This window comes from Oncorhynchus mykiss, chromosome 17, assembly GCF_057628025.1.
Source record: "Oncorhynchus mykiss isolate SJ-2025 chromosome 17, ASM5762802v1, whole genome shotgun sequence".
In the NCBI taxonomy this organism is placed as follows: Eukaryota; Metazoa; Chordata; class Actinopteri; order Salmoniformes; family Salmonidae; genus Oncorhynchus; species Oncorhynchus mykiss.
The window spans coordinates 8,468,060-8,599,415 of NC_143038.1; the positions used below are offsets into that span (position 1 = coordinate 8,468,060).

At 45.3% G+C, this 131,356-nt stretch overlaps 3 protein-coding genes and 1 non-coding gene across 26 annotated transcripts; 1 reads left to right on the forward strand and 3 right to left on the reverse strand.

Moving 5' to 3' along the window:
* The first annotated feature begins 19,080 nt into the window (after positions 1-19,080).
* tnrc6c2 (trinucleotide repeat containing adaptor 6C2) lies at positions 19,081-99,117 on the forward strand. 8 transcript variants are annotated; one of them, XM_036949496.2, is made up of 21 exons: positions 19,081-19,925; positions 42,248-42,344; positions 44,200-44,221; positions 52,848-53,210; positions 61,540-64,281; positions 66,240-66,449; positions 67,038-67,285; positions 68,951-69,008; positions 75,912-76,057; positions 76,356-76,499; positions 79,074-79,214; positions 79,381-79,500; positions 81,575-81,658; positions 85,902-86,139; positions 86,348-86,512; positions 95,100-95,297; positions 95,531-95,680; positions 96,016-96,132; positions 96,843-97,064; positions 97,816-98,029; positions 98,432-99,117. In XM_036949496.2, the coding sequence occupies exons 2-21, from the start codon at positions 42,285-42,287 to the stop codon at positions 98,787-98,789; spliced, it is 6,000 nt and encodes a 1,999-aa protein (XP_036805391.2). In that variant the 5' UTR covers positions 19,081-19,925; positions 42,248-42,284; the 3' UTR covers positions 98,790-99,117. The 8 variants fall into 8 exon arrangements, with proteins under 8 accessions (XP_036805391.2, XP_036805392.2, XP_090060787.1 ...); XM_036949497.2 differs by lacking the exon at positions 96,016-96,132; XM_090204661.1 differs by lacking the exon at positions 44,200-44,221 and having other exon boundaries at positions 19,155-19,925.
* A 6,798-nt stretch (positions 99,118-105,915) lies between these two features.
* On the reverse strand, positions 105,916-114,867 carry LOC110493567 (uncharacterized). Of its 15 annotated transcripts, none has more exons than XM_090204672.1 (8): positions 114,427-114,867; positions 113,446-113,486; positions 113,149-113,194; positions 110,007-110,042; positions 109,015-109,371; positions 108,378-108,740; positions 107,530-107,633; positions 105,916-107,038 (listed from the first exon to the last, which is right to left on the reverse strand). In XM_090204672.1, the coding sequence occupies exons 5-8, from the start codon at positions 109,358-109,360 to the stop codon at positions 106,907-106,909; spliced, it is 945 nt and encodes a 314-aa protein (XP_090060798.1). In that variant the 5' UTR covers positions 109,361-109,371; positions 110,007-110,042; positions 113,149-113,194; positions 113,446-113,486; positions 114,427-114,867; the 3' UTR covers positions 105,916-106,906. The 15 variants fall into 15 exon arrangements, with proteins under 15 accessions (XP_090060798.1, XP_090060794.1, XP_090060795.1 ...); XM_090204668.1 differs by having other exon boundaries at positions 108,378-108,743; XM_090204669.1 differs by having other exon boundaries at positions 113,459-113,486; positions 114,412-114,539.
* znf207b (zinc finger protein 207, b) lies at positions 114,473-120,921 on the reverse strand. Of its 2 annotated transcripts, XM_021567912.3 has the most exons (11): positions 120,537-120,728; positions 119,883-120,009; positions 119,650-119,785; positions 119,338-119,529; positions 119,015-119,096; positions 118,758-118,822; positions 118,083-118,216; positions 116,779-116,877; positions 115,852-116,079; positions 115,466-115,622; positions 114,473-115,307 (listed from the first exon to the last, which is right to left on the reverse strand). In XM_021567912.3, exons 1-11 carry the CDS (start codon positions 120,575-120,577, stop codon positions 115,162-115,164), a joined length of 1,407 nt encoding a protein of 468 aa, XP_021423587.2. In that variant the 5' UTR covers positions 120,578-120,728; the 3' UTR covers positions 114,473-115,161. The 2 variants fall into 2 exon arrangements, with proteins under 2 accessions (XP_021423587.2, XP_021423588.2); XM_021567913.3 differs by lacking the exon at positions 116,779-116,877 and having other exon boundaries at positions 120,537-120,921.
* Positions 118,608-118,736, reverse strand: LOC118940678 (small nucleolar RNA SNORA49). The gene has a single exon (XR_005037264.2). It is a non-coding gene; the product is annotated as a small nucleolar RNA SNORA49 (small nucleolar RNA).
* Positions 120,922-131,356: the final 10,435 nt, after the last annotated feature.

The following is a 131,356-nucleotide window of genomic DNA, read 5'->3' on the forward strand; positions in this document are numbered from 1 at the left end:
GATGTGGAGGTGAGGGGGATTGAAAAAGGAGATAGTCAGCGGGACCGGAACACACCGACATCTCCATGCCGCTCGGCTAAATTGAAACTCGGAGATTGCCATCAGAGCAGGGCCGCATACATACAACCAGCTGATGCAGATTCCCATCCCCGATGGGGGGATATGTGCGAAGTGAGTTTCTCCAATATCCACACACACACACTTGTCACATCCTGTTTAAATGCTTCCCATTGACTACCACTGCAAGAGACACACAACATCTTGCGATTAGACTGCCTTTATAGTAAAGTGAAGGTGAGAATGAATGTTTATTTGCGCTTAGAGATTCGGTCTGCAGGATGGAGGATTGCGTGTTTCGAGCTCTCGACAATTCGTTCAGCAAGGTTCTTTTGTGTCTGCCTCCAGCGTTCATTTCTACCCCTCTTACCCCACACTCCCATCAGACCTACCATTTCTCTAATCAACTTCTCATTCAGTTCAATTAAAGTGTCACCTGTCAGTCTCTCTACCTCCAGGTGATGTTTTCGTTGGTTGAACTAACATTGGAGATTTAACTACCAACGGATTTGGCTTCAATCAGGCTATTCATATGGTATGTTCCAAATGGCACCCTGTTCCCTATATAGTGCAAGTCTTTTGACCAAAGACACTATGGGCCCTGCTCAAAAGTAGTGCACCACAAAGGGAATAGGGTACCATTTGTGATGCAATTATACTCTCTCTATACCCGAACAATCCCCCAGCCTCGTTCACTCACAACATTAGATACACACACCACCCATAACTCATTCCCTCTCCCTCTCCTCACCCTTGTATCCCTCTTTAATTAGCTGTGGATTAAATTAAAGGCTATATGTTCTCGTTAATTGATTTATCTTGAGAGTCTATAATTACAGGTTCTCAATGGAGAGATCTCCACGGTGTCGCTGTGAGCAGAGTGTCTCGCTGGTGTGTGTGTGTGTGTGTGTGTGTGTGTGTGTGTGTGTGTGTGTGTGTGTGTGTGTGTGTGTGTGTGTGTGTGTGTGTGTGTGTGTGTGTGTGTGTGTGTGTGTGTGTGTGTGTGTGTGTGTGTGTGTGTGTGTGTGTGTGTGTGTGTGTGCACTTTGTTCGTGCACGTGTGTGCTCTGATCACCAGCAAAAGAATAGTAGGCATTGTTTGAGGCACTCGGAGGTTAGCGGCCCACACAACACTTGAAGTGGAGAGAATAAAAGGAGGCCGCAAATAGATGTCGCTGCCACGTGTGTCGTAATGAAACACAATTATGGCTTTATTAAAGGATGTAATTGCTTTGTTGGAGCGTCTCAATTATGTCCTTTGTTGTGCTCAATTCACCCACTCTAATATTCAATGCTCGGTTTTAACCTCGGTTGACCCCTTCCATCTATCAGTTATTGTAGTAGGTGAAAGTGCAGTCATTGTTTTGTTTGGAGAGGGGGTAGACTTCACAGGTTCAGGGACAGGGTAGTTTGTTGTTGTACAGTGAGAATTCTATAGGGAAGTGTCACTGGCGTAGACCACCGGGGGGGGGGGGGGGGGGGATATAAAGGGTTTAAAGAGGGGGGGGGTGATGAAGAGGAGAAAAGAGAAGGAGAGGAGAAGGGAGGGAGTGAATATGAGAGGGGATGCAGCTCTGTTGCAAAATGTTTTACGCCACTGGTTTCTCCTTGCCTACTCTTTCGTCTCTTCTCTCTCGGTTTTCTGACAGAACAATGGAATGGTTTTCTGTTGCAGGTCCATCCTCAGAACTCTTAGCAATAGAGACATGTAGTGAACATATTGGATCATTATGCCATTATCCAGTGCTGTTGCCCATATCTAATCTCCATTCCAGCTTTCATCCCTTGCCCAGAACAGTGCCCAGAAACTGGGCATGGCAAGGGATCTCAGCAGCCAGCTACCCCCTCATGGTCTGGTCCCTGATCTGTTATTGCTATCTAGCCAAGTTGGCAAGAAGGCACAAACAGATCTGGGACCAGGCTATAACCCCCTCACCTTGGCAAGCTGTCAAGAAAAAACACCCAGCTCCCTCTTAGATTTGACACTTTGCCAATTTCCCTCCATCTGTATCTACCTCTTTCCTCTGTCGACTGATGGACAGATTACACTTTGTGCCAATTTCCCCCACCCTTCTCTCCTCAGTCTGCATTGACGGACAGATTACACTGTGCAAATTTCCTCATCCTACTCTCTGCTTTCATCCTTCCCTCGGGCGGACGGACAGATTAGGACGTCTTTAACAGCATGTCGTTATCCGTCTGCTAAGTGACCGGTGATTAATTGCCCGTTATTAACGTAACCGGGGGATTGTTCTCCAGATACGCACAGCGTGGATGTCTGATTCAACTTTAATAGGCCTCCACTTCCCGCGCATGGATAATGTGTCATTTGTAAAAGGACCTCTCTTAGACCGTTAATGTAGGCTATTCCCGTTTTTCTGGAAAATCCAAGACTAATGTGTAATTGGGACAACGTGCCAGGGAATAAGGTAAGATTGACCAGAAAAGGCAGGATTTTCTCAACGCTCTGAAAGATGCCTTAGGGAAAAAAAAAGGAATCTCACAGTTCATTTGTGTGAAATCCATTTCTGGCGTTCTCCAGGGATATTGCAGGGAATCATGGAATTTTCAGGTATCGTGAGTTCTGAGGTGGTCATGGCAATCCATGTTGGCGATTATATTCATTTGTAGATCACAAACTGGCTGTCTGTAACGATGAGCGCTGAGAGTCGTGAGGCAAGTTCAGGCAGTGAGTGTTTTCATAAACAAAACGGAACATAATACAAAACAAGAAACACTAACAGCACACAGACATAAAACTGAAACAATAACGCCTGGGGAAGGAACCAAAGGGCGTTACATAAACTCAGCAAAAAAGGAAATGGCCCTTTTTCAGGACCCGGTCTTTCAAAGATAATCCGTAAAAATCCAAATAACTTCACAGATCTTCATTGTAAAGGGTTTAAACACTGTTTCACATGCTTGTTCTATTAACCATAAATAATTAATGAACATGCACCTGTGGAACGGTCTTTCAGACACTAACAGCTTACAGATGGTAGGCAATTAAGGTCACAATTATGAAAACTTAGGACACTAAAGAGGCCTTTCTACTGACTCTGAAAAACACCAAAAGAAAGATGCCCAGGGTCCATGCTCATCTGCGTGATCGTGCCTTAGGCATGCTGCAAGGAGGCATGAGGACTGCAGATGTGGCCTGCAATGTCCGTACTGTGAGACAGCGCTACAGAGAGACAGGATGGACAGCTGATCGTTCTCGCAGTGGCAGACCACGTATAATAACACCTGCACAGGATCAGTACATCCGCACATCACACCTGTAGGACAGGTACAGGATGGCAACAACAACTGCCCGAGTTACACCAGGAATGCACAATCCCTCCATCAGTGCTCAGACTGTCCACTGAGAGAGGCTGGACTGAGGGCTTGTAGGCCTGTTGTAAGGCAGGTCCTCACCAGACATCACCTGCAACAATGTCGCCTATGGGCACAAACCCACCGTCGCTGGACCAGACAATACTGGCAAAAAGTGCTCTTCACTGATGAGTCGCGGTTTTGTCTCACCAGGGGTGATGGTCAGATTTGCATTTAACGTTGAAGGAATGAGCGTTACACCGAGGCCTGTACTCTGGAGCGGGATTGATTTGGAGTTGGAGGGTCCATCATGGTCTGGGGCGGTGTCACAGCATCATCTGACTGAGCTTGTTGTCATTGCAGGCAATCTCAACGCTGGGCGTTACAGGTAGACATCCTCCTCCCTCATGTGGTACCCTTCCTGCAGGCTCATCCTGACATGACCCTCCAGCATGATAATGCCACCAACCATACTGCTCATTCTGTCCATGATTTCCTGCAAGACAGGAATGTCAGTGTTCTGCCATGGCCAGGGAAGAGCCCGGATCTCAATCCCATTGACCACGCCTGGGACCTGTTGGATCGGAGGGGGAGGGCTAGCGCCATTCCCCCCAGAAATGTCCAGGAACTTGCAGGTGCCTTGGTGGAAGAGTGGGGTAACATCTCACAGCAAGAACTGGCTAATCTGGTGCAGTCCATGAGGAGGAGATCCACTGCAGTACTTAATGCAGCTGGTGGCCACACCAGATACTTACTGTTAGTTCAGGGACACATTATTCCATTTCTGTCAGTCACATGTCTGTGGAACTTGTTCAGTTTATGTCTCAGTTGTTGAATCGTGTTATGTTCATACAAGTATTTACACATGTTAAGTTTGCTGAAAATAGACACAGTTGACAGTGAGAGGACGTTTTTTTTTTTGCTGAGTTTATATAGGGAAGGTAGGTGAGTCCAGGTGAGTCTGATGACACGCAGGTGCATGTAACGATGATGACAAGGGTGCGCCATAACGAGCAGCCTGGTGCCCTAGAGGCCGGAGAGGAAGCACAGGTGACACTGTCTCTTTCCCTTAAATCATGGGGAAAATGGCAAGGCACCATATGGATATAATGGTGAGAAAATCTGGAAGAAATTTGTCCCCTGATTCAGTTGGTCCCCCTGGTTCAATAAAAGTATCTTGGTATCTGCTTAATTAAGTATCTGCTTAATCCCATTGATGGCATTGGGAGGGACGCTCTCAATTTCTAAATTGTCAAACCCCTTCCCCCCTCCCCCCAAACTCCCTCCCTATACAGTACCCCCTCTCCACATGAGACTGCTGACGGGAGGACGGCTCATCATAATGGCTGGAATGGAGTGGTTGGAATTGCATCAAACAATGTTTGATGTATTTGATACCATTCCATTTATTCTGCTCCAGCCATTACCAAAAGCCCATCTTCCCCAATTAAGGTGACACCAACCTCCTGTGTTCTTCTATCTCAAATGAGGTGTCTATACAAGACTGCGTTCATCTCATGTCTGGCTGAACAGAATACGTCCTGTTCCTCAGTTCTACCTCCACCATAACCATCACCCTTACCCCCATGCATCCACCATGCAGCTGACCCACCCCATGCTACTCTAACCCCACATCTCTCCTCATCAGCCTTCCATCCAACCCACCCCAGCCACCCAGACATCCACACTGCTCATTCTACCCCACCCCTCTCTTCATCACCCTTCATCCACCCCCCCATCCTTCTCCCTCAGGGGGCTTCTTGCTAGACTACCATGGCTCTCTGCTAGCCAGCAGTCTGTTGTTCTGAGCAGCAGTGGAGATGATCTGTTACTGCGTGGAGGAGCTACTGTACAAACAAAGACAGCCATGCAGCCCTGGCTCTGGTTGACTCCCAAATGGTAACCTATTCCCTATTTAGGGCACTACTTTTGACCAAAAGTATCTCTGCTCTAAAAAAGCATCTCTGCTCTATGGCTCTGCAGTGGAGGTTGTAAACCGTGTTCCACTAAAAAGAGAAACCCTCACCGGCTCCTGCCTTTAAAAATCCAACTGCTGCCACCAATTAGCAGCGGTAAAACTCATCAGGGGTGTTGTTTGCCATGTTACTGGGAAGAAGAGAACGTATTGCAGTCCTGTAGTGTGTTTCACCGTGTGTGTTACGCGTGCGGACAGCTACAAGATACACACGTTAGCAACTGATGTTAATGACTGTTTAGATAGCGGTAGCCACAGCAGGCATTTAATAATGCATTTTTGACATTTGCACAGGTGGGAATATGTCAATGTACATCTGCATCTCACATTAATTGCTGATTCTATTGTTGAGCAATTACGGCTAATTAGCAGGCGCTTCAATCTGGTGCCGTGTTGCGCAAATGGTAAACAAATGTTACCTTTACGCATGCAAATAAAGGCGTTTTTATGCCCTCCTTTTGTCCTTGTACTGGGTATGTACTAGCGACTACAGCGAGGCATTTGTCATCTCGTAGCGAGGCATCGCTGCAGAGCTGCTAAAAGGGGACGTGGTTTGTCATGCTGCTGCTAGCTGATGCTAAATGTTTCTTTTTTTATTCCTCCTCGGCAACTCAGATGTGGCGGGCGGCGGGTTATTATGCAGCTGGGTTATTATCTGGAGATGGATGCCCATGCCACCGCGCTCTCACTCTCTGACCGGGGGAGGAGGGGATGGAGGGAGGGAGGGAGAGAGAGGGTGTAGTCAGTGGAGGAAGGGTGATAGGATAGGGAGGTTTTGAAGCGAGCGAGGCAGGCAACGTGCACCTGGAAGAGGCAGGAGCGGAGGCGTGAAATTGGCATTGCCCCCTCCATTTGCCCCCTCTCTCCGCTTGCCAAGGAGCTGCTGATTGACTGACTGACTGACTGGAAGGACCATAGATGGCTGGCTGGCTTACCGGCTGGCTGACTGGGCTGGGCTGCAGAGGGTGAGGTTGTTGCTGTGCTGCTGAGGGGATGCACCCTCCTCTCACCCCCTAGCCTCCGCTCCCTCCCCCTTCCCCCACAACTACAGCCTGGCCATAACTCACCCTAATTGCATTTCGTAGGTGGTGCTCAAACACAGAGCGCATGGCAGAGCCGTGTGTGTGTGTGATGTGCAAAGAGCCTCTGCTATGTTTAATACAGCAGGATTTGTGGGAGCCGTAATGGAAAGAAGGGCAGAGGTCCAGCAGGGACACATTACTGACCTCTTAGTATGCACCTCAAATGGCACCCTTTTCCCTATATAGTGCACTACTTTTGACCCTCCAAATGCACTGGTATTTACTACACACACACATTACCCTTTATCTAACCTGTTTACCAAAGACCTTGAAGTGTACCCTTCTCCTTTAAGGTGAGAGGGGTGCCTTATGTCTTGAGTATATATGGCACATACTGTATATTGTGACCTTGTAACCTCAGCAGCGTAATGACATTCTCTCTCTCTCTCTCTCTCTCTCTCTCTCTCTCTCTCTTTCTTTCTTTCTTTCTTTCTTTCTTTCTTTCTTTCTTTCTCTCTTTCTTTCTCTCTCTCTTTCTTAATTTCTTTCTATCTCTCTCTTTATTTCTTTCTCTCTCTTTCTTTATGTCTGCATGTATGGGGACTTTGCAACCTCAGTCGAGGAATGACCTCTTTCTATCATTTTATCACACATACTTTCACTTCTGGACAGCCTTCTTAATCAGCGTCAGTGTAAATCAGGAGGCGTAATAAGCTCATCTGGGCTGTGAGGAGATATTCTCCATGCCTTGACGCCTCCCGTGTGTTTTTCCTCATAATTAACGCGTCTAATCCATCCCTCCCCCTACCATGAATACATCACACACACACTAGACCTCATCTCTCCCAGGGTGCATTGCTGCTCCCACTTTGACATATGTCCCCAAGATACTTTCTCTCTCAAAAACCCAGTGCACCGGAATACATCTACTACTAAGCATTTAAGCATACTCTGCATGTATTATATGACGTTAATTATGTGACGAGGTTAAAATATTCAGCATTTATTAAGCTGAATTTATTAAGCTTGTATTACGTAGTATAAGTTACACATTCATTACACAATACATATTAAGTACATGTGTACGTTTTTAATCACACCACACACACACACAGCTCCTTTTATTATCATAGGGATCGATACCTTCAGCAGTGCTTTGCTCAGACCATGCCTCAGCCAATTGACTTTGCACTGATGCCTGGAGCACGAAAGAAAAGAACCAACCTTTCTTTTGTTATCTCCTCCTCCTTTCATCAGCCAGTCGCTCTCTTTGGTCCAAGGTGTGGTGGATTCAGACCCCTGTGAAGCCCGTACTTCTGCACACCTACAATTTGTCTTTGACTACCCCTCTCTCTCTCTCGCTCTCACTTCCCTCCCTCTCCATCTCCCCCTCTCCATCTATCTTCCCTTCCCCTTTCCGTCACTCTCGCTTTCCCGCCCTTCTCCCCCTTCTCTCCCTCTCGCCTTTTCCCCATCTCTTTCTCTCTCGACATCCCTCCCTCCCTCTCTCTCGCCTGGCATAAGGTGATGGAGGCGGGGTGTGTGTGGGTCTCGGGGGAGCACGCCTCAGGGATTATACAGAGTGATGCCATGAAAGATTCATGACGATCCGGAGTGTGTGTGTGTGTGTGTGTGTGTGTGTGTGTGTGTGTGTGTGTGTGTGTGTGTGCTTGCCGACTGGAAAAAGGGAGCAGGGAGAGAAGAAAGGCGAGAGGGGGAGGGGGAGAAAGAAGTGAGAGACAAATTGATGGTGCACAGCAGGACTGGCTTCCAGGCTGAGATTACAGGCTTCTCCTTTGACCAAAGTCGGAGGCGGCCATCTTGGTTGGTCAGGCCTGCGGTTCACTGCACTGGCCACTGACCCCCTCACACACACAAAAAACACACGTACACATCAAACGCATGCAAGAGTCGCACACACACACACACACTACTGACTCACATAACCTATATGCCCTCTTTCTGAAGCTATGTCTCTAATGGGCTTTCAAATAGTCCGTAGGCCATAGAGCTCCATGCTTCTCTGATGGAACAGTATTGAATTCAGAGCAGACGGAGAGAGCAGAGGGCGTCTGCTGTACTAACATGTGCTGTGATAATGATGGAGTTAATCAGGCTGGCACACTCTCCCGTGCTCCAGTCTGGTCTATGGCTGCGTCCCAAATTGCACCCTATTCCCTTTATAGTGCACTACCTTTGACCAGGGCCCATAGGGTTCTGGACTATATAGGGAGTAGGTTGCCATTTGGAATGTATCCTATGAGGTCTGTGCCAAGCCGGGGCAGACTGAAACCGACTGGGGCATCGGTGGCGAAGAGCTGCTATGGCCAACGGAAGCATGGTGACAGAGCCAAGCCAACACATCTCTATTCATAAGATTGTGACATCACTCTGGTAGTCATCTGGGAATGGGTATGAGAAAGGAGGAGGAGGACTCGTGTTGTGGCTTTGAAACAAACATAGAATGCTGATGTGTCAGTGTCCATTTATGATGTACAGTATGTGTGTTTGTATTTGTGTGTGTCAGTATGTGTCTTTGGGAGTCTATTTGTCACTGGTGCAGAGAGGAGTAGACTGGAGGCAGTCGCAGGTTTAGAACTACTGAATTTATTTAAACTCCATAGAACATGACGTTAAGGTAGCCTAGTGGTTAGAGCGTTGGACTAGTAACTGAAAGGTTGCAAGATCAAATCCCGAGCTGACAAGGTAAAAATCTGTCGTTCTTTCCTGTCGTTCTGCCCTGTTCCTAGGCCTTCATTGAACATAAAACTTTGTTCTTAACTGACCTGCCTAGTTAAATAAAGGTTTATAAAAATAAAGAGGAACGAAACCCAAACGTTGTTGTGCTCAAAATATATCTTCATAAACAAAAAGGCACAGGGTGAACCCAAAGTGCAAAATATAAAGTGCTCAGGAAATAGTAGGAGAGATTCCTCTCAGGAAAACAAGTAACACAATGACAAGTTTACAATGACCAACAAAGACAAATGGCAGAGGGAGTATATATACAGTGATAGAGTGGGGATTGGAACTAAGTGTATGTAATGATGACGCGACAAGTCCGGGGTTGATGAGTGAAGGGCGTTAGGTTCGGCAGTAAGTTCGGCAGCAGCTAGAAGGCCGGTGATGCTTACACTTGAGCTGGACAGGAGGGGGAGCCAAAGCGAAGGCTGAACGATCCAGAACGTCCCACGTCGGAATCCAGCACCGCTCTTCGGGACCATACCCCTCCCAGTCGAACAGGTACTGGAGAAGCCCCCATGGCGCTGTGAGTACAACAGGCTGCGGACAGAGTACGCCGGGGCCAGCACTAGCCAAGGGACTAGCTGCCACCGGCCTGAGGAGAGATACATGAAATGAGGGTGAGATACGGTAATTGACGGGGAGCTGTAATCTGTACGTCACCTCATTGACTCTCCTTAGGACTTAGGACTGAACGGCCCCACAAACTGCGGGCTTAGCTTCCGGCAGGGCAGGCGGAGGGGCAGGTCCATCGTAGAAAGTCAGACCCAGTCACCAGAGTGAAAGACTATGGCCACACTTCGATGCGCTGGAGACAGGTCGGAACCAATCAGCCACCACAGGAGCCTCGATCTGACTCCGGTGCCAGGGCCGGCTGATAGCCTCGAACACAATGAAAGGGTGTGAGGTTAGTGAAGGAGGCAGAAACGCAGCCCACTCCCCCGGCTGGTCCTGATTGTAACTACGACGGTACCTATCCAGTTCCTGATTTACCCTTTCCACTTGCCCATTTGATTGGGGACAGTACCCTGGAGGTGAGGCTGACTGTGACCCCCCAGGTCATCTAGACATGGCAGGTGAACTGAGGACCACAGACACGATGTCCTCTGGGATCCCGTGAGAGAAGAGAAGAGAGCCTCCGCCATCTGCAGGGCCGTAGGGAGACCAGTCAGAGGAATCAAACGTCAGGCTTTGGAAAACTGGCCCACAATGACCAGGATGGCGGTTTACCCCTCTGAGGGGGGAAGGTCTGTGACAAAGTCCACTGGGAGATGGGACCAGGGTTGTTTTGGAACCAGCAGCGGGTGGAGTTTGCCATAGGGGAGGTGTCTAGTTGTCTTGCTCTGTGCTCAGATCAGGAAGAGAAGTAAGCCCGGATGTCCTGGGCCAAGGTGGACCACCAGTACTTGGCAGAGAGACAGTCGATAGTACAGGCTATACCCGGGTGCCCCGACACAGGTGCTGTGTGTGCCCAGGCGAGGAGACGGTCCTACACATCAGAGGGCACGTAGGTACGCCCCTCGGGAGAGTTGGCAGGTTAGGGCTCCTGTCGCAGGGCTCGACTGATGGCGCATCCACATTCCACACGACAGGATCCATAATGTGGTTCAGGAGAATAATGGGCGTCACTTTCTCCTTCCGATCCTCTGTGTCATGCACCCGGGACAAAGCATCGGCCTTAACAGTCTTTGATCCCGGCCAGTAGGAGAGGGTAAAGTCAAACCTGGCCTGAAGAATAGGGCCCACCTGGCCTGATGCGGTTTCAGCCTCTTCTCTGCTTGAATGTACTCCAAGTTCCTGTGATCCGTCCAGACAATGAATGGGTGTTTAGCACCCTCCAGCCAGTGCCGCCATGCTTTCAGCGCCTTCTTGACAGCCAACAACTCATGATCCCCTATGTCATAATTCCACTCCGCAGGAGACAGCTTCCTTGAGTAGAAGGCGCATGGATAGAGCTTAGGCGGCAATCCATTGTGTTGGGAGAACCTCGGAGGCGTCCACCTCCACGATGGACAGAGACAGGTCAGGGTGAGCCAGAACAGGTGCGTTAGTAAAACGGAAGGCTTCGTTGGCCTCCCCAGTCCAGCGCAGCTGTCGAGGACCTCCCTTCAGGAGGGAGGTGAGAGGGTCCACCACTGTGCTGAAACCCCTAATGAAGAGCCTGAAATAGTTCACAAAACCAAGGAAGCGCTGCACCACCTTGATGTGGGATGGAACAGGCCGCGACCGTACTGCACTGACCCTCTGCTCTTCCATCTCCACTTACCGTGGTGGATATCCAATAGCCCAGGAAGGAGACCGCCTGCGGAAAGAAAAGACACTTCTCCGCCTTGGCGTTCAGGTGATTCCCTATCAGCCTCCCCAAAACGGACTTGACATGAGAGACATGTTGCTCGCGTGTAGTGGAGTACACCAAGATGTTGTCTATGTACACTACTACACAGCGACCCAACATGTCTCTAAACACCTCATTAATTAATGATTGAAAAACAGAGGGTGCATTTGTCAGGCCGTAGGGCATTACCCTGTATTTGTAGTACCCGGTGCTGGTGCTGAAGGCGGTCTCCCATTCATCCCCCTCTCTGATGTGCACCAGGTTGTAGGCACTGCGTAAATCCAATTTAGTAAAGTACTTAGCACCGTGCATCTGTTCGATCACAGTGGTTATGAGAGGCGGGATAACTGAATTTAATACTAGCCTTATTCGGTAATGTCCGGTAATCGATACAGGGGTGCAGACCCCCCTCCTTCTTCACGAAAAATAAGCTGGAGGTGGCCGGAGAGATGGACGGACGGATGAATCCCTCGGCCAGCGCCTCCTGGACGTAGGCCTCCATGGCTTCGGTCTCTGCATGCGAGAGAGGGTAAATGTGCCCCCGTGGGAGGGTAGAACCAGACAGTAGATTGATTGGGCGATGAAGGGGCAGGCACGTGGCACGAGTCTTCGAAAAGTCCACTTGTAGGTCCCGGTACTCCTCCGGGATAGGGACGTGGGTGGCCCGGTCCGAACCTTCTACGGAAGTGGCACATATTGACACAGAGAGACACCGCTCCCTGACAATCCTGCGACCAACCCAACAACCTGCTCTCTGTCCACGATATACTGGGGTTATGCAACTCTGGGTCTTCCTTTCCTGTGGCTGTCCTCATGAGAGCCAGTTTCATCATAGCGCTTGATGGTTTTTGCGACTGCACTTGAAGAAACTTTAAAAGTTCTTGAAATGTTCTGCATTGACTGACCTTCATGTCTTAAAGTAACGATGGACTGTCGTTTCTCTTTGCATATTTGAGCTGTTCCTGCTATAATATGGACTTGGTCTTTTACCAAATAGGGCTATCTTCTGTATACCACCCCTACCTTGTCATAACACAGCTGGTTGGCTCAAACGAATTAAGAAGGAAAGACATTCCACAAATGTAACTTTTACCAAGGCACACCTGTTAATTGAAATGTAAAGAGTGTGCACAGCTGTCATCAAGGCAAAGGGTGGCTACTTTGAAGAATCTCAAATATAAAATATATTTTGATTTGTTTAACACTTTTTTGATTACTACATGATTCCATGTGTTATTTCATAGTTTTTCTGTCTTCACTATTATTCTACAATATCGAAAATAGTACAAATAAAGAAAAACCCTTGAATGAGTATTGTGTGTCCCAACTTTTGACTGGTACTGTATATTTATATATCTGAGCATCAGTGTGTGCCCCAACAACCCCTTCCAGGACTCCTCCCTCCTCCACTCCCTCCATCTCTCTCTAGCCTCTTGAAACACATTGCATTACGGACAGTTTTGATCACATTTCAGATTAGAGCCACAGCCGCCGTGGAGAGAGCACAGCTTTCACCAGGGAGGGAATTATGCCGCCGTTACCCCCCTCCAGTGGGGGGGGGGGGGGGTGAGTTCCCACTATTCCTGTGACCTCAAAGGAAAGCAGCATTAATCAAAATGACGCGGCGGTGGGCAGAGGCAAAGAGAGAAAGAGGGGAAAGGGATGATATTGCTCAACACAAACCCCTCTCCAATGCCCAACGCCCAACCAACACCCTACCCCCTCCATCTTCTCTGCATCCCTCCCTTCTCTCTCTGTGCCCTGAGGCCCTGGGGTTCCCGGTGCTGCAAACAGTGAATTAACCCATCTCAGACCTCTGTTAATGGACTCCTAAATATCAGCCCTAGCCTTTGGATATGCCACCTACATTTACATGGGAGATGGAATGATTCGGCTGCCTTTCGGCGATAAAAGCCGTGTTGTTATTGATTTGCTTGTTCCTCGCATTGTTGTTTTGTTTGTGTGTGGGTGCATGTTTATGGAGATGTGGTTTGTCGTTGTGTGTGTGTGTGTGTGTGTGTGTGTAATATGATTTCCATCCATAGCCATAACATTGTGACTCTGCCAGCTAATGTGAAACCACAGCATGTCCCACCAACATTGTGTACAGTATGTGCTCTCAAGTCAAAGGTCAAGCCATCGCTCCTATTCCAAAACACCCACACTCTCTCTCCCCCCCAGTAATCTCCACACCAGCCAGGCAGCCAGTGAAAATTAAAGTCAACAGCTGTGTGTGTGTGTGTGTGTGTGTGTGTGTGTGTGTGTGTGTGTGTGTGTGTGTGTGTGTGTGTGTGTGTGTGTACTATACACACGGCAGTTCTGTGGCTCTGTGTCAGTCAATACAGGCTGATCGAAGACGATGGGGCCCTGCTGGGGGAAGGTGTGTGTGCGTGCGTGCGTGCCAGAGCCCTGGCTGGGTTTAATCTGTGGACAGTCCTCTGCAATGATGATGCTATTGATCTGGTGGTAGATCATATGAAGGTTAGGATATGTTGTCTGTTTGTGGAGGCCCAGGTAGTAATACACAGTAATACACATTGGCTTTCATTGAACAAGTGCCACCTTTTCTAATAGAAAGCTTGGACCGTATGGGGGAGTCCAATGAGGACAAAGACGTAGAGCGTGCGTGCAGACACACACACTTAATTTTCCCCTCTGTTGTAAATCTGTTAGTGGTTGAATCAGTTGTCTATTCCTATAATCATAGATTTCTGAACCAGAAGCCATATTTGCATACTAAACTAATTATTCCAACCCCATTTGAAATACATCTAATAGGCTACATTTGGCTAATTTCATTGGTAGTTAGAGGAACACGGCATTCTACACAGTAAGAGTAGATATTGTTGAGTTGAACCTTAGTTGATTGACAGCTCTCCTGTCCCATCCCCAGGTCATTATCATCGTTCCAGCGGCTTGCCTCTCTGCAGGTTGATGAAACAGAAACAACGCTTGTTAGCACTTCATTATTCATTTGAATCCATAAAGGCAATTAATTAAGCTTAAGTGTGCAATAAATCTGATTAGCCAGGCGGTTCCCAAAACACCATAAAATCCACGCAGGTCTTATTCCCTTTAATTAATTTGTGGAGAGGGCGGGGGAAAATACCCATGTATACGTTAATGTATGCACACAAACACACACACACACACACACAGTGCTTAACTATGACTGAAATAGGTTCCGGTACTAATTTTGGGTGCCGGTACTGTTTATATTTAGGTGTAGGTGCTCCACAATACTTTTGAGCTAATATTCTATGAGAGGAACAGGAGCTCTAGAAGTAGAAAATAAGTTGCCGGTACTCTGTTCCGGTGAGCTCCTGCCCAAGTCAAGCACTGTACACACACACACACACACACACACACACACACACACACACAAACAGAACGGTATACACACATTCACATGTACACACACACACACACACAAAACAATATGCAAACGGCTATTCTTTGGGGATGAAAGATAAGCTGGGCTTAATGTATGCTAATATTCAGGGGCACCACGAACAACAAAATAAGCAAGGTCATCAGTAAACCTGAAGTGTAATTAATAGATGGAATTAGCAACAAAAGCAATGGGGCTCTTAAAATGCTTATTGATAAAAATGACACGTTGGAAAGGATAATAGAAATGGGCTTATTAAATGTGTTGACAGGAGTGGTCCCAAAAATAAAGCTTAAAAAGAGTTTTTAATGATGCTGTGCGTTGGATGAATCTTCCTTTCCTCTCTTTCGCCACTCTTTCCATTACTCCCGTCTATGCTGTTTGTATCAGGCCTCATTATTTCTGAACACACTCTCTCTTCCTCCCTCCTTTCCTCTTCCTCTTCCACTCCTCCCTCCTTCTCCTCCCTCTCCCTGGCCAGTACTCTCGGGGGAAATTACCACAGCTCAGAAACGCTGTCCTACTGCACCGCACTGCTCCACTCTCCTCTCGGCCCATATAACAAACCACCAGCACTACAACACACACTCATACACACACACACACACACAACCCTCCCTCAGTCGATACAGTACCCCAGGCCTGCTGCTGTAACCGGCTATTCTGTAGAAGCTCTGCTTGTTTGTTGTCCCCTGTATAGAAAGTGAATCAGTCACTCTGTGGCCAAGGTCCACTACACACTGCACTGGTGAACAGGCTCTGCCTCTCTCTCTAATTCCGATTCTATTCCTCTCGCTCTCTTTCACAGATTTTATTGGCCTTGTTCTCTGGGTAATTCACTGTAATGTTTACAAGGCTATAATAAAAAAAAAGGCTCTGTCCACCTGATGGGTATGGCAATATGCTTTCTAAAGCCCCTCTTCTCGCATTACAATGGTATGGCCCTCAGAGAAGATGGCAGTATTGGTAATATGACAGCCCTACCACTAATACAGTAAAATAAAATGTACTAGTTTCACAAATTATAGATTGCTAAATGAATCTGTAGCGGCGTGTAATTATGTTTTGGTTTGTATTATTGGTGCGTGGAGCGTTGATAGTCACCTGTCTATTCAGTAGGGTGAAAACAGCAGAGTTGGGGACACTCAGGCTCTACTTTGGTTGTTGTCTCTTGGTACTCCCATGTCAGAATTATCATCAGTGGAGCATTTAGCATACGTCAAGTCATACCTTTGGAAATGTCACTTTGAACGGAGCGGCAGCCACTGTCTGCATTTTGATTACTCCTAGGCATAATCTCCAGACTGGAGGATTCAGGACTCATGATCAATACCAAAAACCTGGCCTATCATCTATCATTCTGCACCAGACAGGGAACCAGTGATGGGTTCCCTGTCTACTGCATATAGTGCATTAGTTACAATACTAAGTAGTGCACTATATATGGAATAGGGTGCCATTTTCAGACGTAATGACAAGGGAGGGAGTCTAAGCAAAGATCCACTTTTTGGCTCATCGTTCAGTGAATTGTTTGGCTTCTCACCCGGTCATATTTATTTTGTTAATTCCTAATTCCACAAGATAAGGCAATAAACTGAAATTGGGAGAGGGTCTTTAGTGTTATGAGAACTGATAAATTGTAGACTGTTGGAAAAGCTGGATTGTCATGTAGATGTACTATTCTTCTGACCTGGTTCAAGATCTGTTTCTGCGGGCTTGACAACTTCAATGTTAAGCTCGCCAATGACCATAGGAGTTGGCAAGACAGCACAAACAGATCTGGGACCAGGCTAGTATTCTTCATCATCATAACACATGGAATATGTCCGTCTGTTTCTTAAAGAAATGCCGAACCTCTTGATATTCGCTTTGTACAATTGGTTCCTGATTTTGTGTCTGTCTCAGTTTTGACTGTCTATAAATGTTTCTGAAGGGAGTGATACTTCCCCTCATGGCAAGCATGCTTAAAGTATAAAATGTTAAACTGTTGCCAAAGCACATGCATCAGATATACATGTAGCCACAATAGTGTGTGTGCGCAGATATACAGTAACTTGTGTGTGGGAGTGTCTCTCTGCTAGCAAGATCTTACGGCAGGCATGAAATTAAAACCTTCTGTGGAACGCACTCATGATTGAACTGGAATTAAAACAAAAGACATGAGCACAGGGCGCTTAAACGAAGAAAAGAAAGAAAGGGAAAGACGGAGGAGAGGAGTATCCCAGGAGAGCAGAAGAGAGGAGAAAGTGAGTGATTGCCAGCGCCGCAGTCCGTCCGCCTCGCCTCACGTCTGCATTTCCTCTTATCAGAATATCAACCAGACCTTTCTCATTGCCGCCACTCCATCAGACGGCTAGCTTAAATGTGAAAGCAATTAGGGAAATTGGCCCAAGTCAAAGAATAATACGAGACACCTAAAAAAAATAGCGTCACTGATTAAGTATTGTCCCGAATGGCACCCTATTCCCTATGTAGTGCACTACTTTTGACTGGCTCTGGTCAAAAGTAGTGCACTATGTATGGAAAAAGGTGCCATTTAGGATGTAAACTCAGAATAGATGTCAATTGTTTACTCTTTTGTTCTTCCCTTTATTCACGTCCATCTATTTGCCACTCACTGTTACAGTGGGAGATGTGATGGTGTCCTATGTGGGGGCATAGATCTCCATCTCTCTTTTTAAAGTGCACTAATGACTTGTGAGGTCACAGAATTGGTGATGAGAGTTGTGCAAACGTGGATGTTAGTTCTGCATTAGCCTGCCTGGATGGCATTGCTATTGGGACAGTGACACTGTTTTCTTTTTTTTTTGCGTCTACGCCAACACAAATATCATAATGCTAATTATCTACGCCCCCAAATGCTAATCTCCCCTGTTATTGTAATGGTGAGAGGTTAGCATGTCTTGGGGGTAGGATATTTGTGCCCCTAACTTTCTCACTCATCATTATTCACAATTAATTCAGGATTCATGGTGGCATCCCCATTATCATGGTAGAATCCACATTAATATAGAAGTGTTTAGAAAATATTATATTCTTATTTACAATAAAAGTGATTCTAAAATGACACAATACATGATTTACAATACATTTCTATTGGGCACAAAATAATCTTAAACATAACGAAAACAAACAGCAAATGCATCCAACAAATGTGTAGTCACAAGCTTGATGTATGTAGTCATTGCGTGCTATGAATATCGGACCAAATACTTAACTTTTTACTACTTTAATACACATATAAGTGAATTTGCCAGAATACATTTGGTCCCCAAAAATGGGGGGACTATGTACAAAAAGGGTTGTAATTTCTAAACTGTTCACCCAATATGGATGAACATACACTCAAATTAAAGCTGACAGTCTGTATTTTAACCTCATAGTTGTACTTTTGGAGCTCACTGTGTGTGTGGTAGTATTACAAGTTTGTTATCACATGCAAACTCCAAGGAATGCAGCCTTCTTTGCTCACCTCCTTTAACCCCCAAGTTTAAACAGCTGTTTTCCCCATTCAGCTAGAGTTGAATTCCGCAATAGCTTTGGGCAGCTTGCCTTGAATAGGAAGAAACTTTGTCTGGCCTCTGGCTTTCTCATTGACAGTCTCTGCTGTGATCTATGGGGCTGTGCAGTCTAGGCTAGGCTGTTCTCACTGGTCAGTCCCCCCCTTGTGGACCACAACTTTGACCTATTCTCACTGTGTGCATGCTGCACAATGCATGGTCATTTCCATAAGAAAAGAGGCATTGAGAATGAGTTGGGGCCAGAATCCTTTCTTGAATCTGAGAAGCAGAACAAGGGGAATAGTCGTCCTTCATCAATCAATTGTTAATTAGTCTGGAATTTAAATATGCTCCTTCTTGGTGGACTTCAAGATTTTGAGGAAGGTTATGTGATAGAATCAAGGGCCCTTGTAAAAATATGTATTCTTCTAGCATAAACTTCTAATTTGCAAACTAATCACATACTATGTTGATACATTACTGAAACTATTTAGCCTTTTATTCACAGAACTCAATGTGTTATTTTGCATTGCCATAAATATAAACGTATTGATGATGTACATGGCCTACAGAAATAACCTATATGGTAGTGATTACCACACATATGCAACTGAAGAGTGCCCAAGGTAGGCTGCAAATAAGACATGCACTATTTTATCAGCCTCTATCTGCCTGTCCATCATTTATTCTAATGAGAAAATCAGACTGCTATTGTCAAGGGTACGACGGGGCTGGATCATGCTGTGTTGTTAGTGGGAGATCACGTGGATTGGCTGCTTGGGCATGGGGGCCACTTCCTACATTATTTCTGCTCAGAGGAGAGAGCGAGCGGTTTTAGTTTGAACAAAATGGCTGCAAGAACGCTGTCAATGAGAGCTCACTGAACGCATTATGACTGTCCACTCCTACATTTGGATTTTTCGAGAATGTATTTTCTTGGATTCGTTTTTCAATTTGCATTCGTAGTAGCAAGGTCGTCGGTCAGATGTTGTTGCTAACCTGCTAGCTCCTCAGCTAGCGGCCTAAACACAAATAATTTCATTTTGCACTTTAACCCAAGTTTCCTAGCTAGCTAGCCATTTTCGTCGACAATTTACTGAAATCTGCCTATTTTCTTTCATTTGCAAATTACTCCTTACAACAGTCGATGACTAATGCCAACTAGCCAACGTTAACTCCGCTACTTTTTGAGTCGGAATTGTTTCTCTTGCTTTTTCGTTTTGTTGCTTTTGTTTCTATATCGTGATACTTACGTTTAGCATGTTTTTTTTGTTTCGAAAATTTTACTTTTAGTGCATCGTTGCGCTAAAATACAAATTTCTTACTGTGTGTATTTCAAGTATCGATCTCGGTATTTTTGTTATTAAGCTGCTCAAACAGTTATCCAGTCAGTCAGTAAGCCCCTGCAGCAAGAGAGCTGCACTTGGCTAATGCTAGCTAGCTGGATAACTGCGAAGACTGAATTCCTGATTTGTAATTTACGGGTATTTTTCGGAAAAGGCACAGCAGAATGCTTTTCTGCATCGTTCTCTTTCATGCACCAACTCTGTATTGAAAGCTGCCAAAGCTCAACGTGTTATTACGCAAGGTAAGGAATACTTTATTGATATCCAAAACCACAGCTTGTTTGACAAGCCGCCACATACATTGCGTTCTATTATTATGTGACTCGAGCACTAACACTACCGTTAGTGTTTTTCTACTGTTCCAGTTTTCATAGTTACGTTGCTTTTATTTACTAGCTTGTATTAGCTGATGATTTATAGCAATACATTATGGGAAAGGGTAACGTCAGCTATGTTAGATGGCAAGTTAAATTCCTACCACCATGACATTACACTGAGCCGAGTCAGTATTTATTTTTGCTTTACAGTCAACGAGCCAATGTCAATGATAGTAGCTAGGCTGATAAGACTTGATGCCAACAAGCTGAAGTTATAAATATAACTACAAGGGTAACGCGCATTGCTGATCATCATAGTTTCACGGTTATAAAGAATTTGATGAGAAATCGTTAGTAACGTTAGCTGTTATTGACAGGGGTTGCCTCCTCTAAAATACAAACCATGATTTAGCCATGGGTTTGGATGTAAATGCACGAGGGTTTTGTGTTCAGAATCGCAAACCAGGAACACCAGAGGCAGATTATATCATAATCTAATTAGTGGTCGGTTTAGCGCGGGTTGAAATGACACTGGAATTGACTGGCTCTCATGATTCTAGCGAATACATGTGTGTTGTAGGAACAGAGCAGCTTTTCTTGAAGTGGGAATACTTTCCATGTCATAAGTCAGTTGATTGTGTCATATTGATCTTGAAATGTAGGCTAAAGGCAGACCACACACACCATAACATTTGAGACCATTCATTGTTATTCCTCTGATTACATTCCATCAAATTGCTACAATAATGTGGACTGCACTGGGCAGTGTTTGTTTATTTGTTAGACATCACTACCCCCTTTTCATACAGTAGAGGAAGGTATGAGTTGTGATTGAACTGTCGCTTTCCCCATGCTATCCGTATGCATCCTCCCATACCAAAGTGGTGGAGTAGATCCTGTAGTCCCCACCCCCCCATCTTATCTCAATCGTCAGACACCAGTGGGGCAATAATGAAATGCATAGCGAGCAGTGAGAAAGACCGGGAGTGGGGGAACATGGTGGGTATATAGTATGCTTAACGTACTTACCGGGAGGAGTGTGACCATTAATGTCAAGCTGAAGGCTCTGGCTGCCAGTTGGTTAATGCGCTGCAGTTCTTAATCAGTTCGTAAAGGTCCCTCCCCTCTCCCTCCACCCTGCAACGCCTCAGCCCAGCTGACAGCCCCTGAACCCTCCACCCCAGCAACCTTCCTCTCCCCCAGGGTCAGGGGGACGGGCACCCCCCTCCTTCGCCAACCCTGTTCAACCCCCCCTGGTGGGGGCATACAAGGGGGAGGGGATGGGAAAATTGTAAATACGTTTTAGGGGTCTGTATGTACTCAGTGGAAGTGAAAAGGGGGTGGGGAGAAAGCCAGTCGCTGGTGAAGGGGAGTTATGTCGGTTGCCATACTGTTTGGTGGCTTAAGGTTTCTGCATGCTTTGGTTCAGCTGGCTGAACGAGTTTGCTCGCATACTCCCTTAAAAGACCTTCTCTTGAAAAATGAGAAAAGGCTACAATAGTACTCTTTGTCCATTTGGAGATGCCTTAACCAGTATACAATTCCTTAAAATACTCAAATTAATCTAGGATAACTCAACACTTAGTCACTTTAATTTGACATCTAAGATGTTTGGTGCAGTATTTCTCAAGTGTTTTTTGAACATTGTTTATGGACAACAGACACTTATTTGAAGTATCCCTACTGTTGACCAATGGCCGGCGATGGGGCGTAGACTTCGGCTCTGCGAACAGCTGGGAAAAACCCTCGCCGAAGACCAAAAATAAAAAAAGTCATAATATATGCATAAACTGTTTGGGATTGGAGACATGTGGACACATTACCCTCTCCAGACAACAGCAGGTGATGGGGCAATGGGGATGGAAGGGGCAGTGTAGGGACTGACTTGGCATGTTGTATTAACATGATGAGGATGTTGGCTACTTATGACATTCCTGTAACCTACAGGTATTGTTTTGCCTTCCGTTACAATTTGTATTTATTTTTTAATGAAAAAAAGCATTCTTTATTAAAATATTTGACTTGACAGTTTTGATAGATGTTGTAAAACAATGTAGAGCTGTGCTTAGGGAATGAAATATGCATGGAACTGGAGAGGGAGCTGTTTCATTCCCGGACTGATTACGACACGTTTGTTTTGATTAGAGTCTTGTAAAGGAGCCGAGGGATGGCTGCCTAGCAACACTACACCAAAACCCTTCCTTATCTCCTGTTCAGAAGGATCATTTGTTTGAAATTAGAGTGAAGGCTGCCTGAGGCGGATGTAAGAACACAAGCCGTTTTGGATTATCTCCATCGATGTCCTCAACAGCCTTGCAGACAAAACATCATGAGCAGAGTAGGCAAACCCACAGGGTGTTATTTGCCTCAGTCTATCCATCCACATCCCACACTGATCTCAGTCTCGCCCAGGCTGCCGCGCACCGCCGCAATACTAAGCCTGGCGATTACAAGCTTTTAAAACCAAAAAAACAACTCAGTCCTGATGGATGACATGCTCTCTCTGTGTGCCAATGGGCCGTCATGGCTAAGGCTGGTCAGGGCCTGGCGGTAGAGGGGCATCAACAGTGAAATCAACTTAATTCAATGAGGCCTTCTGCCAAACCCATTATCCTATAGCAGTATGGTGTTCTTTATAAATCCTGGGGTAAAGCTTGGGCCAAACAGCTGTTGTCTGACGGATGTAATGTAATCAAAATTGGAATGAATTGAAGATCTTTCAATGGGGTGGACGGTGGCGGCTAGTTTTTAGTTATTTTTCTGCCAGCACTTGTCAGTTCCTACTAAGGCAGTCTTCCTTGAAAGTAAACTAAATCAATATGTCATTACTTCAAGGGGAGTCGGCCTCTCGTGTGTGTGAGGCCAGGAGAGGTTGAAAGTGGGAAATGGAAATATCCTCCCCCAAGGGCCCCAGTGCCATAACCGTTGCTTATGTGGACGGTGTGGGTGAAGTCGATCGGCCAGGACCCATAATGTAGTAGGTTGTAACTAACGATGGTGCAGCCTGCCTGCGCACGTCCGGTCCGTGTTAGAGGGGAGGGCCTGACAGGGGTGGGGGTCAGGAGGGGGAGTCCAGGCAGGAACTGTCTGGCAGCAATCTAGGGGAATGTCCAGTCGGTGTCGAGGTGGGGGCCTCCCTCTCCCGCCTCCCCGTTATGTTGGCTAATTGGAGAGACGTGAGGAGAGGCATCAACACATGTCGAGGACAGTGAGAAGCTGGACTTACCGTACTGTTTGTGTCAGAATATTAAACAATGTAATGACAACTTACTCTTAAAAATTCTCTGGGATAGCCAAGCTTGTTTTGCAGTTATGTGGATAACTAAGTTATATTAGGCTACATGCTGTGGGATAAGTCACATGTGTGCTAAGGCTTTTCCAGGTCAGGTTTAGGCTTTGTTTATTTTGAACATACCTGCCAACATCTCCGCTCACGTCTGAATAAAGGCTAAATGTAAAAAATAAATACAAATCAGCCCAGTGAAATGAATGGCATTCATAGTTGGCATAGTTTGACTGTGTAGTGTTGACAGTGCTTTAGCACACATGGCAATTGAGAACTTGTTTGTGCACTTCACTTTTGAATGGAAAAATATTTCAACATTTCAGGTTGGAGTCCATGTTTGCATTTAGCCTACATGCACGTTAGCTGTTTTTCTCCGAATCTTACAAGACTTCAGATTTCCATGAGTTGAACATGGCACTAAATGCCAAACATTTTTGTAATAAACTACTTATGGGGTAACTTCAGTACCGTGATAAGATGGCCTGCTTGTCCTATTGCACATTAGCTCAATTTCTCATCCAGCTTGTCAGCCATTTCATGAAGGCATTAGTAAGTTGCCCCCCCCCTGTCTCTCTCCTCGCAGCATCTTTCAAACATATCAGATCTGAGCTATATTATTTTTCCTCTTTCTCAAACTGTTGTGCGTTCTGCTTTTTTTCTTTTGACAGATCCTGTCTCTCTCTGCTGTTGTTGGCAGCAGTGAAAGGCAGTCAGTCAATGTCAGAGCAACCTTGAGGGAATGCAGTCAACTGGCTCCATTCAGGAGACCAACTGTTTGCCTTTTTCTTCTGTCGGTTTCATTTTGTTGAGTCCTCGACGCTTTGATAGTTTTGTTAAGACTATAGTAGTACTGGAACAAGGCAGTCCAATGCCTAAATAGTAGATACTGGAGTCTTCGCTTGGCGCCTTGCAGCTCTTCCTGGACTCCCATTCGTCCTGGTCCTGATAAACTTCTTGCTCTGTGTCGTTATCTTGATGAAGTAATAAAAACAACCTCATAACATTAGCAAAAGCTGAGTTTGTAAAGGTTGCTCCAGCACTATTGTCAACCAGCCAATGTTACACTCTATCTTGAATTGAAGTAACATCGGCTTGCATTTCAGGTTGGAGTCCATTAGAGGTCGATCGATTATGATTTTTCAACGCCGATACTGATTATTTATTGGCTTAATCGGACGATTTTAAATAAAAGTAATAATGACAATTCCAACAATACTGAATGAACACTTTTATTTTAACTTAATTTGGTTTAAATAATGCAAAAACAAAGTTTTGGGGAAGAAAGTAAAAGTGCAATATGTGCTATGTAAGAAAGCTAACGTTTCAGTTCCTTGCTCAGAACATGAGAACATATGAAAGCTGGTGGTAACTTTTAACATGAGTCTTCAATATTCCCAGGTAAGAAGTTTTAGGTTGTAGTTATTATAGGAATTATATGACTCTTTCCCTCTATACCATTTGTATTTCATTAACCTTTGACTATTGGATGTTTTTATAGGCACTTTAGTATTGCCAGTGTAACAGTATAGCTTCCGTCCCTCTCCTCGCTCCTCCCTGGGCTCGAACCAGCAACACAACGACAACAGCCACCATCGAATCAGCGTTAGCCATGCAGAGCAAGGGGAACAACTACTAGAAGGCCCAGAGTGAGTGATGTTTGAAACGCTATTAGCGCGCGCTAACTAGCTAGCCATTTCACTTCGGTTACACCAGCCTCATCTCGGGAGTTGATAGGCTTGAAGTCATAAACAACGCAATGCTTGACGCACAACAATGCTGTTTGAATGAATGTTTACGCGCCTGCTTCTGCCTACCACCGCTCAGTCAGATTATATGCAACGCAAGACACACTAGATAATATCTAGTAATATCATCAACCATGTGTAGTTAACTAGTGATTATGATTGTTTTTTATAAGATAAGTTTAATGCTAGCTAGCAACTTACCTTGGCTTACTGCATTCGCGTAACAGGCTCCTTGTCTCCTTGTGGAGTGCAACGAGAGAGAGGCAGGTCGTTATTGCTTTGGACTAGTTAACTGTAAGGTTGCAAGATTGGATCCCCCGAGCTGACAAGGTGAAAATCTGTCGTTCTGCCCCAGAACAAGGCAGTTATCCCACCGTTCCTAGGCCGTCATTGAAAATAAGAATGTGTTCTTAACTTCTTGGATATAGGGGGCGCTATTTTAATTTTTGGATGAAAAACGTTCCCGTTTTTTCCCGTAAAAAAACGTTTTAAACAAGATATTTTGCATACAATTGACAGCTTTGGAAAGAAAACACTCTGACGTTTCCAAAACTGCAAAGATATTGTGTGTGAGTGCCACAGAACTGATGTTACAGAAAAAACCCAGATAAAAATCCAATCAGGAAGTGCCGCATTTTTTGAAACCGCCTCATGGCAATGACTCCTTATATGGCTGTGAAGGAGCTAGGAGTCAGCTTACGTTTTCCACGTTTTCCCCAAGGTGTCTGCAGCATTGTGACGTATTTGTAGGCATATCATTGGAAGATTGACCATAAGAGACTACATCTACCAGGTGGTCGCTTGGTGTCCTCCCTCGCAATTATTGCGTAATCTCCAGCTGCAGTATTTTTCAGTTTTCTTCATATGAGAAGGCAACTACCACCACTGATGGATTATCGAATAGATATGTGAAAAACACCTTGAGGATTGATTCTAAACAACGCTTGCCATGTTTCTGTCGATATTATGGAGCTAATTTGGGAAAAAAATGTTTTTCTTAGCCAAACGTGATGAACAAAACGGAGCTATTTCGTCTACACAAATAATCTTTTGGGAAAAAATGAACATTTGCTATCTAACTAAGAGTCTCGTCATTGAAAACATCTCCTTCACCCAAATCCAGATAGCTGATGTTCTGAAAGAGCTGCAAAATCTGGATCCCTACAAATCAGATGGACTAGATAGTCTGGACCCTCTCTTCCGAAAATGATCCACTGCCATTGTTGCAACCCCTATTTACTAGTCTGTTCAACCTCTTTCTTATCGCCCGAGATTCCTGAAGATTGGAAAGTGGACGTGGTCATCCCACTCTTGGGGCGGCAGGGTAGCCTAGTGGTTAGAGCGTTGGACTAGTAACTGGAAGGTTGCAAGTTCAAACCCCCGAGCTGACAAGGTACAAATCTGTCATTCTGCCCCTGAACAGGCACTAGGCCGTCATTGAAAATAAGAATTTGTTCTTAACTGACTTGCCTAGTTAAATAAAGGTTAATTTTTGTAATTTTTTTTAACTCTTCAAAGGGGGAGACACTCTAGACCCAAACTGTTACAGACCTCTACATCTATCCTGCCCTGCCTTTCTGAAGTCTTTGAAAGCCAAGTGAACAAACAGAACAAACAAATACCACCGTACCTTCTCTGCTATGCAATCTGGTTTCCGAGCTGGTCACAGGTACACCTCAGCCAATGAAATTGCAGGGCGCCAAATACAAATCAACAGAAATCTCATAAATCTAATTTCTCAAACATTTTAAAGGCACCATTTTAAAGACAAAATTATCGTAGATCCAGCCACAGTGTCTGATTTCAAAAAGGCTTACAGCGAAAGCTCCACAAACGTGTGTTAGGTCACCACCAACTCACAGAAAAACCCAGCCATTTTTCCAGCCAAAGAGAGGAGTCACAAAAAGCACAAATAGAGAGAGAATTCATCAATAACCTTTGATGATCTTCATCAGATGACACTCATAGGACTTCATGTTACACAATACATGTATGTTTTGTTTGGTAAGTTCATATTTATGTTCAAAAATCTTATTTTACATTGGCGTGTTAGATTCGGTAGTTACATGCAGTGATATTGCAGAAAGCCACATGAATTCACAGAAATACTCATAATAAATGTTGATGAAAATACAGCTATTATACATGAAACTTTAGATACACTTCTCCTTAATGCAACCGCTGTGTCAGATTTCAAAAAACCTTTCTGGAAAAAGCATAATCTGAGAACGGCGCTCAGAGCCCAAACCAGCCGGAGAAATATCCGCCATGTTGGGTAATCAACATAATTCATAAATAGTAGCATAAATATTCACTTACCTTTTGATCTTCATCAGAATGCACTCCAGGAATCGCAGTTCCACAATAAATGGTTGTTTTGTTCGGTAATGTCCATTTATGTCCAATAGCTTCTTTTGTTAGGGTGTTTGATAAACAATCCAGAAGTGCGATCTGGTCCATTCGGACGAAACGTTCAAAAAGTTATATTACAGGTCGAAGAAACTTGTCAAACTTAGTATAGAATCAATCTTTAGGATGTTTTTATCATAAAAGTTAAATAATATTCCAACCGGAGAATTCCATTGTCTGTGGAAATGCACTGGAACGAGAGCAAACTCAAGTAAAAGCGCGTGACTGAGAACGAGGCTGTAGGCAGACCACTGACCTAAAGAGCTCCCATCCGGTCCCACATCACAGTAGAAGCCTGAAACAACGTTCTAAAGACGGTTGACATCTAGTGGAAGCCTTAGGAAGTGAAAAATAACCCATATCCCACTGTGTATTCGATAGGGGTGAGTTCAAAAACTACAAACCTCAGATTTCCCACTTCCTGTTTGGATTTTTTCTCAGGTTTTTGCCTGCCATATGAGTTCTGTTATACTCAAAGACTAATAATGATATGCATATATTAGCATCTGGGACCGAGTAGAAGGCAGTTCACTCTGGGCACGCTATTCATCCAAAAGTAAAAATGCTGCCCCCTATCCCAAACAAGTTAAGCATCTCCAATCCAAAGTTAAATCTAGAATCGGCTTCCTATTTCACAACAAAGCCTCCTTCACTCATGCTGCCAAACATACCCTCGTGAAACTGACTATCCTACCAATCCTTGACTTCTGCGATGTCATTTACAAAATAGCCTCAAACTCTACTCAGACTGCATCCAATCTATCACAGTGCCATCCGTTTTGTCACCAAAGCCCCATATACTACCCACCACTGCGACCTGTATGCTCTCATTGGCTGGTCCTCGCTACATATTTGTCGCCAAACACACTGGTTCCAGGTCATCTATAAGTCTTTGCTAGGTAAAGCTCCGCCATATCTTAGCTCAATGGTCACCATAGCAACACCCACTCGTAACACGCGCTCTAGCAAGTATATTTCACTGGTCATCCCTAAAGCCAACACCCCCTTTTGCTGCCTTCCAGTTCCTTCCAAACGTCAGCTGTCAGAGCAGCTTACAGAGCCCATCTGTAAATAGCCCATCCAACCTCATCCCCATATTTGTTTTGTTTTTCTGCTCTTTTGCACACCAGTATTTCTACTTGCACATCCTCATCTGCACATATCAATCACTCCAGTGTAAATTGCTAAATTGAAATTACTTTACCACTATTGGCCTATTTATTTATTGCCTAACCTCCTTACTTCATTTGCTCACACTGTATACAGATTTTCCATTGTGTTATTGACTGTACGTTTGTTTATTCCATGTGTAACTCTGTTGCTTTTGCCGCACTGCTTTGCTTTATCTTGGCCAGGTCGCAGTTGTAAATGAGAACTTGTTCTCAGCTGGCCTACCTGGTTAAATAAAGGTGAAATAAAAAAGAAAAAGTAGAATGACTCTCACAAATAAACCCACTTTTCTCTCACCTCTCCAGTGGCCTATGTGGCTTGTCAACCCAGCTAAAGTACAGGTTATCAGAGTACAGTGCTCTACTAAGAGCTTTTCTCAATTACCGTTATGGTCATGTAACTCTTCTCAGCCTAAGAAAAAAGTACTAGGGTACTTTTCCTTATTGTCAGGGTCACAGTCCACAATCCACATTTCTCTGGCAGCTTAGGCTGCTTTTACAGGCAGCCCAATTCGGATCTTTTTTTTTCTCTCCTTTTGACCAATCGGATCAGCTCTGAAAAAGATCTGATGTGAAAAGACTAATTAGTGGGGAAAAAATATCAGAATTGGGCTGCCTGTCTAAACGCAGCCATTGACAGCCTTGTCCTTCAGGCTCCCGAGTGGCGCAGAGGTCTAAGGCAGTGCTCGAGGCGTCACTACATACCCTGGTTCGATCCCATGATTGGCCCAGCGTCGTTCGGGTTAGGGGAGGGTTTGGCTGGGGTAGGCTGTCACTGTAAATAAGAATTTATTCTTAACTGACTTGTCTTGTTAAATAAATCAAAGTATAGAAACTGACAGACTCTCCGTGCTGTCTCTATACACTGCAATATGCTCAATAGTCTATAGCCTTTGGCACAACAGAAGCTTTTTATCAACTTGAAGTTTGATTTCTTTACCTAATGAACTGCCAGAACAAAAGTTCCCTGTTGATTTGGTAAGGAAACAGCTATGGACAACATTGACTTCTAATCATTTCTAAAAGAGAACTTCAAAGGAGTTTTATTCTTAGCTTTCGTTGGGCTCTCGCCGCCAGCAACCAAGAGTATGAAAACCGGCCCCCTCTTTTCCATTCATTGAGTCAGCCCAGCAGCATAGTTGAGATAGCTGTTGTTCCCACTCATAAGGGCAGGCGGCATATTTCCACATGCTCATCTCCACCTGGCTTTAAAGCAGCAGGGCACTGGTGACTGGAATGAGCAGAGTGCTCCAAAACTGAGATTGACACACTGTTTTTATTACTTCAGTTGGGGAATTTACAGGCTTGTTTTCCCGTCCATCAGCATTAAAGCGGCAATGAGCAATTGAAACAATAACAAAGCCAACTCCCCACCCCTGTTTCGGTAAAAAGCTGAGGAATGAGGCTGGAGAAATGTAACCTCCCTCAAATTCATAGACCGGGCTATGGATGCAAGTACTGACCATCCATGACTTAAAAATGTATATTTCTGTGCATGTTTTGAGGCTAAATAGTGTTTACATTTACTTTGTTTACAAATCATTCATTTATAATCCAAAAATGTATGTATTAACTACTGACTGATCCTTTAAAACTGAACTAGACTAAGGCTGTTGCCAGAGTTGGCCAAAAGCAGTGCACTTTATAAGGAAAAGGGTACCATTTTGGACACAGCCTAAGATTACACTAGTCTCCTCAGTCTTTAATGGTGGCTGTGGGATTACTACTCTCCAGCCAGGTTGTTGGTAGCTGTCCTAGATAATGGCCGTGTGAAAGGGCTCTGGAGAGCTGCGGCTTTCCTAATGCCTGGCTGCAGGAAAGCAAAAGGAAGGGGGATGGAGACTGGTGGCTTCACCCCCTCTCTTCCCTTCCTCATCCTCCATGGCTTTGCTCCATCGTTCGTTCGTACAATGGCAGTGTTAGCCGGAAGGGCTCCAGAACACACAGCAGCACTGTTTGCCTTGCGGCCATCATGGCAACCTTGTCTCTGTGTCAGGGACGTCTAGTTCTGCTCTGCACACTGCCCTACAGCCTGAGCCTGACTGTCTCTCTCTCTTCCTCTCTCCCCCTGCTATAGCCCCCTCTTCTCCTCTGGCTTTCCTCGCTTGCTCACCCAAGGTGCATGGATATTATTAAGCTTCTCTTTTCTCCATATCTATCTCTCTCTCGCCTTCCTCTATCCTGCTGCGTTTTGTGTTTTTTCCTCTGCTCCCCAGTGAGCTTTCTCTCTTCTCTCTCCCTTCACAGATGCTCTCCCCCCTCTCTCATCTCTTCTTGCCCTATCTCCCTCTCCCGACGGCTGTCGTTCTTAATTGGTGTTGCTCTGCCTCTCTTTTCATCCTCCGATTTTCCTCTCTTCCTCCCCGGTGTGAGCAGCAGCTTCAGCATCTCTCTGTGAACACATCTCAGACTCCCTGTGCCGCTGTACGTCTCTCACACACACACACCAGTTAGTCCCTCTTAACAAGCGCTGCTATTTTTGTGTAGCAGGATCCTCACAGACCATAAGTCTTTCCTCCCTGTTATGCTTTCTGTCTGCTTTGATTCTGGTCATGCAGAGTTTATACACAGCTCACAGATGGAAGGAAACCTTTGCAATGTAATGCCTTTGAATGCTCAACTCGACTATTTTTATTCATAAACAATTGTTAGAAGTGTGCTATAAAGTGGCTAAGCAAATCAATCTATATATATATATATATATATATATATATATATATACATACATACATACATACATACATACATACATACATACATACATACATACATACATACATACATACATACATACATACATACATACATACATACATACATACATACATACATACATACATACATACATACATACATATACACACACACACACACACACACACACACACACACACACACACACAACGGGTGTGTAAACATGGGGAAAGGCGATATAAACTCAGCAAAAGAACAAACATCCTCTCACTGTTAACTGCGTTTATTTTCAGCAAGCATAACATGTGTAAATATTTGTATGAACATCAGATTCAACAACTGAGACGTTGTTACACGTGGTCTGCCACTGCGAGGACAATCAGCTGTCCATCCTGTCTGCCTGTAGCGCTGTCTTAGGCGTCTCACAGTAACGACATTGCAATTCATTGCCCTGGCCACACCTGCAGTCCTCATGCCTCAGTGCAGCATGCCTAAGGCATGTTCACACAGATTAGCAGGGACCCTGGGCATCTTTCTTTTGTGTTTTTCAGAGTCAGTAGAAAGGCCTCTTTAGTGTCCTAAGATTTCATAACTGTGACCTTAGTTGCCTACCATCTGTAAGCTGTTAGTGTCTTAACGACCGTTCCACAGGTGCATGTTCATTAATTATTTATGGTTCATTGAACAAGCATGGGAAACAGTGTTTAAACCCTTTACAATGAAGATATATGAATTTTTTTTTTTTTTTGCGAATTATCTTTGAAAGACCGGGTCCTGAAAAGGGCGTTTCTTTTTTTGCTGAGTTTACATGTATCTAGGCTATAGGTCTTCCACAGTATCTAACACAAGCATATGACACTGTATAGGCCTACTAGACTGGAGTGCCAACCAGGTTCAGAGAGCACTGCTTCCTTCACTTGAGTATGTCAGCTAGTCTCTCTGTGTGGAGTGCCTCTGCCAGGCAGGTGTAACTTGATCCACAGCCAACCCAGAGTGTCAGCCTGACTCTGGGGGTGACGGTGTCAGCAGCTCAGTGGAGACGGGCAGGGACACAAGGGCACAGTCACACTGCTCTTGTCATTTCCCCTAAACTGGTGCCCTCTCTCTGTCTGTATCACTATCTTGCTTGCTTCCTGTCTCTTTCTCTCTCGTTCTGTCATGGGACAACTATGCTATTTGGTGACCTTTACTGTACATTTCTCTCTTTCTCTCTTTTCATTCTCTCATCCCCTTTTGCTTTTCTCCTTTTCTTCTTCCTCTCACCTGGTTTCCTTGAGGGTAATTAGAAGTGAGAAGCAGAGCACAATGCTCACCACCACCCCTTGCGAGTCTGTGCTCTCTGGTGGGAACTCCTGTGTGGAGGAACACCTGTTCCTCCTGTGAGGAGGAACTCCTGGAGCAGACAGAGCGGTTGCTTCAGTGTGGTAGCTGGATGCAGTACGGTCTCTGTCTTAGTCGGCACAATTATGCTGCTTTTTTGGCTATTTTCGGATTAGGCCCAGCTGCTAGTTAAGTCTTCAAATTGTACTGTGCTTTCTAGGATTTAGCTTGAATGGCAACTACTTTGGGTTTAGTGTGAGACAGTTACAACACTAAGACTCTGTTGGGACAGAGCACTGGCACTGTGCTGTCATGTTAAATCTCTGGTTCCGACCAGATGATTATAACATTGACTTGAATGGGGATGCCTGTTATAATTGAATCTATTTCTATAAAGGGCAGCAGGGCACATTCAGCACAATAACAATAAATGATTTTCCAAGGGAGATAAACGAACGTCGTAAGACTATCCGGTACGAAGGCAACAAAGGGAGAAGGGTAAGCGTGCCTTTCTCATTGTGGACAAACTCTTTATAGATGGACAGCTATTCCGAGACTGCTCTCAATTACATGCTCGCTTACACATACGGACTTATACATACACACACACACACACACACACACACGATCTCGCTCTCTTCTCTCCCTCTTTTCTCTCCCTCTCTAGTGTCAAACTGTTTAATAATTTAATGTGTTTATTGTTTGTCTTTTTTATACATTTGTCTACAAGTTTATATAAGTTTACAACAGGCAAGGGGAAGATATCAAAATAGGGGCATTGGGGAATAACATATTGTACGGAATAATTTGTACTGTAGTGAAGCCGTCTAGAGTAATGCAAGGTCTTTTTCATGATCATGTGAAACGTCAATTGCTATGGAAATGCTGTGATGTGTTTTTCAATGATGTTAAAGGTAATTATGATGTAATTATGACGTAATACAATATGGATTACAATTATGACTGTTAAGGCTATACGCACTACATGTTACACACACAGACACTCAACCATGCAATTGGTGGAGTTATTTTTTTACTTGGACATCACACATTATTACTCTTATACAGACATTGTACACACTCTCACTAAATCACATCCAATATCATACACATCAACCTACTCAGATTTACTACACACATAATATCTTGTAATATATATTGTAACAAACATAATAGTTATGGTAAGGGGTGAAATAAGTAAAGCCAGTTATAATTGTAAGGGGTTAGCAGATTATAAAAAAAGAAGATCAGTCTTTACATGGCTAAAAGAAAAGGAATATAACATATACTGTTAACAGGAAACTCACTTTACATCCTTAGATGAAGTTGTGTGGAAAAAGGAATGGGGTGGTGAAATAATTTTGTCATGGACAAAGGAACTCAAAAGGTGTGGTGATATTAACTAACAAAAATGTAGATCTGAATGTGCAAATAGTCAGGAATGATTCGCTCTCCTTCCGTGGCCTACAGCTGCTCTGAAATGCAATAAAACTAAATGCATGTTGTTCGCTGTTCGCACCTGCCCGCACGTCCAGCATCACTACTCTGGACGCTTCTGACTTAGAATATGTGGACAAATACAAATACCTAGGTGTCTGGTTAGACTTTAAACTCTCCTGCCAGACTCACATTAAGCATCTCCAATCCAAAATTAAATTTAGAATTGGCTTCCTATTTCGCAACAAAGCATCCTTTACTCATGCTGCCAAACATACCCTCGTAAAACTGACCATCCTACCGGTCCTCGACTTCGGCGATGTCATTTACAAAATAGCCTCCAACACTCAGCAAATTAGATGCAGTCTATCACAGTGCCATCCGTTTTGTCACCAAAGCCCCATATACTACCCAACACTTTGACCTGTATGGTCTCGTTGGCTGGCCCCCGCTTCATACTTGTCGCCAAACCCACTAGCTCCAGGTCATCTACAAGTCTCTGCTAGGTAAAGCCCTGCCTTATCTCAGCTCACTGGTCACCATAGCAGCACCCACCCGTAGCACTCGCTCCAGCAGGTATATCTCACTGGTCACCCCCAAGCCAATTCTTCCTTTGGCCGCCTCTCCTTACAGTTCTCTGCTGCCAATGACCAGAGCGAACTGCAAAACATCTCTGAAACTGGAGACTCTTCCCTCCCTCACTAGCTTTAAGCACCAGCTGTCAAAGCAGCTCACAGATTACTGCACCTGTACATAGCTCATCTGTAAATAGCCCATCCAATCTACCTCATCCCCATACTGTATTTATTTATTTATCTTGCTCCTTTGCACCCCAGTATCTCTACTTGCACATTCATCTTCTGCACACCCTACCATTCCAGTGTTTTAATTGCTATATTGTAATTACCTCGACCACCATGGCCCATTTATTGCTTTACCTCTCTTACCTACCTCATTTGCACATGCTGTTTATAGATTTTCTACTGTATTATTGACTGACACAGAGTTAGACAAGGAATAATCAAACTGCTTTGCTTTATCTTGGCCAGGTTGCAGTTGCAAATGAGAACTTGTTCTCAACTAGCCTACCTGGTTAAATAAAGGTGAAATAAAAATAAATACAAGAAAAAGGAAGGTGGATCCTTTTAAATATGAAAGTGGACAAAAAAGAGATTTGTCTCAATAATCTATATGGTCCAAATCAGGATGATCCATAATTTTTCGAAAATATTCAAATTTATTGAACTTACAGGCAACAAATGATCAAATCATTATGGTAGACTAGAACAGTGTTAAGTACCTCAATGGACCGTAAAGGCTCTCTCTTGCATCAAAGGTTAAAAAAGTTTTAATAGGAGACAGAATGCGATCGGATCATCATCTAATTGGCATTCACATAACTCTTGTAGATTTTCCACATGGATGGGGTTATTGTAAATTTAATCAGTTTACTGGAGGACAATTTTTAACTAAGACAATAGAATTTATAACTGAATTTTTCTAGTATAATATACGTTCAGCAAATCTCCTTATTGTTTGGGATATCTTTAAATGTACATTCAGGGGTCATTCAATTCAATATTCATCAATAATAAAAAAGCAGTTTCTGGCTAAAGAGACTACTAACAAGGGAAATCCATGAACTAATAGTACAGGTAGATAGCAATAAAAACTACTACAGAGATAACAAAATAAGTTAGAGGAAAAACAAAAATAACTTGAATTTATTCAAGAACGATCTAATGTAATCCATTACAAAAATAAAGCAAACTGGATGGAATATGGTGAAAAATGCACAAAATTCTTCCTGAATCTCCAATACAGGAACGCTAACAAAAATAATTTGTAGAAACTCATTATTGAAGACGGTGTCATCTATGATTCTCCAAATTATAATTTAAGAGGTAGCTAATTATTTTAGGCAGATGTTCTCTTTTCCGTCTCATCTCCCACTGAATGAAGATTACGGTAAGTAATTCTTTCCAAATAATATATAATTGGAAAATGTAACAAATGCACAGAAAGATCAGTGGGAAGGCCAATTTACAGAGGAATAACTTTTTGAGGCTATTAAATCCTTTCAGTCTGGATAATCCCCAGGGCTTGATGGCATACCGTATTTGATGGCATAGTATTTTTTTGATATACTAAAGCTCCATTGTTAGATTGTTTGAACTATTCCTATAGAAATGGTAGTCTGTCAGGTACTCAGCAGGAATTTCTGATTTCTCTATTAAAACAAGACCCAGATGGCAAATATAAAGACCCAGTCTATCTAATTAACTAAAGTCCCCTTACACTTCAATGTTGTGATGCAGAAATACTAGCGAAATGTGTAGCAGATATTTATAGCCGATTTTGAAAAGGCATTTGATAAATTAAGACTGGATTTTATTTATAAATGCCTGGATTTTTTTCAATGTTGGTAATGCTCTTATAAAATGGGGGAAAATAATGTATAGCAGCCCCAGGTGTAAAATAGTAAATAACGGCTACTTCTCAGAGTTTTGAATTGTCAGGAGGAGTTAAACAAGGGTGCTCGCTGTCACCATATCTATTTGTTATGGCCATCGAAATACTAGCTATTAAAATCAGATCCAATAACAACATTAGAGGATTAGAAATCCAAGGCTTAAAAACAAAGGTGTCCATGTATGCTGATGACTCAAGTTTTAAATTAAGTCCACAAGCTAGATCCCTGCAATGTCTCATTGAAGATCTAGATAACTTTTCTGTGCTCTCTGTATTAAAACCTAATTATGATAAGTGTACAAAATGATGTATTGGATCTTTAAAAAATACAGCTTTTACATTACATTACTCTGCAGTTTACCTATAAAATGGGCTGATAAAGTAGACATACTCTGTGTTCATATAACAAAATATACACTGCTCAAAAAAATAAAGGGAACACTTAAACAACACAATGTAACTCCCAAGTCAATCACACTTCTGTGAAATCAAACTGTCCACTTAGGAAGCAACACTGATTGACAATAAATGTCACATGTTGTTGTGCAAGTGGAATAGAAAACAGGTGGAAATTATAGGCAATTAGCAAGACACCCCCAATAAAGGTGATGTTTTGGTCACTTTTGAATTCTGGCAGTGCTTTCACTCTAGTGGTAGCATGAGACGGAGTCTTCAACCCACACAAGTGGCTCGGCTAGTGCAGCTCATCCAGGATGGCACATCAATAAGAGCCGTGGCAAGAAGGTTTGCTGTGTCTGTCAGCGTAGTGTCCATAGCATGGAGGCGCTACCAGGAGACAGGCCAGTACATCAGAAGACGTGGAGGAGGTCGTAGGAGGGCAACAACCCAGCAGCAGGACCGCTACCTCTGCCTTTGTGCAAGGAGGAGCAGGAGGAGAACTGCCAGAGCCCTGCAAAATGACCTCCAGCAGGCCACAAATGTGCATGTGTCTGCTCAAACGGTCAGAAACAGACTCCATGAGGGTGGTATGAGGGCCTGACGTCCACAGGTGGGGGTTGTGCTTACAGCCCAACACCGTGCAGGAAGTTTGGAACACCAAGATTGGCAAATTCGCCACTGGCGCCCTGTGCTCTTCACAAATGAAAGCAGGTTCACACTGAGCACATGTGACAGTCTGGAGACGCCGTGGAGAACGTTCTGCTGCCTGCAACATCCTCCATCACGACCGGTTTGGCGGTGGGTCAGTCATGGTGTGGGGTGGCATTTCTTTGGGGGGCCGCACAGCCCTCCATGTGCTCGCCAGAGGTAGCCTGACTGCCATTAGGTACCGAGATGAGATCCTCAGACCCCTTGTAAGACTATATGCTGGTGCGGTTGGCCCTGGGTTCCTCCTAATGCAAGACAATGCTAGACCTCATGTGGCTGGAGTGTGTCAGCAGTTCCTGCAAGAGGAAGGCATTGATGCTATGGACTGGCCTGCCCGTTCCCCAGACCTGAATCCAATTGAGCACATCTGGGACATCATGTCTCGCCCCATCCACCAATGCCACGTTGCACCACAGACTGTCCAGGAGCATGCCCAGGCGTTGTAGGGAGGTCATACAGGCACGTGGAGGCCACACACACTACTAAGCCTAATTTTGACATGTTTTAAGGACATTACATCAAAGTTGAATCAGCCTGTAGTGTGGTTTTCCACTTTTAATTTTGAGTGTGACTCCAAATCCAGACCTCCATGGGTTGATGAATTTGATTTCCATTGATAATTTGTGTGTGATTTTGCTGTCAGCACATTCAGCTATGTAAAGAAAAAAATATTTAATAAGAATATTTCATTCATTCAGATCTAGGATGTTATTTTAGCGTTCCCTTTATTTTTTTGAGCAGTGTATAAAACAACGCAAGATTCAAGACTTCATGCTTTTCAGCTAAAATTATTATATAGAATTCTTGCCACCAAGAATATTTGGGGCTTAAAATCATTGAAGCGCTGCAGATTTTGCTGTGAGGATACAGAATCAATAGACCATTTGATTTTGTTTTTCCCCCCAGGTAGCATGTTTCTGGTCTCAGGTTCAGGAATGGCTGAAAATGCATAGCATTGATCTAAAATTGACCCTAGAAATAGTACTTAGGAGTTCTTGAGTGACTGGGTCAGTCAATTTCTAATACTCTTAGTAAAAGTATTTATCTTCAACTCACAATCTGTGGATTCTATTAGATAGATTGAAATTGTACGTTAAACATCACAGCATAGTTGAAAGATATGTGTTGCGTAGAAACCCGACGTGGAGATAGATGGGATGGGCTGAGGGTTGGGATGTGGAGTTGGCGACGAGTGGAGTTGCTGTGTGGGGGAGAAAATGGCCAAAGATAAAAGTACTAATAAAACGTATGTTTGAATGACACTGAGGGTTAGTGTTTTTACAACTAATGCTGGTTTACTTGAGGCTGATGCCGTGCAGGTGTTTGTATACATGCATATACACACACTCTCATTCAAATAAACACATACAAGAACACACACATACATGTAATAGTGCCAGACATACACACACACATATACAGTTGGCATTGCTGTTATGATTTTAGTTGTTCTTGATGTCCTTTGTTTTAAAGCTATTTTTTTTGGGGGGGGGGGGGGTTACTGTTTTCTTTCTATTTTCTCTTTAGTTCATTCTCTTGGTTGTTGGTTCTTGGGGGTGGAGAATGGGGGGCTGTGGGAGGGGTCTCGAATGGTTGAGGGACAGCTATTGGGTAACTGTGGGGGCATCTTTGGGGGTTCGGGTTCACATTTTTGGCCTTGTTGGAGCGCTTTCAACGTTCCCTTGAGCAGGGCATTGACCCTGGATGCTTCTGTTTGTCGCTCTGAATGGCAGTCTGTTGGATGACTGGTATGGTGTAGTTGTGGAGTGACTTCACTGCACGTATATTGTATGTTTCGGATATTCAATAAAAACATTTTTTTTAAAACAAGAATAAATAAAAAAAATGCCTTTCAGTTAGTCTGCTGCGGTGCAGAAATGGATATCTGTAACATAATATTTTGGGAATTGCATACACACAGGTTAAATGTTTCATTTAACCTTGTATTTTGACAGGAAGTCATGCTGAGACCAAGGTCTCTTTTACGGATGAGCCCTGTAATTACCCAAAATATAGGCTACACATCAATACACAGGTTTCGATTTCAATGCTGCTCCTATGGATGAGTGGGGCAGCACGGCAGTGAACAGTGGCTTGTTAGGATCTTGGATACAGGAACACAGCTGGTTGTACTGTACAGCGTGGTGTGTTAGATCAAACTCTACTAGCCTGCTACCAAAATAGACCCTTTGTCGTCCTTCATCCGTTTCCTTAACCGTGTATTTTCTAGGAAGTGAGGTCCGTAAGTAAATACGAGTGGTGTACTATTATTGTCATAACCCTTCCCCCGCTTCCGTCTCCTCCGTCATAAGCTGGCCCACCAGATGGGCTGTATGGGAGATCCCATGTTAACAACAGCTAGGACGGCGGTAGGCTAGTAGTCACTAAGCAGTAGATGGACTGAGTCGGAGGGTCTCTTTTGGAAAATTCCAGCACTTAAAGGGTTCCACCGGATATTTTTATATCCTGATCCAATGTCCCCTTCCCCCTCCTTCCACCCCTTTCTATTCTGAGGGTGATTTCAACATTCAGAACAGTGCCAGTGAGCCCCCCTTGCTTTTTGGACAGGTGCCAAGGAATATCAGCAGGGAGGATGGTGGTGGGGAGAGATGCCAGTTAGACTGACCGGGCATTGTGATTGGTCGAGGGGGTAGTAGGGGGCGGGTGAAGTGGGAGTGGTAGCCTATGAGGTTGTTGGATTGTTAGTGCTGTGCAGGAGTGCTGGTCTGGTTAATAGGCAGGTCTGAGAGAGAAGACACTATTGAGCTCCTACTTATTACCAGGCAGAGATCAACCAGCCTTTCTGTCTGATTAGATACTAATGCACCACACACACACACACACACACACACACAGAGTCTGATAGTGCGTTGTACTGTCCTCCCTCAGTCATTACAGCTAGACAAGGCCTCTGTCAGTATTCGTTGCTGTTAAGCAGTACACTAGCTGTACTGTAGATTGACAGTTAATGCCTGCCTGCCAATTTCTTTCTCTCTCCCTCTTTCGCACTCTCTCCGTTCAATTTAAGGGGCTTTATTGACATGGGAAACACATGTTAACATTGCCAAAGAAAGTGAAATAGATAAACAAAAGTGACATAAACAATAAAAAATGAACAGTATACATTACACCCAAAGTTCCAAAAGAATGTCTTATATATACAGTGTTGTAATGATGTGCACATAATTAAAGTACAAAAGGGAAAATAAATAAACATACATATAGGTTGTATTTACAATGGTGTTTGTTCTTCACTGGTTTCCCTTAACTTGAGGCAACAGGTCCCTCTCTCTCTCTCCACTCGCTCTCTCCCTTCTCCCCTCTCGCTCTCTCTCAACATGGCTGTCCCTATGGACACTCCTCCCCACCATTTACTCACTCTCAGCCTGCCTCTGCCTGTCACTCTGACGGTTCCATTTCCCTACCAACAGGCAACACACTGGGAGGCGGGCATGTCATTACTCTCCCTGTCACTATTATGATAATTAATCAATGTATTCATGTGCAGGCCCCTATGGACACTGTCTGAGGCTGGAGAAACTCCGGTAAGCTCCGGTGTGTGTGTCAGTCACTCAGGCACTGAGAAAAATGTGTGTTTATGGCCTTCCTATTGCTGAGGACAGAGCACAATGGCCGATTTGTTTGTGTGGAGGGAGTTGAAGAGTACGTTGAGATCCCAGAGTTCCACGATAAACGGCTGGATTTGCGGTGAGAGGAACAGCCAGTCAGGAAGCTGTCTAGTATTGACCACACTTTTGAGTTTTCCCATTGACCAGATAATAACCAGAATGTCCACCGAGTGGCACTTAGCTGGCAACACTGACCAGATTGGAATGGCTAACCGGCACTAGTAGGCTTTAGACACACACACACATACGTATGCACACACAGGCTCCCCCAGTCCCTCTCCTCATGCCTTTAATAGTTTCCAGGAACCGTCACCGAACTTCAGCCAAAACAAATAAAGGCTTAAATAAACCAATTTCTCTCGCAGGCTCTCCAGCTATCTGATCTCTCCTCAGGCTGCTTGGCTGGCCACTGGAGACAGACTTTGGGAAAGGCCTTGAGTTTGTTCTTTCTTTCTCAGTCTTTCCTTATTTCCTATCTCTTCCCCCCCCATTTCTCCCTCTGTCAGTTTCCGGGTGTCCATCTGTTGCTTCCCCCACCCCCAATCTCTCTCTGGCCATGAAGGAAATTGCATTTAAGAAGCAACTCAATGTGTTACTTCTGAAATGCTGAATGTGCTTGGCTTCTAAAAGTCTTCTCTGGAAAAGGTCTGCTAGCTCTGACATTGACCTCTAAGCGGATGAAAGGGAAATTGTAGCCCTAGTTTACTGAACTTAAAGCCTGCTGCTCTGACATTGACCTCTAAGCGGAAGAAAGGGAAATTGTAGCCCTAGTTTACTGAACTTAAAGCCTGCTGCTCTGACATTGACCTCTAAGCGGAAGAAAGGGAAATTGTAGCCCTAGGTTACTGAACTTAAAGCCTGCTGCTCTGACATTGACCTCTAAACAGATGAAAGGGAAATTGTAGCCCTAGGTTACTGAACTTAAAGCCTGCTGCTCCTCTCTGCCCTGTGCTGAAAACCTCTCCCTTTCTGTTTGCAGCTGAGAGAAGCGAACAACACGAGAAGAGAACCATTTGATGGAAGAAAATAAAAATAAAAAGCAAGAAAAGACCAAGAAGGAAGCTGCTCAGAAACAGGTGAGCTGTTACGTCTCTCTCCTCAAACGGAGTACCTCCTTCTGAAAAACCTCTCCATCAGGCTACACCTTCTCCCTGCCAGGTGTATGGACCCTATTTAAAGACAGATTAGAGCTGGCACACTAGCTACACACACTGCTCTGTTGGAAACACTAGCCTGGCTCTGGTAACCAAGGAGATGTTGCTGTCGCACATAGACGCACGCCATTCGCACAGTCATACAATTGTACACACAGGCATATAAAAACACAATGCTATGCGTAAACGCATACTCGAGCCCGACAGTTAAATCAGTTGACGAATATTATCGGCCGATATTAGCCCTTTCACAGAAATATTTGTTTTGAGCTTTAGAATGAACAAATTCGTTTTAAATGTTTGCCTGAAGGGGGCGCTCTGAGAGCTGTTCCTTGAACATCCTTCAGGACGTGAGCATGGTGGTTTTTCACAGCCAGCGAAGGCGTATGAGGAAATAATCAAAAGTACCCGTTACCAAGCAAGGAGCCCTGTCCTCCATTGTATGCTCACTTAGCTAGCCAGCAAGGTAGTTAGCCTAGCTAGCTAGCAATCTGTGCTACCTATGTGCGACTGGACTGGCGCCAAAGTGAACACTGACTCATCCGTGATACATCCCTGAACGTGTGACTAAAACCAGTGCGCCAAACATTTTCCTGCATGAATGTTTTCAGTCATCAGCGCATGCCGTCTGCAGTTGAAATATGTAGCCAAATACATACATTTTGTATTGAATAACGGTATAATTTACATTATGGTTTCAGTAAGAAAACATTTTCGCAATGAACATCTAGCGCGGGCTTGTCATAACAAGCGCTTGTTGCGAGGTTGCCATAGTGGTTCTTTACTTGACTGTTTAAAGCACTGTAGTGAATCTACTCAATACAGATGCTGACATCTAGTGGCGACATTAGGAACTCTTTCAGACATTCTTGTTTATTAGTGTGCTTGTCGTGCTTCACTTCTGCATTCTTATCCACTGCCATAGATGGACACAACTTAAAGATGTACCTAAGGTCAACTGAATAATTGTTTTATTTACTTTTGTATTCATAGAGGGTATAGTGGCTTTTTGGTGGTTGTCATGTAGGCCACAAATAAAATGTTCTTAAATAATGTTCATTTTAATATTTAGTTAAGTCATCATTTAGACTCTGTTAATCCTTTGGAGTGCAATTTGTGAAAAATATATTTTTCATTCTGCCTCCTAAAAGAAAAATACATATTGGCACGTATATCAGTGACGTTTGCCTCCCTAGTATCAGTATCGGACCCACAAATCCCATATTGATCGGGCTGCTAACACACACACACATACACTCAGACAGATTAGACAGACAGCCTGTAATTATCACTTCCACTAGCCAGCAGCCGTGCCAAGGCACTTTATAGCAGGCGTCTTCCCAGGTGGGGCTGTTTGGGTCTTGAAGACTGAGGCGTTTTACCTTGCGTGTCTAATCAGGCCCACACAGCCTACTGCCAGTTATGTCTCAATGTCCCACATCCCTACATTTTCAGCTAATTTCAATTGGCTTTTCATTTAAGATATTTGCCCATTCGTTGTATGAATATGCGATTGTGGGCTGCATCCAATTTGGCAGCCTGCAATGTGATGAAGTTCTACTGGGAATATCATTTCTCGTGTTTACTTTGATTATGAGTTTAACAGTTTCCTTCCCTGCTGTGTAAAAGTACGTACATTCCTTCCTGTAATGCACTAATGTTTTAGTTAATGACAAACTTTTATGACACACCATTTTGCTAGCTCCACATTAATCATTGAACAAAAACAACTTTACGTTTACAGCTGTTGACTTCTCTCTCCCTGTGTGTCTTCTAGGCTGCTGACACGAAAACCAAAGGTGAGTGGAATGACTAACTGCCGCTCATAGCCGCACAGCTTTTTAAAAGTACATGAAAATGATTGACACACACGGCCCTAATCGGCTCTGATTTTTAAGGGAGTTCATATGGGCCACAAAGGCGTATACATACAGATAAGGGCTGTGTAGGAGCAGGCCCAGCGTCGTCTAACACACAGATAAGGGCTGTGTAGGAGCAGGCCCAGCGTCGTCTAACACACAGATAAGGGCTGTGTAGGAGCAGGCCCAGCGTCGTCTAACACACAGATAAGGGCTGTGTAGGAGCAGGCCCAGTGTCGTCTTAACATACAGATAAGGGCTGTGTAGGAGCAGGCCCAGCGTCGTCTAACACACAGATAAGGGCTGTGTAGGAGCAGGCCCAGTGTCGTCTTAACATACAGATAAGGGCTGTGTAGGAGCAGGCCCAGCGTCGTCTAACACACAGATAAGGGCTGTGTAGGAGCAGGCCCAGCGTCGTCTAACACACAGATAAGGGCTGTGTAGGAGCAGGCCCAGCGTCGTCTAACACACAGATAAGGGCTGTGTAGGAGCAGGCCCAGCGTCGTCTAACACACAGATAAGGGCTGTGTAGGAGCAGGCCCAGCGTCGTCTTAACATACAGATAAGGGCTGTGTAGGAGCAGGCCCAGCGTCGTCTAACACACAGATAAGGGCTGTGTAGGAGCAGGCCCAGCGTCGTCTAACACACAGATAAGGGCTGTGTAGGAGCAGGCCCAGTGTCGTCTTAACATACAGATAAGGGCTGTGTAGGAGCAGGCCCAGCGTCGTCTAACACACAGATAAGGGCTGTGTAGGAGCAGGCCCAGTGTCGTCTTAACATACAGATAAGGGCTGTGTAGGAGCAGGCCCAGCGTCGTCTAACACACAGATAAGGGCTGTGTAGGAGCAGGCCCAGCGTCGTCTAACACACAGATAAGGGCTGTGTAGGAGCAGGCCCAGCGTCGTCTAACATACAGATAAGGGCTGTGTAGGAGCAGGCCCAGCGTCGTCTAACACACAGATAAGGGCTGTGTAGGAGCAGGCCCAGCGTCGTCTTAACATATAGATACACAATGACTTCTCCTCTGAGCTCAGCAGTGCTGGCCAATGATTTGTGGAGAGGGCGTCCAGATGGGAGCTCCTAACGGGAGGGTAAGGCGTTCAGTCAGTTCCAGGGGCGACATTATTTAAGGGGCATCTTGCCTTCTACGGTGACTTGTTCCGCTCTCTCCCAGCAGCATGTGTGCTCACATCGGTAGTATGTATGCTATTTCTGCGTGTGTTTCCATTCAGCCTTTATTTAACTAGGCAAGTCGGTTAAGAGCAAATTCTTATTTACAATGACGGCTTAACCCGGTCAAAACCTCTCCTAACCCGGACGACGCCGGGACAATTATGCGCCGCCCTATGGTACTCCCGATCACGGCCGGTTGTGATACAGCTGTAGTGTCTGTAGTGCCGCCTCTAGCACTGCGATGCAGTGCCTTAGACCGCTGCGCCGCTCGGTCCCCCACGTCAAATGTTTCCTATTGTATTTAGCCAACAAATGAGTCTAGCGTGTGTGAAGAATGTGTCATTGCGTGTGAATAAGCCAGGGGGTCGTTGTTAATGCGTGTAGGTGTTAACCCCCTGTAGGCAGGCATTAGACAGATGGGGCCAGGGCTTTGGTCCACTCTAAAGCCCATTAGAGCATCTGTTCAGTTTGCGCTGGTCAGCACCTCGCCCTCTAAAAGGTGTGTGTGTGTGTCCTGTTTGTGCTACCAGGGATTGGCCCCAACACACCCCAACAGCTAACCGCCCTCACCAATAGACATTGGGGTTTGGCCTGACGTCCGTTTGCGTTGTGTAGAGGTTAATGGCACTTTCTTGACCTCTGACCTCATCAAGGTCTGTCTAATTATCTCTGGGGGGAGAGAGACTCTGTGCTCTGTCTGTTGGTGAGTCACCAAGCGAGAAGGAACCATTTTAAGCTGAGGGGTGACTTAGGGCGTCTAACAGCAGACTGAGAAGGTTTAGTTTGAAGTTAGATGACAGAGGAGTGTACAAACTGAGAGGGAAAGGAGGTGGGATGAGTGCATTCAAGCGTCAGCCTACAGAGAATAGGACCAAAAAGGAACTTGTAGAGCTGAAACAACTAAATGGACACTGTATAGCCTACTTTTAAAGTAAGCAAGAGAGAAAATGTTCTCCGCTCAATTTGCTACAGAGCCCTCTAAGTAGCATAGGACTGTTTTACTTCAGTTAGCATCCATGTCACTAAATAAGGTGTGTGTGTGTGTGTGTGTGTGTGGGGGCAAATCAGTATGTAGCTGTGATGTCTCTGTCCATATCAAATGATCTCTCATCACTCTCTAACACACGTTTGTACACCCACAACCTCACACACAGCCTCGTCCCTTCTCCAATCACCTCTCCCACTTCTTCCTCCTCCCTTCCGTTCACGTTTCAATTTGTTTGCGGTAATCGGTCTTGCCTGGTGCGATCATATGTATGAAAATTAGATGAGGCGCTGGCGCTGTGGAATTAACTCCTGTGCCCCCCATTAGCCATGGAGCTCCAGTGAGACGGGGGACCAGCCACCAGCCTCCCCCCACCCAGGCAGTCCCTGTTGGGGTAGAGGGAGTGCGCCTCAGCCCTCTATTAGCATGGAGGGCAGGGGAACGCTGATTATTCCCCACAATCAAACCCCATCGTGCTGCGCGCACACACATAATGCACCATACCCCTACTGCTCAGAGTGACGCAATTAATGGAAACAGGTGGCGGCTTCCGAGTTTGTGAGCGAAAGCCATCAGTAATACCCGGGTATGCCTGACGCATTCTTTACCCAGCCCTGGTGTAATCAGAAAAACAGCGCCTGCCTTTATAATGTATTCAAGAACAAACTGTAATGCGTGTCAATCTTTTACCTACGTTTCCCCTTAAAGCGCTGGTATGCTTCAGTTCGGCTGGCTGCTAGCCGATGTCGGCTAGGCGACCCGAACGAGTGTACTTGCATACTCCCTTAAGTCCTTTGATGAAAAAGAGGGGGGGAAAAGCAACAATAGTGCGGTTTGTCCATTTGAGACGGCGTAGCCAGTTTACACCATCTTAAAATAGTCAGAATTAATCTAAGAGCTCTTAGTTGTGCAATTTTACATCTAAGTAAGATGTTTGGTGTAGTATTTGTCAATGAGAAATGCATGAAAAGGAGTTCTCTTGTTGAATGACAAGTCTTTATTGAAGAATCACTGTTGACCAATCACCGCCGAAAGGGCGTAGACTTTGGCTGCTGACTTCGGCTACTGACTAGAGAGACAGAATTCTGTGCCCGAACAGCCCCATAAAACTGTACCAAATGAACAAAAAACGTCACAATGCCATCATTATATGCACTTACTCTACCGAACTGTTTTCGGCTGGGAAGCATGCCGCCTTTACCCTTGCTGTTTTCTCCTCTTCCCAGGAGACCGCCCTGCTACCATGGCAACCCAACAATTTGCCACGGCGACTGACATATTTACAAGGTGTCACCGCGGTGACAGGAGAACTGCATTATTTCCACCCGGGAAACCGGACGACATCACATCGTAATATGCATATTGGATTAATTTGCAATTTCACATTCAATTAATTGTCAACACTTTTTAGTCGGATAGGATTTCTTAAATCGCAATCTAATTGGGGGATAATTGACTTTCCCGTGGGGGGGGGGGGGGGACAGGGGCGCCGTCGCCTTTCTGTGTCTAACTGCAACATTAATAAATACTCTGTAAATGAATAGTGAGTGAATGGATCCTGGTTTATGGATGCGAAGGATAATTGTTTTGTCTCTTTGCTTGCATGTCAAGTAGAGGGGGTTGATTTAGGAGTAGAGAGAGGGGGATGAAGTGGAAGGGAGGGGACAGAGAAGTGGGGGATATTTTCTGCATGTATTCATGTTGGATTATCACTCACACGCTGCAGACAGAAGAGGCAATTCAATATACCCTCCGTTACATCACAGCTGAGAGGGCTCATGTCACATTTAGAGGCAGATTAATAGAAAAGCGTATGTGCTGATATTAATGGCATTTAAAGATAAAGCTTTGTATGGGGGAGAGGGTTGTGTGGCTGAGCAGGACTGCCTGGAAGAGGCAGCCCTCCTGTCTTCTGCTTCAGGTCACATTCTGCCTTTTCATGTCCAAACCACCAACACCACTGCCATTTTTGTGTGTTGACGAGGATATGCTGACGAATCATATCTACTTGGGAAGCTTTGGCTCAGTGGTATACACATGACTCCTAAGGCATGTGGATAGAAGCTGTCCTTGTGCACAGATCTAGGATCAGCTTACCTTCTCACCATAGCGTGTAGAGAACACACCTGACCTTAGATCAGTCTTTGGGCAACAATCTCCTTTGGATACACTGTATGGATAAGGGAGGACTGACTGAATCGTATCTAAGTGTGGGACTTTGGCTTAGTGTTACCTACCCATAGTTAACTGCAGTGAATTCTAACAAGCTGTCTCTATGAATCGTATCTATGGATCAACCAGACTCCTAAAGCACGTAGAAAGTGTGGCGAGAATGAGTCAACACTGCTGAGATGAGCCCTCTGCTCATTAGTGTGTGTGTGTCGGGGCTCAGGGTGGGGTGGTGGGTCACAGGAGGCCCGCAGAGGTGCATTAGGCATCTCCATGGTGATGGGCGGTGGCCTAGTACCCAGGGAAGGGTCAGGGGTGGAAAGCTGTGCCTTTTAGTGTCTCTGTGTGTGTGGGGGGGTCTCTGACCTGCTACACGATTTACTACTGACAGATGGAACCTCAGACAACCCCCCCCCCCATGGCACACACTCTCACAAGAGACTGTCTGGGTGTATCTTAACAAGCAACCATCAACACTCAAAGCTACTGATCCTGCTGTACCACTAAAGTCTATAGCCCCTCTTAACCTTTAGTACTGTCAGTCCTCTCAACTACCCTGTATCCACTTAAACAGGCCACTAAACACACATACACCTCATCGGTCAGATGGTTTAGTTAAGTCCCTACATCACTACTTTCCAATGCTTGGATATGAAAAATATGGCTTTTCATGAAGTCACATTAACATTTGATTTCCAATGAGAGTCATGTATATAACTCCATACAGGATGCAGATAAACCTCTTCTGTAGTCCGCTTATGTGTTCTACACACAGCCCTCCCCCACTATAAACATGGTCTCATATTAAAATGGGTCCTCATCACACAATAGCAGCACGTAGCTAACCTCTGACATGGACGATTCCCAGAACCCTTCAAAGCCAGGCACACACTCCATAACCGAGCCAATGGCTCCTTATGCTCCAGAGCCTGCCCTCTTGACCATCATCCTTTTCACTCAAGCTTTTTCATCTCTTTCGGCTTAGTTAACCATTGAGTGGGGGACAGGAGGCCAAAATTACAAGTTTGGTTAGGAGTGCTTCTCCTCCCTTGAGGGTTTAATGGAATTTACAGTGTGTCTCGTTATAATGGTTTATTTAATTGACTCTCCTTTGAACATCAAATAGTGTTTTTAAGGCTTTAGCGACCCGAAAAGGTCTAGTATTGCAGTTTGTTTGCGCTCCTTCTTTCATTCTCTCTCGTTCTCACACTCTTAATTTGTGCGCTCTCTCTAATTCTGTATACCATTCTCCATTCATTCCATCTTTCATTCTCTCCCTTTACTTTGCCTCTTGCTCTGGGTGTTCCTACGATCTCTCAAACTCCCCTCTAAGTCTTTGGGTGTAGGACAATGTCACACGTATCACCTGCTATCTCTCCCATCAGACATACAGATGAATCTCATATATATATATATATATATATATATATAAGAAAAAATCTCTCACACAAATGATGGCGCTAGAGAACTTGACTAGACAGCATTTTGATATCGCTTTCTCTCATCCTGGTGAAGGGGTTTTGTTTCGCCTCAAATCTCCCGCGAAGCGCTTTAGTGTCCGTTATGGATTTTAAAAAAACAACTCTTTCCCCAAAAAATAAAAGGAGTAATGTTTTGCTAGATCTCTTTTTATTTAGAGCCGAGAGACGTCGTATCGTAGCCGCCATTCATGCTCACACACACGCTCGTGTGCACACACACACAGCTACTCTCTCCTGAGTAAACTCTTTTTCACTGAGTTATTAAATGCAGATTATTCCAAAGACGGATACACAATACCCAGCTGGCTGGAATAACAACCGCAATTTCCCATCATAGACCAGATAAACTGTGATCATTTACACGCACAACATAGTGCTTTAATAGCTATTTAATTGTGTTGTAAAAGCACCAGTGTTATAAACAGAGGCTACTGGAGAATAGAGTGGAAACGCACACACCCAACCAACCCCCCCTCAGATATACTCGCATAATGTGGGATATCCACACTCACAATGTACACCCGCACACCCTCCCACCACGTCATAGAAGCTGTGATTCATAGGGTGTGTGTGAGAGAGGCTGCCGGCCCAGTAACAGCCCAGCAGTCCATCTGCTTCCTCTAATGGATTCAGAGCAGCAGTGAACAATGAGAGAGACCGAATTGGATGAACGAGGGGGAGGGAGCACTAGAGAATAAAAGGGAGGGAGGGCGAGGGACAGGTTGAAGGGAGAGAATGAAATGGCTGAGCGGAGGGTGAAACGAAACAGGAGAGGGTGGACATTGTAAAAGGCAAGCGCGAGGAAGGAGAGAGAGAGGAGCAGGACGAAGGAGAGGGAGAGAGCCGAGGGGGGTGCGTGGTGAGGACACAGCACCCTGCCTGCTGATTGGCTGTGACTGCGTCAGGCGGGCTGAGGCTGAATTTAATCAGATATGTGCGTCACCAGCTGCCTGCTGCAGCGCCCAACCAGCTAGCTAGCTCCTGCTGCTGGAGGGGCCAGCTCTGACCAGAGATGGAGGTAGATCAGCAGGCAGTATGCAGTTTATGAGCGAGAGAACCTAGTTGTGTATGCGCATATTTGAATGTATATTGAGTATGTATGTCAGAGGCACAGGGGTGCACAGCTCATGTGCAGAGGGTGCTCTGTTTATAGAAACGGTGTTGGCAGTGGGACAGGCCTTTGGCAGGCAGAGGGAATACGTGGGCCTGCCTGCAGTGTTTGCTTTAACCCCCGCTGTTGCAGCACAGGGCAGCTAGTCAGCCACATCAGGCCTCTACTGTTCATGTGTGGGATTCTACACAGTCACACCCTGTTAGTTTCTCGCTCTATTTTCTCTGGAGCCACAACTTGGACAACCATGAAAAAATGACAAAAGCTGCAGTTGTCCTAATTGGTCAGACTGATATGACCTCAAATGTCATTGTGTGCATTTGTATGTGCCCATGTGTGTCGTGACAGAGTCCTCACAGTGGCTCCTGTGTTCCCAGAAGAGTGAGAGATCTGTTGCCTGGTTGCTAATCTGCATCTCTCCTGTGCCAATCCCTTCTCTCTCGCTCTCTCTCTCGCTCTCTCTCGCTCCCCCCCCCCCCCCCCCCCCCCCCCCCCGAGGCATACCTGCCAGCCTGTTGTTTTTAAAACCAGCCTATGAATTCTCCTCTGTAGCCACCTAGGGAGTATAAAACCACAACAAACCGTATTCACCAAACTGATGTAGCAGCTCATGAAGGTCATAAAGTATTGAGAGACAATATGGCTGCCATGCTTTTCTAGTCAGCATGGACAGTGAGCACACATACCATGTCAGATATGCAGGGTGTTAACCTCTTTCCAATGCAGTTGCGTAATGCGCACCCACACACTTGTGCTACATAAGCCTTGGTGCAGACACACACACACACACTTCCGTAAGCCTCTGTGCAGTTTCCCCTCCAGCCCTCGTGGGCAGCTCTTAGTCTGTCCAGCCTCAGCCTCCTGCTCACCCAGAGGGCTCAGCTAAGCTCCTTTAGACACAGTAGGCTGACACAGTAGGCTGACACAGTAGGCTGACACAGTAGGCTGACACAGTAGGCTGACACAGTAGGCTGACACAGTAGGCTGACTCAGTAGGCTGACTCAGTAGGCTGACTCAGTAGGCTGACTCAGTAGGCTGACTCAGTAGGCTGACTCAGTAGGCTGACTCAGTAGGCTGACACAGTAGGCTGACACAGTAGGTCCTGCTAGTACCGACTGCTAATACCACTCAGTCTGGTCAAGGCTTGATTAGAGGGCTGTTCTCTCTGGGGAACTAATAGACAGAAGAATGCAGAGGTGAATGCGAGTGTGTGTAAGAACCTGCCCTTTCATGTTGTCTGGGTTGTCTGTCGGTGGTGTTCATGCACAGGTCGGCTCATAAGGAATGTTATTACTAACCACGTTTCGCTTGATTTCTCCTTAGAAAATAAGGGCTATGTTTTCAATCCATATTATACGGGTGTCAGATATTTGGGGTATAACGTTTTTGAGAATAAAACCTTGCCTGGTTGCTCTAGGGTTAGAGGTAATTTGATGTTTCAACCTATGAACATCAGTTCAAATGATCAGTGTGTTCGTGTCATACTCGATCAGGGAAATGATAACACATTCAGGGGTGCACAGCTCATGTGCTCTGGGTGCTACAACCAACAATGTTGTCTTGCAAAGTACAGTGGATTAGTGATGTGTGCTGTGCAGCATTAGCTAATACCTTGCTTCCTGTGTTGTGTTTGTGTCCTCCTCCAGTGCCAGAGCCAGCTAAGCCCAGCCCCGGTCCCCTCCACCACCCCACCACCAGTGTGACCCTGCCCCAGGCCTCACATCCCCCCTCCTCCTTCTCTTCAGTCAGAACCAATGGGAAGCGCGCCCTCCCTAGCACCCAGCAAACACCACAGCAGCTGACCCCACCTCCGCCGTCGTCCTCAGGCCCCCGCTACCCGCCCCGTGAGGTTCCCCCGCGTTTCCGCCAGCAGGAGCACAAGCAGCTACTGAAGAGGGGCCAGCCACTGCCAGCCGGAGCCCTGAGTAGCCTCACCGTGACCCCTGCCTCTGACCCACTCATCTCCAGTGCCCCCGCTTCTTCCTCCTCCGCAGGCAAGCGCCACACAGGTCAGTTCCCTGCTTATTGCGTCTTACCCTTGGCTAGATCTGTTTCCTCAATAGGAATGTGGCCCGTTTCTCTGTGTAACTTGATAGAGAAGCTGATGTTACTAAATTGGTCCCATGAAATGAAGTGTCGCAGGTCATCATGGTAGCTGGATGAGGCTGTTCAACACAGGGCTCTACGCTGACCTTTACAAGGCACACGTGTGTGCTTAACTTGAAAAATTGTAGGAGCACACAAATACATTTAGGAGCGCAGTGAATAGTATTTGAGATATTAAAACTATAATCCCCAAAATCCCTAGGTGTGCTAGAATTCAAATTCCAGGTCGACAGCAAAATATTTAAGGCACATATGCGAGTAAAATGGTCTCAGTGTTAGTGCCCTGCAACAGGTTGAGGAATGGGGCGAATCACAAATTCGTATGATGGGTCCATCTGTGGGTCAGTCCGAAACCTTGGTGTTACTCAGGGCAGGTGATATTACCCCTGTTCTCGCTCTGTACTAGTCCACTGACATTAGGGAATTGATGATGGTGTGTTACTCTGAGATTCTCCTCCACTCTGACCCATTGGTTCACCTGTGTTTCTACAGGGGCTCTGTGCACTGCAGATAGGCTTTAACTTGACGCTGTTGAAATATGGCCGTGATGGTGTTTAGCTGCTGAGTGTAGGTGTTGTGGAGACTGGAGAGCACTCAGGACCTGTACCGCCGGCGGTCACCTTTTTTAATGAACTCACCAGTGACCGGATCTGTGGACCGTGTAGAGAAACATGTCAGGCCAAGAGACCCACTCTGCCAGTGGGCTTTAATTTAGAGCGAAAGAGAGAGGTGAGTGGACAAACAATATGAGCCTTGAGTAAATGTCTCTCAGCATTGTTTTTCCTCCAGTGAGGAAGTGGGAGGCGTGCGGTCTCTGCAAGCTGTCTGGTGAACCACTGTTAGCCTACCGTCTTCCTTTTTATGCCTCGACCCTGCAGCTTTTCTCTGACCACCGGTCTTCACATCCCAATGGAAGGTATTTCAACCAACACCTCTAGTATATGTTGTCTTTAAACGCAGAACATGAACAGATGAGCACACCGCACATTTTTGTACGACACTTTGAGGACGAGACGAAGGGAGAGTTTTCTGCGGTGTCTGTTCACATCTTTTTTTTACTCCAATCTCTCTCCTCCTCGGTGGTGCTGTCTTCCATTACTGACTGACATGTTTACTCTGAGGGGGCTGCCTGCAGCGTCACTGTAAACAGAATTTATCTGCAAACCCTGGGCAGCACAGGGCATTACAGACACATGTCGCCACACACACACACACAGTGTGTGTATACGCACTCAAGTACACACTGATGGTCTGATATCCAATGTTTTTTTTTTTAACTGACTGGCTGGACAACTCTCCCAGGGGCCCTCTGCACAACACGGCCCCAGGCAGGAGAGGCCCAAGCTGGGGAAGGCTTTAAGTCCCTGGGGTTTCTGATCAACTGTTCTTCCCTCTGGCTGTCTGCCTTGTCATACCATGAATAGCTTATTTCTCTACTGCTGTACTCCACTGCCAATTATGGAAAGGGATACAGCATTAGTCTTGGCACTGAGGAATACAGGTTTTGGATGGATGCAGTGTTGAGAAGTATGCATTTGATTTGGTGTCTAGCTGTGTTCTCTCAATTTTAGGAGGAAAACGTCATTTTTCCTGCCAGCATCGTACAAAATTCATGCAAACATGGGCCAATCTAATTTGTCCCCAGGCTGAATGTGAGAGACTGTATGTAGATGAGCTCTGTCTTTGGGGTCAGCTTCCCTTTGACCTCCCTGCTGGTGTAGTCGTCATGTTTCAGAGGGGACACAGGCGCTTCCCGCCCCAGAGGCCTGCTGTAGCTGTACTACAGGAGTCAGTCACTGCCTTGATCCAGTTACATCCTCTCTCATCTGTCTGCCCACAGGCTCAGCTGGCTATACACACAATCAACCAATCAAACAATTCAATAATGAATACTTTTTGTCTGACCATTTTTAAATGCACATGACTCGAGTGCGAGAACAGCAAAGCATTCAAAATCAAAATGGACACAAACACATAAGTCGTAGGCCTATTTCTATTTCCATTGTGGTCCTCTTTAGAGACAACCCAACCTCCACACCACAATGTCTTGAGACACAACCCAACCTCCACACCACAATGTCTTGAGACACAACCCAACCTCCACACCACAATGTCTTGAGACACAACCCAACCTCCACACCACAATGTCTTGAGACACAATCTCAACAGCTGATGGCATTACAACTCAGTGAGTGCTGCAGCCTAGCCTGTCTGGCCTTCGTCTAGTAGCATAGCAGGTGCTACAGTGGGTGTCTGAGATGCAAGCCGTGCTGTGGGAAACACACTCAGTGGTCTACAACAGCTGGTTCATTCATGGCTCTCTGTCTCCTAAGCCCCCGGGTGACATAGCATGTGCCCAGAAGGCATACTGTTAGCTAGATGTTAACACGCATTGGCCCTGCCGCCCTTCTCATTTGGCCCCTTGGCTTTGTCTTCAAACGCCTGGATGAGGTGGCATATTTGTTCTTTTGATTCCAGTTCCAGACGCTATTGTTTTGTCTGCGGATAAAGACCAATCCATAACAAGTCCCATTGATGACTGTTCAGCCAGGTATTCCCATCAGTGATCACTGCCTGAAGTGGTTTAGCTGTAAGGCGATTCCTTTGATCATTGTTGTCAGGGCCACGTAAGTGAACAGTGTTCAGAGGTATATGCATGACAATGACTGCACTAGTCAATGGAGTTGGCTGAAGCACATGCTGTTCTCGAGCCAGACGAGGCTAGAGAGAATGCTAGCCCTCTCTCTCGCTCGCTCTCCCCTCTCTCTCTCTCGCTCGCTCTCCCCTCCAGCCCCTAGTGGCCTCATTAGCCCAGACTCTGCCAGGGAACCAAGAGGAAACTACCTCTCCTCTCCGGTTTTAAACCCTCCTGTGCCCACTCTCATTCCTTTTCTCTCTCTGTCTCTCCATTTCTGCAAAACTAACCAGAATCTTTTGATCCCGGAGACCGGAACTCAGAAGTTCCTGAAGGGGGAAAGGGGGTCTATTTTGAGGACAAAGGGGATTAAATGGTGCATTTACTGCTTGTGGTGCGTCACCGTGAGGTTTGGCTGGAGATAATGTGGTGGATTGGTGGTGTTGAATGAATGGGAGAATAATGGCGTCCGGTTCGGCCCCATTCGTATGGCTCTCTGCTGCATTTCACAGCTAGCTCCAAGGCTACGCTATTGCTCATGATGTTGGCCACAGGCACTTTATCCTTTTTGGTGCACCGTGTCTTTCTTTCTCTTCATACACACTCTCTCTCCGCTCTCGCTCTCTCTTCCTTTGCCACTGTCAACCCCTCCCCCTCTCCCTGTCACCCTGGCTTTCATAGGGAGAGAAAGGCGGTGTCTAACCTCTGGCTACCTGCCCGTGTTCCTCATGTGAGCTGCCTGCTAGCAGCATCCTCATTATCAGCAGCAGCCTGATCTCCCGGTAGTTGTTTCCCCGGCAGGGCTACTAGCATCAGTGCCGCCTTGTCTTATTCCGAGTAGTAGACTAGTGCTCTACGATAGGAAGCTGAGCTGGTATGTGAAGTGTGTTTGTTGATGCAGATGTAGTATGTGCGTGCTCTCACCGCACTGCATCTTTGGTGCCAGGGAAGCCGCAGCAGAGCCAAAGAATAGAAGCCCCTTTGTTTTGATTTCTGACGCCGCTATTCATTCAGCGTACACAATCGTACCCACTGCCCTCCTAATTGGGACCAGAATGGAAGCATCAGAGACTGAATGGAACTGTCCCCCTTTTTTTCCCCTTGTTGTTTTGTTACTGTCCCCCGTTTCTCACACGCACACTCCTTTTTCCCCCGACGCAGGAAGACTTCTCACTAATCTATTGGAATGCCTACCAGAAATAAGGTCGTACAGAGTTGTAAGGAAAAGAGTGGGCAAGGTTGAGTAGACCTAAGAGACGTGACACACACGCACACAAACACACAGTGACTCACACGCACACACTACGCAGCCAGCCTCAATTTCTTGGCATCATGTCAAGTAAGCAGTTGCGGCGCTTTGCAGCGAGCAGTAGCAGACATATTGAATGGCGGAGGATGGCGATGGCTGCTGCGTCTCCCCGCTCTGCGTAGCGCCTCACAGCATGGTGTTGCAGCAGCACCACCTCTCTTCAGGTATTTTTCCGCTCTACCCCTGACCCCCTTCTTTACAGCTGCCGTCAGCTCTTTTATCTCTCTCTACTCCAGGGTTTTTATTTTGTTTCGCTCGTAGAGTTGTCCGTGACGGGGAAAAAAATAGGGCTGAGCTGCACGCTTTTCTGTGTAGTATATGATTGATTTATCATGCAACCTATTTTTATGCCCCTTCAGAGAAAATGTGTGCGTGGGAGCGAGCGGGGGAGCGACTAAATGAAAGGGAGAAAGCAGAGGGCAAAGCGAGACGTTCTTGCTGCAGGCAGCAGCCTCTGAGCTCTTGGCTGAGTTTCAGGTCTGCCTGATAAAATGGCGTTCCTTGCTGCTCGGCGGGCTTGAAGAGACCCAGAGAGGGGGGGGGGGGGGGGGGGGGGCGGCGTCAGAACCGCTGGTGCTGTTGTCCTCTTTCTCTCCTTCCTCTCACATATAAACAAAAACCTAACAGCCTTGCAGGTATATGGATTGACATTGTTTTGCTGATGGCAACACCCACAATGAGCTTTTCTATGTTAGGTTAGCGGTTAGCTAAACGGTGCCAAACCTACCAAAGCAAAAGCCTGCCGAAGACACGGACTCTCTCCCACACCCACACAGGGCTCTGTTGGAACGACTTCTAAAATATGCAAATCATGCAAAACCTCTTTGGTTGTTGTGGGCGCTGGCCACTGACATTAGCTGTTATGTGTACTGACTTTGATGCATTTGTTTCTCGAAGGCCATGAGGAAGTGATGGTGGTTGTGGTTCTGTTGTGGGTTTAAGATGTATGAAATAGTCCCGGTGAGTAACAATGGAGAGTTATGATCAATGTGGTATGGCGATATGTGTCCCTAAGTGAACAACGCCATAGAAAAGTTGTCCCAAATGGCACCCTATTCCCTTTTTATAGTGCACTACTTTTGAACAGAGCATATAGGGTACTTGCATAAGGATCCATGATGTGCTTACATAAGGATCACTCAGCCTAATGCACGCTGGTCTGTCACTGTGCATTGTGGGATGATGCGTCTTGGACGGGCAGCTCAGCTTGACCCTAGATGCCCCAGATGTTTTCTATTTGTGCAGTTTTGAGAGGGGGAGAGGTGGAACCGAACAGCCTGCTCACGTGTTTTTTTTCTCTCACCAAAAATGTAGTAGGAGAAACTTTTAATGGGAAATCTTTTGCAACATTGTTGGAAGTTAGGATTTGAGATGGGAATTTTGTGGTACCTCTGTGGTTCCACTTTCTAGGAAGTGTAGAACTGATTGCAGGTTGTGTGTGTGCATGTGTAGAGCTATATAGCCTACAGTGTGTGTCTGCCTTTCTACACACACACACACACACACACACACACACACACACACACACACACACACACTGACGACTCTTTGTGATAAGGCAGTCTGAGAAGAGGAGATAAGTATGTTGAGGGGAAAATTGCATTTGGAGGGACTCAGAGGCGTGTTGCGCAGTATCTTAAGCCTAACCACATATCTGTCAGTCAGTGTGTCTCAGACGGAAGCTAGTCCCCCCACTATTTGACAGGATTGTGTTGACCATAGCTTAATCTGTGATGGATAAACTCTAGGCAATTATGCAAATCACGGAACGATCTGATAGAATCCAATGGACTCCAATAGCGAGCTAATAGAAGGTAAGAATCTCTATTTGAAACGAGGTGATGACCAAATACGGCCTACCCAACTGTTTCACACACACGCATATTAATAAAACCTTCTGTGACGCGTCAAAGGAAAGCCGGAGGCTATACGTTTTCTAAATGTCTAGGACAACTTTGACATTGAGAATGCTTTTGTGTCATAGATAATATAGCTAGCAATGGGATACCTTTCTTTTTGATATGACAATTGATGAGCTTATTGGATTTGTGAATTACAAAAAACAAATAGATTATAGTACAGCCTTCAACAATGTGCCGTTTCGTAACAAAAGCAGGATTTGAGGTCAGTCTCATTTCTAGGCAGTCTGAATTTACTCGATTGAAATGAAAATTGGCCCCGACCCTGCTCTCAAGTAATGAAGGTGAGTGGGAACAGCAGTGTTCTTAGGTCCTCTCTGTAGATAAGACCAGTTTAGTGGTTTGCTTTGCATGGTGGTTGGTGGATCAATACCACCTCCTCCTCCTCTCCAGCAGCATTAATAAGGCCATTGGTTAGCTGCCTCTCATTGATTCATTGCGGCCTCATGGCACGAAATTAGCCTATTATTAGTTGTTACCAAGACTGGTTTCTCTCATCGGTATTAGTGAGAGTATTGTGTGTCTGTAGGCTGAGGCTATGTTGCACAGTGTGGGCTCGACTTACACTACCGTTCAAAAGTTTGGGTTCACTTAGAAATGTCCTTGTTTTTGAAAGAAAAGCAACAACAAAAAATTGTCCATTTAAAATAACATCAAATTGATCAGAAATACAGTGTAGACATTGTTAATGTTGTAAACGGCTATTGTAGCTGGAAACGTAGATATTCCATAAAAATCTTTAAAAAATCTGACGTTTATCAACAACCATCACTCCTGTGTTCCAATGGCACGTTGTGTTAGCGAATTCAAGTTTATCATTTTAAAAGGCTAATTGATCATTAGAAAACCCTTTTTGCAATGTTTGCACACCTGAAAACTGTTGTTCTGATTTAAAGAAGCAATAAAACTGGCCTTTAGATGAGTTGAGTATCTGCAGCATCAGCATTTGTGGGTTCGATTACAGGCTCAAAATGGCCACAAAGAATTTTCTTCTGAAACCCATCAGTCTACTCTTGTTCTGAGAAATGAAGGCTATTCCACTCACCAGTCACAATGTCAACAGTGAAGAGGTGACTCCGGGATGCTGGCCTTCTAAGCAGAGTTCCTCTGTCCAGTGTTTGTTATTTTGCCCATCTTAATCTTTTATTTTTATTGGCCAGTCTGAGATAAGGCGTTTTCTTTGCAGCTCTGCTTTAGAAGGCCAGCATTGCGGAGTCACCTCTTCACTGTTGACGTTGAGAAAGGTGTTTTGCGGGTACTATTTAATGAAGCTGCCAGTTGAGGACTTGTGAGGCGTCTGTTTCTCAAACTAGTCACTCTAATGTACTTGTCCTCTTACTCAGTTGTGCACCGGGGCCTCCGACTCCTCTTTCTATTCTGGTTAGAGGCATTTTGCGCTGTTCTGTGAAGGGAGTAGTACACAGCGTTGTACAAGATTTCTTGGCAATTTCTCACATGGAATAGCCTTCATTTCTCAGAACAAGAATAGACTGACGAGAAACAAAAACAAGGACATTTCTAAGTGACCCAAACTTTTGAACGGTAGTGTATATCATGTTTTTCTCCCTCTTCTGGTGTGAGGACATATATTAATAGGAGCATTTTTTTGTGTTCTGGTTATTATGCTGTTTTATGATTTATTTTCTTAGTTTTTTCAGTGTGTGTGTGAAGGAAAGAAATATAGAATTGAAGAGGGCAGAGTTTTAATGTGCGTACTCTGCAGTCTCCACAGTGTCGGAGTGTAGCTGTGTCTAGCAGCCCAGACCTGGTAGTGCTTTGTGGGGACCTGCTGGAGCATAGAGAGTGATAGATGAGGAGCCATCTTGGTTTCATTTCAATAAATGAGCAGCTTTCCACTTGGGCTTCCCTTCACGGCCACAGCTAGGGGAGACTAATGGGCCTCTCAGTTCAAGGGGAGGGAAGGAGGGAGAGGGAGAGAGCAGGTGGGAGGGAGGGAGGGAGGGTTCCATTTCACCCACTCACCTAGAGTAAGGAAGGAGGGCTAGTGGGAGTGAAAGTAGGAGAGGGAGGGCTCCTATCTCTCACCCAGTCACTCCACATCTGACTGCACCAAAGCAGGAATATATGGATATGCCATAGCTAATAGGATACGGGGCATGGTCTGCTGTACATTCTGATTATGGCAGGCATCTGGAGAACAGACCAGGAGAGCGTGACCATTGCTCTCCTCTCACTGCTGCCAAGTCGGATGGTAACAATTTAACCAACCAAGGAGATACAGTAGTACAATGACTTCCTCCAGGAGCTGAGGGAGTTTATTACATGGTGTTCTCTCTGTTTCTCTGTCTCTCTCTCAAATGTTTTCTCCTGGTTAAATAAATACATATTTCTCTCTTTTTCTCCTCCAGACCTGCCCTTCCAGAGTGGTCCTGGTGCCCAGCATGAGAATCCCCACTGGGGAGCCTTACCACCAGCCACCGACCGCAGCAGCAGCACCACCAGTAGTAGCTGGGATCAAGTGATCATCGACGGGAGCGACACCGAGGCCTGGCCCTCCATCAGTCGCAGCAGCGTCAGCCGACCAGTGAATCCTCCAGAATGTGCCACAGCCGTTGACTGTACGAACCCAGAGACCAGCAGCAACATGAGCATGGCCGCGGGGGCTACTAGCCAGCAGGCCCACTACCCCTCCTCTCTCAAAGCTAACGTCGCTAACGTAGCTAGCATGATGCAGCCTAGCGGTGGCCAGGGAGTTGGAGCCATCGGCAGCAGGGGCTGGGGCTCCGGACCAGGCCCCATCCCCATGGGCCCCACTGAGGGAGCCAAACCCGACGGCCTTGGGCCCAACCTGGGTCGGAGTGGAGGAGCACCCAGCTGGAACTCCCAGCCCAGCTTTAGCCTGAACCTGAACCCCAACGCCAACCCCTCGGCCTGGCCCGTGCTGGGGCAAGAGGGGGCTGGAGGTAGCCCGAACCCTGCCTCACTACCACCCAACGGTATCCTGGGCAATGGGAGCCTGGGAGGGGACGAGAACAACAGCAGCAGCACCTGGGGAGGCATGATGAGCCCTGATGCCCCGTCCTCCAATAAGAATGTGTCTTTCAGCAGCATGGAACACCCCAACCTTAACACTGACGGACAAAACAGCCACCACACTAAGCAGCCCCTCAGCCCCATCCACGGGCTACCCGGCTGGGGAGGCCAGTCCCCTACTGAGTCCTCCCAGCTCAACGGAGACGCAGGGAGCTCCGTCTGGGGCAACGAAGACACCAAGACATCCGCTAACTCCTCCAAGAACTCAGGCTGGGACTCAGCACCCTCCGGAGGCATGTCCGGCTGGGGCCACTCTGGCAGTGGAGAAGGAGGCTGGGGAGGAGACTGGGGGAAGCACAGCGGTGGAGGAGAGGTCAAAGGAGGCTGGGATTCCTCAGATGGCCCAGCCCAGGACCAGCAGGTGAGCTCCTGGGGCCAGCCAACCCCGGCCCCGGCTAGTGAGGGTAGCGGGAGCGGTGGCAGCGAGGGGCACATCCATCGCAGGGATCAGACTGGCAGCGAGGACGGAGGTCCTCCTCCCCTGCCTCGGCAGGACCTGGACCCCCGTGTGCTCTGCAACACAGGCTGGGGCCAGACGCCCGTCCGCCAGCACACCTCCTGGGAGATGGAGGAGCAGCGTGCCGCCAACGATAGGAAGACCAGCGAGATGAGGGGAGGCGGTGGAGGGGACACATGGAGGGGCTCCAACAGCCCCTCTTCTGGATCCCCACCGGACCCCCGGAACGGGGGAGCCAACCCCAGCCTGGGACCATCTCAGAGGCCAGGCTCAGGGGGCCCCGGAGGCAAGAGTGAGGGACCTTCAGGCTGGGGAGGCCCTCCACCCTCAAGCTGGGGGGAGCAGCCTGTCAACAAGGCCCCCAACGGTTCCGTCAGTGGCTGGGGGGACCCCATGGCCCGAGGCCCCAATACCACAAACAATGGCCCAAAGAGTGAAGGTCAATCCTGGGGTGTCCCTGAGGAGAAGTCCTCCCCTACCTGGGACGACGGGCCAGCCAAGACCCAGCAGAACCAAACCCAGAGCTGGGGAGAGGGGCCCAAGTCCTCCTCCCACGGCTGGGGCTCCGGCCACGGAAGTGGCAGCAATGGATCCAACGGCTCCAACGGCGGAGAGTGGAGGGAACCGGCCGAGGTGAAGAAGAATGGGTCCTCCAGCCACATGTGGGAAGGAGGAAATGGACGAGGAGGAGGAGGGTGGAAGGACAGCCCCAGAGGGGGTGGAGGAAATGGGGGCGGCTGGGGGTCGAAGCCTGCCCCTGCTGTTGGTGGCTGGGGGGAGCCCCAGAACCAGCATCCCAACGGCCCAGCACCAGGATGGGGCTCCAAGCCCCAGGAATGCCCCAGCGGCCCAGCACCAGGATGGGGCTCCAAGCCCCAGGAAAGCCCCAGCGGCCCAGCACCAGGATGGGGCTCCAAGCCCCAGGAAAGCCCCAGCGGCCCAGCACCAGGATGGGGCTCCAAGCCCCAGGAAAGCCCCAGCGGCCCAGCACCAGGATGGGGCTCCAAGCCCCAGGAAAGCCCCAGCAGCCCAGCACCAGGATGGGGCTCCAAGCCTCAGGAAAGCCCCATCTGCAATAGTGGAGGAGGTGGACCAGGAGGAGGCAGCATGGGGTCCTGGGGCGGCCCTGCATCTGTAAGGCAGAGTTCCAACCCCGGCTGGGGCCCGGGGAGCTCCGGAGCCAAACCCGACCCAGCGATGGAGCCCACTGGCTGGGAGGAACCCTCTCCTCCCTCCATCCGCCGCAAGATGGAGATCGATGACGGCACGTCCACCTGGGGAGACCCCAGCGCCTACAACAAGACCGTGAATATGTGGGACCGCAACAACCCCACTGGAGGTAACGGTAACCAAGGGAACAACTCCACCCAGCCGCCGACCAGCAAGAGTAGCGGAGGCTTGACCATCAACAACAGCCACAACAACCACTCCTCCGTCCCCCCTAGCAACAACAATCACCACCACATGAACCACCACCACCTGCACCACGGACAGCCCCCGCCACACAGCCAGCACCACGGCAACAACAATGGATCCGCCAACACCGCCGCCCCGCACCAGGGCGGAGGACCCCAGGGCAGACCACCTATGGCTAACCCAGGTAAGAAACTGACCCCATTCACTGTCTGAAATGTCTGTTAAACTGGTTATCATGCACCTCTGTAATGTATTGTGGTATTAGCCCTGTGATTAACCTATACTGGAAAGACTGCAAGTGACAGACTTATGTCGTATGTCTAAGGATATATCCAACGTTCAAGTATATATTTTGTCATTGAATATTAGTGCAGTGCCATTAACCGAAATGTTTTATTAATCGTTTTTAAGCAACTAATTGAGCGACATGGTTCAATGATTTAAATTCCATTTTGTTTGGGGGTTTTCTGTGAGCTCAATGCGCACACAGCACAGTTTCTTTAGATATGGAACAGACGAAGCCCGAGCTGTGCGATGTGGGAGGGAGTTTGGTAATTACCTACAGTGATCATAATCCATTGGGTGCCTACTTGTCCGGTCTGTTTCTTTTACACCTGCTACATAAGAGACAGAAGAATGTGTGATCAAGAGTGATAGAGAGCAAGTTGCATAGCAGTTCTCTAACTGAAAATACATGATCTAAATGATTGATAGTTGGTATTCAGCAGTCGTGCCTTATTCACTTTGAAGAACTACTAAAATAGTGATTTTTGTCAGACAATACAGGCATCAGCTCTATAGAGATGAGATAATGACTTGGAATTAAACAATAGTCATCAAATAAAACACACAACAAGTGAGATATTTGAGTAAAGTCATGTGAATGAAGGTTAATAGGTGATAAGCAGTAATGGACAGTCACTACCATCATGGGACTTTTATTTATTGTTTTATTGTGTGTTACAGCATTTAACCCACATAATGCGTAGTGCATTTCATGTAAAATTATTGGAATTGAAAATGTGTTTAATCGAAACCGAAACAACCTCAAAAAGCACTAATCGCTCAGCATTATTGAACATGCACAATGCCGGGGCTTTTCAAAGCACCCCACTGCAAAGACAAAAGCTTCAGTGAAAGCTGACTGTGGCAGGAAGGCACTGTTCTTGCTAAAAGGCCAGTGCCCCCTGCTGTTACTCTATGTACAACCCCAGTAACCAGAGACTGATCAGCCAGGCTTGGCACACACTGCTCTGGACTGCCTGCTTTACAGTCCTCCTCAGTGGACTCAGCCAGCTCGGACAAGAGGGTCTGGGAACTGGGCCAGGAATTAAACAGTCATGGCTGCCGTCCTCCTCCTCCCCCCCCCCCCCCTTCTTTGCCTTCCTCTCCCCCCCCCCCTTCTCTGCCTTCCTCTCTCCCCCCCTTCTCTGCCTTCCTCTCTCCCCCCCTTCTCTGCCTTCCTCTCTCCCCCCCTTCTCTGCCTTCCTCTCTCCCTCCCCTTCTCTGACTTCCTCTCTCCCTCCCCTTCTCTGCCTTCCTCTCTCCCTCCCCTTCTCTGCCTTCCTCTCTCCCTCCCCTTCTCTGCCTTCCTCTCTCCCTCCCCTTCTCTGACTTCCTCTCTCCCTCCCCTTCTCTGCCTTCCTCTCTCCCTCCCCTTCTCTGACTTCCTCTCTCCCTCCCCTTCTCTGCCTTCCTCTCTCCCTCCCCTTCTCTGCCTTCCTCTCCCCCTCCCCTTCTCTGCCTTCCTCTCTCCCCCTTCTCTGCCTTCCTATGGGCCTTGGTCAAAAGTAGTGCACTATATAAAGAATAGGGTGCCATTTGGTACATAACGATACTGCCTCTGATTAACATGTAACAACTTGGCTCACTGTTTTACGAGGAAAAGCCTGAGGATTGAGAGTACAACGGGGTGTAGAGCAAGTGAATGAATGGAAGCTAGCACACACTGTTCCTCAGTAGTTTTATGGTTCCATTTTCATCAGTAATGGAACCAGTTGGCTGGCAGTAAAACTAGACTGCCAGACTGCAATTACTAACAATATGTCAGATCACTGTTTGCTGGTCTTGTAAGTGAATATACTTGCAATTGTGTTGCACACACAACTTTAAAGCATACATTATAAATATGTCCTCTCCCAGGCTGGGGGGAGCTGCCCAGTGTCCAGCAGCCCAAGCCAGAGCCGGCGTGGGGGGAGCCCGCTGGCCCCTCTCCTGCAGTGGACAACGGCACCTCTGCCTGGGGCAAACCCCCTGGTGTTCCTGGAGGCTGGGGCGATGGAGGGCACGAGCCCAATGGACCCTACAGGAGGGGAAACAACGGACCCTCTGGACCTGCACCCTGCAAGCCAGGTTAGGACCACACGCCGTTGGTGTACGAACATGGTCAACACTCATCAGTAAACAACAACAAAAATAATACGCTATTGTGTTTGTATGCATCTGAAAGTTTCTGTTAAAGATTTGCTTTTCTAGATGTCTTGAATAACATTGTGTCACTAGAGGTTTCCCTGGTTGCATGCTTTGATCAATGTGGCAGTTCTTGTTTGTGCTTTTTAAATAATTGTTATACAAGAAGGCAAGCAAGAAATGAAGGGACTTGTGTGACAATACTGGCACCAAGTGGTTGCATTGCCAATTGCACGCAAAGGGGTTGCCCTTTGATCTTTGCAAGCAGTCAAAACTCAAATCAAAGTGTATTGGTCCCATGCACATGGTACAGTTAAATTCTTGCTTGTCAACGTGCTACTCCAGACTGCAGTATATTGGTTCAGCAGAAACACAGATACTGAGGTTAGCTTGAGACTATTGTTTGGCACTGAAGTCAGGTGTCAGATTTCAGTGAACTAGCTATATTACAAGAAGGCACTTACTAAATAATTTTGAATTAGTATTTAACTCTACAACATTAACATCTACCCTGCACTACTCCTCATCCAGCCCTCAAATCTATGCAAGATGGTTGGGGAGGTGGGAGGGAGGAGGAGATGGGCATGTCTTCTGGCCAATGGGATGCTGATGCCGGAGATGTGTGGAACAGCCCCGCCTCCCAGGAGAACAGCTCCTCCTGTAACTCGTGGGGCCAGCCACCCAAGAAGGGCCCGACCAAGGGCAAGATGGGCAACCAGCCAGACGAAGCCTGGATCATGAACCGTCTCATCAAGCAGCTCACTGACATGGGTTTCCCGGTATGAATGTGATACATTTTGCAATGTCAGAATCAGACCTGGTTTCATACTATTTTATATATTTCAATGACCTTTTCTCCAGCCTCCTTGGGGGGGGGGGGGGGGGGGTTACAGTTTTGTGATTATTTTGTCCATTAAGCCAGGCAAGTTCAGTCAAGCACAGTATTTGAAAAGATTTGAAATTGTTTCAGAATCCATGTATTTAAATGCATGTACAGTTGAAGTCGGAGGTTTACATACACTTAGGTTGGAGTCAGTAAAAGTAGTTTTTCAACCACTTCAACTGTATTGTTAACAAACTATAGTTTTGGCAAGTCTGATAGGACATCTACTTTGTGCATGACACAAGTAATTTTTCCAACAATTGTTTACAGACAGATTATTTCACTTATAATTCACGTTCACAATTCCAGTCAGTCAAAGTTTACATACACTAAGTTGACTGTGCCTTTAAACAGCTTGGAAAATTCCAGAAAATGATGTCATGGCTTTAGAAGCTTCTGATTGGCTAATTGGCATCATTTGGAGGTGTACCTGTGGATTTAGGCCTACCTTCAAACTCAGTGCCTCTTTGCTTGACATCATGGGAAAATCAAAAGAAATCAGCCAAGACCTCAGAAAAAAAGTCTGGTTCATCCTTGGGAGCAATTTCCAAACGCCTGAAGGTACCACGTTCATCTGTACAAACAATAGTACGCAAGTATAAACACCATGAGAGTATGCAGCCATCATACCGCTCAGGAAGGAGACTCGTTCTGTCTCCTAGAGATGAATGTACTTTGGTACGAAAAGTGCAAATCAATCCCAGAACAACAGCAAAGGACCTTGTGAAGATGCTGGAGGAAACAGGTACAAAAGTATCTATATCCACAGTAAAACGAGTCCTATATCGACATAACCTGAAAGGCCGCTCAGCAAGGAAGAAGCCACTGCTCCAAAACCACCATAAAAAAGCCAGACTATGGTTTGCAACTGCACATGGGGACAAAGATTGTACTTTTTGGAGAAATGTCCTCTGGTCTGATGAAACAAAAATAGAACTGTTTGGCCATAATGACCATCGTTATGTTTGGAGGAAAAAGGGGGAGGTTTGCAAGCTGAAGACACCATCCCAACTGTGAAGCACGGGGGTGGCAGCATCATGTTGTGGGGGTGCTTTGCTGCAGGAGGGACTGGTGCACTTCACAAAATAGATGGCATCATGAGGAAGGAAAATGACATGGATATATTGAAGCAACATCACAAGACATCAGTCAGGAAGTTAGTGGTCGCAAATGGGTCTTCCAAATGGACAATGACCCCAAGCATACTTCCAAAGTTGTGGCAAAATGGCTTAAGGACAACAAAGTCAAGGTATTGGAATGGCCATCACAAAGCACAGGGCAGAACTGAAAAAGTGTGTGCGAGCAAGGAGGCCTACAAACCTGACTCAGTTACACCAGCTCTGTCAGGAGGAATGGGCCAAAATTCACCCAACTTATTGTGGGAAGCTTGTGGAAGGCTACCCAAAACGTTTGACCCAGGTTAAACAATTTAAAGGCAATGCTACCAAATACTAATTGAGTGTATGTAAACTTCCGACTTCAACTGTATCAAGCATGAAGTCAGTGTGTAGTATAGTTGAGGTTGTCACTGATTTGGTGTCTCATGTTGTCATTGTGTTAGAGGGATCCTGCTGAGGAGGCTCTGAAGAGCAACAACATGAACCTGGACCAGGCCATGAGTAGGTTTTCCCTCTGTGTGTGTCTGACTGTGTGTGTGTGTGTCTGACTGTGTGTGTGTGTGTCTGACTGTGTGTGTGTGTGTGTCTGACTGTGTGTGTGTGTCTGACTGTGACTGTGTGTGTCTGACTGTGACTGTGTGTGTCTGACTGTGACTGTGTGTGACTGTGTGTGACTGTGTGTGTCTGACTGTGTGACTGTGTGACTGTGTGTCTGACTGTGACTGTGTGACTGTGTGTCTGACTGTGTGACTGTGTCTGACTGTGTGTCTGACTGTGTGTCTGTGTGTCTGACTGTGTGTCTGTGTGTCTGACGGTGTGTCTGTGTGTCTGACTGTGTGTCTGTGTGTCTGACTGTGTGTGTCTGACTGTGTGTGTCTGACTGTGTGTGTGTGTCTGACTGTGTGTGCGTCTGACTGTGTGTGCGTCTGACTGTGTGTGCGTCTGACTGTGTGTGCGTCTGACTGTGTGTGCGTCTGGCTGTGTGTGCGTCTGGCTGTGTGTGCGTCTGGCTGTGTGTGCGTCTGGCTGTGTGTGCGTCTGGCTGTGTGTGCGTCTGGCTGTGTGTGCGTCTGGCTGTGTGTGCGTCTGGCTGTGTGTGCGTCTGACTGTGACTGTGTGTCTGTGTGTCTGACTGTGACTGTGTGTGTCTGCCTGTGACTGTGTGTGTCTGACTGTGTGACTGTGTGTGTCTGACTGTGTGTGTGTGTCTGACTGTGTGTGTCTGACTGTGTGTGTCTGACTGTGTGTGTGTGTCTGACTGTGTGTGTGACTGACTGACTGACTGTGTGTGTGTGTCTGACTGACTGACTGTGTGTGTGACTGACTGACTGTGTGTGTGTCTGACTGACTGACTGACTGTGTGTGTGTCTGACTGACTGACTGTGTGTGTGTCTGACTGACTGACTGTGTTTGTGTCTGACTGGCGGACTGACTGTGTGTGTGTCTGACTGACTGACTGTGTGTGTGTGTCTGACTGACTGACTGACTGTGTGTGTCTGACTGACTGTGTGTGTGTCTGACTGACTGTGTGTGTGTCTGACTGACTGTGTGTGTGTCTGACTGACTGTGTGTGTGTCTGACTGACTGTGTGTGTGTCTGACTGACTGTGTGTGTGTCTGACTGACTGTGTGTGTGTCTGACTGACTGTGTGTGTGTGTCTGACTGACTGACTGACTGTGTGTGTGTCTGACTGACTGACTGACTGTGTGTGTGTCTGGCTGACTGTGTGTGTGTCTGACTGACTGTGTGTGTGTCTGACTGACTGTGTGTGTGTCTGACTGACTGTGTGTGTGTCTGACTGACTGTGTGTGTGTCTGACTGACTGTGTGTGTGTCTGACTGACTGTGTGTGTGTCTGACTGACTGACTGTGTGTGTGTGTCTGACTGACTGTGTGTGTGACTGACTGTGTGTCTGACTGACTGACTGTGTGTCTGACTGACTCTGTGTGACTGACTGACTGTCTGTCTGTCTGTCTCTGACTGTGTGTGTGTCTGACTGTGTGTGTCTGACTGTGTGTGTGTGTCTGACTGTGTGTGTGTGTGTCTGACTGTGTGTCTGACTGTGTGTGTGTCTGACTGTGTGTGTGTCTGACTGTGTGTGTGTGTCTGACTGTGTGTGTGTGTCTGACTGTGTGTGTGTGTCTGACTGTGTGTGTGTCTGACTGTGTGTGTGTGTCTGACTGTGTGTGTGTCTGAGTGTGTGTGTGTGTCTGACTGTGTGTGTGTGTGTGTCTGACTGTGTGTGTGTGTGTGTGTGTCTGACTGACTGACTGTGTGTGTGTGTCTGACTGTGTGTGTGTGTGTCTGACTGTGTGTGTGTGTCTGACTGTGTGTGTGTGTGTCTGACTGTGTGTGTGTGTCTGACTGTGTGTGTGTGTCTGACTGTGTGTGTGTGTGTCTGACTGTGTGTGTGTGTGTGTCTGACTGTGTGTGTGTGTGTGTGTCTGACTGTGTGTGTGTGTGTCTGACTGTGTGTGTGTGTGTGTCTGACTGTGTGTGTGTGTGTCTGACTGACTGTGTGTGTGTGTCTGACTGTGTGTGTCTGACTGTGTGTGTGTGTCTGACTGTGTGTGTGTGTGTCTGACTGTGTGTGTGTGTGTCTGACTGTGTGTGTCTGACTATGTGTGTGTGTGTGTGTCTGACTGTGTGTGTCTGACTGTGTGTGTGTGTGTGTGTCTGACTGTGTGTGTCTGACTGTGTGTGTCTGACTGTGTGTGTCTGACTGTGTGTGTGTGTCTGACTGTGTGTGTGTGTGTCTGACTGTGTGTGTGTGTGTCTGACTGTGTGTGTCTGACTGTGTGTGTCTGACTGTGTGTGTGTGTGTCTGACTGTGTGTGTGTGTGTCTGACTGTGTGTGTGTGTGTCTGACTGTGTGTGTGTGTCTGACTGTGTGTGTGTGTCTGACTGTGTGTGTGTGTCTGACTGTGTGTCTGACTGACTGACTGTGTGTGTCTGACTGACTGACTGACTGTGTGTGTGTCTGTCTGACTGACTGTGTGTGTCTGTCTGACTGACTGACTGTGTGTCTGACTGACTGTGTGTGTGTGTCTGACTGACTGTGTGTGTATCTGACTGACTGTGTGTGTCTGACTGACTGACTGTCTGTCTGTCTGTGTGACTGTGTGTGTCTGTGTGTGCATGACTGACTTACTGACTGACTGTGTGTCTGACTGACTGTGTGTCTGACTGACTGTGTGTGTCTGACTGACTGTGTGTCTGACTGACTGTGTGTCTGACTGACTGTGTGTGTCTGACTGACTGTGTGTGTGTGACTGACTGACTGACTGACTGTGTGTGTCTGACTGACTGACTGTGTGTGTGTGTCTGACTGTGTGTGTGTGTGACTGACTGTGTGTGTGTGACTGACTGTGTGTGTGTGACTGACTGTGTGTGTTTGACTGACTGTGTGTTTGTGACTGACTGTGTGTGTGTGTCTGTGACTGACTGTGTGTGTGTGTCTGACTGACTGACTGTGTGTGTTTGTGTGTGTCTGACTGACTGTGTGTCTGACTGTGTGTGTGTGTGTCTGACTGACTGTGTGTCTGACTGACTGTGTGTCTGACTGACTGACTGACTGTGTGTGTGTCTGACTGACTGACTGTGTGTGTGCCTGACTGACTGACTGACTGTGTGTGTGTCTGACTGACTGTGTGTGTGACTGACTGTGTGTGTGTGACTGACTGACTGTGTGTGTGTCTGACTGACTGTGTGTGTGTCTGACTGACTGTGTGTGTCTGACTGACTGTGTGTGTCTGACTGACTGTGTGTGTCTGACTGACTGTGTGTGTGTCTGACTGACTGTGTGTGTGTCTGACTGACTGTGTGTGTGTCTGACTGACTGTGTGTCTGACTGACTGACTGTGTGTGTGTGTCTGACTGTGTGTGTGTGTCTGACTGACTGACTGTGTGTGTGTCTGACTGACGGACTGACTGTGTTTGTGTCTGACTGACTGTGTGTGTGTCTGACTGACGGACTGACTGTGTGTGTGTCTGACTGACTGACTGACTGTGTGTGTGTCTGACTGACTGTGTGTGTGTCTGACTGACTGTGTGTGTGTCTGACTGACTGACTGACTGTGTGTGTGTCTGACTGACTGTGTGTGTGTCTGACTGACTGTGTGTGTGTCTGACTGACTGTGTGTGTGTCTGACTGACTGTGTGTGTGTCTGACTGACTGTGTGTGTGTGTGTCTGACTGACTGACTGACTGTGTCTGGCTGACTGTGTGTGTGTCTGACTGACTGTGTGTGTGTCTGACTGACTGTGTGTGTGTCTGACTGACTGTGTGTGTGTCTGACTGACTGTGTGTGTCTGACTGACTGTGTGTGTGTGTGACTGACTGTGTGTGTGACTGACTGACTGTGTGTCTGACTGACTGACTGTGTGTCTGACTGACTGACTGTGTGTCTGACTGACTCTGTGTGACTGACTGACTCTGTCTGTCTGTCTGACTGTGTGTGTGTGTGTGTGTGCATGACTGACTGACTGTGTGTGTGTCTGACTGTGTGTGTGTGTCTGACTGTGTGTGTGTGTGTCTGACTGTGTGTGTGTGTGTCTGACTGTGTGTGTGTGTGTGTCTGACTGTGTGTGTCTGACTGTGTGTGTGTGTGTCTGACTGTGTGTGTGTGTGTGTCTGACTGTGTGTGTGTGTGTGTGTCTGACTGTGTGTGTGTGTGTGTCTGACTCTGTGTTTGTCTGACTGTGTGTGTGTGTCTGTCTGACTGTGTGTGTGTCTGTCTGACTGTGTGTGTGTCTGTCTGACTGTGTGTGTGTGTGTGTCTGACTGTGTGTGTGTGTCTGACTGTGTGTGTGTGTGTCTGACTGTGTGTGTGTGTGTCTGACTGTGTGTGTGTGTGTGTCTGACTGTGTGTGTGTGTGTGTGTCTGACTGTGTGTGTGTCTGACTGTGTGTGTGTCTGACTGACTGACTGTGTGTCTGTCTGACTGTGTGTGTGTGTGTCTGACTGTGTGTGTGTGTCTGACTGTGTGTGTGTGTGTCTGACTGTGTGTGTGTGTGTCTGACTGTGTGTGTGTGTGTCTGACTGTGTGTGTGTGTGTCTGACTGTGTGTGTGTGTCTGACTGTGTGTGTGTGTGTCTGACTGTGTGTGTGTGTCTGACTGTGTGTGTGTGTGTCTGACTGTGTGTGTGTGTGTCTGACTGTGTGTGTGTGTCTGACTGTGTGTGTGTGTCTGACTGTGTGTGTGTGTGTCTGACTGTGTGTGTGTGTGACTGACTGACTGTGTGTCTGACTGACTGACTGTGTGTGTCTGACTGACTGACTGTGTGTGTGTCTGACTGACTGACTGACTGTCTGTGTGTCTGTCTGACTGACTGACTGTGTGTCTGACTGACTGACTGTGTGTCTGACTGACTGACTGTGTGTCTGACTGACTGACTGTGTGTGTGTGTGTGTCTGACTGACTGTGTGTGTGTATCTGACTGACTGTGTGTGTCTGACTGACTGACTGTCTGTCTGTCTGTGTGACTGTGTGTGTCTGTGTGTGCATGACTGACTTACTGACTGACTGTGTGTCTGACTGACTGTGTGTGTGTCTGACTGACTGTGTGTGTGTCTGTCTGACTGTGTGTGTGTCTCTGTCTGACTGACTGACTGTGTGTGTGCCTGTCTGACTGTGTGTCTGACTGACTGTGTGTGTGTCTGACTGACTGTGTGTGTGTCTGACTGACTGTGTGTGTGTGTGTCTGACTGACTGTGTGTGTGTGTGTCTGACTGTGTGTCTGACTGACTGTGTGTGTCTGACTGACTGTGTGTGTCTGACTGACTGTGTGTGTCTGACTGACTGTGTGTGTCTGACTGACTGTGTGTGTCTGACTGTGTGTGTGTGACTGTGTGTGTGTGACTGACTGACTGACTGACTGACTGTGTGTGTCTGACTGACTGACTGTGTGTGTGTCTGACTGTGTGTGTGTCTCTGTCTGACTGACTGACTGTGTGTGTGTCTGACTGTGTGTGTGACTGACTGTGTGTGTGTGACTGACTGTGTGTTTGTGACTGACTGTGTGTGTGTGTCTGTGACTGACTGTGTGTGTCTGACTGACTGACTGTGTGTGTGTGTCTGACTGACTGACTGTTTGTGTGTGTCTGACTGACTGTGTGTCTGACTGACTGTGTGTCTGACTGTGTGTGTGTGTGTGTGTGTCTGACTGACTGTGTGTCTGACTGACTGTGTCTGACTGACTGTGTGTGTGTGTCTGACTGACTGGTGTGTCTGACTGACTGACTGTGTGTGTGTCTGACTGACTGACTGTGTGTTTTTCTGACTGACTGTGTGTGTGTGTCTGACTGACTGTGTGTGTCTGACTGACTGTGTGTGTCTGACTGACTGTGTGTGTCTGACTGACTGTGTGTGTCTGACTGACTGTGTGTGTCTGACTGACTGTGTGTCTGACTGACTGACTGTGTGTCTGACTGACTGTGTGTGTGACTGACTGACTGTGTGTCTGACTGACTGTGTGTGTGTCTGACTGACTGTGTGTGTGTCTGTCTGACTGTGTGTGTGTCTCTGTCTGACTGACTGACTGTGTGTCTGACTGACTGTGTGTGTGTCTGACTGACTGTGTGTGTGTGTGTGTGTGTGTCTGACTGTGTGTGTCTGACTGTGTGTGTCTGACTGTGTGTGTCTGACTGTGTGTGTCTGACTGTGTGTGTGTGTGTGTCTGACTATGTGTGTGTCTGACTGTGTGTGTGTCTGATTGTGTGTGTGTTTGTGTGTCTTGACTGTGTGTGTGTCTGACTGTGTGTGTGTCTGACTGTGTGTGTGTCTGACTGTGTGTGTGTGTGTCTGACTGTGTGTGTGTGTGTCTGACTGTGTGTGTGTTTGTGTGTCTTGACTGTGTGTGTGTCTTGACTGTGTGTGTGTCTGACTGTGTGTGTGTCTGACTGTGTGTGTGTGTCTGACTGTGTGTGTGTGTCTGACTGTGTGTGTGTCTGACTGTGTGTGTGTCTGACTGTGTGTGTGTTTGTGTGTCTTGACTGTGTGTGTGTCTTGACTGTGTGTGTGTCTTGACTGTGTGTGTGTCTGACTGTGTGTGTGTGTCTGACTGTGTGTGTGTCTGACTGTGTGTGTGTCTGACTGTGTGTGTGTCTGACTGTGTGCGTGTCTGACTGTGTGTGTGTCTGACTGTGTGTGTGTCTGACTGTGTGTGTGTCTGACTGTGTGTGTGTCTGACTGTGTGTGTGTGTGTCTGACTGTGTGTGTCTGACTGTGTGTGTCTGACTGTGTGTGTCTGACTGTGTGTGTCTGACTGTGTCTGACTGTGTGTGTCTGACTGGTGTGTGTGTGGGTCTGACTGTGTGTGTCTGTGTTGGGCTGACTGACTGACTGCGTGTGTGGGGGTCTGTGTATCCGTATTCCATACTTATCTGATCTTTCTCTCTCCCAAGGTGCTTTGTTGGAGAAGAAGACTGAACTGGACAAGCGGGGAATGGGCATGTCAGACTACAACAACGGGATGAACAAGCCGTTGGGTTGTCGTCCTCAGGCCCTCTCCAAAGACCCCTCCTCGGACCGCAGCCCATTCCTAGACAAGGTACTATATGAATGCCACTAGCATTGTATCAGGAATCAACAGAAGTTCTGTCCATACGATAGAAAGACAGCTAGTGAAAGGCATGTCCATTGACGAAGGATTAAACCACACACACACCTGCCAATGAAAATGGAATGGTGAAAATAGTTTTGAGGTTTTCAGTCCCACCTTTTCTTATTACTGGGGTTGGGATTATGAGAAGTTTACATCCTTTGTAAAACGTGCCATACAAAAAAAGTGATTAACTGAAATGATTTACTGACTGACTGATCTCGTCTCCCCTCCTCCCTGGTTCCAGGACGGTGGTCTGTCAGATGACGCCCCCCCCTCACCGTTTCTGCCTTCTCCCGTCAGCCTGAAGCTCCCCCTGGTTAACAACCTGCAGCCTGGGCTGGCCCTGGGCTCCCCGGGGCTCAACATGCAGAACTTAAATAACAGACAGGTAAGGGGGGTGAAAGGCATGCGCTGCACCTGTAGAGGACAAGGAGTCAGGATCAAAGTCTCGTAATGAGGTAGCCCTTCCTGCGGTTTACTGTTAAGACGTTGGTTCAGATCCCGTCTGTGACGCATACATACACACAAATAAATTTAGCAAAAAAAGAGTTTATTTTCAACAAACCTTTTTTTACTTTACCTTTATTTAACTAGGCAAGTCAGTTAAGAACAAATTCTTATTTTCAATGACGGCCTAGGAACAGTGGGTTAACTGCCTGTTCAGGGGCAGAACGACAGATTTGTACATTGTCAGCTCGGGGATTTGAACTTGCAACCTTCCGGTTACTAGTCCAACGCTCTAACCACTAGGCTACCCTGTCGCCCCAACCCTAACAACCTACTTAACATGTGTAAAATATTTGTATGAACATAAGATTCAACAACTGAGACATAAACTGAACAAGTTCCACAGACATGTGACTAACAGCAATGGAATGATGTGTCCCTGAACAAAGGGGGGTTCAAAATCAAAAGTAACAGTCAGTATCTGGTGTGGCCACCAGCTGCATTAAGTACTGCAGTGCATCTCCTCATGGACTGCACCAGATTTGCCAGTTCTTGCTATGAGATGTTACCCCACACTTCCACCAAGGCACCTGCAAGTTCCCGGACATTTCTGGGGGGAATGGCCCTAGCCCTCACCCTCCGATCCAACAGGTCCCAGACGTGCTCAATGGGATTGAGATCCGGGTTCTTCGCTGGCCATGGCAGAACACTGACATTCCTGTCTTGCAGGAAATCATGCACAGAACGAGCAGTATGGCTGGTGGCATTGTCATGCTGGAGGGTCATGTCAGGATGAACCTGCAGGAAGGGTACCACATGAGGAAGGAGGATGTCTTCCCTGTAACGCACAGTGCTGAAATTGCCTGCAATGACAACAAGCTCCGTCCGATGATGCTGTGACACTGCCCCAGACCATGACGGACCCTCCACCTCTAAATCGATCCTGCTCCAGAGTACAGGCCTCGGTATAACGCTCATTCCTTCGACGTTTAAACGCGAATCTGACAACCACCCCTGGGTGAGACAAAACAGCGACTAATCAGTGAAGAGCACTTTTTGCCAGTATTGTCTGGTCCTGCGACGGTGGGTTTGTGCCCATAGGTGACATTGTTGCCGGTGAGTTCTGGTTGAGGACCTAACTTACAGCAGGCCTACAAGCCCTCCGTCCAGCCTCTCTCAGCCTATTGCGGACAGTCTGAGCAGTGATCGAGGGACTGTGCGTTCCTGGTGTAACTCGGGCAGTTGTTGTTGCCATCCTGTACCTGTCCCGCAGGTGTGATGTTCAGATGTACCAATCCTGTGCAGGTGTTGTTACACGTGGTCTGCCACTGCGAGGACAATCAGCTGTCTGTCCTGTCTCCATGTAGCGCTGTCTTAGTCGTCTCACAGTACGGACATTGCAATTTGTTGCCCTGGCCACATCTGCAGTCCTCATGCCTCTTTGCAGCATTTCTAAGGCAAGTTCACGCAGATGAGCAGGGACCCTGGGCATCTTTCAATGTTTTTCAGAGTCTGTGTAAAGGCCTCTGTGTCCTAAGTTTTCATAACTGTGACTTTAATTGCCTACCATCTGTAAGCTGTTAGTGTCTTAACGACCGTTCCACAGGTGCATGTTCATTAATTATTTATGGTTCCTTGAACAAGCATGGAAACAGTGTTTAAACCCTTTACAATGAAGATCTGTGAAGTTATTTGGATTTTTACAAATTATCTTTGAAAGTCAGGGTCCTGAAAAAGAGAAGTTTATTTTTTTGCTGAGTTCAGGTATACACACACCCACAAACACTTTTACTGTAAATAAGTATACAGTAGCACCCACACATACACATTATGCTTACATGACAATCTCACTAACTCACTCACACACGAACAAACCCATTGCCAGAAGCTGGAGAATATAGGGGCCTCGAGAGAACAGTTCGGATGTAGTTGAGAATTCCATTCAGCTTGCCACCACTCTGTCTCAAGTGTCGGTAACCTTGCATGGGAGAGCCCATTGATATTGACTAGAAAATAAGAGTCCTTGAAAGCCCAACAAAGCACTGTAACTCTGTCATAACAGTATTGAATTGAACAACTTCTTGCCTGACACTGAACAAAATTCTCTTTACCTGACCTGTGTCCCATTTTTCCTTTTATTGGCATATTGCCGGAGGCATTTAAAGAGCACTATCATTTAATCACGATCACCATTTAATTCAACTGAATGCACTCCAAATGTGCCAGTTTCTCCAGTATTGGTCAGTGGTTTGATAAGGTAGACCTTAGGTTTTCAACTATTTTCTTTCAAATGGACCCTGGATGATTTGGAAAGTGATGGAGAAATAAGCTGATCACTACAGTAGTGTCTTTATTTGTGGTTTCTCTGAGACTGTGAGCAAATACCAGAGTTGTGTATTGTGAGGGACATCCTATTCATCGGCTGTCTGTAGGGAATGAGTGGATTGAGTGATTGCCATGTCAACTCTTATGGACATTTAGTCATTTCCTCTCTTGTGTGTGTGTGTGTGTCTAGATGCAGAGTGGAATGTTGGGCAGTAGTGGAGCAGCACTATCCCGGGCCATGCAGCAGCCTCCTCCTCAGCCGTCAGTGCCGCCTCTCGGCTCCTCCCAGCCTAGTCTACGCGCTCAAGTGCCTCAGTTTCTCACCCCTCAGGTACATACACTATACCTCAGCCAAGTTTCTCTCCGTACACACACCACCTCGGTTTCTCTCCCCCAGCCCCAGGCTCTCCTCAGGACTCCTTTACTCTGTTTGAAGATACTTTGAGGTGTTCTGACCAACTCATTTCCTCTATCTGTCTCCTTGTCATCCCCCCCAGGTTCAAGCACAGCTCTTGCAGTTTGCTGCAAAAAACATTGGTCTGAACCCTGCACTTTTAACCTCACCAATAAACCCTCAACAAATGACCCTGTTGTACCAACTTCAGCAACTGCAAATGGTGAGTGAAAGCCAAAGGCCCCTGACTGCATTAGAAACAAGGTTCGTACGAACAGAACCAGACAGGATGGGCCGGTCTGCATTAGAAACAGGGTTCATACGAACAGAACCAGACAGGATGGGCCGGTCTGCATTAGAAACAGGGTTCATACGAACAGAACCAGACAGGATGGGCCGGTCTGCATTAGAAACAGGGTCCGTACTAACAGAACCAGACAGGATGGGCCGGTCTGCATTAGAAACAGGGTTCATACGAACAGAACCAGACAGGATGGGCCGGTCTGCATTAGAAACAGGGTCCGTACTAACAGAACCAGACAGGATGGGCCGGTCTGCATTAGAAACAGGGTTCATACGAACAGAACCAGACAGGATGGGCCGGTCTGCATTAGAAACAGGGTTCATACGAACAGAACCAGACAGGATGGGCCGGTCTGCATTAGAAACAGGGTCCGTACTAACAGAACCAGACAGGATGGGCCGGTCTGCATTAGAAACAGGGTCCGTACTAACAGAACCAGACAGGATGGGCCGGTCTGCATTAGAAACAGGGTCCGTACTAACAGAACCAGACAGGATGGGCCGGTCTGCATTAGAAACAGGGTCCGTACTAACAGAACCAGACAGGATGGGCCGGTCTGCATTAGAAACAGGGTTCGTACTAACAGAACCAGACAGGATGGGCCGGTCTGCATTAGAAACAGGGTTCATACGAACAGAACCAGACAGGATGGGCCGGTCTGCATTAGAAACAGGGTGCGTACTAACTGAACCAGACAGGATGGGCCGGTCTGCATTAGAAACAGGGTTCATACGAACAGAACCAGACAGGATGGGCCGGTCTGCATTAGAAACAGGGTCCGTACTAACAGAACCAGACAGGATGGGCCGGTCTGCATTAGAAACAGGGTTCATACGAACAGAACCAGACAGGATGGGCCGGTCTGCATTAGAAACAGGGTTCGTACTAACTGAACCAGACATGATGGGCTGGTCTGCATTAGAAACAGGGTGCGTACTAACAGAACCAGACAGGATGGGCCGGTCTGCATTAGAAACAGGGTTCGTACTAACAGAACCAGACAGGATGGGCCGGTCTGCATTAGAAACAGGGTTCATACGAACAGAACCAGACAGGATGGGCCGGTCTGCATTAGAAACAGGGTGCGTACTAACTGAACCAGACAGGATGGGCCGGTCTGCATTAGAAACAGGGTCCGTACTAACAGAACCAGACAGGATGGGCCGGTCTGCATTAGAAACAGGGTTCGTACTAACAGAACCAGACAGGATGGGCCGGTCTGCATTAGAAACAGGGTTCATACGAACAGAACCAGACAGGATGGGCCGGTCTGCATTAGAAACAGGGTGCGTACTAACTGAACCAGACAGGATGGGCCGGTCTGCATTAGAAACAGGGTTCGTACTAACTGAACCAGACATGATGGGCTGGTCTGCATTAGAAACAGGGTGCGTACTAACAGAACCAGACAGGATGGGCCGGTCTGCATTAGAAACAGGGTGCGTACTAACAGAACCAGACAGGATGGGCTGGTCTGCATTAGAAACAGGGTGCGTACTAACTGAACCAGACAGGATGGGCTATTCTTATTGTATTTTTTATGGACACCCTCAGGGGTACCCCACAGTCTTTTGAATAAGGTGATGACCCTTCCTCTATTTCTCTTTGTCTCCCTTTCTCACGTTGCGCCTCTCTTTCTCTCTTCCCATCTCTTTTTCTTTCTCTTGCGCTCTCTCTCTCTCTTTCTCTCTCTCTCTCTCTCTCTCTCTCTCTCTCTCTCTCTCTCTCTGTCTCTCTCTCTCTCTCTCTCTCTGTCTCTCTGTCTCTCTGTCTCTCTGTCTCTCTGTCTCTCTGTCTCTCTGTCTCTCTCTGTCTCTCTCTGTCTCTCTCTGTCTCTCTCTGTCTCTCTCTGTCTCTCTCTGTCTCTCTCTGTCTCTCTCTGTCTCTCTCTGTCTCTCTCTGTGTCTCTCTGTGTCTCTCTGTCTCTGTGTCTCTCTCTCTCTCTCTCTGTGTCTCTCTCTCTCTCTCTGTGTCTCTGTCTGTGTGTTTCTAGGCGTACCAGCGTTTACAAATCCAGCAGCAGATGATGCAAGCTCAGCGCAACGTCTCCGGTCCCATCAGACAACAAGAGCAGCAAGTAAGAGGCCCCTGTTTCAACCCCAATACATTCTCATCACTGGGACCCTCTGGCTCGTTCCATTTGATTTCAATCACTTTTTGACCGCACTCCTTTTGATTTTGAACTAAACTTTCCATGCATATTTGCCCATGGTACAAGTGGTCAGAAAGTGAGAAGGTGGAGGTGTTCAAAGTTGACCCATTTTGCATACCCCACCTACATCCATGTCTTCGTCACTGGAGAAGATAAACCGTTGAGTTTGATATAATTTAAACGCTTACAAACTATTTTATAATTTCTTGAAAATGTTAAGTATACAAAAAAAGTACCGTAATTGCTGGACTATTAAGCGCACCTGAATATAAACCGCACCCACTGAATTATTAAAAAATATGTATTTTGTACATAAATACGCCGCACATAAGCCGCAGGTGCCTACCGGTACATTGAAGCAAATTAACTTTACACAGCCTTTAAACGAAACACGGCTTGTAACAAAAATTAAAACAGTAGCCTACCAAGCCTCCTCCTGTGCACTGAAACCACTGAAGTCATCTCCTTCGGTGTCGGAGTTGAATAGCCTCAGAATTGCTTCATCCGATGTTGGATCGTTTTCATTGTCGCTCTCGTCACTTTCATCCGGAGACAAATACCCCGCTGAGCTCATGCTGCCCCTTCAACACGCAGCAGTCCAGCCTTTCGAAATTTTTTGACAATGCTCCACGCTGTCAGGACCCACTGGCAGACTTGACCATAAGTTGCTCTTCACATGCGGCCCGTTTTAGTGAAGGATTTCTCCCCACTTGTCATCCAAGCCTCCCACTGAACAAGGAGCGCCACCTTAAATGCACGATTTACACTGATGTCGAGTGGCTGCAAATACTTTGGGCCATCTGCTTTTCTTCCCTCTGAAAGGTTTGTTGTCTTTTTGCACTGAGTCAGTTCCTCACGCTGCTGTTTACAACGTCTTATCATCGACTCATTAAGGCCAAGCTCCCATGCAGCAGCTCTATTTCCTTTTCCAACAGCCAGATCGATCGCCTTCAACTTGAAAGCTGCATCATATGCATTTCTCCGTGTCTTTGCCATGATGAGGGTGACAAAATTACTACCGTAATCAGAATGATGGGAAGTTTGAGCGCGCTCGATTTACGTCACATTATGTGACGGTGCTCAGTTTTTTGGCGGCGGCATGAATCTTGTGAAAGCGGGAAAAATCCATAAATTAGCCGCGTCATTGTATAAACCGCGAAGGTTCAAAGTGTGGGAATAAAGTAGCGGCTTATAGTCCGGAAATTACGGTATATCCCAAAAAATTATAGCATTTCCGAATATGTTGAAGCTTTGACCCTATTTGACATCATCTGAGGTTTTTGTTGTGCCTCCAATCGATTGAGAGACGGCATGCTCTTGAATACAAGGTGTGTGTGTGTAATTTCAATCCCTTCAAACCGGTGCAATTTAGCTGGTACATCATTGACATTTGAATTGAAACGTTTACTTCCAATCACTACGACAAAGATGGCCGCTGGTCCACCCACCGTCGAATGTGAACATAAATGTCTGTTCTATTATTTGTTTTATTTCGATAGGTTTCCTATGGAAGACTAACAGTATAATGTAAAACTGATATTCGCCTTTCAAGTCAACATTCTGATGTGTGGACCTCCAACCATGTTTGTCCATTTAGAAAGTTGACATTTTAAAATGTATTCCCATTTCAGAACATCCACCCTGTGTTGAAGAGCATGGCGTCTCTACCAATGGCAGGCACAACTCAAACACCAAAGAATATATCAAAATCGGGTCTAAGCTACAACATCTGCAATCACTTTACAATTTTTTTTGATAATTGACATAGTTAAAAATTATGATTAAAAAATCTATAATAGGGCCTCCCGGGTGGCGCAGTGGTTAAGGGCGCTGTACTGCAGCGCCAGCTGTGCCATCAGAGTCCCTGGGTTCGCGCCCAGGCTCTGTCGTAACCGGCCACGACCGGGAGGTCCGTGGGGCGACGCACAATTGGCCTAGCGTCGCCCGGGTTAGGGAGGGCTTGGTCGGTAGGGGTGTCCTTGTCTCATCGCGCACCAGCGACTCCTGTGGCGGGCTGGGCGCAGTGTGCGCTAACCAAGGTGGCCAGGTGCACGGTGTTTCCTCCGGCGCATTGGTGCGGCTGGCTTCCGGGTTGGATGCGTGCTGTGTTAAGAAGCAGTGCGGCTTGGTTGGGTTGTGTATCGGAGGACGCATGACTTTCAACCTTCGTCTCTCCCGAGCCCGTACGGGAGTTGTAGCGATGAGACAAGATAGTAGCTACTACAACAATTGGATACCACGAAATTGGGGAGAAAAAGGGGTAAAATTCAATAAATAAATAAATAAATAAATATCTATAATAGCGTAGATATGTGCTATACATTGTATTGTGTGTGAGTGTTGAAATAGACCGGATATGCTTACTTAAAGTTGCAGGAGAAATGTTTGTCAAAAGCATCTCCAGTTGCTCAAAAGTGATATTTCTCTAGAATGTATGGAGAAGTAGTTACGGAAGTTGGTGGTTTGTGTGGTTGGATCCTTTTTTCTTGCAAATTGGGAACTAAGAAAAAAGCACCAAATGCTTTTGGCACACGACCCCATTTTGATATCTGAAAATGGTTAACAGTCAATGTTTACTTTCTTAATTAGGGCTATGGCAGGCAATTGCAAAACATTCTAACAGTATTTCTGATTTGTATTCTCAACTCGCCATCGTGTACTTTTTAATGTGGGGCTATGAGAGTCAATTACAAATTTGTCTGACATAAGAACAATTATCTCACCACCACTAATATATGGGTGTACTTGAAACATGCCGCGTCTGAGCTTCTTAAAGTCAAGGGGTCCACAGTGCACACCTCATCTCTCCTGTCACATCCAACCTGGATGATATTTGTTTTTAATGCAGACGAGAGCACTGAATGGGCGAACTATGAGTTCTAATGCTCGGAGGGAGACAACACTGTGTTTTTTAATCAGGAACCAGAACTCCTCAATAGTGACCCGTGAATGCGTTGTCTGCAACATACGGTCACATTACAGCTCGATCAGCTGTTCCTTTTCACTTACCGATATGTCAACTGAGCCAGGATCACAAACGGATTTAGCTGATTTGGTCACTCATCTGTATCATTTTATTCTTATTTTTTTTGTATTTACCCTGCATGATTCAGTTCAGTTTCCCAAATATGTCTGTTACATAGGCAAGGAGACACGTTTTATTTTCATCAAAGTCTGTTTTTACATCCATTGCAAATGACAATTCCTCTGAATTCTAAAAAATCTTTCCAACACTCCCCCTCGATAACCACTAAGCCTTGGTGTGAAATGGAACATTGTCGTGCTCTGATCCCATATCTCCACACAGTTTTTTGAACAGTAGTAGTGCGATGTAGTTTACAATCGAAGTTAACCTGCTGCATATCAGAGTTCAGCACTCACCTCTTTTGCCGGCAGTTGCTTTCGGTGTACCTATTAAAACTCAGTGGGTGTATCATACAATGCGTCCATATTGTAGAGGGAGACTCATGCATAAGAGTGCAATGAGTTTTTCGTCAGTATAGCCACGCTGCTCATCACTCGTGCTGTTTCATGCTCGGGAATCGAGCAATCGAGACAGAACAATATGTCCCGGTGAATAGCATCCCCTGGCAAAAGTCGATGCACCTCGGCCCTCGCAGCTAACGTCCGCTTGGAGAGAATAAGGTGGGGAGTTTGAGTCTTTGTCAGTTTCCTCTTGATTGCTAGCTATAGCATCAATTCAGTGTTATCTGACAAAGGTATTGATGTAATCGTTCTGTGCCTCTGCTTCCCCACACATTGTTTTCACCATATCGATTGCGGTCGGTAATATCAGTCTCTGCAATAGTGTGTGGTTTCTTATTCATTGGCCATGAGAATGATTCAAGTGCAGCCTTTTCCCCCGACCTAAACGCACTCTCTGGTTGAATTTATACTTTTAGATTTGAATCATTTTGAATTAGATTGAAGGTTAAACACATTTACAATGACTTTGAGAGACAAACCTGACCCCATTTTCATAGACCCCTAGTTTGTGAACCACTGCACTAAAGGCAGTCTTTTCCCACCAGATAAAGTGACTGTTGATGAGGTGCTGATTGTAGGAGTCATGCCACGGTCATTGTAGCCTTATGCCCCCATTCTCTTTCTCTCTCCTTTGTCCCCCTCTTTCTCCCATTCTGTTTCTTTCTCGCTCTCTTGCTCCCAGGTTGCACGTACAATCAATAACATGCAGCAGCAGATCCAACAGCACCAGCGTCAGCTGTACCAGGCCCTGCTGATGAAGCAGCAGCCCCCCGGCTCCCACTCCTCCTCAGGCCTGCACCCCGGCCAAGGCAAATCAGCCCTGGACTCATTCCCAGGCCACCCCCAGGCTCCGGGCCTCTCCGACCTGCACACCAAAGAGCTGCATTCTTCTCCCAGCTCCTACAGCCCCTACCCACTCTGTGAGTCCAGCACACAGGTCCTACACGCACATTGTCACTCACACATGCACTCCTTCAGCCCCTATGCTCTCACTACATCTTTCACAAACAAGCTGTTTGTATAACTAGTAAGCCTATACGTCAGTATAAGTCCCTGCAATGTCCTACTTTATCAATCTGGTTTGTGTTGAGCTGTGTATTCAATGTTAAGATGTTTTCTCTCTCTTAGCTGGACTCAATCCAAACATGAATGTAAACTGCATGGAGGTGGGGGGCCTGTCCATGAAGGAGCCTCCCCAGCCTCAGTCCCGTCTGTCCCAGTGGACCCACCCCAACTCCATGGACAGCCTCTCTGGAAACTCCTCCCACATGGAGGCCAACCTCAATAAGCACGGTAGGAGGAACACTAGGAACTGTATGACTAAGTCCCATTCAATTCTGGTTTTCCCTCGGGGGCAATAAATACACTGCTCCAAAAACATAAAGGGAACACTTAAACAACACAATGTAACTCCAAGTCAATCACACTTCTGTGAAATCAAACTGTCCACTTAGGAAGCAACACTGATGGACAATATGCTGTTGTGCAAATGGAATAGACAACAGGTGGAAATTATAGACAATTATCAAGACACCCCCAATAAAGGAGTGGTTCTGCAGGTGGTGACCAGACCACTTCTCAGTTCCTATGCTTCCTGGCTGATGTTTTGGTCACTTTTGAATGCTGGCGGTGCTTTCACTCTAGTGGTAGCATGAGACGGAGTCTACAACCCACACAAGTGGCTCAGGTAGTGCAGCTCAACCAGGATGGCACATCAATGCGAGCTGTGGCAAGAAGGTTTGGGTCAGAAACAGACTCCATGAGGGTGGTATGAGGGCCTGACGTCCACAGGTGGGGGTTGTGCTTACAGCCCAACACCGTGCAGGACGTTTGGCATTTGCCAGAGAACACCGAGATTGGCAAATTCGCTACTGGCGCCCTGTGCTCTTCACAGATGAAAGCAGGTTCACGCTGAGCACATGTGACAGTCTGGAGACACCGTGGAGAACGTTCTGCTGCCTGCAACATCCTCCAGCATGACCGGTTTGGCGGTGGGTCAGTCATGGTGTGGGGTGGCATTTCTTTGGGGGGCCGCACAGCCCTCCATGTGCTCACCAGAGGTAGCCTGACTGCCATTAGGTACCGAGATGAGATCCTCAGACCCCTTGTGAGACCATATGCTGGTGCGGTTGGCCCTGGGTTCCTCCTAATGCAAGACAATGCTAGACCTCATGTGGCTGGAGTGTGTCAGCAGTTCCTGCAAGAGGAAGGCATTGATGCTATGGACTGGCCCGCCCGTTCCCCAGACCTGAATCCAATTGAGCACATCTGGGACATCATGTCTCGCTCCATCCACCAACGCCACGTTGCACCACAGACTGTCCAGGAGTTGGCGGATGCTTTAGTCCAGGTCTGGGAGGAGATCCCTCAGGAGACCATCCGCCACCTCATCAGGAGCATGCCCAGGCGTTGTAGGGAGGTCATACAGGCACGTGGAGGCCACACACACTACTGAGCCTCATTTTGACTTGTTTTAAGGACATTACATCAAAGTTGGATCAGCCTGTAGTGTGGTTTTCCACTTTAATTTTGAGTGTGACTCCAAATCCAGACCTCCATGGGTTGATAAATTTGATTTCCATTGATAATTTTTGTGTGATTTTGTTGTCAGCACATTCAACTATGTAAAGAAAAAAGTATTTAATAAGAATATTTCATTCATTCAGATCTAGGATGTGTTATTTTAGTGTTCCCTTTATTTTTTTTAACAGTATGTATGTATGTATGTATGTATGTACATATATTATGCTGTCAAACAAGAAGTCAATCTATTAGTCTTCTCGATAGCAAAATTGGGTTAGCTGCTCACTTAGTCACTTTATTCTAAGAAATAGTGTCTTTCAGTTGACTCACTCTGAATAACATTAACGTATTTCACGCCAACACAGACATTCTCTTGGTTTCTGTCACACTGTTTGGCATTCACAACAGACACGTTAACACTGGAAATATAACGTGTGAGCCACAAACACCACATCCCCTAACCTCTCCCACTGTAGCGTGAGCATCAAGCTGCTGTTCTGCACTTCTTATAGTAATCAACTTGCACCAGTAAACAGGCGTTGTCATTACTCGAAGGCTTTTGAATGTTTCCACATATCTCAGTGATGAAACGGTATGGGAAATCTCAACTGGAAGTATTTAGTATGAAATCAGTTATCTCTTTAGTGTCTGACACTTAAAATTACTATTTAAATCCATATCTATTTCTCAAATGATGTCTCATGTTGGTATTCATCTGGATGTATTCTTGCAGCCCAGTGTTCCTTTTGCCCTCCATACTCCACAAAGAGCAACACTGACAACCACTCTTACTTTGTCATGTTTTTAAGCCTCTATGATTGTCATTTATGTATTTTTGTACGCCAGTGGCTGAGACATATATACAGTACCAGTCAAAAGTTTGGACAAATCTACTCATTCAAGGGTTTTTCTTTATTTTTTCTATTTTCTGCATTGTAGAATAATAGTGAAGACAAACTATGAAATTACACATATGGAATCATGTAGTAACCAAAAACGTGTTAAACAAATCAAAAATGTTTTATATTTGAGATTCTTCAAAGAAGCCACTCTTTGCCTTGATGACAACTTTGCACACTCTTGGCATTCTGTCAACCAGCTTCCCCTGGAATGTTTTTCCAACAGTCTTGAAGGAGTTCCCACATATGCTGAGCACTTGTCTGCTTTTCCTTTACTCTGTGCTCCAACTCATCCCAAACCATCTCAATTGGGTTGAGGTCAGGTGATTGTGGAGGCCAGGTCATCTGATGCAGTACTCCATCACTCTCCTCCTTGGTCAAATAGCCCTTACACAGCCTGGAGGTGTGGTGTCATTGTAGTAAGTAGAATGGAGCCGGAGAGGATGGCTGACGTTTTACGTGCTCCTAACCAACTGAATTTTACATTGGCTTGTTACGTTCAGTAGTTCCAAAACATGCAGTGATTTTGCAGAGAGCCACATCAACTTACAGAAATACTCATTATACATTTTGTTGAAAATACATGTTATACATGGAAATATAGATAAACTTCTCCTTAAAACCTCTTGCAGCTCCCCCCCCTACTTTGTACAATTTTCAGGCACAGAACCAAGGATATGCATATTCTTGGTACCATTTGAAAGAAAACACTCTGAAGTTTGTGTAAATGTGAATTGAATGTAAGAGAATAACACACAATAGCTCTGGTTTAGATAAAACAATGGAAAAAAACATATGTTTTTTATTTTTATTTTTGTATCCTCTTTAAAATGAACAAGGTAAAACAAACATTCAGATAGGATGATGGGAACAATTTCAGTGAAAAATATAAGAGGGCAACAGTACCTGTGCAAAGTTTCAGAATGATAACTTCCAAAATGAGTGTGCTACATTACATTTATCATGAATTCACCCAGGTGTCCCACACAAGTAGCCCAAATGTATCCAAGTGGCCAAATTGGTGAAGGTATACATTTTGAAACAAATAACTATATACAACATACCAAAATGGTATTCTAACACACACACCCCCCCCCCCCCCCAAAAAAAATGTAGATTTATTTTTTTTATTGAAATATACATTTACAAAATAACATGGGTAACTATTTACACACTTTCAATATTTGGAAGACCCTCAGTCCTCTATCAAATCAAATCTATTTATATAGCCCCAGCCTAAAACCCCAAACAGCAAGCAATGCAGGTGTAGAAGCACGGTGGCTAGGAAAAACTCGCTAGAAAGGCAAAAACCTAGGAAGAAACCTAGAGAGGAACCAGGCTATGAGGGGTGGCCAGTCCTCTTCTGGCTGTGCCGGGTGGAGATCAGTGGTTGTAGAGGGTGCAACAGAACAGTTGAAACTGGAACAGCGGCAAGGCCAGGTGGACTGGGGACAGCAAGGAGTCATCATGCCAGGTAGTCCTGACGCATGGTCCTAGGGCTCATTTCAGCCCGCTAGCGGGTTCCGTGCGCAGAGGGGTTAATGCAACCGCTGTGTCAGATTTTTAAAAAAACATAATCTAAGTACGGTGTTCAGAGCCCAAAACAGCCTAAATAAATATCCTCCATGTTGCGCAGTCAACATTAGTCAGAAATAGCATTATAAATATTCACTTACCTTTGATCTTCATCAGAATGCACTCCCAGGAATCCCAGTTTGACAATAAATGTTTGATTTGTTCCATAAAGTCCATAATTTATGTCCAAATAGCTTCTTTTGTTAGGGCGTTTGGTAAACAAATCCAAACGCGCATTCAGGCCCAGCCGAACGTCAGACAAAAAGTTATATTAAAGTTATATTACTAATTATAGAATCAATCTTTAGGATGTTTTATCATTAAAGTTCCAACCGGAGAATTCCATTGTCTGTAGAAAAGCAATGGAACGAGAGCTACATCTCATGTGAAATACTCGTGACTGAGATCGAGGCTGCTGCCAGACCGCTGACTCAATCCCCTCTCATCCGGCCCCCCTTCACAGTAGAAGTCTGAAACAACGTTCTAAAGATGGTTGATATCTATTGGAAGCCTTAGGAATTGCAAAATAACCCATATCCCACTGTGTATTCGATAGGGGTGAGTTCAAAACTACAAACCTCAGATTTCCCACTTCTTGTTTGGATTTTTTCTCAGGTTATTGCTTGCCATATGAGTTCTGTTATACTCACAGACATCATTCAAACAGTTTTAGAAACTTCAGTGTTTTCTATCCAATACTACTAATAATATGCATATATTAGCATCTGGGACTGAGTAGGAGGCAGTTTACTCTGGGCCCGCTATTCATCCAAAAGTGAAAATGCCGCCCCCTTTCCCAAAGAAGTTAACTTATTTTTTTACCTATTTTGTAAATAGTGTTGCTGCTACCGTCTCTTATGACCAAAACTAACTTCTGGACACCAGATTAACCTCTAGCACTTAGCCATCCCGGATCCGGGATCGTGAATACAGCCTCAAGCTCATTACGGGGCGGCAGGGTAGCCTAGTGGTTAGAGCGTTGGACTAGTAACCGGAAGGTTGCAAGTTCAAACCCCCGAGCTGACAAGGTACAAATCTGTCGTTCTGCCCCTGAACAGGCAGTTAACCCACTGTTCCTAGGCCGTCATTGAAAATAAGAATTTGTTCTTAACTGACTTGCCTGGTTAAATAAAGGTAAAATAAAAAATAAAATAAAAATTACCATAACGCAACGTTAACTATTCATGAAAATCGCAAATGAAATAAATATGCTAGCTCTCAAGCTTAGCTTTTTGTTAACAACACTGTCATCTCAGATTTTCAAAATATGCTTCTCAACCATAGGAAAACAATCATTTGTGTAACAGTAGCTAGCTAGCGTAGCATTTAGCGTTCAGCAGGCAACATTTTCACAAAAACCAGAAAAGCATTCAAATAAAATAATTTACCTTTGAAGAACTTCAGATGTTTTCAATGAGGAGACACTGTTAGATAGCAAATGTTCAGTTTTTCCTGAAAGATTATTTGTTTAGGAGAAATCGCTCCGTTTGGTGCGTCACGTTTGGCTACCAAAAAAAACGAAAATCCAGTCATCAAAACGCCAAACTTTTTTCCAAATTAACTCCATAATATCGACTGAAAAATGGCAAACGTTGTTTAGAACCAATCCTCAAGGTGTTTTTCACATATCTCTTCGATGATATATCGTTCGTGGAAGTGTGCTTTCTGTTCTGAATCCCAGGAGAAAATGCCCGCAGCTGAAGATTACGCACCAATTTAGACAAAGGACACCGGGCGGACCCCTGGAAAATGTAGTCTCTTATGGCCAATCTTCCAATGATATGCCTACAAATACGTCACAATGCTGCAGACATCTTGAAGAAACGACAGAATGGGCAGGCTCGTTCCTGGTGCATTCACAGCCATATAAGGAGACAATGGAAAACAGAGCCTCAGAAATTCTGCTCATTTCCTGTTTGAAGTTTCATCTTGGTTTTGCCTGTAGCATGAGTTCTGTGGCACTCACAGATAATATCTTTGCAGTTTTGGAAACGTCAGACTGTTGCAAACAAGAAAATGCTCATCCAGAAGTGGCTGCCCCCAGGTGGTAAGGGTAGGCAACAACACATCTGCCACGCTGATCCTCAACACTTCGTCCCCTCCTGTACTCTCTGATCACCCACAATTGCCTGGCCAGACATGACTCCAACATCGTCATTAAGTTTGCTGACGACACAACAGTGATAGGCCTGATCACCCGACAACAATGAGACAGCCTAAAGGGAGGAGGTCAGAGACCTGGCAGTGGTGCTAGGACAACAACCTATCCCTCAATGTGAGCAAGACAAAAGAGGACAACAGGAAAAGGCAGGATGAACAGGCTCACATTAACATAGTCAGGACTGTGTTCGAGCGGGTCGAGTTTCAAGTTCCTTGGTGTCCACATCACCAACAAACTATCATGGTCCTAACACACCAAGACAGCCGTTAAAAGGGCACGACAACACCTTTTCCCCCTCAAGATTTGGTATGGGTCCCCAGATCCTCAAAGTTTTACAGCTGGACCATTGAGAGCATCCTGACCGGTCTCATCACTGCCTGATATGGCAACTGGTCGGCATCTGACCGCAAGGCACTACAGAGGGTAATGCGTATGGCCCAGTACATCACTGTGGCCAAGCTTCCTGCCATACAGGACCTATATACTAGGCGATGTCAGAGGAAAGCCCAAAAAATTGTCAGATTCCAGTCACCAAGTCATAGACTGTTTTCTCTGCTACCGCACGGCAAGCGGTACTGGAGCGCCAAATCTAGGACCAAAAGGCTCTTTCACAGCTTCTACCTCCAAGCCCTAAGATTGCTGAACAATTAAAGCACCATCACACCACAACCTCCATGCTTCACGGTGGGAACCACACATGCGGAGATCATCCGTTCACCTACTCTGCGGCTCACAAAGACACGGTGGTTGGAACCAAAAATCTCAAATTTGGACTCCTCAGACCGAAGGAAACATTTCCACCGGTCTAAAGTCCATTGCCCTTGTTTTTTGGCCCAAGCAAGTCTCTTCTTATTATTGGTGTCCTTTAGTAGTGGTTTCTTTGCAGCAATTTGGCCATGAAAGCCTGTATCACGCTGTCTTCTCTGAACAGTTGATGTTGCGATGTGTCTGTTACTTGTTACTGTTACCTTTTTCTCCAATTGGTAGTTAGTCTAGTCCTATCGCTGCAACTCCAGTACGTACTCGGGAGAGGCGAAGGTCGAGAGCTGTGCGTCCTCCGAAACACGACCCAGCTGAAGTGCACAATCCCTGCTTAAACCAGAAGCCGGCCGCACCAATGTGTCCGAAGAAACACCGTACACCTGGCGACCTTGTCATCATGCATGCGCTCGGCCCGCCACAGGAGTTGCTAGAGCGCTATGGGACAAGGACCCTCCCCTAACCCGGATAACACTGGGCCAATTGTGTGCCGCCCCATGGGTCTCCTGGTCGCGGCTGTCTGCGACAGAGCCTGGACTTGAACCAGGATCTCTAGTGGCACAGCTAGCACTGCATCCTGGGCTGCAATTTCTGAGGCTGGTAACAATGAACTTATCCTCTACAGCAGAGGTAACTTTGGGTCTTCCTTCTGTATACCACTGCTACCTTGTCATAACACAACTGATTGGCTGAAACACTTTAACCTCTCTGGGGTAGGGGGCAATATTTTGACATCCGGATGAAAAGCGTGCCCAAAGTAAACTGCCTGTTACTCAGGTCCAGAAGCTAGGATATGCATATAATTGGTAGATTTAGATAGATAAACACTCTAAAGTTTGTAAAACTGTTAAAATTATGTCTGTGAGTATAACAGAACTGATATGGTAAACGAAACCCAGAGGACAAACCCCCCCCCCCCCCCCCCCAAAAAAAAAAAATATTGGCTTACCACTATTTTCAATGGCTACTACTAAAATTATACACCCAAGTCCTCCCAAATTGCAGTTCCTAGAGCTTCCACTAGATGTCAACAGTCTTTAGAGTTTCAGGCTGGTTTTTGGAAAAATGACCCAGAAATTGTAGTTTTTCTAGGTGGCTCCCATTTTGGCTGTAGTGTTTCCAAGCGCGTGGAGGAAAGCATGTTCTTTCTTATTTATATCCGGTAATGAACATACTATTCTGTCTTAAATTCTATTGTTTATTTGCATATTAGGATACCTACGGTTTGATTATAAACGTTGTTTGACTTGTTTGGAAAAGTTTATTAGTAACGTTTGGGATTCATTTTGTATGCATTTTGATGGACGGAAATTGAGTGGATTATTGACAGAAGCGTGCCAGCTAAACTGAGTTTTTATGGATATAAAGAAGGACATTATCAAACAAAAGGACCATTTGATGTAACTGGGACCTTTTGGAGTGCCAACAGAAGATCATCAAAGGTAAGGTATTTTTATATCGTTATTTCTGACTTTCGTGTCGCACCTGCCTGGTTTAAATATGATTTTCATGTGTTTTTATGCGGGGTGCTGTCCTCAGATAATTGCATGGTTTGCTTTTGCTGTAAAGCCTTTTTGAAATCTGACACGGCGGCTGGATTAACAAGAAGTTGAGCTTTATTTTGATGTATAACAAATAATTTCAAGGATGTTAAATATTTGAATTCAGTGTTTTTGAATTTCGCGTTCTGCAATTTCACTGGATGTTGGCCAGATGGGGCGCTACCGTTCCCACGTACCCGTAAGAAGTTAAGAACGCAAATTAACTTTTAATAAGGAACACATGTTAATTGAAATGCATTCCAGGTGACTACCTCATGAAGCTGGTTGAGAGAATTATTCTACAATGTAGAAAATAGTAAAAATAAAGAAACCCTTGAATGAGTAGATGTGTCAACTTTTGACTGGTATTGTATGTATTTTAAATGTCAAATAAATTAATGAATTCCTTTGACTTTTCCTAGGTGCCATTTCTGCTGCTTCTAATCTGGGCCCCCCTGGAAAGCCCCCCCACATGGATGACTCCTACAGCCCCTACAGTATGATGGGTGGGTCTGAGTCTCCCACCTCCCCCCTGGTTCCCCCTGACAGCTGGGGCCAGGGACCGGGAAAGAGCCCCAAGGACCAGATCACCAACGGAACGAATATCAACTGGCCCCCAGGTTGGTAGAGAAGACCGACATTCCTAACTCCCTTTCAATCAGATCAGAACTTTATTTCACACGTGATCCTGACACTTTACTGATGGAGGACAAAGAAAAGAGATTTAAAACTCTTCTAAACTGTTTTGATTTTAGAAAGATAAACACTTAAGTTGTTCCCCACAACATGTGATTTTTTTAAATGTCAAATAACCAATGTACTGACTGTATTGTCCTCCATGTTGTCGTCTCAGAGTTCTGTCCAGGCGTGCCCTGGAAGGGCCTGCAGAACATTGACCCTGAGAACGACCCCAACATGACCCCAGGAAGTGTTCCCAGCGGCCCCACCATCAACACCAACATCCAGGACGTCAACCGCTACCTACTCCGTGACCGCAGCGGAGGTGAGGAGGGGGGTCTATCAGGGAGACGGGCTGGAGTTAGTTGGCTTTGTTAAGATACACGGATCGTCAAATAGACTGTATACATTCATTAACAGGGCATGTCTCTGCTGTTGATTCTCACAGGTGTTGACTTGTATTACTGTATTGACAACTTTAAGCTTATATCCTATTCCTTTCTGTGGCACTGAAGGGGTTACAGTACTACCTCACTTGTTGTGACTGTGCCACCCAGTAGCACAAGCCCTATTGTATTTATACACTTTCTTCAAATCAAGTTGTACATGTTTCTTTCCCCACCACCCCCTCTGTCCATAACAATGGACCACCACGGCTAGGCTCTTCCCCTCCTTCACCACCTCAGAACGGTGCTCTGCCCCCCTCCGCGGACTGGCCAGTCAGTGGCTGCTTCACTAGCTCTTTCAGTTTGTCCTCCCCGGATGAGGAGAGTGCAGGTACAGACCACAGCCCCCCCTTCCAGCCCCCTATGTGGACATGCTGATCCATGGTCCCCATGCTTGACCCCCCTCCCTTCCCCTAATTACCACCATTGCAACACACCTTTATCCTATTGTTTGTGTGTGGTCTGTGTTTGAGTGTTACGGTAGATAGGTCCTTCCTTTGCCAAATGTAATCCTACTACCAACTACCCAGTGCTGGTTAATCAAGTCCGCCACGATGTGATTGCGTTGTACTCCTCATGGAATTAAGTTTGAGTGTTTGAATCAAGAAATGCTTTGAATGTTGTGGCCCTAGACGCCTATTCATAAGCATGTGTTGACGTGACATTTTTGTTGCCACTAAGCAACCCACTCAGAATTACTATGAATACTTAAAAAATGTCCCCTTTTTAAATGTCTGAGTGACCCTCATTCTGTTTTTACATTTGTTTCCTGTATTCATCAATGTGATCTCCAATATGAAATATATAAACCCAAGAAGCCGAGGTTTTATTGTTGATGAACAAGTGTTAATGTGGGGCTTCTTTTTAAAACTTTGCATCTGCCCAAAGTTAGATGTCTAAGAATCTTTCTAATAGCAGATTATAGGCCTGCATACATTTCCTCAATGTGTCATAGAACATAGGCTTCCACAGAGGGTCTCCATCTCTACAACAGTAGTAGGTCTCATAGGTTCCCCTCTTCTCTCTCTCGCTCTCCGTCAGGTAAACTATCTGACATGAAGTCCACCTGGTCCCCGGGGCCCATCTCCCACCCCTCCCAGGCCTCTCTGTCCCACGAGCTGTGGAAGGTCCCCCAGGGGCCCCGCAACAACACAGCCCCCTCCAGGCCACCTCCGGGCCTCACCAACCCCGCCAAGCCCTCCTCCACCTGGGGAGGAAACTCCCTGGGCCTGGCCCAAGGCTGGAGCAGCTCATACACCTCAGGTGAGATGCCACAGTAGAACTCCTCAGCCTGAAATATAGACTGGGGGAGTTGCTCTGTAAGAAGCCTGGAAAGACTTAAACCTGGTAATGTACCTAGTAGAGGAAAATCAATGAACGCTGTGATCAGGGGTTTTGAGATTGTTTTGAGATTTTGACTTGATGCTCATTGAAAACCATTGACTGTGGATTTGAGCTGACCTTACTTTGTGCTGTGTCAACATCCTACCCTAACATAATGTTTTTGACACATTTCCCTAAAGAAGCATAGTGTAGGACACCACATAGGCGTGCCATTTTCCTAGGTGTGTTCGTTGTACAGTGTGATTCTCCCCCACTATGTTTTGAGCTCCCCTCCACTCGTCACTCGCTGTAGCAAGGTGGAGCAATACACACCCCGCTGTGGTTAGAGGCCCTTGTCAAACTGAAGTCTTGCAGCTTACCAGATAAGACTTAAGTGACTTTTATCATGGCTTCAAAGAGAACCTAAACCGCGTGACCTTATTTTGACATGAGTCCTAAGGTCACACTGAGGTAATAGTACAAGAGTAAAAGTGCTTACATGAGACAATGAAAATATGTCATTTAAAAATACAAAAAAAGAACATCCATAGATGACAACAATGGACAACTTATGTACATGCATACAAATGTTGTCATCGATAGAAGACAAGTTATTGACCAAAAATTATTGCTTTATATTTTATGTGGACCTGAATATTGACTGATCATCAACCTTCTCTGTTTCTCTCAGAGGGCACAACCTGGAGCACAGACAGCTCCAACAGGACCAGTAGCTGGCTGGTACTGAGGAACCTCACCCCCCAGATAGACGGCTCCACCCTGAGGACGCTGTGCATGCAGCACGGCCCCCTCATCACATTCCACCTCTTCCTGACCCAGGGAAACGCTGTGGTGCGATACAGCTCCAAGGAGGAGGCTGCCAAGGCCCAGAAGTCCCTGCACATGTAAGACTCCCGAACTTAAAGGGGAAAAACCTATCTGGATCGTCATGATGATGTGGCCGGCGACTCGTTTGCTTCTTGAAAGTCCAATATCGTGTGAACTTGACTGCTGACTTGAAGCATTGTGGGACTGTATTAGTGGACTAATGAAAAAAAATACCAAAAGATAGTTTTGGAGTGGGTTTTCTCTTTTACCCATACTCTATGCTGTTCAGGGTAGTGATTATCTCAGTCTGACCTTAAACAAAACATTGTCTCAACTTCTAGGCTATATACATCTCACTGACAAAATAGCAAAGCCTATAAAGAAATACTTGTACTGTACTTCACCACGTGTAAGAAAGTCCATGTTGATACTATAACACCTGTAAGTATGTGATGTATAACTGAGCCCTGTCCTCTTAGGTGTGTGCTGGGGAACACCACCATCCTGGCAGAGTTTGCCGGGGAGGAGGAGGTGAACCGCTACTTTGCACAAGGCCAGCAGCAGCAGCTTCCGCCCACCACCAGCTGGCAGCCTAACCCCGGCACCAATCAGACGCGCATGGGTGGAGGCTCGCAGCAGCACGCCATTGGCCATCACTGGAGTGGCGGCCTTGGGGGAGGAGCCAAGACCGGCGGAGACCTGCTGTGGGGGGGCGTGCCCCAGTACTCCAGCCTGTGGGGGCCCCCTAGTGGCGATGATAGTCGCGGCGTTATCGGGAGCCCCAACCCCATTAACACGCTGTTGCCAGGCGACCTGCTGAGTGGAGAGTCCATGTAGGACAACACACTAACAAACCAACCATGAGGATGGATGTTTCAACGCTGGAACAGACAGTGGAAAAATAATAATAAATACAGAAAAAAATGACAATGAACAGGAACAAAACCAAGCAAATCATGTGGCGATAATCAGTATCAACGGAACTGTGAATCGTGTACCGGAAGGCTGGGGGCGACGACACAACACTGCTGACCCCTACACCCTTCGGTTTTTACGTTTTTTTTCCCCCTCCTTTTTAGTTGACTTTTTAAAAGGGGATTTTGTTTTTAGTATTTGATAGATGTTGGAAGCAAACAAAAATGAAATGCCGAAAAGACTCAATGAAGAGAGAACCATTAAGTGTTTTTAAGTTTTCCATGAATATCGCACATTCTGTGTGAAGTGTTTTTTTAGGAGAAGCAATCGTAGAAGCTGCCAGTTTGAATCTTTCCTTTGCCCACAAAACTACAAATTGATTTAAAAAAGGCCATTCCCAGCATGCCCGTGGTTTAAAGACCTTTTACTTATGTTATTGTTTTGTTTCCAAGCACTAATATTAGCCTTAAGCGCTCTACTGCGGCCCAGGTCCTCCTTCAATCTCAAGCCTTTTACATTGTTTTGAAACTGAAGAAATATTGTGATTTTGAAAGCTTGCTCAGTTCCCATCTCTGAGCCAGTGAATGGAACAGAACAAGTGTGATCAACCAAGGTCGTATTCACTAGGAACGAAACGGAAGCAAGCGGACTGAAACTGAGGGACTACCTGAACTTGGTCCAATAAGAAATGCTTGTTTTCGCATGCTGTTGCAAAACGTTTTGCCACGTGTGCACCTAATGAATATGACCCCCAAGTCACTCGGCAGTATGAGGCCTGTCAACACTGACCCAACCAATCATCAGTTAAAACCTTTTTTTTTTGGTCGTTCATTTGTTCTTTAAAGGGATTTACACTGCTGTTTTTGTTCTTTTTGTATATCGGGCGCATTTTTATATCTATCGCAACATAAGCTGAGAGATTATTACACATCGACAGACCTAGCTGCATCTGTTTTATGTGTGTTCTTGAGTATATGTCTGATGGAACCTAATCATTCACGTCTGGGAGTTCAGATTACCACTGCTCAGAAGAACTACGACTTCAGCTATACTCACCTAACGAGACTTACAGGTGCTTCTTGTCAATTATTAACATTATTAGTCGGTTCCGTTGTTGACCCTCTCGTCCCCATTATGGTCCACCAGTTTCTGGAAACGATGACAACAAACAAAAAAACGCTTCAACTTGATGTGAAAGTTACATTGTGCAATATATACGCCACAGACCCTTCTTCTTCCGTCCACGCTCAAGTCCAAACAGGAACTGGTTTCTTTACATTTTTCGTTCTTGATTTTTGTTGTCGTTGATCAAAGCAAAGAACTTAAGAACTACAGAAACTTTACCTTTTCTAATTTTTGATTCCCACCAGGCCACCCCCTTGACCCCCCCCCCCCCCCATGAAAAACCGTTGCGTTAACTCTTGCCGGAGAGGAGGAGCGAGGATGGTGGTACTATTATAACTGTGTGTTCAGAAACTGTCTCTGCAGCCCTGAAACTCCTCATACGTACACATTGAACTGGGGTACATGAGAAAGCACCATCAGAAAGCCCTTCCTCTCCACGTTGCCACAGCCAGACTGAACAGACTGAATCCAGGTGGGGGAGTCACTGGAGGGTCACTGGAGATCTGGCACAATACCAAATAAGAGGGGTTTATCCTAATGCAGTAGATCTACTACGAGTGTTCCTTGTATTTGGTACTGTGCAACAATTTTAAAGATAGACTAAGTAACCTTTTGTCTATTTCAAAGGGTTTTATCATAGCACTTATGAAGAGAGCTAAACGCTTCAACTTGCAAACCAATAAATCAGAAAAATGGAGCAGCAACTTTGAAAACTGAAAAAAAAAAAGTCTAAAAAAAGAACTCTTGCTCTTTTTGTACTGTATCTATACTTGGAAATAACTTCTGGTATTTGTTTGTTCCTCTTTGGTCCAAGGACTTGTATGAACTTTAAAATGGTAGCAGGATGAAGAAAAGAAAAAAAAGGAAGTCTACTTTTATCTGACAAAAAAGTCTGCAGTGTTTGATTTTTTTTCTAAAGACATTTTCTTTTAACTATATCAAAGTGAATATCACTGTTACTCCAAAATGTTTAGCCTTTTTCTTGTCTGGAGACGCTAGACATGCAATGTTACCTGTCTCCGGCCAACAGTCGGTCGGAGTGGGGAGGGGGACGGTCACGGTCCACTGAGTGCCTCTCTGCTGTGGTGCCCATGGCGATGGTCGCTAGGCAAGGCTACCCCCACAGCAGCATTTCCTCCTGGGCTGGCACCAAGCTCTCCCATTGGACACCCTCAGCCCGGCAGGAAACCACGCTCCCTCCAAGACTGGCCAATCAGCACGGAGCTAGCCAGCTAACGACCGCGCCAGCAGCACTCGACCTCGTCTCAACCAACCCTCTCCATTTCCCCTAATCTTCTTTCACACAAAGATCACTTTAGCTGGAAGTCAAGAGACAGTCAAATTTCTGGAATTTTGCCAGTGTTTGATGAATTTTATTTCGTTTGACGTTATGTATTTTTTGATTTGTTATTTTTGTCTACATGCAGTGGTCTTTTCAAGATGGCTGCTTGAAACTAGCCCTTTTCACTGTTCATATGCAGACACACTTTGGTCAGAGGTGCCTCTGTATGTTCATCCTGTGTATTGAATGCAAACGAGGATCAATACTACAGCCCGTCATTGATTGTCTATTATTAGTTAGTATCTTAACTGATTGATTGATCATTGCTTTGTTTTGGACAGTATTCTGTAGTACTTCCAGGCAGTATCTCAAGACGTGTAAGTTAGACCAATAGGGTGTCTCAGATGGGTGAGTGTGTCCTGCCTGACCCTAGCTGCTCCACCTGGTTTCCACCAGGGCTGTCCCCTCTCGCCCGCTCACACAGCTGCTACTCTACACCCTCCAGTCCCCACCAAAGCAAACAACCTAGGCCATGGCCCTCCCCCCTGACCAGACATAAACAGCGACTCAGTTCTGTTTCTATGCAAAAGACTAGAGGCTGCGGGCCCTTTACAGCCAACGTGCCAATCCTGCCTTAAGGGTTGAGCACCGACTCAGAGCTAGACCCATTAACCTCCTGCTGTATGTACCCTTCAGCACTTAGAATATGTCCGCTCTTGGTCCTTATAGCTGGGTTTAAACCACAACACTGTCATATTCCAAACTTCCACCCTCCCTCTATGGGGAGTTAGTACCACTGAAGTGGAGGTATAGTAGGCCTCTCTTTACTGTGCTGAAGAAGACTGATCTCCTGTCAGCTTGATCTCAGGGTAGGAGATGACGTTAAAAGATGCAGCTCTCTCTGTATGCATGTCCTTTTGCTGTAGTGTAAGAGAGCCAAGTTCTACGCTAACTAATGGCAAGCTGTGCAGTAGTACTATAGACTTGTTTTGGTTGGAGAATTGTTTTTGGGGAACGGGACAGTAATGGTTTCCCTTCCCAACTATAGGCCTACTGTAATGTTACAATGTAGAAGCCCATTCTGCATGTAAGATGCCAATGTTATCCTATGTGCCAATACAATAAAATATATAGATCTCAAACTAGCCCATGTTATACGATCTGGAGAAAGAGCTCTTCTCTTCCCAGGATGGAGGATCTTTGATAACCTTTGTGATGGAGGCAGGGGGGCAGGAGGGATCAAACAGATGGGTGGGGGCAACACACCTCATCCTGAACCACTGAGATAATATGGCCGGGTCTCTCATGGCACCCTGTTCACTATGTAGTGCATTATATAGGGACATTAGGGTGCCATTTGTGGGGAATGCCCTGTTGTTGATAAAATCTTTGGCGGATCCAAGTATCCTATGGTGCACAGTCAGTTTAATGTTGGGTAATCCTGGGTACATATTTTTTTAAACCAAAAATGAATTTCTTGCATTTTAACGTCATTTTAATATGAAGTTTGACACAAAATCAAGAAGAAAAAATAATTTAAAAAAATAAAAAACGGACTAAAATAAAAGATCTATAATATGTTAAAACTAAAGCTCTGCACTTCTAGCTGAAATGTCTCCAGTCCAGCAACCTCTAACTTCTACCATCCAGGGAGTCAGAATGCAGGCTGGGGAGCCTTTTTGTGGATGCTGTATTTATCCTATTTGTTAGTTTCCTCTCAAAGCGGACCCACAACTGTATATTTCCACAGACCCAGATGGCTTCGGGCCCACTGTATCAGCCCAGGTCGCTCGCCTCACTGTTTCTGCGGTAGGCAACGAGAGTGGACGCATTTCAAAAGGTACAAAGTCTTAACGAAAAAAAAAATAACAAAAAAAAAATGGGATAAGGCTACCTTTTTGGGACTGTTCGGCGTCCTGCAGCACACTAGCAAAAATCACTATTGCCTGTTTCTGTAACTGCCTTGATCCAAGCTCAGAGACCAATTAGCCGGGTGGGGGCCTCCAAACGTCCGCTCGGTGTGTGTGCACCAGCACTGAGGGGCAGGCCGTGCTCTCTCTCTACTGCTTAACTATAGATATATATGGATATGTACGCTCGGTGTGTGTGGTAGGTAGCACATCAACAGACACCTTGGATCTCAATCTCTGAAACCTTTTATTCCTCTTAAAAGGTCTGGGTTCAATACAAACTGAAGATGAGCAATATGTATTCCCCCCGCAAATAAGTGATACGAAGGAAATGGAATGGGTTTCGTGGTTAAACTGGTACTTGATGGATCATGAGTAATGTCTTTCCTACCTGGAGTTGGATATGCACGTTCTGGATTTATGAACATATTACAGTAAGTACCTTGAAGTACTTGTACTGTATGTGAATTTGTCTAAACAACCCAACCTTAAATCACCTGTTTTTTAAATGCATACTTTCCCAGTAGAGAGAAATATCATTAAACATATCAACACAAAAATATAAACACAAATACTTGAATCAAGGAGCGCCGATAACCTAATGTGAAGTCTCTTTTGTAAAAAAAATAATTAAAAAAAACAAAAAATAAAAAAAACTATTTGACTAGTACACTTCCAAGCTTGAGGTCATCAATTAAAAAAAAAGATTGGAGAAAAAAAGTGCAAAAATCATTTGGTTGTGTGCTTGAAAGTCAAATGTATGTGTGCAAACAACTGTGTGCTTGGCAGGCTCAGGACTGCTGTCATGTTCCATTCAGTATGTTGTGTATTGACATTGTTGTCTGTTCTTTTATTCAGTTTATTTTTTGCTTGTCAAAACTATATTCTGATAGACATTTATCTTCTAACGTTGCACTGAGTGTCTTCTACCCCTCACTCAGCTAATCGTAGACAAACGAGGGGAGAGGGTGACAATTCATGTGTAAATGTTTACTCAAGGACTTAATGGAAAAAAAGTTTTTGTTTTATCTGTAAAATGTTTATCTACCTTAGTGGCTTTTATTGTGGAATAATCCAAAACAAGGATTATCATTGAGTATTGCACCATTTTGTTCTGATTACATACAAATGTAATGAAAAAAGACAACAAAAATGATCTAAGAATTGTGGCCATAGATGGTAGGACTAGTAATCTCTTAACTTCATGGAGAAAGGGATAATGTGGGGAGATGAGTTTGTTACAGGACTCATTTCAGAGGTGCCTAATCTTGTTTTTTTTTATGCATAGCCACCTGTCGTTTACAAACATTTCATTTGTCTGAAGTTGAGGAAAAAGGAATTTTGAAATGTTGAAAAAGACAAATTCCATCTTCCATCAAAAAAATATGAACATAAAACAAACTTTGCAAAATGAAGATTTATGCTACTTTCAGAACTCTGGGATTGATCAGTGTTGTTGTCGTTTTTAATTTCTCTTTTTTTTTTTTGATGTCGACAGACTGTATGTATTGAATTATTTGAATTTTGTCTTTGTAAAAAGACAACGCAATTTGCTCACTATCTTGCACACTCGTAAAGATGTGGACCTTGTCTCGGGAAGGCCAGGATTTCCAGAGTTCAAACTCCACCATTTGTATTTAAATTTGAGAGTTTTAAATTACAATAACTTTGAGAAATGTAACTCCAGGCACTGAAAGTTAGGGATTTAAATAGAATATGATATACCATTGCTTCTAAAAATCCATAGTGGTTACATAATTTACCAAATAAATGACTGAAAATGAACTCTGAGAGAGAAAAAGTAGAGTGCTTTACATGTAAAATTGCTTTACATTTAAACAAAATTGATCAATGGTTTTAATTGTCAAACGGCAGTGATTAGTTTTACTTATGCATTTTCTTTGAGGTTCCATCCTGTAACTTTCAGGAGCTTTGTGCATTACTGTCTCTGTTCCTGTGGCAGATATTCAATGAGTTAAGAGATTCTGTCTAATAGATGGTTTTCAGGAGACAGATTTGAAGTGTGGGTGGGTGGGGGGGGGGTAGCTGGTTTTTAAAGGATCATGATCTATGCACAAGTGGGAGGGAGAGTCCAGGCCTGCTTTTCTCTTGGGGCCCGGAACTCGTACTCTGGGGTTCAGGGTTTGATGTAGGGGTGTGTCTTTGTGCTACAAATTTGCTATGTTAGATTTTCTTCCCCCTCATCAGATTTATGGCAAAACTTTGTATTGCTTTGCCATGCTGTGTAATCCTTAAGCAATGAGCGCTTATCCTTCTGCTAAAGCACTGTGGGTTATACTGAGAAAAAGCCCATGACTTTTAAGGCGGTCTGGTTTTTGTAAGGGGGGGGTTGGGGGGTGGTACTCTGCCTTTTTATTTAAAAAATAAACATTAAGGAGAAATGTCTGTACTGAGAAAGTTGTGGCTTTTAATGTTTTTTTTTCTCCTCATAGAATGTGATTGTTAATGACATGCACCGGAAAAAAACATGTTTCCATGAGTTATGGAGCTTCTTTCGGACTATATTAATAAATTGACATTTTTCTTGGCTGTTAAAAAGCGTCTTGTCGATTTCTTGTGTAGTCTTGATTTTTCATGTGGACATTTAGTATTAATGCACCTCTAGAGATGAAACCACAACCCCCCCAGAGGAAGCCAGTAAACTAGATGCAGCCGGATAAGGAAGCAACTTGAGACAACTCGCACACACCACCAAGGAATACACTTGAAGCACCCCTTGTTATAAATTTATTTTTTTACAGTAAGCTGTTGAGTTAAATCTCTATTGCACTTTTATTCAGGTCAGAGTGAGTTCTCGGAATTTGCATATCGCAGAAGGACATTACAGCTTTCACATCCAACTGAACTGCAAAGTCACTACCTCTGCTTACATATTACCTGTACCCCCTGTGTATAGCCTCACTTATTTTTCTATATGCTTGTAACTAAGCATTTCACTGTCAGGTCTACACCTGTTGTATTCAGCACATGTGACAAATACAATTAGATTTTGAAGCTGTGGTTCAGCACACCATGCAAACACATCCGGTGGACCATCCCATGACTGGTTCATTTCCGATATGTAGCATGGTAACAAACTCGATGTGGAAAGGCACCCTGTTGCATGTGTCCTGGAGCTTGTCCACATATTAGCCAGTCCGCATTAAGACCAGGTTTCCTGGTCCCATCCAGTATTCAAAATATTGAGACATTTGACGCCATAAAGGTTTTATCAGTCTACACTTGATATCAAGACAATTTACCGGACCACAATGCATTTAATAGTCTACATCTGTCTCAGAATGTGGACAAAGGACGGGATGTTAGCACCAGGTATAAATTGGTATTTTGTAAGTCCATGAATATCTGTTTCCAGCACAGGACAAATGTACCATGTCAAAATACAACACTAATAAAGACAAGTATTACACTTAATATTTTTGTTGGTTTAAATACAATATCTTTTCAAAAAGTAAAGCAAGGCTACAACATTTAACTGCCAGCATTTACATCAAATACAAAACATTGTTTATAACGCCACAACAGCATTTACAGTACAACAAACTAAGTTAGGTGGATGTTTGTTTGTCCAAATTTAAGGTTATGTAAATTGTAGTTGTAGTCAAACACCGTGTTGGTGAGATTGGGCAGACCTTGTTCCTCGCAGTTTCAGATACTAGCGGTGACTCTTCGGGCCTCTCTGTGGTTTTCCTGTTGAGAACTCAGAGGGGGGGCCTCGGGTGGTAAGAGGGAGACACTTTTCCATTCCGGATGGAGGGCCGCACCCCAACCATCTCCTCGTAGATGGAAGCCTGGTGGGGCTGCGGTTTGACACGGTCTCCTCGGGTCTTACCCTGACAGAGGACAGAAGCCAATCAGAGAAGGCAGCAGGTGAAAGTGTGAAATGATGTGAATAGTAAGAGGATGGATGCTTTGATTCAGTGGCGTCCTTCCTCAATTTGAGGTGTTTGACAAATCACTGGTACTTAGTCATACCTGTCAGAAATCAGTGTTATGGTACTGACAATTTGTCACTTGAAGGAATACAGTAGCTACCAAATGAGTAAGTACCTATATACATTACAATATCATGCCTCCCCAGTCTACAACCATTGAGGTTACAGGTGTGGCTGTAAAATGTTACAGAGTGGCTTTATAAACTCAGAGCAGAGAACTGTTTGATTTCAAGAAAATGTCATATGAATGAGAAATTTGCAGAATGGTAACGCTTTTTAAATTATGACCATAAAAGCAGCAAAAAAATTGGAGTGGCTACCATTTATATAAATAATGATCTGTGTGTCAATCCTTTTGTCCATAGTAAGTAGGTTACAGTCCTACTCACATAATGAGCCACTCCCAGGGCCATAAGGAAGATGAGTAGCAGCCCCACAGCAGCAGAAAGGGCATAGAGCAGTGGAGTGTAGCCAGTACAGCTACACCTAACACCTGGGGAAACAATGAGCAACATGTAGTGTCAGACTTTGAAGAATGTCAAATCACTTCCTAAATTAAAAATACATTGACAACCTTTCATATACTGTGTATGATTAAATGAATTACTAACAGACCATTGTCTGTTTGATATTTGTTACCTGAGTTGGCTACTAGAGTTAATAAACAATACAGCATCATAGAAACAGCTTCCACAGATGACCTGGACATTTACTGGCATGAATTTACAGTTTAAAGGGATAGTTTGGGATTTTGGCAGATTCATTTGTGGATACCATTTTATGCCTGTGTGCAGTTTGAATCGTTGCGCTAACGCTAGTTAGCATTGTCTCGCGAAACTACCTCCAACTTCCCTCATACTAGACACCAGACATAAAAAAATATCCACGAGTTCATCTGACTCTGGGGAAGTAGATAGGGTTCCTTGCCAAAATCACAAACTATCCCTTAAAAACCAAAACCACTGACCCCATTTTCCTACTGCATCTGTCTATTTTCAAAATTAGTATAGAGACCGATGTGGGGAGGGGAAGTGGAGACCTTTCGTAAAGGTCTGGTCAAAAACGTGTATAGACAGACAACGCATAGGCACACAAAGAAGGTTCCCAATGTGATGTGTAAGCTCAACGAATGAACAAGCCTTACTAAATCAAGTGTTACTTGTTTATATCCACTAGCCCCATATAAATCAGGTGTCTTATTAGGGTTGAATCCACTAGCCCTATGATAAACACCCACCTTGCACAGACACAAAGTACACGTATCTCCCTAGCCTGGCACTGTTGTCGGACCTGCCGGGGAGCAGCAGCTCACAGCTGTAAAAGGCGCTCTCTTCCGGCTGCATCTTTAGCAGGGTGAGGTTGTATGCCAGGCCGCCCAGACCCGTGCCCAGGTGAAGCCTCTCTTCTGGGGGGAACGAGGCAGAGGAAGAGGGGCGCTTTGAGTGGAACAGCACCTCCACTGGAGCCCGGCCCCACCGCCTCTTCAGGCATACCCCTTCCATGGCCGAGGGGGAACCGTTGGGGACGAGGCAGGGGAGGACAGCTGACCCCCCGGCGCACGTCTCTATCAGGCCTACATCCATCTTGTTGTCTGGGACATCTTCTCCAGATGGGAAACAAACACTAGTATGACTGGCTTTGTGGGCGGGGTAGAGGAGAGTATGTTGCTAGAGCCAGGGCTATTCTAAGAAGGAAGCAGTGGCAGGATGCATAACATGAACAGTATGGCTCAGCTATGGCGTCTGGAGTTATTACAACAACAAAAAGGAAAACACGCAGGCTCCTGTGACTGTTGACTATGGTGTCAACAACTCTATTCGTATCAAGCAACATAAAAAAGGAAATAAATGAAGGAATCCATAAAGAATACTCACCAACAGTGTCAACGTACAGAAAGAACTCCATATTGCTTGGAATCTTTTTATCGACGCTGGAGGCATCGGGGAAGACAAACTCACAGTAGTAGATGTCTGTGTCTGTTCCCTTCAGCTGGCTGAGGGTCACGTTGACCCGGTGAGTACTCGGGTCTCCCGTGACATTGATGCGCTCTTTGACGTCACCGTAAAACGAAGGCTTTTGTTCAGTAAACATGAACATGACCTCTTGCTTGGGCTGCAGCCACTTGCGTTTCAGGTAGAGCCCAATGGGCTTGGAGGCATTGAACTCAGAGATACAGTAGAACTCTATAGAGTCACCCTGCGTTCTCTCCAGGAATTCCATTTCACAGAACACTAGGAGGCAACATATAGAGAAGGTAATAAATACAACGTTAGCTCCCCGTTTTTATTTGACCTTTATTTAACTAGGCAGTGCCATTAAAAACAAATTCTTATTTACAATGGCGGCCTACCCAGGAGCAACCAGGACGACGCTCGGCCAACTGTGAGCCCTCTATGGGACTCCCAATCACGGCCGGCCGATTGTGATACTAAACAGGCAGTGAGTGACGCCTCTAGCATTGAGACGCACTGCATTAGACGGCTGCGCCTACGAGCGTCTGCATAATGATCAATGTAGTCATATGGAACAGTTTCAGGCCTCTGGTTAGACTAACCCAAACAAGTGCTGTTTTATAGGCATTAAACTACTCCATGATAAAGTCATCCAAAACTTGCAATGGCAGAAGAAAAATTCCAACACCACAGGAGGTTGGTGGCACCTTAATTGGAGAGGACAAGCTCATGTTCATGGCTGGAGAGGAATGAGTGGAATGGTATCAAATAAATCAAACCCGTGTTTCTGTGTGTTTGATGCCATTCCATTCACACCAGCCATTATGAGCTGTCCTCCCCTCAGCAGCCTCCTGTGGTCAACACAGTTCCCAATAAACTAACCCCACACCAAAAGTTGCAGAAGCAAGACTTACCCAACACTGTATGTGTGATGAGCAGCAGCCAAACACCTGTCAGATGAAGAGTCATAATGACTTCCCTTGTTCTTATATGACGATGCTATCACACACTGAGCAGCATGCAGTGAGCCTCAGACATAAGTGGAGTATTATACCAGAATTGTTGAGTCTGACTCACTTGACTGGGGGGGTCTCAGCCTAATGAGGGGAAATTGGTGACTAGTTACAGGAAGTTCTCCACCTCAAACCTTAACGCTGAACAGGAAGAGTCGTTTGTAAACTACTCCTCACAAGTGTCATAGCAAAAAGCCACACCCACCTTTACATAATTACTACAAAATATTTATCTGTAAAGATGAGATGGTTCTGCAAATGCAAAATACTGAAAGTGTGTTGACCTTATACTAAGAGTATAAAATCCAGAGTATTTAGCCATTTGTAAAGCTGCAAAAAATCTGTCAATTTCAGCCAAATACTGCTAATAAGAGAATATATTTAGGTATCAAAACACGAGTTACTTTGAAGATGTTTAAGGTTTAAAAAATGTTATGATAAAAGTTACAACATACCACAAATGACCAACTATTCACTGTAACGTCATGGGAGATATTGCAAACAGTTACTTGAGAAAGTCAAGTTCACGACCCAAGACCATCTAGTGGTCCTCTTACAAAGATGGTTCAGATCGGCCCTGTTCCTGGTATAAAATGGGTTTTTAACAAGATAGGCTTGAAAAAACAGACACTGAAAATTGTACACAACACACATGATTTATTCTTATAATAGTGTGTTTTGATACAAAGCATTTGGATTTTTACATTAGGATACATTTATGCACATCAGCAAATGGAGAGAAACTGTGATACTGCCAACATGGTCTTGTGAAATAATGTCTATTTGTTTTATGTGAAATGTATAGTTAATGAACAAACAGGCCAATGTTCCCTTTAAAAGAACGTTATAGGATGCATGTTGACAATTATAACTGGGGAGAATTCAATTATAATGGTGAAGCTAATCCGAGTAACAGTTTAACACAGCAGCACATCCAAGACAGTTTTGAGCATTGTTGCGAAAGTTGGAAGATGAGTTCGGACGAGTGTTGACGACAACATCCAACAGGCCAAATACTTTAATCCATAACTATTAATAATCTATTAATCTGTAAACAATGATCATAACTTGAAGAAAAAAAACATTACCGTAATATGGTCTGGGAGTGTTTTCAAATGAACTTTACAATCATTATTTTACAACAGCCATCATGTACAGTGCCTTCCAAAAGTATTCACACCCCTTGACTTTTTCTATTTTGTGTTACAGCCAGAATTTAAAAATTGATTCAATTGAGATTGTCACTGGCTTACACAATACCGCACAATGTTTAAGTAGAATTGTTTTTTTGAACTTTTTACAAATTTATTCAATGTAAAGCTGAAACGTATTGAATCAAAAAGTATTCAAACCCGTTGTTATGGCAAGCCTAAATAAATTCAGGATTGAAAATTAGCTTAAGTCACAATATCAGTTGTATGGACTCACTGTGTGCAATAATAGTGCTTAACATGATTTGAATAACTCTCTCAATCCTGTACCCCACACATACATATAAAAAAGGTCCCCGAAGCTGAGCAGTGAATTTCAAAACATATTCGCCACAAAGACCAGGGAGGTTTTCAAATGCCACGCAATGGGTATCTATTGGTAGGTGGGTACAATTCAAATAAAAAGCAGACATTGAATATCCCTTTGAGCATGGTGAAGTTAACACTTTGGATGGTATATAAATTGTGGTGGAAGATTTAGGTAACATAGATAATTAAGATGTCTTATCTGCATAATATGCTTATATGATATGCTTGTTATTAGAATGTATCCCTTTGGACTCTGGTGTTGGTAGTTGCACTTCCTTCCTCAGCTGGGGCCCAGAGAGGGGAGAAGTCAGGCTCGTCTTTCACATGCCGCTGGTGCTATGCAGAATATCAGAAAGAGAAATATGACAGGAGGGAATATTGTCTTCATATGTGAATGTGTCTACCTATTCTAAACCATGTGAAGGGATGGCGCGGTTGATGGGGAACCACTTGTCTCCACAATGTCCGTGAGCCAGTCACTCCCTCCTTGGGGGAGATAAGGTCTGAGAAAAGATGTGGGGTAGTGTCTGGAACCATTACGTCATCTCTGATGTTGCACCGGTCCTGGGGGAGTGTATGACCTAGAGGCTCACATCCCTCAGTGTCCAGGCGTGTGGTCAAGAAGGGGTTTTACTTGAGATGGAAGTATCTAGAGTTGACAATTGAGTTATGCCATAGAATTAATTGGTGTTTCTGTGCTTTGAAGTACCAGGAACGAGATCGAAGCCTCGTCTTAGGGGCCAAACTAAATAAGAACAGACTTCAAAGCAAATGCTATCTGGTGGGATACTCCTTTCTCATATATCAAGTTACACCCTGTGACCCATTCCATGCATCTGTTGTTTGTCAGGAAGACTAAAAGGGCATATATTTTCTATAAAAGATATGTATTCTTCGTCAGAGCTACTCACCACAACACTTGGAAGTGTTGAGCCGACCAGCCTCATCATTATAGAAGCAATGACTATACTTTATTCGAAATGTATTAATAAGGAAAGCAATGTCCTGATTGGTGCTTGACCTCACCTCTCCTCATTGATTAGAATTTCTACCACACAATACACCCAGTCACTACGGAGAGGAAACCGTTCAGGGATTTCACCATGAGGCCACACCCACCATTACAAAATGACTACAAAATATATTTTTTTAAATCTATGGCAAGACTTGAAAATGGCTGTCTAGCAATGATCAACAACCAAATTGACAGAGTTTGAAGAATATGCAAATATTATACAATCCAGGTGTGGAAAGCTCTTAACACTTACCCAGAAAAATGTGTGCTGTAATGGCTGCCAAAGGTGATTCTAACATGTATTGATTGACTCAAGGGGTTGAATACATATGTATTTAATTTTCAAACATGATTTCACTTTGCCATTATGGGGTATTGTGGGTAGATGGGTGAGAATCTATTTCCTCCGTTAAATTCAGGCTGTAACAACCAAAAGTGAAACAAGTCAAGGGGTAGGAATACTTTCTGAAGCCACTGTACATCATAGCCGATGTGAAATCCTACTTACCAAATGAGTGGGGTAAAAATGTGTCCAGTTTCCACCAAGCTGCCCCCTTCACCACCAGACAGAAAGAGGCAACAATGGCACACCACAGCATTCAACATTCATTACATTTGTATGCAACCAAATGGTGTAACAAATCTTGAGCAAGTACTTTAGAATAACTCTACAATACTCAAAACAATGTACAAATCTTGGAAAAACTCCCAAAATGCATTACTTCAGATTCAATAACTAGTTACTACTAAACGGTACATCCGGTGCAAGATACAGCCACACTATGGTAAGGGAATGGGTACTTACAGATATAACTGACCTGTTTCGCAAGAAATCTGTGTTTTAGGCTGAAAAGCAGATAAGGACATTACCATCAAAATAGACATGGGCTTACAAAAAGTTTAAAAGTAATGTTTTTTTTCGATTTTAATATGCTATGCAGTGTTTCCCCTAGTATTTTTTTCCAACAGCGGTGGCAAAGTTAGCATGTGGGGGTAGTGGGCATGACAAATGGCACATTTTAGCGGCCCTCCTCTCGGCCACAGAGTAACTGTAGCTGTTCTAAAACAAATTTTCTGCAATTCTACACATTTTGACATGAACATTTGTTTTAAAGCTAATTTTCTACAATTCTACACATTTTGCCATGGCTTATGCATTGTTCCTAATTTAACTAAAATGACAAACCAAATCAAAAGTGGCCCTATATCATGACATTTTTTTAAAATTTTACTTTCGCCAACTGTCTAGTCTTTATTTTGGCGATTTTTAGTCTTCAAATATATTGCACCATTATCGTTTCTATATTCTTGGTTTAAAATCTTTTGCAGTGGCGGCTACGGTTTAGCAGCGGCACAACGCCGCTGCTAAATACATATAGGGGAAACACTGATGCACCATAGTGGAATAACACCAAATAAGGCCCTCTGACTTGAAAAGCTAAACACCCAGACATGAGTAGGTGGTTTAGGAAAAATACACCCGACATCAAGTAAAATGTATATTTATCATCAACCACTCACAGAGTATAGAGCACTTGCATGCAAATGTTAGTGAATCTAAGGTGAGGAAGATAAACTGATTCAGGGTGCAGGTTTAAATGATTGAATTACTATTAAAGAACATCAGGCTATAAATGTATCTGCATCAAGACAATTTGTATATTAAAACATGTTTAAAAATACCAGATCTGGAATGTTGACATTCTATAATTTGAACAATATTTCATAAATACAACATTTATGTACAAACCTTCATGATGAAGGTACTAACCTCCATGGTACAAACCTTCATGAAGCCTCATCCCCATCCATGGGTCAGGAAGAAAACAGTGTTGGATTTTAAGTGAGTTTTATTACAACATAGATAGTTTAAAACAGTACAGAGAATAAGTTCACACAAGTTACCCTTTTGATCATGGAATAAACCTGAAATAAGAATGAAGCTAGAGACTGATAGATAATAATAATCCATGGTAAACTACTAAACAGTTGGAATCGTCATCATAAAGGAGGACCCTCACCAACCATACGGTTGGGGACAGGGCGTCCAACAACACACAAAGTGTGCTGTGAGGGCCTCGTCACCGACTTACTCTACACAACAGAAAATCATATATTTACAGGAAACTTGCCTTTTTGTAAGGGGAGGGCGATACGATCATGTTACTCCAGCAGCGAGCAGTCAAAACAATATGAACCATATTTAACACACTTCACTTCTACAAACCTGAGTGAAACATGAGAAGAAAAACACCATACATGTATCAAATCTGCACAATGACAAAGTTGTCATTATCATCAAGTTGTTTTGTGTGTTTTGTTGTTTATGTTTTTTCCCCATTAAAGATGTAATGTTAAATGTCCGTGTGCTGCGTATATATATATTTTTTTTCATTAATACTTTTCTTCACCATCACTGGTTGGTCTTACAGCTCATTGGCTTGGGCTAGTTTTAAAAAGCACAAGGTGAGAAAAGGTTTAACCTCCAAACCTAGTGAGGGGTCAGGTCGTTGCGACTGCTTCAGTATCGTCCCGCAGGAGACATGACGGGGGGCCGCATGCCCATGGGAGGCCCTCCTTGGTATCCCATCGGAGGGCCCTGCCCATACGGAGGCATCCCGCCCTGCATGTAGCCAGGCATGCCCTGGGGGGGACCACCATACTGACCTGGAGGGAGGAGGAAGTATATTGAAACATCACAATGCAAGCAAATGCAAAAAAAACATGTTTTAACTGGTATGATACTTGGTCTTTCGTGCCATCAAAGGCTACAAGTTTCTCTCCATCAGTTAATTTTTTGGTCTAGTGATGCCATAACATCTTACCGTGCATGGGGTGCCTCATGCCAGGCTGCTGCGGGGGCATGCCCTGCTGTGGGGGCATCATGCCGCCCACGGCCGCCACAGGAGGGGCAGACATGTGAACCTGCCCCTGCCTGGGAACGTTACGCTGGTACCGGGGCAACTGAGCCCGTCGCTCCTCCTGTTACCGGGCAGACAGACACAGAGAGGATTCTTAGACAGGACACAACACTAGCCTATCCCTTTCAGTGCAACGGCAAGGACAAATCACAACTCAATTACATTATATTTTACTAATTTGTTTTAAACAAATATTACAAGTAACAACAGTAACGCGACAGAGAAAAAAAAGTACTTTCTCATTCATTACTTACTGTGAAAGGGCAAAACGCAAAGCAGGAGCAACTTACCAGTGAGATATCCTCATCAGGGTGGATCAACTTACTGGTTGCACTCATGGTGGTGAGGGTGGCCGGCTTACTGGTCACTGTGGCGGGGGGCTTGGCCACAGTGTTACTAGGGGGGTTAGAGGAGGATGAGGCAGAGGACTGGGTGTAGGCGGGGAATGTTGCTTTGGGAGGATCAGAGGAGGTGGAGGGCACGCTGTGGGGCACAGCTCCAGAGGCACTCTGCTGAGCCTGGGAGACCGGAAGGAAGATGCACTGTCAGATGGGTGAGTGACTCATCATGATCACACACACACAGATTACAATGCTCTCCTCTCATAGGAATCAGATATTCAGACATTTGACCTACTGACTCCTTAGAAGGGCTTTCTAAACAGAATTTGTCCCATGGTTTTTGACCACAACAAGCGATTGGTTGATTCCTCAGATTTTCACAAGCAGAGTGCACTGTACATCAAACTAACGCTGAACAGATTAGCACTTTAAATGACTGGAAAATATCAGTTCAGCTGAGACACTCAAGAAAAACTCATTTCATATCACACATTGCTGATGAGCATTGCATTGTGCAAAATACCATCTGAGGAAATCCATGATAATAAGTCAGGGGAGGGGGAAAATAAGCAGAAAGCAAGCTGTGCCTAAACAAAAATACATATTTTAAATCACCAACTCAGTGCTAAGAAAACTAAGGCAGGCCACACACAGGCATGCAGCAAGTCCTCCTAAGGGAAAGCCGACCATCAGCTCATCCTTTTGGTGGAGCGGTTCACAAAAATGCACACGGAATGACAAAAGGCCTGTTGAATATGCTAACTTAAGTTCATATGTCAAAACACAGACATTTTGTAGCATTCCCAACCAAATCAAGCTGATACGCTGCATGCCACAGGAGTCTATAGGACATGGAAGTGAAAGAGTCCTGCCTACTTGTGGAGTGTTAGAGAACAGAGGCTTAGAGGCAGCAGACTGAGAGTCTGCAGTGCTACTGGGAGAGGCTGTGATGGTGTTTGGAACATGAGAGCCCATCTGCAGCATAAAGAAGAGAGGCAGAGTGAACAACACCAGCAGAACCGAGAGTGAATACCAGCAGCTCTGGAGAGGAAAACGAGGAGAGGGCATTTTGATAATGAGCTGTAGTTCCTTACTATGGATGCATTACTGATACAACTCTGCTATTGCTGCTCCCTATTAGGCTTGGGCGGTATACCATATACTGGGGTATTTGGAAATAGCCACAGGATGGTTTTTCAATACCGTTGAAATGATTTCTTAGAAGATTGCATAAATGTGAATATTTGTTGCTACATTTCAAGTAAATACCTGCAGTCAACTTGTGCAATATGGTAAGAGATAATGATTGCATATTTCATTTCACCTGTCAGAATTTTTCATTATGAAGCTTACCGCTAGTACCCAGTCACATGGTGTTTGTTTAGAAGCACACAATAACGAGACACCAGAGCCTTGTGAGTCATTCATTGTTGTGCAGCACACGCCAGGTGATCAGGTTACAGTATGGAATTCACATCTAAATGTTCACCAGCTAGGTGTTTTATAACTTTTAAGTAAAAACAGTCTAAAAATGTGCTAAATGCTCTGCAGCTGTACATTTGGTTTGCTAATTTAGTCGCTAGTTAGCTATCCAGCTAAGTGGTTAGCGTCTTACAAAATTAATTATATTGCCGGTAACAGCAGAAAATCCCCTCTTGGATCAAGAGCCTTGCTGTCTACTATTTGTGTTGTGCGGTCCGCAAACTAACATTTCTGAGTTACTTTTTAGAACTTTGTGAGCTGGGATGTCTGTCCTGAAAATAGTTTAGGTCAGAGGCCGTCTACATGTTCACAATGCGCTCTTTATCATTTAGTTTGCATTCTATGGGATTTTACATGTACTTGTTAGCATTGCTAACCTTTGGATTACAAAAGCTCAGCTGGGGTTTGAAAATAATGTCCCTTGTGTTCAGTGCCGGTATTACCGAATATACCAATATGGCACAAGGTCAGTATGAAGGTATGACACACTGGATACTGCCCAAGCCTACTCCCCACCATTAATGATGATATTCTGATAGTATGCATGTGCCGGAGATGAGCGCACCAGTACAACCATCTTAACACAGAGGAAATACTCTTGGTGAATTATTCTATTTAAAATGAACAAGGTAAACCAATGAGACAGTTATGACAAGATACAGCTCCATCCCACCTCGCCTCTTGGCAAGGTGACCCACCTGTACTGCGCTGGGGAACAGGGGCTTGCTGACGGCAGCAGGGGCTGCTGCGGAGGGTCGGGGCATCCCTGCCGGGGTGGGGACCTGGGCCATGTGGGGCATACCAGGACGGTGACCCATGTGGGGTGGCATTCCTGAAGACAAGACATCAGGTCTCAATATCAAATCACAGTCCTTTCTCAGAAAGTTAGGGAATCCATGACAAATATCATAGCAGGTCGTTTCTAGGTCATGATAGAATTGAGAATGAACATGATTTTGCTCTACTAGAGCTAGGACAATAACCACTTATCGTGGGCATTTTGCTGATATCGTTCATTATGATAAATAACCTATAGGGCCCTACTAGAGAAATGTGAAGTTTGAAACAAAATAAGTTTGATAACCGGACAATTGATAGCTACAACATTCAAAGTAGTAGTATTTTTAAGGGTTTAAATTTAAAACTGTTGTGCACATTCATGTTATAAGCCTATCGTTAAATAGATGTGTCCACGCCGCCCAGCTCTATGCTAATCTTGTGAAATTGTCAGCTCTCTCACAAGCCTCATATAGGAGAATAGTCCTAGGTGAGAGACGGCCACAGTGCTCTATCCCCTGTCAATGCCATTCCACCCCACTGGGTACAGAGTGACTGGAGTAAGGGAGGGGAAGAGGGGTACCGACAGTGCTTACCTGGCGGCATACCAGGCATCCCTTGCATCATTGGAGGCATCATCCCTCCCATCCCATGCATCATGCTGTAAGGAGATCAAACCAACAGGTGTGAGTTACAATCTGAATGATCAAATCTAACTGTCTGATGTTTTAATAATAAGGCAGATCCTGCAGCGACGGACCAGTTCAGGGCGACATTTAACTCCTGCAAAGAGTGAGCAAACGCATTGAGGGAGGAAAATGTCACCCACTGAGTAGTATCAGTTAGTACTCACCCTGGTGGCATTCCGTGCATACCAGGGGGCATCCCATGCATCATGGGCGGGACACCGTGACCTGGCATCATAGGGGGCATTCCTGCATTGGGAAGAAAAGGGAAGGAAACTAGATTTTAACCAATACACCAGGTATAATTTATTAGCCATTATTTGGTGATGCTGGGGGAAAAAAATTCTTTCCAGTTTGTGGTTTGTTCAGAATGGGCATGATTCATTCACAATTCAGAGCAGTTTAACATTTTTTACAATCATCATTACTTGATGCAAATGTCTTACTGGCAGAACAAAGCAATCGTATGGCCATTCAGCCCATGTTCTACCTGAGTAAGCTCCTGGTGGCATGCCTGGAGCCCTGGCCCCAGGGGGGATGCCTGGCTGGGCCATGGGAGGGACATAGCTAGCCTGGGGCTGGGCAGCAGGCATCTGCTGCTGAACGAACGAAGGGCCTGGAGCATCATCATCGTCGTCATCCTCGTCAGAGTCGTCCTGATTCTGCTTCTTCTTCTGGCTCTCTGAACACAAAGTAAAGGGGTATTTTAGCCACACAGTAGTTCTTTAAGATGATTTGTTCTGGCTGTAGACTTCTATGGTTCTCAGTACAAATGCAGGAAATTACGTTGACACTAACTAACCCTGTTTTTGTTCTAATGTCCGTCTCCTCTCCTGCATATCCTTCTCTGGAATTCCTTCCATGCCATAGATTTCCAATTCTATGTCTACCCTTCCAGGTATGGCATTGGGGACCCCGTCGATGGTCTCTTTGTGAACCTGAAAGACCCACGCCATCAATGATTCATATAACAAATAAAAGGTATGACCACACAGATTAATGAATAACCAACATGTTGTTAATGTGAATACCAACCTGCATACAGTGGATTGCCAGCCCTGGACCAGTGTACAACTTCTTGTGACATATATGGCACTTAAAATGTTTGGCCTTTTGATGTTGGATGAGGATCTTTTCATCATCGAAATCTCGATTACAATACCTTCAAGTTGTGAATTAAGGAAATGTCAGAGTATATACTAACGTTAGCAAGCTAGCTAGTTGGTTTCATTCAATCGAGGGTGCCTCCTCCCTGCTATAACGTTGCTCCTTTAATTTAACGTAAGGTATAGTTACTCTTTGAGCACGACTTCTGACCACCATCTATGACAGACAAGGTATGCCGACTAAGCGTCATAAACTGGGTAGTTGCAGATAGCTACATAATGAATGCAATAAGTTACTTTGCTAACTAATAATGCCGCTAGCTACTTAGCTAACATAGCTAGTTTTCAGCCTAAAATGTTCGTCAATATACACCATTTGGGTTTACTTTGTTGAGATAAAACTAAAAGAGAGTGTTGGAAAATTACATTGCAACAACATTATTACAGAAATACGACAAAGTATCAAAAGTGCGAACAGGTCTTGTGAGGCCTACATTATCTTACTTCGCTAGCTACCTTGCTAAACATTCGAGCCCTCACTTTCCTTTCATGCGTTTTGTCTATACCCCAAACCAAAGGATACCAGCACCATGGCTTCATCTGCTTCTTCTTCTTTCGCCCCATCTTTCAGATAGTACTTGGAAAGCAAACGTAGAATAACAAACACTGAAATTCGTTCTTATTATGTCATAAACATTAGCGACATGCTGTATGACAACGCCGAAAATGGCGCTTCTTCAAGTGGAGGAAGTGGATTATGATTTGCTCCCACAATGCTGTGCTGATGGAAAACGTGCACAATTCCCTAAACAAAAGTGCGTTAAATACGTCTTTCCAGTACATTGACGAAGTTGTATTTTCTTGTGGGATTTGATCCGAAATCCTCGGAAATTAATAATCATACCATTATTATATTATTTTATGTGTTTCTGCTCGCGTCATTTCAATGCATTCTGTGCCGGTGTAATAACTTTAATGTCCACATGGGAGCGACATTGCACCATACTATTGTATGGTGATGAAGGCGTCAATGCTGTGAGCAATTCAAATGTCGATAAATATATATATATATATATATATCCTTATAGTAGAACAACAATAATTAAGAAATAATGCACGAGGGGATGTGGTATATGCCCAATATACCACGGCTAAGGGCTTTTCTTACGCGCAACGCGGAGTGCCTGGATACAGCCGATTAGCCGTGGTATATTTTCCAAAAAACACAAACCCGCAAGGTGCCTTATTGCTATTATAAACTGGTTACCAACGTATACGGTCTGATATACCACGGCCAATCAGCATTCAGGGCTCGAACCACCCCGTTTATAATACTGAATAGCACAAACTTGCAATGCATGCCATGCATTATGATATGGATGTTCAATTTCATTTGATTCAATAAAATGTTCTAGAAAAATGTATTAGATCAGCACATGGACTCAATAGGGCCTAGATTGCGAGTCCCCCAGCCCAGTGCCTTGCATATAAGCCAGACTCATTTGAATAACTGAAAATAAATATACCCAGTGCTGTGCTCAGCAGTCTGAGCAGAAAGGAAACAATAAATCTACTTTAGAGAATCTCCGTCTTCACCCTCCCTCCCTTCTCTTTAAATCGCTCCCCCTCCATCCCTTTCTCCCCCCTCCCTCCCGTTCTCTCTCCAAGGTAAATGATTCATTTGGAAAATGGGATATTTATGCAAGTGAGTAAACACAACAGAAGCCAATTTCAGGGCTCCTAATGAATGTTAAATTGTATACATTGGGAGCTGCTGTTGTTTCCTATACGGCAGTGACTAGACTAAAGAGAGACCACAGTGGCAGGCCTCCATCTCTGAATGAATTAGGGCTGACTCTTGTGTACTCAAGCATTTATTTTATTTGTATATATTTTATTTTACTTGTGTTTATTTTTTACCATAAACAAAAACACACGTAATCAAAAACAATAGACAACTGAACTTTTACCTACATTTCACAAATATGAATGATATCACACATGCTCAGACCCACATGTTCCCACCATATCCACGCCCGATGTTGTTTCTAATGCTTGTAAGACCTCAAATTGTTTTATGTCGTTTCTGTCTGTAGCCAGATTTTAAAATATATATTTAAATAATAAGGCATGTAATTTCGTTCATTATGTTCCAACACTCCCTCCATCAATATCAGTTATTTTTAAGTCTTGGATCCAATAGGTTCTATATGTTTTTAATAGATTGTCAGTTGAGTAGGCTGCCTACAAGGTTTTGTATATCTGACCTATCCAATGGCGACCCATCATTTTTAGCAAAACACTGAGAGTAGCAGTTTGTAATGTGCTCTAGTTGCGCAGTGATTGGCTCAGTGTTCTGTCACTCATGAGGAGCTTGAAAACTCAAACCCCTTGGGTGCTGCCATAGAGTTACATTACAAGTGCCCATCCAAGAAGGCTCAAGGTCTTTCAACATCTTAGCTAGCAGTCATCATCATGAATCAAGTCGAAAATCTACTGGCAAATCCTTTTTAATGAAGAGAAATTATAGATAAAACGTATCGGTGCTAATCGGCCATTGGACCTAAACATTACACAGCAAGTTGGAAATCGCAAATTCAACAATGAGTGGTTTGGAAGGAATCAGTGGCTAACTGCAAGCTTTGCAAAGCAATCACTAGCCTGCTATTCAGTGGTGGCTGTGTGGTCCCAAGTCTGGGTTTAAGGGTCTCTTTTCCATGTTTAAAATGATAAACATTCAACATTGGCCATGCTGTCAATCCAGCATGATTTCTGCCACGCTCAAAACAACTGTTAACTTGTAACTGAGAAATCTGACCAGTAAGTTCAAGACAACTGGGAAATTAGGAAAAAACAAGTTTACTTTTTGAACGGTCATCCAATTCGGAATTGTAAGTCGGGAACTCTGGCCTTTTATAGAGCTACAACCTAAAGATCACTGACGTCATCATCATTTGATCTAGTTTTTTTTCCAGAGTTCCCAGTTGTCTTGAAAGCCCCATAAATCCAGAGAATGCCAGACTTTGATGACAAAATCTACTCAAAAGGACTGCCGTGCCACCTTCATGTTCAAGTGAGCACAGCACAACAAGGTGAGTCCAAAAATGTATTGTATGCTGCTGCATAAATTATGTAATATGCCAGGGAGATATGTATACTGTAGCTAAGAAAGTAATACTAAGTGTATGTTGTGTAATAGGCTGTTAGTCGTCCATGTGCTGCACCCTAATAATTTGGTCTATTTTTCCCTCTAAATTTCACCTAACGTTTCTGTTCTTACTTGGTGGTGCATATGTAGCCTATAACCTGTTTTAGAGAAATGTAATCATCGCATATTGGAAGAGCTTTCATTGTCTGCTTATATGTCCCCTTTATTTATCCTACGGTTCTGACTTGGTGTACAGGGAGAACACTGTAAGAACGGCCCATGTTCTGAATGGTGTCGCTGTACATTTCAAAAGTGCTGAACAAATAGTTATATTGACTACGTCGGTCCTAGCTCGCTCATTAATGTCTTAATCGAAAATGCAGATAGCCTCTTATCCCCTTGTCGTCCCCTTATGCCATTGTTTCAACATCTCAATTGTCAGTAGAAACCACATTTGTTTAAGCAAGTATGCCATATAAGCTATGTTTTTTTAAAGACAGTAAATGAGTCTGAGTGAACTGTTTGGATACCAGACAAGGCTCCACTGATAGCCAGGTGTAGCAGTGGTTATGTGTTGGGACTGCTGTTGCGATTTGCTGCTGGGACAGGTTTACAGTGCATTGGGAAAGTATTCAGACCCTTTGACTTTTTCCACATTTTGTTACGTTACAGCCTTATTCTAAAATTGATTTTTTTAAATTCCCTCATCAATCTACAGACAATACCCCATAATGACAAAGTGAAAACTGCTTTTTATTCATTTTTGCAAATGTATTAAAAAATGAAAAACGGAAATTCCTTATTTACAGAAGTATTCAGACCATTTGCTATGAGACTCAAAATTGAGCTTAGGTGAATCATGTTTCCATTGATCATCCTTGAGATGTTTCTATAACTTGATTGGAGTCCACCTGTGGTAAATTAATTGATTAGACATTATTTGGAAAGGCACACACCTGTCTATATAAGGTCCCACAATTGACAGTGCATGTCAGAGCAAAAACCAAGCTATAAGATGCTCCCAGAGCTCCCAGACAGGGTTGTGTCAAGGCACAGATCTGGGAAAGGGGACCAAAAAATGTCTGCATTATTGAAGGCCCCCAAAATCACAGTGGCCTCCATCATTCTTAAATGGAAGAAGTTTGGGACCACCAAGACTCTTCCTAGAGCTGGCCACCTGGCCAAACTGAGCAATCAGGGAGAAGGGCCTTGGTCAGGGAGGTGACCAAGAACCCGATGATCACTCTGACAGAGCTTCAGAGTTCCTCTGTGGAGATGGGAGAATCTTCCAGAAGGACAGCCATCTCTGCAGCACTCCACCAATCAGGCCTTTATGGTACTGGCCAGACAGAAGCCACTCCTCAGTACAAAGGCACATGACAGCCCGCTTGAAGTTTGCCAAAAGGCACCTAAAGACTCTCAGACCATGAGAAACAAGATTCTCTGGTGTGATGAAACCAAGATTGAACTCTTTGGCCTGAATGCCAAGCATCATGTCTGGAGAAAACCTGGCACTATCCCTAGGCTGATGCATGGTGGTGGCAGCATCATGCTGTGGAGATGTTTTTCAGCGGCAGGGACTAGGAGACTAGTAAGGGTCACCTTCCAACAGGACAACGACCCTAAGCACACAGCCAAGACAACGCAGGTGTGGCTTTGGTACAAGTCTCTGAATGTCCTTGAGTGACCCAGCCAGAGCCCGGACTTGAACTCAATCGAACATCTCTGGAGAGAGCTGAGAATAGCTGTGCAGAGACGCTCCCCATCCAAATTGACAGATCTTGAGAGGATCTGCAGAAAAGAATGGGAGAAACTCCCCAAATACAGGTGTGCCAAGCTTGTAGCGTCATACCCAAGAAGACTGGGCTGTAATCACTGCCAAAGGTGCTTCACCAAAGTACTGTGTAAAGGGTCTGAATACTTATGTAAATGTGCCATTTCATCTTTTTATTTTGAATACATTTCTAAACATTTCTAAAAACCTGTTTTTGCTTTGTCATTATTGGGTATTGTGTGTAGATTGACAAGGGGAAAAAACAATGCCTAAATCATTTTAGAATAAGGCTGTAACGTAACAAAATGTAGAAAAAGTCAAGGAGTTTGAATACTTTCTGAATGCAAGGTATGTAGGCCATTCGTTTTTCACCTTTATAATACAATTAATGTATTGGTTAGTGTTGTGTTGTCTAGAGGCTTTGCTTGCATGCACCCCCCCCCCCTTCCTCCCCTTGCATGCACCCCCCACCCCTTGCATGCACCCCCCACCCCCACCCCCCATTTTCTTCTGTTTGCCCCACCAAGATTTACATTCCAAAATTGCTACTGGACCTATCTATCATATGAGTATCTGTTTCTGACTCAAATTGCATTCCCTCAACATTGCTCTGATGCCCAAAAGCTTTTAGGTCAACATTTTGTTGCATATATTTGAAAATGTCTACAATCGTGGCCAAAAGTTTTGAGAATGACACAAATATTATTTTTCACAAATTCTGCTGCCTCAGTTTGTATGATGGCAATTTACATATACTCCAGAATGTTATGAAGAGTGATCAGATGAATTGCAATTAATTGCCAAGTCCTTCTTTGCCATGCAAATGAACTGAATCCCCAAAAAACTTTCCACTGCATTTCAGCCCTGCCACAAAATAACCAGCTGACATCATGTCAGTGATTCTTTCGTTAACACAGGTGTGAGTGTTGACGAGGACGAGGCTGGATATCACTCTGTCATGCTGATTGAGTTCGAATAACAGACGGGAAGTTTCAAAAGGAGGGTGGTGCTTGGAATCATTGTTCTTCCTCTGTCAACCAAGGTTATCTGCAAGGAAACACGTGCCGTCATCATTGCTTTGCACAAAAGGGGCTTCACAGGCAAGGACATTGCTGCCAGTAAGATTGCACCTAAATCAACCATTTATCGGATCATCAAGAACTTCAAGGAGAGTGGTTCAATTGTTGTGAAGAAGGCTTCAGGGGACCCAAGAATGTCCAGCAAGCGCCAGGACAGCCTCCTAAAGTTGATTCAACTGAGGGATCGGGGCACTACCAGTACAGAGCTTGCTCAGGAATGGCAGCAGGCAGGCGTGAGTGCATCTGTACGCACAGTGAAGCAAAGACTTTTGGAGGATGGCCTGGTGTCAAGAAGGGCAGCAAAGAAGCCACTTCTCTCCAGGAAAAACATCAGGGACAGACTAATATTCTGCAAAAGGTACAGGGATTGGACTGCTGAGGACTGGGGTAAAGTTATTTTCTCTGATGAATCCCCTTTCCGATTGTTTGGGGCATCTGGAAAAAAGCGCTACCATCAGTCCTGTGTCATACCAACAGTAGAGCATCCTGAGACCATTCATGTGTGGGGTCGCTTATCAGCCAAGGGAGTGGGCTCACTCACAATTTTGCCTAAGAACCCAGCCATGAATAAAGAATGGTACCAACACATTCTCAGAGAGCAACTTCTCCCAACCATCCAGGAACAGTTTGGTGGCGAACAATGCCTTTTCCAGCATGATGGAGCACCTTGCCATCAGGCAAAAGTGTTAACTAAGTGGCTATGGGAACAAAACATCGATATTTTGGGTCCATGGTCAGGAAACTCCCCAGACCTTAATCCTATTGAGAACTTGTGGTCAATCCTCAAGAGGCGTGTGGACAAACAAAACCCCACAAATTCTGACAAACTCCAAGCATTGATTATGCAAGATAATGGGCTGCCATCAGTGGCCCAGAAGTTAATTGACAACATGCCAGGGCGGATTGCAGAGGTCTTGAAAAAGAAGGGTCAACACTGCAAATATTGACTCTTTGCATCAACTTCATGTAATTGTCAATAAAAGCATTTGACACTTATGAAATGGTTGTAATTACAGTATACTTCAGTATTCCATAGTAACATCTGACAAAAATATCTGAAGACACTGAGGCAGCAGACTTTGTGAAAATTAATATTTGTGTCATTCTCAAAACTTTTGGCAATGACTGTACATTGTTCTCTCCAAAATGACTTTGTAATTCTGTCATATCTGTCAGAGATAGGCTTTCTGCAGGGTTTTGTATATGTCATCTATCATATGAGTATAATTTTCTGACTTAAATAGAAGTCCCTCATATTGTTATAGTGTTCTTAATTGTGAAGTTGTTCATGTTCTCAGCTCCATCCTTTGAAAACAGACACGTGAAACAATTCTGGGGATGAACGTGCGCAATCTTCAATATGTACCCTTTCTTCCTCTTTAGTGCATTTAACAATATGTCACAAGTAAAAGGCTTGGGAGGCGAGTTGATACATTTCCAAGTCTGGAAGTAAAAAAAAAAAAAAATGGTCACATACACATGGTTAGCAGATGATTATGTGAGTGTAGCGAAATGCTTGTGCTTCTAGTTCTAACAGTGCAGTAATATCTAACAAGTAATCTAACAAATTCACGACTACCTTATACACACAAATGTAAAGGGAGGAATAAGAATATGTACATATAAATACACGGATGAACAATGGTCGTGCGGCATAGGCAAGGTGCAGTGCATGGTATAGAATACAGTATATACACACGAGATGAGTAATGTAGGATATGTAGACATTATTAAAGTGGCGTTATTGAAAGTGACTTTATTGAATCCATATATTACATTTATTGAAGTGGTCAGACATTTGAGTCTGTATGTCGGCAGCAGTCACTCTATGTTAGTGATGGCTGTTTAACTGTCTGATGGCCTTGAGATAGAAGCTGTTTTTCAGTCTCTCGGTCCCAGCTTTGATGCACCTGTACTGACCTCGCCTTCTGGATGATAGCGGGGTGAACAGGCAGTGGCTCGGGTGGTTTGTTTTCCTTGATGATCTTTTTGGCCTTCCTGTGACATCGGGTGCTGAAGGTGTCCGGAGGGTAGGTAGTTTGCCCCCGGTTTGTGAGTGTTTTAGGTGTCAAGCCACATTTCTTCAGCCTCCTGAGGTTGAAGAGGCGCTGTTGCGCCTTCTTCACCATGCTGTCTGTGTGGGTGGACAATTTCAGTTTGTCCGTGATGTGTACGCCGAGGAACTTAACTTTCTACCTTCTCCATTACTGTCCTGTCGATGAGGATGGGGGATGCTCCCTCTGCTGTTTCCTGAAGTCCACAATCATCTCCTTTGTTTTGTTGACATTGAGTGAGAGGTTATTTTCCTGACTCAGAGGGCCCTCACCTCCTCCCTGTAGGCTGTCTTGTCGTTGTTGGTAATCAAGCCTACCACTGTAGTGTCATCTGCAAACTTCATGATTGAGTTGTAGGCATGCATGGCCACGCAGTCATGGGTGAACAGGGAGTACATGAGAGGGCTGAGAACGGACCCTTGTGGGTCCCCAGTGTTGAGGATCAGCGGGGTGGAGATGTTGTTTCCTACCCTCACCACCTGGGGGCGGCCCGTCAGGAAGTCCAGGACCTTGTCCAGCTTAATGACAATTTTGGAGGGTACTATGGTGTTAAATGCTGAGCTGTAGTCGATGAACAGCCTTCTTGCATATGTATTCCTCTTGTCCAGATGGGTTAGGGCAGAGTGCATTGTGATGGCAATTGCATCGTCTGTGGACCTATTGGGGTAGTTAGCAAATTGGAGTGGGTCTAGGGTATCAGGTAGGGTGGAGGTGATATGATCCTTGACTAGTCTCTCAAAGCACTTCATGATGACAGAAGTGAGTGCTACGGGGCGATAGTAATTTAGTTCAGTTACCTTAGATTTCTTGGGAACAAGAACAATGGTGGCCATCCTGAAGCATGATGGCACAGCAGACTGGGATAAGGATTGATTGAATATGTCCGTAAACACACCAGCCAGCTGTTCTGCGCATGCTCTGAGGATGTGGCTGGGGATGCCGTCTGGGCCGGCAGCCCTGCGAAGGTTAACACGTTTAAATGTTTTACTCACGTTGGCCACGGTGAAGGAGAGCCCACAGGCTTTGGTAGTGTGGCCGTGTCAGTGGCACTGTATTGTCCTCAAAGCAGGCAAGGATGTTTAATTTGTCTGGGAGCAAGACGTCGATGTCCGCTACGGGGCTGGTTTTCTTTTTATAATCCGTGATTGACTGTAGACCCTGCCACATATGTCTCGTGTTTGAGCGACTTTACTTTGTCTCTAACCACCCTTAGACTTAGGGAAATGTAAAACTATCCTATTTACTCAATGAGTTTTATTTGCTCATATAAAGTCTATTATGGCCAAGTATACTAAGAATGTCGTCTGTGGGGTAATTAGTATTACCGAAACCAAATATAAAAACTTTGGGAGCAATGTGTTAAGGTGAGTGAATGAGGACCCAAAAGCGAACTAACTTAAACAGAGCTTCTTTAATAACCAAACTGTGGTAGGCTCAGATAGACCGGCAGATTCCGACAGGACAGGACAAGGTTACAGCAAACATGACGATAGTCTGGCTCAGGCATGAAACACAACAAACAAGAATCCGACAAGGACAGGAACAGAAACAGAGAGAGATATAGGGACCTAATCAGAGGGAAAAAGGGAACAGGTGGGAAACGGGGTGAATGGGTAGTCAGAGGAGACAAGGAACAGCTGGGGGAAAGCGGGGGAGAAAAGGTAACCTAACAACGACCAGCAGAGGGAGACAGGGTGAAGGGAAAGGACAGAGACAAGACACAACATGACAGTACATGACAGTACCCCCCCACTCACCGAGCGCCTCCTGGCGCACTCGAGGAGGAAACCTGGCGGCAACGGAGGAAATCCTCGATCAGCGCACGGTCCAGCACGTCCCGAGAGGGAACCCAACTCCTCTCCTCAGGACCGTACCCCTCCCAATCTACGAGGTACTGGTGACCACGGCCCCGAGGACGCATGTCCAAAATTCTACGGACCCTGTAGATGGGTGCGCCCTCGACAAGGATGGGGGGGGGGGGGAAGACGAGCGGGGGCGCGAAGGACGGGCTTGATGCAGGAGACATGGAAGACCGGGTGGACGCGACGAAGGTATCGCGGAAGAAGAAGTCGAACTGCGACAGGATTAATGACCCGAGAAATACGGAACGGACCAATGAACCGCGGGGTCAACTTGCGAGAAGCCGTCTTAAGGGGAAGGTTCTGAGTGGAGAGCCAAACTCTCTGACCGCGACAATATCTAGGACTCTTAGTTCTACGCTTATTAGCAGCCCTCACAGTCTGCGTCCTATAACGGCAAAGTGCAGACCTGACCCTCTTCCAGGTGCGCTCGCAACGTTGGACAAAAGCCTGAGCGGAGGGGACGCTGGACTCGGCGAACTGAGATGAGAACAGCGGAGGCTGGTACCCGAGGCTACTCTGAAAAGGAGATAGCCCGGTCGCAGACGAAGGAAGCGAGTTGTGGGCGTATTCTGCCCAGGGGAGCTGTTCTGACCAAGACGCAGGGTTACGAAAAGAAAGACTGCGTAAGATGCGACCAATAGTCTGATTGGCCCGTTCTGCTTGACCGTTAGACTGGGGGTGAAAGCCGGAAGAGAGACTGACGGAAGCCCCAATCAAACGGCAAAACTCCCTCCAAAATTGAGACGTGAATTGCGGACCTCTGTCCGAAACGACGTCCGACGGAAGGCCATGAATTCTGAAAACATTCTCGATGATGATTTGTGCCGTCTCTTCAGCAGAAGGAAGCTTAGCAAGGGGAATGAAATGAGCCGCCTTAGAGAACCTATCGACAACCGTAAGAATAACAGTCTTCCCCGCTGACGAAGGCAGTCCGGTGACAAAATCTAAGGCGATGTGAGACCACGGTCGAGAGGGAATAGGAAGCGGCCTGAGACGGCCGGCAGGAGGAGAGTTACCGGACTTAGTCTGCGCGCAGACCGAACAAGCAGCCACGAAACGACGCGTGTCATGCTCCCGGGTGGGCCACCAAAAACGCTGGCGAATGGAAGCAAGCGTACCCCGAACGCCAGGGTGGCCGGCTAACTTGGCAGAGTGAGCCCACTGAAGAACGGCCAGACGAGTAGGAACGGGAACGAAAAGAAGGTTCCTAGGACAAGCGCGCGGCGACGGAGTGTGAGTGAGCGCTTGTTTTACCTGCCTCTCAATTCCCCAGACAGTCAACCCGACAACACGCCCCTCAGGGAGAATCCCCTCGGGGTCAGTGGAGGCTACTGAAGAACTGAAGAGACAAGACAAAGCATCAGGCTTGGTGTTCTTAGAGCCCGGACGATAAGAAATCACGAACTCGAAACGAGCGAAAAACAGCGCCCAACGCGCCTGACGCGCATTAAGTCGTTTGGCAGAACGGATGTACTCAAGGTTCCTA

Coding starts and splice junctions, on each gene's coding strand:
- tnrc6c2 (XM_036949496.2), top strand. CDS start 42,285: ATGGAAGAAAATAAAAATAAAAAGCAAGAAAAGACCAAGAAGGAAGCT. Junction 42,345..44,199: donor AGGAAGCTGCTCAGAAACAG/GTGAGCTGTTAC, acceptor TGTGTCTTCTAG/GCTGCTGACACGAAAACCAA. Junction 64,282..66,239: donor ACCACCTATGGCTAACCCAG/GTAAGAAACTGA, acceptor GTCCTCTCCCAG/GCTGGGGGGAGCTGCCCAGT.
- LOC110493567 (XM_036949500.2), bottom strand. CDS start 113,239: ATGCTGTGGTGTGCCATTGTTGCCTCTTTCTGTCTGGTGGTGAAGGGG. Junction 108,744..109,014: donor TCTGTACGTTGACACTGTTG/GTGAGTATTCTT, acceptor TCCCATCTGGAG/AAGATGTCCCAGACAACAAG. Junction 107,039..107,529: donor CCCTGGGAGTGGCTCATTAT/GTGAGTAGGACT, acceptor GTCCTCTGTCAG/GGTAAGACCCGAGGAGACCG.
- znf207b (XM_021567912.3), bottom strand. CDS start 120,577: ATGGGGCGAAAGAAGAAGAAGCAGATGAAGCCATGGTGCTG. Junction 119,530..119,649: donor GACATTAGAACAAAAACAGG/GTTAGTTAGTGT, acceptor CTTTGTGTTCAG/AGAGCCAGAAGAAGAAGCAG. Junction 118,823..119,014: donor ATGCACGGAATGCCACCAGG/GTGAGTACTAAC, acceptor ATCTCCTTACAG/CATGATGCATGGGATGGGAG.